The following is a 144,179-nucleotide window of genomic DNA, read 5'->3' as shown; positions in this document are numbered from 1 at the left end:
ACTGATAATATTTCAGGTTTTCTGTGAAATGGACTTCGTTATGAGAAGTCTAAGCTTTATCTGATCCATGGGTGCCAAAAGAGAATTATTTAGATTATTTTAGTCTGCTCCAGCAGGAAAGCAGCTCAGTACACGTGTGCTGCATGATCAGTAGTCCATGAACAGGAGGTACATAATCCTCTGAATGCCAGAAGTAGCCCTCTCATTCACCTCAGCCTACAAAATGTCTTAGCGAGAGAGAGAGATGAGCACAAAAATGAAGGTTAAAAGTAATTACAGTCCTTGATACACTAGGAAGTGACAGAAGGTTTCAGGGTCTATCAACTTTCTTTGGTCAGCCAACAAACACTATGGTGCTTAACAGCACTGTTCGTTGTGTAAGGCCAAGAGCAAAACCCAAGATGCTGCTGAGTCTACCTGGCGCTGTTCATGAATGACATATTCTGTGACTCCAGTGGGCACTCAGTGCTAGTCTGCCCTATGAAATGCTCTGTGCCTTGCAACATCTTCCCCATAGAAAGCAAGTCATTGATTCTTACATAAATAGTGTAGTTCGAGATTACTTTCATAGAAGAAATCTGTTTTGATTAAGTAATTTTTTCTTTACAATACATTAATTCGCAAAAGGGATTCTATTTTTTTCTCAAAACTTTTAGTGTTAATACTTCATTTTCTTCAAAGGTCATTTTACAGAAATATTTTTGTACTCTCTTTTAAATAAACAAACCTGCTTTTTCTGGGTCCCTTTAATGAAGCTTAATGAGAAAATCTCTTCACCTATACACAAAGCTGTCTATCTGGATTTATTGTTCAACTTATTTTGGCATGCAGAATTTACGTGGAATCACGTAATCAGCTCTCCTAAATTAAAAAAAAAAAAAAGAAAAAACCCCACTTTTAAACTGCAAAAGGTTAATGAAGTCCAGATATGTCTGCCAGATTCCAAAGTGTGGAAAATGTCAATTGCTGTTACTTAAAAATGTCATTATCACGTCTTTTTAATTATGTATGAGGAACATGGTTATCAGAAAGCCTGTTGGCTTCCATAATGTGAGCAAAGGAAAGTTTTTAAGTGTGAGGCTGGAAATCCCTGGTGAATCCACTTTCCATTCTCGCTGCCTGACTTGTGTGTGTGCATACCAGCACCCATATATACATAGATTGGTGAAAAATATATAAATAGAGAATGTGAAAAAAAAAAAAGATTCGTAATGGAATAATGAAATAAAAAAGAGGAATGAACAGATGATAAAAAGGGCAACAAACCCAAGAAGGACTGATTCTCAAGAGAAAATGTGAGGAGCAGAGATTGGTTATCCTCTTCTGTAGTTTCTGAACTTCATCTGCATAAAACTGGGGCTGACAAATTCCAAACCCTTACTCTGAGCACGATGAATATGCATAACTTCCTAACTTTTTTGAGAGCTTCCTGGGTCAGCTGTTTCAATTGGCAGCTGCTGGGGACCCCAATGCTCAGGAAGGAGGAAAGAGCATCATATGAAAAATGGCAGTGGACAAAGCAAGGATTTATCACCTTGATTTAGTGTTGGTCATTTGGGAAAAAATACCAGGTGTGTTCATAAAAATATGTTGGAAAAGTGTGTTTTGGAAAAATATCAGGTGTGTTTCAAACTTTGCGGCTGGAAATGGCGGTTCCTCAAAATTTTGCATCTGCTCTCAGAACATAATGTGAGGACTATGAACCCACTGAGGCTAAAGCAGAAAAATACCTACCTGCTTGATGCAGATAATGTTCATTCAAATTTATCCACCTCAATACAGATGGGCAGTCAGAACTCTTTCCATGCAAGACTGCTTGCTGTGCATCACAGCATTAGACTCACAGCTGTTGATGGGTGTTTCTTTAGAGGCTTGAACGGCTTACAGTTGCCCAAAGCAAGAGGGCTGCATTTCTGACTGATGTGACATTTTGCTGCCAGACAAGTTTTGTTTTGAAAAGTTTAGTTTCCTTACCATATGAAAGCCAACTACTTCAGATTATAAGACAAGATCGCAGGAAGGAATATTGCTTTTGCTTTGGAAAGAAGTCTAGTTCTTCAGCGTTATCAGGCATCAGTGATTTTTAAAGAAGTACCCCTGCTATGTTTCACCTTCTCACTGCTGTCACAGAATCACAGAAACACTAAGTTGGAAAAGACCCAAAGTATCATCAAGTCCAACCATTCCTATCAACCACTAAATCATGCCCCTCAGCACCTCATCCACCCATCTTTTAAACAACTCCAGGGATGGTGACTCAATCACATCTCTGGACAGCCTGTTCCAGTGTTCAATGACCCTTTCTGTGAAGAATTTTTCCTGATATCCAGTCTGAACCTCCCTTGGTGGAGCTTGAGGCCATTCCTCCTTGTCCTGTCACCTGTCACTTGGGAGAAGAGGCCAGCACCCTCCTCTCCACAACCTCCTTTCAGGTAGTTGTAGAGAGCAATAATGTGTCTCCTCAGCCTTCTCTTCCCAAGGCTAAACAACCCCAGTTCCCTCAGCCGCTCCTCGTAAGGCCTGTTCTCCAGCCTCTTCACCAGATTCATCGCTCTTCTCTGGACTCACTCCAGAGCCTCAACATCCTTCTTGTGATGAGGGGCCCAGAACCGAACACAGTATTCAAGCAATGGTCTTACCAATGCCCAGTACAGAGGGAGAATAACCTCCCTGGACATGCTGGTCATGCCGTTTCTGATACAAGCCAAGATGCTATTGGCCTTCTTGGCCACCTGGGCACACTGCTGGCTCATGTTCAGTCAGCTGTCAACCAACACCCCCGGGTCCTTCTCCCACAGGCAGCTTTCTAGCCATTCTTCCACTACTCTGTAGCACTGCACAGGGTTGCTGTGACGCAAGTGCAGGACCCCGGCACTTGGCCTTGTTAAACCTCATGCCATTGGACTCTACCCAGCAGTCCAGCCTGTTCAGATCCCTTTGCAGAGCTTCTCTACCCTCCAGCAGATCGACACTTCCACCCAGCTTAGTGTCATCCCCAAACTTGCTAAGGGTGCACTCAATGCCTTCATCCAGGTCATTGATAAAGACATTGAACAGGGCTGGACCCAGCACTGAGCCCTGGGGAACCCCACTTGTCACTGGCCTCCAGCTGGATTTCACACCATTTCCCACCACTCTCTGGGCCCGGCCATCCAACCAGTTTTCCACCCAGGAGAGTGTGCGCCTGTCCAGGCCAGAGGCTGACAGTTTCTCAAGCAGAATGCTGTGAGAAACTGTGTCAAAGGCTTTACTGAAGTCCAAGAAGACCACAAGCCTTTCCCTCATCCAGTAGGCAGGTCACTTTGTCATCGAAGGCAATCAGGTTAATTTGGCAAGACTTGCGTTTCATAGAATCATAGAATCGTCGAATAACCAGGTTGGAAGAGACCCACTGGATCATCGAGTCCAACCATATGAACCCGTGTTGACTGGGTCTGATCACCTGGTTCTCTTGCGTGTGCTGTATGATAGCACTCAAGATCACCTGTTCCATGACTTTTCCCTGGCACTAAGGTCAGACTGACAGGCCTGTAGTTATGTAGTAGCTATGTAGCTATGTAGCTCCTCTCACTGTACCAGGGGAAACAATAGTAATTCTTTGCTTTGCTGGAGCCTGTGTTAGTTACCTTCCTGGATGCACTGGAAAGCATGTTCTCCCTCCTTTATCTAAGGAAGGCTTGCAGATTTTATAATGTATTAAATTAAAATATGAAGGCCTTCCTGTAGAAGTATTTATTGTCAAATGGCAGATTTGAATCCTGAATCTGACTTCTGTCCTAGCTCCACGTGATGTTTCCCAGTATAACTCTGTTTTCTGTTACTTTAACTTTTACCAAACTTAAAAGACACACAATGAATAAGACTGAAATTTTGAATCACCCAGACCAGATGCTACTAAACAGGACCATAATGATGACTTGACAGGATTTTTTGGGTTGTGACATCCATGTAGATATCACTGCTTGGGGCTGTAGGTGCTGACAGCTCCGTGAGTCACAGTGATGCTGCTGTCAGTACAGGGTATCTGTCTCACTGCAGGCCACTTTTGCACTACAGTATACAAACAGTCCTAATGTATTTTCTGGAAAGGGCAGCAGGCCCTATTCTATTGCAAGTATAGCCCATCTTTAGTTCTTGCACTGGCACAGCTTGCAAATGGGTCAAGTGGAACTCCCATACCAGCGCTGTGCTGCTTGGCTGTGTTTGCATAGAGTTGGATGTGCTGCTCTGAGCCCTGCTTGTGGGGCACAGCACACTAACCGGGCTGCGGAGGGGCATTTAGTCTCTCATCAACATTCTTCTTCAGGGCATCGGTTGCCCCTGGTGTATCTCCAGTCCAGACTTGGCACACGTTAGGCTACCAAATGCTCTCTAGGATTAGGAAAGACAGCTACAGTTACCAGGTAGAGAGAGCAACGTTCACAGTAACTTATAATTTTCACTCTAAGCTACTAGGATGACATACAACTGATATTTTACAGATTCAGTATTGAAAGAGCTGAAAAGATATCTCAGTTATGGTCTCAGTTATGCAGGAGAGGATGAAGGGGTTATCTTTCTCTTTTTAATTGCTCTGTTTTAGAAAACCGTGATGACTATTGGGTCAACCTATTCTTCAGTGACAGCTGGCTTGCAGGCTCACCGTGTGATACTACCTGGCCCATTTTCTGCCTGTTACTGGAAACACACAACAGAGTAGTAGGAGTTGATCATTGGAACATTTTCATTGTAACCAATGACAGATATTACAGCTTTGCTATTGAATATGCTCATCTCATGTTACTGGGTATGTTATGAAAATACTTGTTGGCCTGTTTATTTCTGTTTCAGGTACCAACTCTTCCCCTTTTTTGGTTGCATTTGTCTAAGGATAAATTTTAAGGTATAGGATAGTGTAGTGTAATGTAATGTAGTATATTGTTCTTAAGGTGTCTGTTTCTCAGCTCTTCCCACACAGTATATCTGTACCTTTTAATAGTAGAAAACATGTATTTTAGACTTATGCAAAATCCATATTTTGTCCTCTGAAGCAAATTTGATGATGTGTCTATAAGTGGGTATTCTGCTTTAGCAAAATTTTTGAATCCTTGGCCCTAGATTTCCATGAGGTTAATTCTTGAATCTTTGTTAATATGGGTTTAGTTGTAAAGATCAATGTAGGAAACAGATAAATGTCTTAGGCAAAGCTGGAAAGAATGCTATTTGCCTGAATACCAGATTTCATAAGAGAGAACATAGGTAATAAACCCTTATTGCTCCCTTTCACTAGTACAGTATTCTGCACTGCTCAATAGCTAATCTCACAGAATTACATAACAAACAGCACAGATCTTGTTGTGGTGACAACATTTAAAATTAACTATGTGCCATCAGTTGAAAACAATAGGTCAGGCTTTCAGTGTTTTAAGGTTTTATTTGTTGTCTTCTCTAGAAATGTTCAGTTGTTAATGTGATTACACGTTGATGAGAGAAATTATTCTCATCATTCTGTTTGTTCTCACCTCTTGTATTTTCTGGGAAATCTACATCACACGAAAACCACAGCAGCTCTTTTTAATAAGAAACAGTCCTTTTGAGATTCCATAGTCAAAGCACACAAAGGAGCGGTGTGCTGAGTTCTCTCCTCTTTCCAACTTCAGTTGCTATATTTTTCTTCTTAAGTCCGTTGGATACCAATGTACTAGACGTAAAAAATTATAGAACTAGCCTTTTTCACTTTATCAACTCAACTGGTGTATGATAACATGCATAGGTTGGGTGGGAGTCCTTTTCTTTCTTTCAGTGCTCCTGTTTGGGGAAGAAAATGTTCCTGCTTTGGGTAATAACTATTTTGAGCTCTGGAACAGAACTCAGATTCTTAAGAGATCATTTATATTACAAAGGCTCACTCTGTACTTCCTCAGTGCTTGGAGGCACTTTTCAGCTTCCAAACCAAAATCTTTTTTATATTTTTGAAAACAAATTAAGAGGTTTTACTTGGGCTTTTTAGAAATATATGTACATATATATATATGAAAGCAGAAATAATACACCATTATATCTGAACCAGAGAGAAATTCGGTCTATCCTTCTCTATTTTCCAAACGGTTCTCTGAAATATATTTGACCCTCACACAATATCTATGCAAGAGGTATTGTATTTCTTAAAGACAAATGGGAAAATGATTCATAACAACCTATTCAAGATGACTGTGCTGGTGGTCTGGCTAACTACATATCTATTTCCAAATGTACTAAATTTAAATGGATGTAATCATAATATTTAGTACATACATGATGTTGCATGATGGCTAGACAGATTAGATGCATTCTTGCCATAGAAGAGTCTAGCACGAGGCTGGGTTTATTCACCCAGTTTAGACCTCCTGTTGTTAAGACATTTTGCTTAGATGTTCAGTCTACTTGTAGGCCAGAGACTGTTTGCAATGAGGCAAATGAAAAACTCACTCAAAAATCAAGGGTGCAATACAGTATATGTCTCTTCATCTTATATGAAAGAGCTTTCTATTGCCCAAAAGTAGAATTTTGATATTCAGTATTGATTTGGTAAAGTTTCAAGTATTCTATTTGCCTTTCAATAAAAGATGACTTATTGCTTTCTTTGAGTTGATATGTTATCAAGGTGGAAGTCTGTTTGTCCTTCTTAAATAACCAAAGGAAAGAATGAACCTCCTGTATTACAGATAAATATAGATCAATGGGACAAAAATAGGAGGAAGAAAATCAGTTTGGAAGTATTTTAAGACATCCTTTCTTTTCTGTTGTTAGTCTTTGATTCCCATTATTTTAAATGACTTAAATAATTTATGTGTGTCCAGTTTGACACTTTGAATTATAATTTTAAAGTTCTTTCTTCATGCTTTTATATGCTTTCAGTTTTTGAGAAAGGCACTTGACTCATACCAGTTTGCAGTACCCTGATCCCGATGAACTACATGAGCTATGCTTGCCATGGGAAACTGCCCAAACTAAGCAGCAAGGCTTGCAGCTCTGGTAAAGGTGACTGATGATACAAGAAGGAAAAAGCAAGAGCAACACAAGAAAAGGAGACTAAACCACCCAATAGCTATTGCTTATTAGCCTGGGGAAAGGTGCTTAGAGACAAAACTGAGATGCTACAGGAGCCCTTTCGGGATAAATCAATGGGAGTGATGGATAACTTGTCTCCAATCTATCTTTAGGGAAAGAGAAAGTGTACAGATGAACTTTAAAAAAGAAGTGTAGTAGCTAATTTAGCCCCTCTAATTAAACTGACTGATCACTTCATAGGTTTTATTTTGCCCCCTTTATTCTGCTGAACTGTTCCTTACTTTGAAAATCTCACGAGGTTCAGTGTGATTGGAGCTCTGTGTGAACCCAGGTAGCCTAAGCAGCTCTATCTAGCAGGTGGCAAGTGAAATGCCATGTATAATTTTGCATTTTTGCATGCAAATTAGCAGAAACATTTTGCCAATGGGGGGACAGCTACTAGTAGAAATACTTAGATGTTATGCAACAAACTTAGAATAAGGAATACCAATATACGCCTGTGACTATTTCCCAGGAGTGTTTTAAGTAATACCACAACTGTGTGTTCTTCTGGGAAGGTCTTTCCTACTGTTTTTGTTTGTATACCATTTTCTAAATAGCTGCTACCCACTGTTCTCATGCATATAAAGAGCTGCACGTGCACAGGGAAGGTAACTGCTGGGGCAAACCAGCAAGTTAGGTGCCTGCAGGTCCTGCCAGAACAGGCTGTCTACTTCCAGACCAATGAGACGTAAAGGGGTGTGAATTGAGTTTGTAGCATTATTACTTTATTGACTTTCACTTGGGAACTGCCTGTCAGAGCAATATTGCCTGAATGACAGCAGAGGGTTTGTGCTCCTGGATGATCTGAAAACCTGTGCAAAGCATCTGCCCAAGGATTTGGGAAACTGATATGGGATAAGTTAAAGAAATGTACTGTTGCTATGCATAAAGCATTGTAAAACCTATACTTTAGAAATTCATTACTGGTTCAAAGTTACGGGAGGAGAGAAGTGACAGTAGTTGTTCAGGCTGTAGTGCTGAACCATCATAATTTGGTCCAGAAAATCTAACCTGTTTTTCTCTCTCTATTTCTGTCTTGGGCATCCATGTGGGATTCTCTCCCACACACACAGTCCTTGCTGCTGCTGGTGGGTAGGTAGGAAACAGAAGTGGAGACACCTTTGTATGAGAGATGGATGCAGCTGCAAATGTGTCACGGCTGAACCATTTGCACATGACTCATAACTGCTTAACTTGGGGGAAGTTTAGAAAGAAAACTCTTGCTAAAAATAATTTTTAAAATGGCTTTTCTTCTTACGCTGTTCCTCTCTTGTTTCCTGGGTACCCCACAATTCTTATTTTAGGGGCAAAAGGTACACTGAGTAGGGTTTCCCTTCTGAAGACAACAATTTTTGTGTGAGGTGGAAAAGTCCCATTTTTATTAGGATCTTGATATATGGGAGATTTGCTTTCCAGTATTAATTTGCAGATAACCTGAATTGTTTCTATCTCAGTTCTGGACTATTTTATGAAATGAATTAAATGAAAAATGTCAGCTGGTTCACAAAGCTGTAATCTAAAATTTCACATGTGCAAATTCCAAAAATATTTTAGAAGACATGTTGTGGTTTAGTTTTTTGGCATTTTGGATTTTGGGGGTTAGTTATCTTTTTTTTTTTTTAATTTCATCACAAGTGTAGTGCAGCTAGCTGCTTTGCAAATGCCTCTGTGGTATTGGCAAGGTAACGAAACATTGGCCTGTGCAAATCCATTTTTTGAGATTACTGGGGCCTTAGAGCACAGGATAGTCTTTAGCTTGTAGTGTATGGCTATTCACTGTAGACACATATTTCTGAGGGAGCAAAAAGACTATTGGGAAAAAAGATTTTCCTGTACAAGGCGTGCTCCAAAACCCGTGGGTGTGGCTGTAAAATACCTGGATCTCATCTGCATATTAATTTCAGGTCAAGTTGACTACATGGGACGATGACACAGCAATATGACACATTGTGCTGTTTCTCAAGCATGAAAGACAGACCTATGTGCTCTTCTTTTTTTAAGTCCCATCAATATACACTTTGTACTGCTGTTAGCATGGTCCATCTATGATACTAGCTCATGCACGTGTAACAGAGGAAACATAGCCACACACCTGTGCATCAGGAGAACACTTCTGCATAATCTACACAAGCAAAATGTGACTTATCCCATCTCAAGTTAGACATGTCCTTGAAAGATTAAGGTCAGCAGCAATATTGCTTTGTGCTTCATGTGTGATCAGTGGAGAGGAACTTGTCTGTAGGAGGCTGTTCTGGTCTTCACATCTGAATGCCCAGCAGAAATACGTGTCTCTTCCCCTTGCCAGGCTCTTCTTTGCCAGTAATTCAGGTATTCCTTTCAAGCAATGTCATTTCCAGAATTTGGAGGCCAATGAGATCACTAGAAGCTTTCTGCAGTACTTTCTAAACTATTCAGTACATTTTCAGTGGCTGGTGCAAGACCTGGAAGTGTTGATTTATGAATGATAGTAAAAGACTTGAACACTATGCCTGTATTTCAAATCAGTCATCGTTCTCTTCCCTTAAAAACTCCTTTCATACTGAGGTACTTCAGTAGAGGAACGAGAAGAATGGGGTACTAACTATAACACATTTAAATGAAGATACTTTAGATACTTGCCTCCCTCAGTGATTCAATTGCAGCTATGAAAGAACACTCGGGAGACAGTTTCTCTGTGCATTACTTTTACACTACAGTTTGTTACTGCATATGATAAGTCATTGGAATAAATGGGACTTTGTCTAAAGATTTGTTCTTGAATGAATAATAGGAAGGTATTAATGGTTTGTTCGGCACATTACATCACTTGCTTTTGCTTCTCCTGTTGCCTGTGTTAGGGAGTTGCTGAATTTGGCAAGCTGGAAGAGTTGAAGCTGCCACAGCTCTCTGCCCCTGTGTCCATCCAGTAATGGGGCTGAGCACGTATTCCCAGTAGGCAAACACAGACCACATATGCACACCGCATATATGCAGATATACACAGCCAGCCACACAGAGAACACAGACAGAAACAGTGAGCACTCACAGTGAGACAAACAACACCAATGGCCTCATCTTGTTCCCCTCTCTGGCTGAGCAGGTTGGAGGCCCAGTAGTGAGAACATACAGACAGATATGTGCAAAGAGGGTCTTTCAGCAGCTAGACTCAGACACTCCATCTGCCCAAGAACTGGCTCCGTACCACAGTCTTCCCAGTTGCTGGCAACTGGACATATGAGCTCCTGAGTACACATACACACACGCACACACGCACGCACGCACACACAGAGTGGGTCTGGCCCCATTTACTCTTTTATCCCTTTGTTTTCCTTCATCTCTCCCTTTCCCCACTTTTGGTCCCTCCTTTAACTATCCCATAATAAGCCTTGTGAAATTCCAAAATGCTCTTCTCAGCATCTTATAAAGTGTCCCCCACTCCCCAGGCATCTCATAGCTCCCTACAGTCATAAGGTACTCTGGAGAACCTTTTGTTGATGACTAGTGCTGGATGTTTCTGCATCCCATGGGGCTGAGAATCCCCTGGGACAGTCGTGGGGAGTAACCAGGTTGGGGGGACCTTTCTCTGACCTAGTTCTTGGGGCTTCTCCATCTGCTCACGTACCTCTGGGCTCCTCTATGTGTGTGGAGGTGGGCCTTTAATCACATAACCTAATGGCACGCAAGCAAAATCTCAGTATGGTAAATCAAAAGCATGAAATGGCAGCATTCTTATGGAAGACATCTCAACCCTGGCATCAATTAGAGAAATAAGATCTTGCCTGTTCTGGATACCCATGTTTCCAAAGAAGAATGTGCATCTCTCTACAGCAGCTACGTGCAGTCCTACAGGTGCCAAAAGATGGGAAAGGGCATGGCAGTGGCTGCAACCCTCTGCAGTAATGCAGCTGCCACCTCCTGCTCTGCATCTCAACACAAGGGGCTCTGCCTGGCCCCATGTGCCCAGGGTGGCTGACAGAGCAGTTTGTGAGAGGGTCTGTGCCAAAGGAGGCTGAAGGAAGAGTTTCAAGCATCACAGTGTGAGATAGGACAGGACATCAAACTTGAGGGTACATCCTCACCTGTGTTGTCATCCACGCTCATTAAATAATCAGCTTCTGACCTCCTTTTAGCTCTCATTTATGTAGTCATTACTCTGGTAGGGATTTAAATATACAAGGATTTGCATCTACCATGCTAAGCAGAACTGATCAAATAATGGAAAAATAGCTTGGGAGACTGCTCACTGAACAAGAATCTGATTATCTAGTATCTGTCCTCTTATTATTCATTGCTTATGTATGCTCCAACAACTGAAAATGTGGTATGTATAAATATTTTAAGAAAGCAAATTTCAGGCTTTTACTCTTGACTACTAACATCAAGGAATTATTCTGTCATTCATCTTTTGTTGAAGCAGAAATACACTGTTTTTTAACAACAGGTTTTTGTAGCAACACCTACTGCTGCAGGTGCTGAAGCTCTGCCTATGTCAGAAATGTTATCTTTTCTTTCAGTTCTGGTACACGAAATCTATCCAAAAAAAGGGGAGTCACTTCCCAGCATTGCCAGATTAAATATTTGCAGCTACCTCCAGTGGTAAGGCAACACCAAATGACATTTTAAGTGACTAACTACAAAGCAGAAGTGCTTTGATTAAATCCAGCTTTGATTAAGCACTTGAATAGTCACTATGATCAATTTATAAATAACCTGGGGATCAAAGAGAACCACAAATATAATTGGTTGAACCCTTCCAAGTTAACAAATACATTGGTTTAAAGCAGGATAAGGGAAAATTTGTGAATGGAGAAGAGTGTTAAATCTGTCAGTTAACTGGTCATAGTAACATGATAAGCTCCAATAACAGAGGGGAAGAGACAGAGCTCTTTCAAATAATAAAACTGCTTTTTCCACAAGATCTGAGAGACATCCAAGAGATGCATTAAAAAGCATAGTTGAAACAACCCTGTGAAGAATATATTGGCACTACTAGCAACACTGGCAGCTGACGGGAATTACTAAGCAAAGGTCAGGAGGACATAGCTGCTCCAGCAAAGAGCCACAGGGCAGAGCTGCCAGGGGAGCCTTCCTGAACAGTCCCATGGTGGCTTTGGCAGGTCACAGAGCTACCCCTGAGACCAGCGGACTGTAACACAAGGCTTTTGGAGCTTCATGTGGGTTCACCTGGACTTCAATCACCCTTACTCAGTGTCCTCTTTCTTCCCCATGCTGTTCCTCCAGTCTTAGCTGGATTTCAGGGGTAATGAGTAGTAAAAAAACTTAATTTAGTAAGGACTGAATTTCCTTCTACAAACACCTCCAACATTTTCATTGCCAAGTGACAGCACAGGACACACAGTAAGCAGATGAGATAATCATGGACAGAACAGTGTGTGTGGGACAGAGGCAGAAATAAGTGTATCCAAGAAACATTGTCAAAATTTTTTTTTTTGTGCAAAACCCCCACCACCTCTTGACTCTAACAGCTCTGACTCTAACTCAACCAGCTAAAGAATGAAAATACAACACCAACACCAATCAACAGTTCATCCCAAAGAACCAACAAAAATCCCAGCTCAAACCGTCCCCAAAGAAAATTTTACCCCAGAAAGGGAGGAGAGCCAGAGACACTACAGAGGCCATTAGGGCATAGTTTCTGGCATATGCAAGCATACAAATAACAGCTCATGAAGTCTGAAATTGCCAGCAGGTATCTCTGAATGACACCAGACACCACTGAATACATAATACTTCCGGATGAAAGTGTATAACTACAGAAGAAATATGTTCCAAGATAGATCCCTGGCAGGACTTTGAAATTACTTAACACTGGAAATGTTGTAAGTATTTAGTCACTGAAATAAAAGCCTCAGGTCAGATGTCTAAAATGCCTTTGGGAGGTGCAACGGTATGAGGTTAGGAAGCAAAAGTAAATCACTGGTCAGCAGACATAAACAGATCTCTTTGGACCACATCAGGACAGTTTTACTGGTCTATTACAGCCCTGTGATGAGCTTTTGTTTTTATAGTAGGTTTTGTCTATACTCAAGTTCTAGGTTTAAAATTTGGAATTGTTTTTTCAGAGTCAAAAAGCCTTCCAGGAAAAAGCCAGGCAAAGCTCCTGTTTCCAGGGACTATGAGCATCAGGTTCAATTTCATTTCTGTAAATTTTTTTTGAGTCTCTGAGCAGTTAATTAGTCACACCTTCCAATCAAGTCTAATTGTACCCTGACAAAGTTTTTCATTAAAGGGAAGGATAAATGACTCCTTAACCTCCTGTTTGTCTCCACAGATGCATCCAACCAGCTTTTCACTAAGCTCTTTATAGACTTCCACCAGGGTCTTTTGGTTGCTATTGTACTTCTCTCAGTGAATTCTGCCCTGCACTTGGGCTATGTATTTACAAACAGATTTATTTTGGTTAGTGGCAGTCCTCTCTCCTCAATTAAAACGTGTGAGTGCCAAGCATGAAGTGCTCCTGAATTTGTGCTGCTTTTTAGCAATCCTTGTTAAAAGAAGAATACAAGAGTTAGGAAAATGTCTGTGTAATTTCCTTCAAAAAAAAAAAGTATTAAATTTAAAATTAAATTAAATAAAAAAAAATATTAAAAAAAAATCCCCAAAAGGGTTGCTTTGACTCACTGATACAGTGAAAGATATGGGAAAGCGAATGGGAGGTGGTGTGGTTAAGAGTCCGTCAATGGTTCCTGATGTAAGTGACCACCCAGCCCCTCTGAGATGGGTGACCAGCAGGGGGGACAACATGGCACAGGGAGCATCTGTGGTCCATGAGAATCTGTGGGTAAAGTTTCTGGAGCGAGGTCCGAGGATATGGGCAAAATGAGGAGTGATTGCTCAAGAGCTGGCCTGGAGTTACACTTCTATACTAATAATGCTATTAACATTGTGTCTCCTCTCCTGTCCATCATGCTGTCTGGATAGCTGCAGTCCTGCCTGCAAGTGAAACCTGGCTTGCACAAGAAAGGTAATTAATTGTGCTGGTGTACGGTGCATCATGGTGTTGCACTGCATGTTTGCTTTACACTAATAAAAGCATCATGGTCTTAATTCACATGGTTCAAAACCCGAAAGTAGTTACAACCTACTCTTCTAGTCAGAAAATTGTAGTGAAGATGTGAACAGAAAAGACCCTCCCTCTGACTTCGTTAGTAGATACATTACTTCTTTTCCATATAAAGAAAGACACAGATATGACTGGACTTGGTATGCAGAGACTTCAGAACTCCCTCACAGAAAAAAACCCTTGTTTGTTTTGTAAGATTTCATCCAACTTGCTTTTGCTTACTGTAGGACCTTCAGTACTATTCAGCTTTAAAACTGTGCCTCCTCCCTCCCTTCCCAATCCCCCCTGCGTAAACACTGAGGGGGCCTGAGGAATGTGGCTATTTTTGTGTTCATAAAGATGTAGAGCCCTGTTCCAATTAGGTAAGGCAGTATTGAAAAACATGCTGACATATGCACATCACAGCAACTGCCTTCCCTGTGTGAATCCAATACTTCCGTTAGCAATTTTTGACCTCAAAGGTTTAGGCGCTTTTATCAGATTAAGAATTATCCCCACTCGATGAAGGATTTACCCTAGGAAAGGTTTATTGGAGCACAGACATGCTTTCTGTGAGTTTGCCATATGTTATGATATGCTGCTTACCCAGTGTGTTAGGCCAGCTCTAAGCCATTATTCATGTTTACCATTAAATGACTTCCACCTTCTATCCCTGTTTGAAGACAGAGATCTTGAAAACACATCTTTTTTTTTAATTAAAAAATAGGCTTGTATGAAAAAAGAAGTTAAAATCATACCTTAAAAGTACATGCAGATTTATTAACTTTTAATAGGACTCTCAAAGTCTTTCAGGAGCTTTGAATGTCCTGAGATTCATTTCAGCCTCCATGCGAGTTGCTTTTGCGGCCCTTTGGTGACCCTGTGTCAACCCTCAGTTTCCAATTTACTTTGGAAGATTATTTCTGTAGTTGTAAATCCCTATCAAACAATAAATGGCAATTGCCTTCTTCAGAGCACAGCTCAAACAAGTCTTGATTCACTAACAGGATTTCTTTCCTTTTTAAAATCTGTAGCAAATTTCACTTTGGTTTTGCCTCCTCTTCACCTGCTTCTGTTTTGAATTTCTTTGCAATATTTTTTGGTCAGTGTAACCAACTGACTAAACTAGGAAAACAGAGTGAGGTCAGTGCAGGAAAAGCACAGAGCCCCACAGACTTTGGCCTAGCAGAATTCATAGGAACAAGCCTTATTACTGAATATAAATTAGTGTTGTGAGAGTAAATTACATTATCTTTTTGCTGAGGTTTTTTTGGAGATATTTCCTTAGTGATCCTATTTCACCTACAGACTGAGGATGCTGACGTCTGAAACTGGATAAATATCCTATCCGAGGCACTTCTCTTTGTAATTTATCTCTATATACCTGCTGGAATCAAAGCAATCTCTGGTTGTTCCTGACTGCACAATCCTGCCACATTTGCATTAGTTTCAGTTCTAAGATCCGTTGTTTTACAGCCATGCGAGAAGATTTAGATGAATTTCTGAGAGAGGGAGATTGGGAATTAGGGATTTAAAATTTTAATTAATCCAGTTCGAATATAGAGCAGAGCTCCAGAAAGAGCAAAACACTTTCTTATTTCTGCGACACAAAAAAAATGAGAGACAGAAATGCTAATTTAGGTGGGGCATTACTTTTGGAAAGAAAAAAGAAACTATTGATCTGCTAATAACATTTTTGCCTTAGGAATGCTTTGAGCAGAGAGTGCAATTTAATACACAGTATTTCAGTTTGGTATCATATTCTTCACTAGTATGAATGCGTCCATATGAAAAGAAAGAACAGTAACAAATACAGGATTGGTTCACTATGTCTTAGAGCTATATTTGCTATCAACACAGGAACTCTGAGAACTCTGAGAAGGTTGAACCATGATTTAGTGGGTGGCATCTTAGATGAAAGATAGTAACAAGTCAAAATAAAGACATCCAAAACCCAGTGTACTGTGCACGCCCATAGAAGCATAGCTGCTGTGTTATATGCCTAGAATTCTCTACTTTACTGAAACGGGCTGAAGTTCCTTGCTAAATTTGAAGCTTGGAATGTGTGAATCAATTTTTCTTTTTACTTTCTTTTTTTTTTGATGATAAAATACAAGGCAAATTATGTGAGCTGGTTTTGTAAGTCTAAAAATATGTCGTCACCATGAGAAAATCCTAACTGTTTACAAATTACTTGAAACACACAGATGTCTGTAAAATGAAGTCTCTTCTGTAGTCAGAGGTTTGAAAACATGCAGTTAGAACGATATCAGCAAGAAGGAAAGTGGAGATAGATTCAAATATATCTAAACTGGCCTAATTGATTTAGCAGAAATGTATTTGATTGTTCATTACCTTGCACATTTTCCTTCCCTCTCTCCCTTCACATTACAGCTGCTAACCATTGCAGCTCAGCATTTTTAGTGTGCTGGACCTCGCATCATCCCATGATTCACCTCATATATGAAAAATAACATCAGAAAAATAACATCACCTTTCTGTAGGACAATAATCCAGGCTCAAACATGCTATCAATTTAATTTGGTTTACAGAGCTATCATGTGTCAGCTCTAGTAGCTAACTGCATCTAAGCTCTTAACTCCCACAAAACTCAAGGCAAGAAGTACAAGCTTAAACCCTGTGTGGGGAGGCAGATACTCTCTGTTGAGTGGAGCAGAAAAGTTCCCCAAGTACTAACATACACACTCGAAAGACTATTTATAATAAAAAATTTCAAAATTGGATCTCCAAGGAATATTTCTAATATTCCTGGAAATTCCTTGTGAACTCATTCAAGTTCCATAAAGGTGCTTGGTGCTAGGCTGACCATGGCATTCTAAATCTACATTGGTAGTGTAGAAATCAGCCTGATGTCTAAGGAGAGTTTGTGAGGCTCTGTCAGACACCAGTGGTGCAGCCTTTCACATGATGTCAGCCTTTTGCCTGCTGGAGCACTCACAAGGACATGGAAAAACAGTTCTCAGGCAGTCAGTGTGGAGGCAAAAGCAGCAGCTTTATGAAATTCTTGTTGAAGCTTGGATGTTGGACATCTAGGAGAGGCAGATCTATGCAGGTAAAATGGAAGGAAATTACTTTGTAGCATAGACAAGGATAATAGGGTTTCAGTCCCTTCTACATTAATTATTTCTACAGTCAATTTTGTGAGGAAAATTGTGGCTTGTAATGATTAAAACGCTCTATTCTGTTTTATTCTATTCCTTCTACTATCCTCATCATCACCATGTCCAAGCAACAGAAGCGCGTCCTTGCTTTACACAATGGGGAGAAAGGACTGCAAAGGACAGCAGCCACTCCAAAGAAGGTCAGTGGGGTTGGTAAAAGGCACTGAAACAAAATTTCAGAGTGGAACATTCAGGCTGTGAAATGGGCAGTACACACTGGGGCAGAAACCACGGGCTCTCTTTGCCAAAACACTTCATAGGTTTCAGCCCAAGGACAAATTTTAGCTGGTACCAGCTTCAGAGTGGGAGATGAGTGGGTGTTATAAGACTTCTTGTCTTTCCTAGTGGAGGGGATGTCTGCAGGCTGACGTATAATACTGGGCATCTATAACATATAGGGGATCACTGTATGGATGAAGACTGGGTATGTAGTACAGGACCTGTACCCTCAGGGGCTCCTCAGATTTTTTATACGCACCAAAAGCACCCAAGTAAATATTCCAGCCCAGTGAATATTCCAGCCTGTTAATGTTAGGGTATTCTTGAGTCCTTTTGTATCACTAAGATACAATTTATAAATGACATACAGCAGCTTAAAACATGCAAGAAAAAATACCACATTGCTTTTAAATACCTTAGAAATGTGATGTGTAGTGCTGTCCAATGGAGAAAGCATATACATGTCTGCATAGCAGAAGATGCAGTTACCAGAGGATTACTCAGGATATGAAGCCCGGCAGAGGCACTAACAAAACTTCAGTTTAAAAGAAGAAATACTTTTTGTGAAAAAGAAACATATCTCAAACTGAGCAAGTCACCTATCTTCCGCTTGAGTCTTATTATTTTTAGCTGACCTTAGTTGCCATTGGTCACATGATAAATTAATCTATTAATATAGCTAAATTTGCATTTGATATGGATTGTATCTATATAAGGCTCAAGAAGAGATGCCTTTCTTTCCCTCACAATGTATGTGTCACTCTGCCGATTTGGAGATTGCTCTAATGCAGTTTGGGTATAGATTTGAAATAGGAGACAAGTGAAAGTTGTTTTGTTCCAGGGAATATTGCACTTTTTTATTTAATTTCTCGTGTATAGGGGGGTAATAAATAACACTGATAGACTCTCTCATCTGTAGTTTCCTCTCCATTTTTTTGGGCTAAGTGCTACTATCAGACCCCTGTGCCGCATCCTCTTCCCTTGGCAGCCCTATCTAATCCAGGAAACAGCAGCTGATTTAGTACTTTGAGTGTCATGTGCAGAGGGGACTGAAGGTGGATGTGTTAATCTGTGATTCTCCTTGCTGTGCCCTGCCAGCTACTGAGTGATTTCTGTCCTCCTGTTGCCACCACTGTTGCTGGAAAATGAGCTTCTAGTGTATTTCTGCCATTTAAATAGAAATCCCACTGCTTGGGAGGTGTGACACAGAACTTTGTAGGAGGTGGTTTTGAAGTAGCTCTTCTGATAATTATTCTTCTTTACCAGTCTTTGTTTCTGAGTTGAAATAGGAGTCAAAGAAATCTAATGATAAAACTTAAAGACAAAGCCTGTGATGCAGGCTTCTTAAGGTATTTGTATGTTAGCTTAGATTTTTTAAGTTGTTTGAACAGGAACACCTTGATACACATAAAACCGTCTTTGAAACTCTTCTGGTATCTGAATTGCTTTGTTGCCATCAAGTGGTTTTAAGGAGGCATTTCACTGCATCATGGTTTGAGAAGCCAGAACTGTTGAATTTACCATATCAACCAAAATTTAAATAGGTGGATTTAAAATGCAAACAGAACTTTTGGGTAGCTTTTCTGTGGGATAATACTGAACGATTTGAGGAAAGTGAGATTTTTTTGCACTGCAGCCACAGTGATTATAAATTACTACTGTCAAACACATTGTTAGAGAAATCCGCATTTATTTATTTTAGTTTTTACTTTTTTGGCCAGCCACAATATATTTACAAGTGAATGTTATTGATATATGTTGTTACCCAGCACTGTAACTAAGGCAATGACTTTTCTCAAATGCCACAGTGTTTTGTTCAACATCTGAATTCTGTTAAGGCAATGCTGATGCCATCTATGTTTTAAGGAATTTTTGCTTTTCTATTGATAGCTGTTCCTTAGAATTAATCTCACCCTTATTTCCAGTCTTCTGTCATTCTCATAGTATTGACAAGTCATGCTTCTTAAAGTACCATATCCTCATTATTAATTTGTATTGCCTTTCATAATTTTAAATAAAGGAGATCTTTACTCACTACAGAGGTGAAGAGATTCATATTTTCAGACTGCAAAAGCCCCTTTGTAAAGCAACAGAAAGGCCTGTGGGCTTGTTAGTTTTGTTGATTGTTGTTCAGCTCACCAGTGAAATATTTCAATTTCAATACCACACAATAGTAAGGCAACTCTTTTATTATGTCTACATTTTCCCCAAATACAGCACAACAATGACTGCTGGGATTTTGCTACAGATGGAACTGGGAACAGTAAAACTTACAAGAGGTGAGACTTAAAGGAAAAAATAAAGATCTTAGCATAATCCAGCTTTAGACTTTATGTAAGCACCACACAGACCCAACTTAAAATCTCCTGTTTATATGTAGACTGACAAAGAATGACATAGAGAAAACTAAACAAAAATGATGGATCTGTTATTCTAATGAAGTTATTTTTCTCATAATATAATAAAAGAGCTGAGGGTGTTTTTAAAACATAAGCTGGCTATAGGCCACTGTCAGACCTGTGATGGTAAGAGGCGTGTATGTGCACGTGAAAAAACTAGCCATTTTCTAGATACTCAGTTTTTGATTTCACAAGAGTCCACTGGCTGGGAAGCATGTTTCTAATATAGTTCTCTAAACATACTCTCATAATAGTGGGTTACACAGTTATATTCACAGAATCACAGATTCACAGAGTCACTAGGTTGGGAAAGACCTCTGGGATCATGGAGTCTAACCATTCCTATCAACCACTAAACCATGCCCCTCAGCACCTCATCCACCTGTCTTTTAAATACCTCCAGGGATGGTGACCCAATCACCTCCCTGGGCAGCCTGTTCCAGTGCCCAATGACACTTTCTGTGAAAATTTTTCCTGATATCCAGCCTGAACCTCCCTTGGTGGAGCTTGAGGCCATTCCCTCTTGTCCTGTCACTTGGGAGAAGAGGCCAGCTGCCTCCTCTCTACAACCTCCTTTCAGGTAGTTGTAGAGAGCAATAAGGTCTCCCCTCAACCTCCTCTTCCCAAGGCTAAACAACCCCAGCTCCCTCAGCCACTCCTTATAAGACTTGCTCTCCAGCCCCTTCACCAGCTTTGTTGCTCTTCTCTGTTCTTGCTCCAGAGCCTCAACATCCTTCTTGTGGTGAGGGGCCCAGAGCTGAACACAGGATTCCAGGAGCGGTCTCACCAGTGCCGAGTACAGAGGGAGAATAACCTCCTTGGACCTGCTGGTCACACTGTTTCTGATCCAAGCCAAGATGCTATTGGCCTTCTTGGCCACCTGGGCACACTGCTGGCTCATGTTCAGTTGGCTGTCACCAACACCCCCAGGTCTTTCTCTTTTGGGCAGCTTTCTAACCAGACTTCTCCTAGTCTGTAACACTGCACAGGGTTGTTGTGCCCCAAGTGCAGGACCTGGCACTTGGCCTTGTTAAACCTCATCCCATTGGACTCAGCCCAGTGGTCCAGCCTGTTCAGATCCCTTTGGAGAGCCTCCCTGCTCTCCAGCAGATAGACACTCCCACCCAATATGTTTTGGCTACCACCAAAATCCAACTAGGCTGCAGTGCTAGACTAAACCAGGAATGCATACTACAACTCCTCCTCTCACTCTTACTCTCACTCCTACAATTAAATAGTACCTGATGTTTGGAGATGTGATGGTCCTTGTTGAACTTAATGAGGTTCCTGTCAACCCATTTCTCCAGCCTGTCAAGGTCCCTCTGGATTGCAGCAAAATCTTCTGACAAATAAGCCACTTATCTCAGTTCTCTGTTTTCAGCACACTCGCTGAGGGTGTGGGTTGTCCCATCATCTAGATCATTAATGTAGATGTTAAGAGACTGGACCTAGTATTGACCCTCTGTGATAGCAACTTAACAGCCTCCAACTAACCTTATTCCACGGATCGCCACTCTCTGGGCCCAGCCATTCAGAAAGCTTTCAATCCACCTCACTGTCTGCTCATCCATTAACATCTGTATGAAGATGGGAGACTGTAAAAGACCTTCCTGAAGCCTAGTTAGAACATATCCACTGCTATCCTTTCATTCATCAGGTCAGTCACTACATTGTAGAATTTTATCAGGTTGGTGAAGCATGATGTCTCCTTTTCATCAAAGATAAACTTGCCTTGCAAACAGGTTGATCACAGGAGACTTGCTGCTGTGGGGTTGTGGCCACTGCTCAGGGACTGACTGGGCATCCGTCAGCAGGTGGTGAGAAATTATATTGTGTATCTCTTGTTTTGTATATCCTTTTATGATCAAATTTATTATTATTATCATCATGGTCATTATCATTATCGTTATCATTATCATTCTCCCTTACATTTCTATCCTATTATATTGTGTTTATGATTTTTACCTTTTTTTCTGCTTATCTCCCCCATCTTACTGAGGGGAAGTGAGCAAAGAGCTGTGTGATATTTATCTGCCTGTCAGGTTAACCACAACAGGCTGTTATATGACAGCTACCCTGTTGCACAGTTCTGCGTTTTCCCTTGTGTATACTGAAGAAACACACACCCCCCCGCAAACCTGAAATATAAAGCATAACTAAGAAAAAAGCCACATTTTATACTGAACCATCCAAAACAAGCCAGCCAGATTCATTCAAGTTTGCTATAATTTAAACGTGTTTTGCAATAAAATATGACCAATTATTACCAAATATAGTAACAGCTGGGTTATCACTGGAGTCCTGAGGCTGGCAAAACTCTGTGTAAGTAATGGGACATTCTCCTGACTGAATTCTTGAAACAGGCATCTTCTAAAGCTGTAGTTGTTGGAGGGAAATGAGGACCTTATTTTTCATTTCACCTATTTCTTAATTTTGGAACGTCTCTCTTTGGATTAAAGAACTAGTATATAGGGTAAATTGACAGGTTGCAATACATGACCTCCATCAGGAAAACAAATGCACTAAATTCCTTTTTTTTCCTTTTTCTTTCCTTTGATTTGGGAGGCAGGTTTTATCATATTGCAAATATTCTTCCAAAGAGATACAGACTTTCTTGAGAAATAATCTGATGATCCCTACTCTGGCTTTCCTCTTTTAAATACAGCTCAGCTGATGACTCAGCTGTTCCACAGTCTCTTTTGCCATCTGTTTTGATTTAGAAATTAGTTTAAATTACAGATAGTATTTTGGTCCATTCTTTGTTTTTCCTGCTGTTTTTAAAAGAATAAATTTCCAGTAGGAAAGGATGAAAGAGTGACAACTATTTGATTAGCAAATGTCTGTAAAAGATACAGTCATTTACTACTGTCAGAACAACCTAATTTGTCTTCTTTAATTGTCCTTAGAAGAGTATTTGGCTACTTTAGATTTCATAGAGAGTAATTGTTGGGTTTGTTTTGTTGGCTCAGCTAGAAAATTGTATAATAAATGAGAGAATTTTGAATGAACTCTCAGTTTCTTAAAAATAAGATATTCAGGGAAACCATTGCACTGACAGGCATTTGTGGGAGTATATCCTTGTAGCTGAGAAAAGTATCTTTATACTTAAGAAAAATCAACTTTTCTTACAGTATCTAATAAAAGCAGTGTGATGAATTTCATGGTGAGGGTTAGCTGTCACTGTGCCATCCATTGTAGATACTACCAGAGTAGCTCCACACATTCTCATGGCCATGTTTCTGGCACAATGCCTTCCAAAAGCAGCACTTGGTGGTCATACATCAATGGCACAAAGCTTTTGTGTTGGCACATCTGCATGCAGAAGCAGCAGAGAAAATACAGGAATTCTGCGCCGTCAGTATTGCTGGATCTGTGAAGCTGTTCGGGACACTGGGTTCAAATTAACTCCACCTTTTTCCTACTGCAACATGCACCAGGAAATAGCATAAAACCAAGTCATACACTTGTGCTTGCAGTCTCAGACTTTTTCATAGAATCGTAGAATTGCCTGGTTGGAGGAAGAGACCTTTGAGACCATCAAGTTCAAACGTACCAAGTCTGCTATTAAATCATATCCCAGAGTGCTTAATCTACATGTCTTTTAAATGCCTACTCAACCACCTCCCTGGGCATCCTGTGCCAGCACCTGATAAACCTTTCAGTGAAGAAATTTTTTCTGATGTCCAGCCTGAAACTCCCCTGGCACAGCTTGAGGCCATCTCTTCTCATCCTATTACCTGTCACTTGGGAGAACAGACAACATCCATCTTGCTACAACCTCCTTTCAGGTAGTTGTAGACAGCGATAAGGTCTCCCCTCAGCCTCATTTTCTCTAGGCTAAACAACCCCTCTTCCCTCAAGGGCTCCTCATAAGACTTGTTCTTCAGCCCCTTCACTAGCTCTGTTGCCCTTCTCTGGACACGCTTCAGCACCTCAATATTTTTCTTGTGGTGAGAGTCCCCAAACTGAACACAGTATATATTTATTATAAAATCTATATATTTATTATAAATTTGTAAGAACTACAGGCTCTGCATGGAGAAACTCCACACTTGGCAAGGAGCTAGTTCCCATTTTGGTTGTGAAAAATGGACACATAGAGCTGTGAAAATAGGAAGGCAAACAATGGAAAATTTATTTGTTCTGAACTTCTCATAAGTCTTATTTGCATAGCTATGGTGCAAGCCTCACACACTCTGCAGCATTTGTCTGACAGGTATTTATGCTAAAACGTCACTTTAGTTAAAGAAAAAAAGGAATTTTGGTAAGGATAAGAATCAGAATCAGAATCTTAATAAACTTATCAGTGATTCTATTGTACACTTCTCCACAATATTTCCCAATAGATTTCAAAACTGGAAACATATAATTCTGTTTCCATTCCCACTCATTTCTTTGCTGATGATTTCTATTAAAGTTGCCTGTAATAGACACATCTGTTTTGTTGAGTACTTGAAAGCTGGCAAATCTCAGAAGTTTCTGCTCTCTGGACAAGTATATATAACCACAATGAAGTTTTTATTATTTGAAATAACTTAGAACTGTAAATTCAGTAACAAGGCTAGAAGATTATGTTGCAACACTAATTTTCATGGCTATATATCTTGTAGAAGTACCATAAGCTTGTTTGTAGTATTCTTTATTTTGGAAATAGATGAAAGAAGGAACAGCAGTACTAACTAAAGATTACTCAGGAGATAAAGAACATGTCCACAACGCATAAATGAAAAAATTCTGACTGATAGTTAACAAATTCTTATATACATCACATCATTATTTATGAATGATAAACTGCTCTATCTGTTGCTAAGCATTTAGCTGGCAGCAGATGAAAAAGAAGTCTACTGTTGATTCTGGCACAGAAACCTAATGTTACTCAGCAACATAGTTATGAGCATTGTAAATACTGCATATGGAAAAACCTATAAGCAGCTGTTCGGGTGTGTAAGTGATTAAAATTCCATGTACTTCATTGTGTAAGGTCAGCTGTAAACACTCATTAAACCTGAGTCTATGACATATGTCTCTGCAGCTTATCTCTTGCTTCATTTCTTGGAGCATCTCCTCTTATTCTTCTGAGAGAAAATCTTTAAAGTAGTCCTCTGATTTAGTTCTGGTAGAGGTCAAATGCAGATCCCCGGATACAAATGCCCTTCTGCCTCATTTTTACTTGCCTAGAGAGCAATTGTCCACTTTAGGACATGAAAGAGGGTGAATTCTCAGCTCAGCACCAGTCATGGCACTGAAGGTCATTTGTATCTCAGTCACATAAGTGTTTGTGTATAATATGTATGTTTTTAAGCACTGCTTTAAAACAGAATGTGCTAGAGATGGCTGTGAATTCAGACGGTGACCTTAATGTTGAGGTTTCTTCTTAGCCGGAAAATTAAAAGAAATAAGTGAATGGTGGGAAAGAAGATAATTCCCTATATTTTTAATACCAACGGAATTAAGGGAAAAGCTCTGGTGGATCAGGAATTGTTGGATGGTCACATACAGAGGGTAGCTGTCAATGGCTCAATGTCCACGTAGAGATCAGTGATAAGTGGTGTCCCTCAAGGGTCCATATTGGTACTGTTTAATGTTTACTTCATCAATGACATAGACAGTGAGATCACAAATCTGCAAAAGACACCAAGCTGAGTGGTGTGATCAACGTGCCTGAGGGATGACGTGCCATCCAGAGGGACCTGGGCAAGCTGGAGAAGTAAGTCTGACTGAACTTCATGAAGTTCAACAAGGCCAAGTGCAAGGTCCTGCACCTGGGTACAGCAACCCCCAGTACTCAAAGAGGGTGGAGGATGAAGGATTGACAGGAGCCCTGCAGAGAAGGACTTGGAGGTCCTGGTGGATGAAAAGCTGGACATGAACCAGCAATGTGTGCTCAGAGCCCAGGGGCCAACTGTGTCCTGGGCTGCATCACAAGCAGCATGGCCAGCAAGTTAAGGGAGGCGATTCTGCCACTCTACGCTGCTCTGGTGAAAGCTCACCTGGGGTACTGTGTCCAGCTATGGAGCCCTCAGCACAAGGCAGACATGGAACCTTGTTGGAATAGGTCCAGAGGAGAGCCACAAAAATGATCAGAGGTATAGAATACCTCACCTACAAAGAAAGGTGGAGAAAGTTGGGGTTGTTCAACCTGGAGAAGAGAAGGCTCTGGGTAGACCTTATTGTGGTCTTTCAGGACTTAAAGGGTGCCTGTAAGAATGACTGGACAAACTTTTTAGCAAGGCCTGTTAGCAAGGCCCTAAACCATTACAAGGCGTAATAGTTTTGAACTAAAAAAGGATAGATTTGGACTAGACATTAGGAAGAATTTTTTACCATGACGGTGATGAAACACTGGAACAGGTTGCCCAGAGAGGTGATGGATGTCCCACCCTGGCAATATTCAAGGTCAGATTGGATGGGGCTCTGAGTAGGCTAAACTATTTGGAAGATGTGCCTGCTCGCTGCAGAAGGGAGGGTAGAATAGATGAACTTTGAGGCTTCCTTTCAACACGAAACATTCTATGATTCTATAAAATCCAGTCAGTTTTGACAGATCTGGAATATCTCTATCTTCTGCATACTGGGACAACTCAGTCTGGCACACCCACCAGCTGCCTCAAACCACATAGAGCACCCTGAGGTGCTCCATGACTGTGGCTGTTACTGCCATCAACACCACTGGCCCTGCTGTCCACACACAACAGCCTCATGGCCCCACCCTCCCTGTTCCTTGCCATAGGCATGCTGCTGCTGGCAGGGTTTTCCCTGATCTTATGCCTTGTAAAAAAGCAAATGGGAAAAGGAGGAGTTGGCCTGATCAACTCTGTCATTAGTTGGCAACACATCATTGCTTATGTGACAAATCAGTTATAAACATTATATCCTCACCTGAAAATGAATTTCATTTTTCAATATTAATCCCTAACTGGAGTTGTTCTATAGCTGAACAAAGAGTTATTTCTCTTCGGCTGTAACTCTGTGTTAAAAGAAAATGAGTTCAAACTTTCTGAAGGGAAGAGGAATGTATAAGGCATTTGTAACAGTGGTCCTAAGCCTCATCAGTGTGTGGCACTGCCTGCTGCCAGCAAACTCATCTCCACATCACTAAAAAGAAGGTAGTAGTACTTATTTTGGTAGAGTACAGGATTAAAAAAGTAAAATAAAACCCAGTAGCAAGTTAATAAGTATATTTAATTCATCTAAAGCCTGCAGACATGGTACCAGAATAAAAGCAGATTTAGCTGTGATTTAACTGATAGCAAAAGGACTTCTACATAGGACTGGATCCGTGAACACGTTCAGCATGGTAGAGAGTTGCATGACCAGTAGCAGATAGATGGGAAAGGTGACTTGAGCTGCTCTATCCTGTAGGTGAGCCATAGCTCAGGCAAAGGGATAGGGGAAATCCCATGCCACAATTTAGTAGTCAAATATTTTGCCTCTGGCAATGGCTAATAATTTATTTGCTAATATTTGCTTCAGGAATAGGAAACTTGTAATAGGGGTTCACTATGCTGCAAAGAAAACTTCTCTCCTGTGGCAATGGATGAGTTGCCATCATGCAATAGTAACACTGTAGTATGCAAGTATACATATTCATATCATTCTGTGGATTATTATTCTATTATTTCAATTAACATGACAGAAGACAGTAATCACCACACACTACTGGTTTTAGAGCTTCATGCATAGGGAAGTTCCCTCACACAAATGAGAATATCCAGGTGTTTCCAGCTCATTTAAAGGGCACTGATTTCAAAAGGAGGAATATACCTTGTATTATCACAGCAGCTGAATAGGCCACATGTTTTATGGCTCCATCAGTTGTAATTGAATTTGCCCTGGTATCAAGTGAGCATGTAGCCTGGTTACTGATCAGGTTTCAGCTTTTCATCTCCTTTCCCATCTCCTCCCCAATAGCTGCAAAAATAGTTAAAGAAAATGTGCATTCGTTTCCCTTCCCAACATGTGGTTAATAGCTGTTTCCAGATTTCCAGTGAGTTCCTTCAGCATTTAAAAGAGATTTGATAATGGATGGAGGACAAGAGAACTACTGCCCATCCTCTCAGGTGATTCCTAACCAGAAGTGAGCATAGAATTCAAGACTCGCTGAGCTTTGCAACCGCAGCACCCATCTGACCGTGACAGTGATAGGGAGCTGGGGCCCTGTCCCTTCTCTGAGAGGTGCTCTGCATTCTACAGTGGCTGGTAAAGGGCAAGACTGGCTCTTGCCTGCTTCTCTGCAGATGAGTGGACTCCCAGGAAGCTAAGCCCTTGGGAAGATGGGGTGGAGGAGTGCCTGCTTTTCAGAGCTTGCCTGGACTCAGACGTCAGCCTGGCCTGAGCTGCTTCCTCCTGTCAAGGCAGAGATTCACCCACAGGGTGGTAATCTGTTGTAAGGACTTTGCTTTTCATGACAGCAGTGGGTGAACTTGATCAAGGGGATGGGGCCAACATCTAGGATGGCATCAGGCCCCTGTGCCTAACTGGGAAACCAGGGCAGGTAATGGGGAGAAGAGGTCCCAGCCAGGTTCTTCATGATGGGACAAGTCAAAGCTGTGACAGGACCATGATGGAGTACAAATCCACGACATGGGGCAAGAGCAAGTGCATGAGTCCTCTCCTGAAACACAGCACTCAAGGTGGGGAGGGATCAGCCAAGGCTTTTCCTCCCATGTTTGATCCACAGTCCCATGGACCCGGGCTGGCCCTAGGCACAAGCAGCCAAAGTTCTCAGCAGAGGAAAGTGGCTATTTCAAGTACCTCAGTGTTCTGGGTTTTGCATCTGGCTCATTGCCTTTGGTGATGCAGGGCAAGACACCCCATGCTACAAGCACCATTTCTCCTTCTGCACTTGCTGCGCTTTTCCAGGGGCAGAATGATGGCTATAGGCCAGAGGGAAAATCCCCTGTCACCTTCCCTTTTCCAGTGCATCTGGACCCAGCAAGGCATGATTTACTCTGAAATATTTGTTTTGACTTGCAAAGTGACACCAGTGAAGTGGCAGTGGCTGAAAGACACTGGAATAAGCACTTTAGGGTGATTTGGGGAATATTAGGAAGATCTAAAAGAAAGTACTTTTCATTAAGTAAAGCAGCACAAGAAAAGGAAAGGATGATATGAGAATAACTGAAGATTGGAGAAAAAGAAAGACAAAGCCCCTTAGCTTTTTATAATACATAATTAATCAGGAAATTTTTTTTCAGTAATATTCTCCTACTGCATAACTAAACTGTGAAAATACTGCCATCGTCTGGATGACTAAAAATATAATCCCATTTTTCTTGATACTGTTCAGTAAAAATATTTGAGAAAGTAATACAGCACAATTCTGCCAAAAAAAAAGTGTGTCGATTCATAGCAGTGAGTAAACAATTAGTTTCAGGGTAGAGAACTGTGGTTTTACCCTCAATAGTCTGTGAATGTAATGAGGCCAGACTTACAGATCAACTCATGTAGCTGTGTTTTGGAGGGGTGTTTGGAAAGTAGAGGTGCAGATAATATAAAAGGATCTGAAAAAGTGCTAAAAGCTTTTAAAGAGCTTGTCTGGTTTTGGGAGAAATTTGTAACAAAGGGCAGAAGCTTTGTAGTTTTCTTCTGAATGTAAACTTTCATTGGAGCCACATGTTTTTTTCAACTTGGAATCTAATTTTTAGATGCCATTTCTTCACACATATTTACATATTTCTTCCTCTATTTCTTGCTCCCAACGATAGCCAGATTTGTAGCTGTATATGCATTAAAAATAACTAGTATGAAATACTGTCACAGACTCAAATCTCATATCAACTTTGAGGCATAAAACATGTCAAAACAGGTTTTTCAAATATTTGTACTTATTCTGCAAAACTTGGTTCTGCTTATTATTTCTGTATTCAGTAAGAGGCAGAGGGTTAATTCAATTTTAAAATATGAATGATCCTTTCATTCACATATTTGAGCAAGTTTCTTAAACAAACTGAACCTTCACTGACTTTTTAAATTAACAAGGACATGAATGACTTGGAGAAGGGAAATCTACATTTTTGTCCATTAGAGAGCACAACCTTACCACATTAAAAAATACAGACCTTAATTCTCTAACTTTTTGAAGTCAATCCAAATGGCATAGTGAAAAGACAGATAAAACCAGGAAGCCCAGTATTTTATATTCACTCCTATTAGTCTAGAAAATATATGGCTTTCCAAGGAAGGTTGTGAGAACAAATCCTTGAACAAAGGGACTTGATTACCATGACATCTTGAGATGGCCAGTAAGCCGTGAAAGACAGACTTTCTGAGGCCCTTCTGAAACCCGAGTTTGCTAGCTCAATTTCACTTGCAGTATCTGTACTTGAGTATACAGTATGTTTCTTATATGCAGTATACTAAATATATAACTTCTAGAATTTGAGAGGACAGAGAGCAACTTAAATTTAAGAAGTCCATATTCTTGCAGGATGAAAGGTGTGGAAGTGATTACAATCATTGATCCAGGGACTGGTGATGGTTTGGAAAAGAGCAAACACCTGCTCTCTTTCTGTTTAAAACTGTAAACAAAGATTTTGTGTTCATATATCCATAGAATACTGCCTATTTTGCAAGTTTTTGCAATATTTTCATTTTGAATGATAGATTTTCTTTTGTGTTTCCAGAACGAACTTTGTCGCTGCTTGGTGTACTTTAAGGATCTTCCCCGACACTGCTTTTTTCTGCCTGGCTATTGCTGCCTGTGGGTTTCAGACACTCAAATTAGGAAGAAGAGGGAGATGCAAGCCAGACATGGCTATTCTGCCAAGCACCCCAGCAGGACTAGCTGCCTTCACCAGAAAAAGAGAAGCTGCACAGTTGTGAAGAGTGAGGATTACCCAGGGTACCTCCAATGCTTGCCAAGTGAAGAGGAAGGGTATTGCTGCCCCATCCACGGAGTAAACTGAGGCCACAAATTATTTCTCCACCATCAGAATAAAAAATGACCTTCAGCAGGCAAATAAATCTTGATATCTGTTACAGGTTATTCATGATTCTTCTCTGATTTTGACAATGAGACCCATAATTTTTTGACTGTGTGTGTAGGTAGCATTCAGAATTACTTGGAGTCTGAGCTGTGCTCATATATCTAGCACTTAAAGCCAGATCTGTTTGCTTGGATAGAAACCCTTCTCCTGGCAATCTGTCAATTCAGTTCAATGCAGTACCAGAAATCTTAGATGCTTTTGCTTCTTAGGAAGATGAATGCGCATCAAGGCATCCTGAAGATGGACATTTTTCCAGACATGAAAGAAATTTGCAAAATTGCACAAGACATTATTTCCCTATAGCTCATTCATTTGCCCATAATGTGAAATGGGTATTACCATAACCTGAAAGTCCAAACTGTACAGATTTCCTGTAAGCAAATACTGGCATTTTGGAAATAAAATTAGAAAAAAGTTTCCAGTGAAATGAGATTTATCAGAAAATATCATTCATTGACAAGGAAATGTTTCAAGAAAATGCACTGTTCTATGACAGCTTTCTTGGAAGCTTCTTAAGTGCTGGCTCTGGGCAGCCTCGCCCTGAAAACAATATTGATTGTGGGGACTCTGGAGGTGGTGTGTGCCATCGTGCCCCAGGAGCTGTCCCACAAGCTACCGCACAAGCTGCCCAAGGGCTACTCCACAGGATCAGGGGCTCCCCACAGTGCATCGGATGCCCTTGGTACCCCGAGCCAGTCAGGACTCTTGAAATCCAGAAAGTGACTCTGCTAAACTCTATTTTATTTTAAAAAATATGATGTAATAATGCTTTAAAACCAACTTCTTTCTGCAAAAAAAAATTCAGCATTTTCAATCTCTGCTCATCACAGCTCCCTCTTTTGCTTTGAGTCCCTGGATATTCCTAGGACTAGAGCTAAAAGCATCCAGCATCCAGTCACCCCTGTGTGGGGCACAGTGTCCCTCCCACAGTGTCCCTCCAGCCTCCTTATCTCCTATCCCTCACTCTGCGCTGTCACTGATGACTGCATCCACCCTCTCAACTCTCCTCATTCACTGAGATCTGCTGGACTCCTCTGTAGCAGCACTCAGGTCAAATAGGAAGATGGGAGATGCCTGACGCCAAACTATGTGGTGATAACTATGGAGACAACTGAGAAAACTCCTGTTGCTTTGACAGAAGGGAAAGTAACTCTCGCAATACTTATTCAAGTCAGAGTGTGCTACTCCGCTGCTAAAGAGAAAAGAGGTACAAGTACATTGCTGAATTAATACATTGTTTGAAATATTTTCTACTTTTTAAACTGGTTAAATATGTTTGGAACGGAATAAATAACGTATTATAACATAAATCATTACAAGAATTATACATTTGCAGTGATCTACTGAACCTGCCTGGCAGCATTAAACAACTTTCCTGATCTTTTACCAGTTTTGGCTTTTTAGTGAAGTCTATATGCCCCAAGATATAGTTAGAGTGTTTTTGTTTAAAGGGAGAGGGAAGATTGTTTCTTGGTAATTATCCAGTACTTACTGAAACAGGATATTTCATGTAAACTGTGGCTGACAGTTTTGAGCAACTGGCAGTTCCAGGAATCAAACTGTGATCATGATGAAAATATTTGGAAAACATTATCTCCTTTGGATTTGTTGCAATATTGTGCATTCACAGCGAAATTGTAAAATTGCTGTTCTACATACAAAAATAAATTTGTCCTAGGTCATGTTTCATTGCTCTTATAAGCAAGCCTTAAAGTAGTTAGGAAGTGTGAGTTCTGCCAAAGTCCTGGGATAAAATTGTGCAGAGTACTGATGCTGGAAAGGAAATCTTGTAAAGAGAGTACTTGAGATTGCGAAAGACAGAAGAGTTGTGAAAGCTAAAGGGAAATGGGGAAAAAGCAGAGATGCTTAAGGCATCTGTGATCAAGAGACATTCTTAATTAGGGTCCAGATCATTTGTGCCCAGCTATGATTTATGTTACTCCAAGAAGGTGCAGCAAATCGACCTGTCTCTGACTGCCTTGCTCTGTCTCAATCCACTTCTCCAGACCTCATGAAGGAATAAGCTCAATGCATATTTTTACTTAATTAAAGTTTGTCTTCAATGCAGAGGAGTCGTTTCACTGTTCAGTGCACTGAGTCCTGAAAAGTGACTGGCAAAATTCATTTGAATACAGTGAATGTGTTTTTTAGTGGACTTAATTAAAGGCTTTCTGTGAAGTTAAATGGATTGTATGTTGCTTCTTCTTAGTTTACTTAAAATAATTCAGCAAAGAAAAATCTGGCTTTATCTATATGATTTAGTCTTTATCTTGCTAGGCCCATTTAGCATGTCTAAATCTCACTTTCTCTGCATACTCACAACAGGCTAAAGTTCATTTCTAAGTCAATGCACTGCTTTCAACAGGGCTCTTGAAAGTAATTCAACCTGTATAGATTGGTATTTGGAGGAGTCTAATTTATTTCTAATCTTATGTAGAGAATACGAGCATACTGGTGAGTTTATGTCCTTGAAAATAATATTCTAACTTTATCAAAACCTTATAATTATTTCTCTTTCCTGCTAGTATAGTATAGCTATATATACATATATATATATAGCTAGTATATAATACAACAAAGAAATTGGAGTAATAGAAAAAGAACATCAAACAGCCAAAGAAATACAGTATTTCTATATAGCATTCTCTTTCTTTGGCAAATTTGTCACATTTCTTGGTGTAGGAGTCACAGATACATAAATAAACATGTTTTGAACTTGAGTGTGACACAAGGGCATGTCATCTGTATCCAAAATGCACATAATTTGTAGAACTGGACTGTATAATATTTTTAATAAGTCAGTAAGAATTTTTAAACAATAGCATTGGAAAGTTATGCTGTGTTATACTTTTACAGTTCTCTGAATTTATTAAATATCAATGCAATCAACTTTACTCTGAAATTCTCATTCTTTGGATTAAGGGGCAGAGGGCAGATGCATGAAAGGGCTTTCTGTTCTATTAGAATACTGAAAAATGTCAAGAGATCCTGTTAATTAACATTTCCAATGCCAGAACTGAGCTATGTTTGAGCTAACTGTACTTTTGGAAACCCAGTTGAAAATATAACCTGATTCTAAATCCTATAGTTGGATAATGATGCCCCTTGAACAGCACTTGTGTTTTCCTGAAGAAAGAAGACATATTTGTTATACATTTAGAAATCTGTCCTGAGGACTAGGAGTGAAGCGCAGAGAGTCAAATTTCCTTATATAAAATACTATCTAAACAAGTAAAATTGTGCTGGTTCATAGTGGTAGTTAACTGGTCTGTGTCTTAGAATTACTTAATAATTAGTTAGGATATCTTTTCAATAATTTACTTATTCTTGTAATAGGAAAACAATAGGAAAGCATATACCTCCTCTGACAGTCAGGTGTTTGGTTATTTTGTCCTTAAAACTTTAAAGCTCTTCAGTGAAAAGCCAAACAGAATTTCATCCAAGTCCAAGCTAGATAAATAGTGAACCTAAGTCACATTATCCTGAACATTCGTTAGAAATACATGAAACAAACTGCTAGTCATTTCCTCTTTCTGCCGGACAGATGTGTTTACAAACTACTAGGAAAAGGAATTGAGTTGGCAGCAAATTTAACACAAAGGCAAAATAGTGAAGGCCTGTGAAGATATTGCAGAGCACTTTGAAGGTGCTCAAGGAGCAAATGGAGAAAGCTGCATTTCTGAGTTTCTTTAGTTTTTTGAACAGATAAATACAGACATTGACTTTGAATTATTTCTGAGTTTACTCTCTGTGTCTATTTTCTGTTTATTTTGAAGTGATGCCCTGTTATTATCTAGACAGTGTGTATGCAGTCAGATCCAAAGAGATAGGCAGAAAAGGAATTTGAATAAGGACACTTAATCTTCTAAAGGTTTTATTAGCATTTTGTGTTTTCTCCTCATTATGAAAAAGTTATATTAGTATAAATAACAAAATATTAATGGGAGAAGAAAGAAGAAAATCAAGAAAATATCACAAAAATTCTTTCAGAAAAATGAATGAAATGGAGCTAGGTGCACAATTTATGTCAAAAGACAGATGAAAACATGACATTGGCTCATAGACAACACACTGAGTGTACTGGTAGGATATTTGAAGATACAAAGCTAGTATGAGTGAAAGAATCATTAGGGTGATAACTTTGCTCAGCATGCTCCACGCTAACACTGCTGAATCACACTATGAGAGCTAAGAGGAAATGCACCACATAAAAATTCCAGTATACCAAAAGGCAGTGCTTCTTCAGGCTTCTGAATTGAACCCAGATCTTTTTAAGTCATATCTTCTTCATTATTATTATAGTTGCTATAAAACACTGTTCAGTAATGAACTGAAATAGAAAATTTAATACAGGATCTCCTTATCATATCTTTCCATATCAAAGAAAGTTTTAAGGTCATAAATGGATAGTACTGTCATCTTTTATTGAGACCAGAGAGAACATAAATTAATTATATTTATAGTGCTGAAAATCAGCCCTTGCTATGATACTAATTATTTGCAGAACAATTGTTTTGCCTTTGAGCAAAGCACAGATTATATCCACTAAGTTTCTAATTATTCTCTTCTGTATGTAGAACTTCAGACACTTCTTACTTCTTATACAGTGGAGGAGAAAAAGCCCATTCAGCTCATAACTGTCCCTTAAAGTCATTTTTTTGCCATAAAGATGTTGTTACTGCCTGTTGTAAGAATTACATTTCTAAGTGGTCAATAATGTTCTCATTTGTTGAGTAGCTAGCTAGACATTTTCAATATATTTTATTTTAAAGCAATTTAAAACTGAAGTAAAGTTCTATAGTACAGAAAGTATTCTACTTTGTAAGAAGTTCACTGGCAATAAAATCTTTAAGAAAGACATTTCAAACTTGCACACTAAAAGCAACTAATCCCAATATTGCCTTAGAGAACTGAGGTTTTATTTAATAGCTTATGTTGATGGTTTCAGTCACAATACAAAAGTCCTGACTTTCATGACAATTGCAAGCTACTTCAGGAAATGGTTCCGTTTTGAGTGGGTGAGGAAATTGTTAGAAAGAAATGTACTACAGTGTCCACAAAATAACTGTGTACTGACAATATGGAAGAGGGTCAATAAATCAAAGGCTTTAGGCACTTACATACATCCCAAGTCCCAGAGAAAGATCCTAAAAATGCCCGTCTCACAGGCTGGTGCCTAGCAGGACTTCTGCTTATAAACATGCCCAAAACAGCTGTCTTGTTGTCATTCTGTGAGGCGTTCAGCTTTGTGTCTCACAAAAACTTCCTTAGAATATTTGGTTCAGACATCTGTCCGCCTATCTGCTCTGGGTGACTCAGTCCAGGAGGTGAGTTTGGACTATTCTTAATGGTGGCTACCTTGGGTTCCTTACAAAACGTCGCTGTCACAGCCCATTTCATTTGAAGCAGTATCTGTCTAGCTTATACTGTATGCATTTTACTACTTTTTCTTGTACTGCGTGTATTATATTGATTTTGATTTAGCAGCTTTTTTCTTTATTAGCTCATTCATGCAGGAATTGAGAAGCCTGCATTTTGTTCTCTTTTAGTGCAGAAGATATCCAGAGCCATATTTCACATTTCATGAGTGTTTCAACCTGCTTAATCAGAGGGCAGTTAGGATACAAGTATTCTCTGGTTTTCTTGTTGAAGTCCTTCCAGAGAAGAATGCAAATTCCCCTTGCTGTGCAGCTGAAGCACTTTGAAGACTTTTTTAAAGGGGCAGAAGTGTAATGTATATGTTTCACCTGTATTCAATTTCACTCTGAAGTTTCATGTCTAAATTGTGTCAATCCAGATTCTGCAGAAGACTCCTTAAGCTAGGCCTTATCCACTTAGCTTTTCCTATCTAGACTCAATCTGTTACATGCCTTTAGGGCACAATTAACAATGCCAGGCCTGCACAAAAAGTTGGCACCTACAGAGTCTGTGTGCTTTTATTCCATAACTCAATTTTTAGTGCCTTTATCCAGAATATGTCCATTCTTCTTCCCGAATGGATCCTTTATCTAGGAGGAACTCAACTTGTAGGCTACAGGATATTCTGGAAATAATCTAATTTCAAATACTACTTAAACCATTAGAAAATTTTTAAAACAGTTTGTCTCCTCTCCATCAGGAGAAATGCTAGTAGCAGAGCCCAATCCCCACATATATTATATGGAAAATCTGCTTTGAAACTCCAGTGGGAAGGTATCAGAAGTGTAGCCATTGCCTTCTTTTGACTTTTACCCTGTAGGAAAATTTTCCTCTCATGTTATTCAGTATATATTAGAAATATTAAAAGGCATGTATGAATCAACAAGAAGTTGATCTCTTCAGAAAGTCTAAGATACTTCTAGTTAACATTTACAGAGGTTCCATGGTACATTAACCAAGTGACTAGAGGTAATCCTTGAAAGTCTAAAATTTTTGAAAGAATTTAAAGTTTAAGGCACTTTGAAAAGAAAAGAAAAGAAAAGAAAAGAAAAGAAAAGAAAAGAAAAGAAAAGAAAAGAAAAGAAAAGAAAAGAAAAGAAAAGAAAAGAAAAGAAAAGAAAAGAAAAGAAAAGAAAAGGAAAGAAAAGAAAAGAAAAGGAAAGGAAAGGAAAGGAAAGAAAAGAAAAGGAAAGGAAAGAAAAGGAAAGGAAAGAAAAGAAAAGGAAAGAAAGAATGATGTCATAGCATAGTCAATGAGGTCAAAACAAATTGGAAGTTGGTGGGAAGTAATTGTTCTTCCCAGTCCCTAAGGGAACAGAGATGTCTTTCTACTAGAAAATACGTGGGCAACGCAGAACTACTGGCCTTCAATTTTGGCATCTCCTTACCATTGTGCGTTTGGTACATTGTAAATCTTGCTGTAATCAAATAACACTGTGAGTGGTCCATCAACATGAAGTTACAGGAAGTCATGCTTCTTAGGCTTTTGGAAATTCAGGCATGTTTAAAAAGCAGAATGCTATAAAAACTAAAACATTAGAGATGGTGAAGCACTTTGGGTTGGAGGTAATACCTGTTTTTATCTAGATACATCTGTAGACTAAATGTGTGGTTCAAATATATTTTCTTTCTCAGCACATTTCAGACTGTCAGTCAATAAAACTGTTCTAACAGTTTTGTAGAGCCTATGGAGGCAAGAGGAGGATGGTAATGCTTCATATTTGAAACTAGAACACTAGCTGTGCTCTTTGTATGGATATGACTTTTGCTGTGCTGGAAAACATACATAGGTTTGCAAAAAGATAGTCTTCTGAGGGTAAGCCTATGGAGATGTAAACGTGGAAGGAGACTTAACAACTAAATAGAAAGGGTCACATCTTTTCACTCTGTTCCTATCTCTGGTAATGTATGCTCTGCCTCACTTGCACTCAAACACAGATGGAACAGTAAGTTAGTCTTGTGCAAATGAGCAATGTCAAAACAGCATATAGCAAAAGCAGTGCAGGAACATTTACTGCATTTCTTATTCCACCATAACCCATTAGTGCATCACACCTGGCACTAATGTAAATATTATAGTCTCACTGTATTTAAACAGACATTTTAAAGCATAAATATGAGAGAAAATGTGCAGCCAGATGTGTAGGTCAGTGACTAATTCTTCTGATTTAGAGGCTGACTCTGAAACAAGTGGTGTTTTCCCATGACTGGTTTTTATAGGCTTATGTCCTGCTTCCATTCATGCTCAGAACGTTTGTCATTTTCTCTTTTCATTCAATCACTCCTGGTCTCTCTGGTTTGGGAACAGTGACATTTCCCAAGTTCTTCTGCATCTGATCTATAATAGAATGATTAATTCAGCTACTTGAGGCACATTTTACCTGTTCAATAAGTATTTAAGTAGTTTTTTTTTCCTATTTCAAACTGAGAAAACCAGCAATAACTATTTTTTGTGAACAAGTAGTTAACCCTCAATTTTAATCTTACAATAGAAAGCTTTTTTTTCCAATTTTATCTCCTACATTTGTTAATTTTTTTTGAAAGAAAAAATAAGAAATTCAGAAAACACTTTGTTTATTATCACAAAATCTGTAGGGGTATTTTGGAAGATCAAAACAGGCTATTTTCCATTTTGAAGTGTGAGTGTTCTCTACGTTCTGATAGATTATTTCCCAGATTTCATCACTGACATGAGGGAGATTCAAGAAACTAGTATCTTGTAGTAGGTGTGTTTTACTTGCTGAATGAAAACTGCAGGATCAAGGTGTTCTACCTTATTGTACTGTCTTTGGGCTTCCCAATGCAAATTTTCTCTGTGAGTACTGACTTTTGAATAAACTAATTCTTATGATCCCAGAACAAGCAGTTGTGCAGGACTGGGACATATCTTTGGAGGGCATTTGTTAGAAAACCTGTGACTAAAAGTTAACTGCATGCTGCTGAAGTGCTTGTGAGTCCAATAACATATTACTTTTCTCACAGTGGAGGTGAAGGTCAGGGTGCAACGGTTTTGAGCTCCTTATACTTGAGGAATTCACAATGAGCTTAGATACGTGAATGGTAGAGCATTTGCGCTAATCATGTTGCACAGATAGCAAAATACAGGAAACAATCTGGTCTGTGTTAGACAGTATGAAGACTATCAAAGGCAAAAAGGTTATCCAATAGCTGGATACATCGTGCCTTGTAATGGTAATGGACAGCATATCAGCATCAATATAGGCTCTGGCCAAAAAGGATTCATGCATGATTGTAACAGAATAACCATTCAGGAAATTCTAACTGCACGGAAAGAGCCTGCGCCATTGGCACACCACTTTGTTTTCACAACATTGTAAATGTGCTTATACATTAGCCAAATATATATTTTTCAGTAATTACTGTTGCTCTTTTTTTGCCCCAGTTCTTCAAATTGCTTAACACTGTGATAATCTTGTAGTTTGCTGAAGCTGGGTCATAATGTTGATCAGCAAGCCATTATTGCATAGATTTGCTTCTTTTTGCTTTACATTAGAAAGCCAAACAGACAAAAAATATCCCAATCTTGCCTTTTCAGAATACAAAAGCAGCACATACATAAAAACTTATATTTCTGATATGACTCCATGAGAAACACGTGTAAGTATTTTCTACCCAAATCATAAGAGACAAGACAGTTTTGGGATGGCAGGGGAGTGAACAGTTGCTGATAGTGGAGAGATTCATGATCTCATAGTCACTATAGCTAAAATATTTTGCATTGATAATCATTGATAATTGTTCATGACTGGTATCTAAACATATCACCAGCTTACACTAATACCTGTTCACGCTTGTTGCAAATAATGTCTAGTATTTTTCCATGCAAAGACTGTGCTGAATTTCAACTCAGTAATACCAGGCTTGACAGCACTGGAAGAAGACATTCTCTGCCTTATAATTGTAGAACATGCACAAGAAATGACAAGCACTGGTGTCCTAGGCTGTATTCAAATTTTCAATAAAATGAGATTTAATGGCCAGAGCTATTCTCAAGTTACTGCCGAAAGTTTAAAGAATGCTACATTCGCCCACATAAATACCTCAGAAACAACATTTAGATTGCAAAAACTACTTAGAATACCTAATGGGAAAAACACTGCAACATAAAACTAAATTCTCAACTACTTTGAAGTGCAGAATGAAAAACCTTGGAGAAAAGGCAGTAAGAATGCGTTTTGAATCTACTAATATTGAATGTTCAAATGTTTTTCCAGATAATACATAAAATTGATTTAAAAAGTTAATAGCTAAGGTTCTGTGGTTTGTTCTTTATTATGTTGACTGAATAATGCATGAGACAAAGACCTGTCTCTAGCAAATATTAGCAACTCAGGTCCATTCCTAAGTCTAGTGACATCTCCTTGAAGCCCATATGATGTTATGTGCAGAGCATCTTCATGGATTTGGGCTTCAAACATTTTGTCATTTTGAGTTATAAGCTGAATTGGGCAAGGGATGTGAAGAATAATAAGGGCTTCTATAGGTGCACTGGCCAGAAAAGGGAGATGAAATAAAATTATAAATAAGGCAGGAGAACTGGCACCAACCAACATGGAGAAGGCTGAGGAACTCAACAATATTTTGCCTCAGTTTTCAATGGTAATCACTTCCTCTTGCTACATCTTTGAGGACTCTGAACCTCAAGGCAGAGAGGGGGGCAATGAAGTCCCTCCCGTCATAGAAGATGGTCAGATTTAAGACTACCTGATGAACCGGAACATACTTAAGTCCATGGGTTCTGACAAGATGCATCCCAGAGTCTGAGGGAATCAGTTGATGTATTCATCAAACCACTCTCAATCATATTTTAAGTCATGGCAGTCAAGTGAAATCCCCAGTTACTGGAAAAATGAAGGCAATGTACCCATTTTTAAGCGGAAAAACTAGAACTCTGGGAACTACCTACTAATAAGTACTACCCCTGTGTCTGGTAAGATCATGTAACAGAACCTCCTAGAAGACATGTCAAAGCATGTGGAAGATACGGAGTTGATCAGAGGCAGCCAGTGAGGCTTCACCAAAGACAAATCATGCCTAACTAAACTAGTGGCCTTCAACAGTGGAGTGGCTGAAGGGAAGAGCTACAGATGTCATCCACCAGATTTCTGACCTTTGATATGGTCTTATAAGGGAATGTATAAGAAACCAAGAGAGACTTTTTACCAAGATATGTAGTGACGGAACAAGGGTCAAAGGTTCTAAACTGAAAGAGGGGAGATTTATATTTAATATAAGGAGGAAATTTTTTATGATGACAGTGGTAAGGCACTGGAATGGGTTGCCCAGGGAAGTTGTGGATAACCCATCACTGGAAATGTCCAAGTTTGGGTTGGACAGGGCAACCTGGTCTAGTGAAAGATGTCCCTGCCCACGGCAGGGGTGTCGGACTATATAATCTTTAAAGGTCCCTTCCAATCCAAATTGTTCTACAATTCTACTAGTATGTACAAGGGCACAATGGGCTCTGGAGAACAATAAAAACCCAATATTTTATTGCAATACCACAGGCAAGCACTCTATTCTTATTTCCTCCAATCCACGACTGTTTTCATCACCTGAGGATCTCCTTTTCATATCTATATTACACCTTTCATTTGCATGATTAGGTAATTCTGATCCCTACTCTCACAGGCAGAATGGCATAAATATAGAGCTGTTGTGATTCTATTTTTATGCAAACAAAAATGTGTGATGTCTCTAAGTGTCCTTTCTGGCCTACAACTCATTTACACCAAGGTTTCCTAACCCTTTTTCTGGGCATCACTGCCTGAAGTGGCATCAACCAACACCACAGTGGCAGCAGCCACCCTTCTGGGCTCCATTGCATGCTCTTCAAATGGCCAGAGTGCTATTAGTTCTCCAAAGAACCATGATTTGTATTATATTATCTGATGATATATCTCTAAAGCTATGACAGGCATAGATTGCTGTTGTGTGCTTAAGTTAGGAGATGGCAACATACAGCAACTGAATAAGTCTCTCGGGAGATGACATGGATTTTAACAGATCCCTAAAAGATGCAGGCAATGGTTGTTGATTTTCAGGCCAGCACAACAAAATTTAAAGTGTGGGAATGGAAAAAAAAGCGTTTGCAGAATCTTCTGAAGCCAGTTCTTCTTGGCAAAACTAGCTCTCTGTCTTTTGGATGGACTTACGTACCTGAGGGAGACAATATGCCTGATCCTAAGACTTACCAATCAAAATCATTGGGTAGCCAGGAGTCGTGACATACACACTGAAGAAGCATCCAGAAAGACCACCAAGCTGGGGGCATTTATCAAAGGTGAGAGATATTTAAAACTTTTCTGGGGTAAATATTTCAGGTTTACGTGTCCTGGTATCCTGTGATATGCCAATGTCATACTGTAGCCAGAGGAAGCAATTACAATCTTGAAAGTCTTTGTAGCTTGGAGGCTCTGAATAACTTGTGTTCATCACCTTAGGGAGTCTCTGGAAGAGCAGATGAGTGGACTCAGATTCTATCAATGAGAGGCATGTGTCAAATCAACAGATCAGTTGTATCAGTTTTATTATCTTAAGCTGCCTGTTTAAATGTTGATGTTTAGAAGAGTTCAGTTTTTAATGGCTTGATGTCAAGATGGAGATCCGTCACAAATGGTGTCCTTCAGGGGTCCATACTGGGACTAGTGCTGTTTAACATCTTCATCAATGATATAGACAGTGAGATTGAGTGCACCCTTAGCAAGTCTGCAGATGACACCAAGCTGAGTGGTGCAGTTGCCACATCAGAAGGATGGGATGTCATCTAGAGGCACCTGGACAAGCTAAAGAAGTGGGCCTGTATGAATGTTATGAGATTGAACAAGGCCAAGTGCAAGGTCCTACACCTGGGTTGGGGCAATTCACAGTTTCAAAACAAATAGGGGATGATGTGATTCAGAGCAGCCCTGCAGAGAAAGACTTGGGGGTGCTGATTGATGAGAAGCTTGACATGAGCTGGCAATATGTGCTCGCAGCCCAGAAGGCCAATTGTATCCTGGGCTGCATCAAAAGAAGTGTGGCCAGCAGGCCAAGGGAGGTGATTCTGCCCCTCTATTCCTCTCTTGTGAGACCTTACCTGGAATATTGTGTTCAGTTCTGGAATCGTCAACGTAAGAAGGATATGAAGTGTCGGAACAGGTCTAGAGGAGGGCTACAAGGATTATCAGAGACCTGGAGCACCTCCAAACCAGGGGGTTTGGAACTAGATGCTCTTTAACATCCCTTCCAACCCAAACTATTCTATGATTTTGTGATTCTAATATGCTGTCCAGGACATACTAATGTTGTGAACCCATGGAAAAGCTGTAAACTTGTATAGGACATTCAGTTTCATACATATAATTATATGAACCTAAACCAGCTATGGGAATGCAATGGACTGTGGAAAAAATCTATTACAGTTTTAGCTTGACAAAAATGCAAACCATTTTAGGTACAATAAGCTGGTAAAATCTTGCCTATTACCATTGCTATGGCACATACTCTGAGTGAACTAGGTGTAGCTTTGCATGTTAATGCTGAGATCTTCAATTAGTCATTTAAAAATATATTTATATGAAAAAACATATATAAATAAGTGTATATATTTCTATCTGTAAACTAGAAACTGAGAATACTGGTATGCAGTGGAGAGTAAATCACTAACCCTAAAATGGATTTGGCACTACCCACAAAGACTCAGGCTAGCTGTATTCTCCCTTTGCTCCTGCTAACTTAGCATGAGTTGGAATATAAAGTACATGATGTGAGATCTGCAGTGTGCACGTGACCGGGGAGCCCTGGCTATAACATCCAGGTGCTATCTTTGAACAAAGATCTATTGCTTGTTGAATGTGGTTGCATTGCAACTGAATATTGCCTACACTGAAATGCATGTTGTACTTGTATTGTCCATTCTTGGGTCCCTCTGTGTGCAAACATCTAATCCTCAGCAGCTTGACCCAACCAATTCACAACGCAACACATGATTATATCATTTTGTCGTGATTTTCTTTCTGACATAGTCTTTTGCTATCTTCCCTAACATGCAGCAACACACTTGACAGTGAAACCTTTCAACCCAATCCTTTTTGTAGCCTCAGGTTTTGGTCAGCTGTAGGGGTATCAAATTATACCCATGTTTCAGCTACAGTTATCTGCTGCTTTTGTATTACAATAGTAAAACTTCCATCTTGCCCCTATGTTTAAAAGCAAAACTATGTAGCTAAATATATCTTTTTAAATGTGTAAGTATTTTACTCTGGATGCTAAATCTTGATACATTGTAATCTCTGGTCAGGACACACACCCTAATACATTTTTTGTTAGGCGACTGTAGTGAGCGTAGCTTTCATTGTCCAGTGAGAATTTCAGCCACCAATTCTAACAGGTCTTCTCTTCTGAACAGGTAACAGCTGCAGAATGCATGTGTTGACATCACATTGCACAAAATCAAGGGGTTTAAAATGGGTTTAAAATGGAAAGGCTAAGCCATTTTCTAGGGTAAATGATACTGCAATAGATGAGTGGGCTGGTTGGAGCTGTTCTTAAGGAATTCTATGAGGAGACAGTCACATTATATTGGTTTTTCTAAGTGGCTATTTCACAACAACCAAGGTTATACTCTTGAAATTGGACTGCATAATTAAGGCTATTTTCTTCTATTACTCTTCCTATTACTTTCTAATTACCTCGCTTTATTTGCCCTTTTCCCTTCAGCCTGTCAGACCCATAAGTATCATTTATAATGACTATGCTGCTTTCACTAACTTAGGAAACATTCCATTGAACTCAGGTTCATCAGCTTTATTACCCCAAAGTTGATAATTGGTTTAGATCAGTTCAATGTAAGTGGCATAAGCAGACAGACTGATGCCTCTGTGCAATTGCATGTCAGATTTTCTCTTCTGTCATTAAAGACTTGCACAAAACAAGCCACGTGTATATACTGAAAGCTTCATCAGCTGTGAATCTGCTTCTTGCTGTGTTGTTTCCAACAATATATTTTTTTAATTTAGACTGAATAGGGAAGTAAACAAAGTCAATTTACCATGGTTGCAAGAACGCTATTAATATCCAAGCTAATATTTACCGTCCTAGCACAATCCATGTAATAAAGTTTCTACTAACATTGTAAACACAAAAAAGGGACTCAGTGTAAATATTTAAACCACAGAGATTCTTATCCAGCCTACACTAGAGTATACAGAGGTGGCAGCTGCAGGCAGTATTTCCAGTCTTTTAGTCTGCTTCTGACACAGGCAAGGCATGGCCTAGCTCTGAGATGTCATACAGCCCAGTTTTTCATCATCTGATGTCTCAGTTACTATGAGCCAGTTGAAAGTCTCACAGGATTTTCAGACTTTCTGTCTTTGTATATCTGAGATTCTTTTAGACACAAACATCTCACAAATCCAACACATCCTAACTTTTCAGCAGCTCTCAGTTGTATTTTCATTTTTCATGGCAAGATATTTTTGGTTGGAGTGACCAATCATCTTGGAGTAGTTTTAGCAATACTTTTACAGAAAGTTATTTCTCAAATGGCTTATGACTCTAAATAAGTAGAATGAGTCATATTAACAGATGTGGTGTTATTTGTTACCAGACGTAAGCATACTGCTGTCCTGTGCCTTCCTGTGTTACCTGACTGGCATGTGGCTGTCACCCTGTTTGTTGCTCTGTTTAAGAAATGCAAACACAAGGGCCATTCCAAACACACATTTGGAAGTTTAATGCAGTGGACAAAGCTGACAAGTGTAAAAGGGTAAGTCATTGGTGAGACCGCACCTCAAATATTGTGTTCAGTTCTGGGCCCCTCACCACAAGAACGATGTTGAGGCTCTGGAGCGAGTCCAGAGAAGAGCAACGAATCTGGTGAAGGGGCTGGAGAACAAGTATTATGAGGAGCGGCTGAGGGAACTGGGGTTGTTTAGCCTTGAGAAGAGGCCGAGGGGAGACCTTATTGCTCTCTACAACTACCTGAAAGGAGGTTGTGGAGAGGAGGCAGCTGGCCTCTTCTCCCAAGTGTCAGGGGACAGGACAAGGGGGAATTGCCTCAAGCTCCACCAAGGGAGGTTCAGACTAGAAATCAGGAAGAACTTTTTCACAGAAAGGGTCATTGGGCACTGGAACAAGCTGCCCAGGAAGGTGGTTGTGTCACCATCCCTGGAGTTATTTATAAGACAGGTAGACGAGGAGCTCAGGGACATGGTTTAGTGGTTGATAGGAATGGTTGGACTTGATGATCCAAGAGATCTTTTCCAATCTGGTGATACTATGATTCTATAATTTCATAGGATCTGAGTGTTACAAAACATATTGTAATCAAGTATTTATTGTTGTGGGGATCTTTGAAATGTCCTAGTAGGAAACAAAGCAAATTGACTACTGTCATGGGTGCAAAAATATCACAAAAGTTCAGTCCAGTTGCACTATTTATGCAAAATTATATGTACACACAAATCAGTTGCCAAAGAGGAATACACAGTATAGAAGCAGCAGTGGCCAAGAATTCTCCTTTCCTTCAGTCCTGTCTGCATCCCTCTCCTTCCTGCTTTCCTCCTATCTCTCTCTCCCTTGGCCTCGTAGCCCTTCTTCCCTTACTTTCCTTCCTCCCTTTCGACCCTACATAAGGTTTGGGCTATTTTCCCTCTCATTGTAGAAATACTAGAATTATACCTGTAAACCCAAGTTCTCTATGAAGTTGTGAAGGACAGAAACTTAATTCCTTACTAGTTTTGTGCAATTCACATGTCATACCATGGAATTTCTGATAAAATCAAGATTATTCATAGTTATTTCAGTAAACTATTTTATCTAAAAACCCATTTCAGTGACAATGACTACCAGGATGCACTATAACAGAACCTATTAGTTTTTCCAGCAACCAAACAGTGATTGTTGGAAAAATCTGCAGAGTTTTAATAAATATTTATTAAATAATTTCTTAACATTAACATATGCTTTTCCCATTATAAGCATTACAATAAAATCTACAGCTTATGGTAACAACAAATATAATGGTTTATGATATTGGAAACAGCATTTCCTTCTTTTACTTAAGATAATATATAACCAAGGCTTTTCTGAAGTTCTATTTTCACATCATATTTCATCCAGATTAATGTGTACATATAGTTTGATACCAAAGTTTCTGTATGCTCTTACATCAAATGGAACACATTTATAAAGAAAACCAGATGAAATATATCCTGAGTACAGAGAATCTGTCTGAGACAGATTCCTGAGTATAAAGAATCCGTCTGAGACTCAGTGTAATGTGCTCAGGGAAAGCCTATGAGCTGGTTAGACTTAGGGTGAAAAATACTTCAGAATAGGTTATACTTATTTAGCATTAAATACTACATATTTGAAAAATTCAACAATTTGTCAAATGCTAAGAAAATTACAGAACTGAGGAATGAGTCTTACCTAGTTGCTCTAATCTCTTTAGTTTTGACATCACAGGGACACATTTTTCCATTGAAGGTATCCCATTATGCCTTTCTGGTTTTGCAAAACTGCAAAAATACAGCAGACGTAGCTTTTATGCACCCATGCTATGCTAGGAAAGGAGTGGCTTGTTGCCATCTTTCTTTCCCAGGGCAGATGCAAAGTGCACTAATGTTCTTGGTGCTGAACCAGTAACTCAAAGACTGGTAGAGCTGCTGTATTACTGGAACAATTTTGACATTCTTCCTATATATGCCAGAAACCGCAGTGGAGAAGAAATCAAAGATTTTCATCTTGTATGAAAGGCATCTTCTAGTTTAGCATGAATAGATGAGGTGATTCATAAGGATTTGTATTGAAGTAGTTCTGGGAAAGTGTTAAAATTCTTTAAATTGCCTATCAATGCCTTAAATGTACTTGATAAAGCTGCACAATGTCATCCCACTGAAGTCGGTTGTATTCGTAGTTATCAGAATTTCCACTAAATAAAAATAAACCTCTATCCAAGAATCAAAGATGTAATGCATTTTATGCAATGTGACATAAATTTTTATATTTTAATTAATTTAAATTATAATTAAATGATTTATGAAAAAAAATCTATCTTTTCATGAAATCCACACATTCATTGAGAAGACAGCACGGTGCAAATATTATGCTTGAATGTAATACCGGTTTTATCTTTAAGTATGTGTTCTACATTACTTTAGGAACCTTAATCTTGCTTCTTTCTTTGAAATTGAGTTGAGTATCTCTATACCAGAGAACAGAAATGGAGTCATTAGGCAGAGAAAATACTGAAGAAAGGTATAAAAATTATCCAGGGTATATTAAACTGGATATATTTGGAACAATATTTCTGATTAAAATCTTCTAATTATGAACATGTCAAATGGTTCCACTTTTTACAGTGCTGAGTACCCAGTGCGTTTTGACATTATGCATGAACTATGTACATTTCTCATCTTCAATTTATAATGAATCTCATCAAAGTACAGCTTGCCTTCAAGAAAGAAAACATTTAACTAGTATTTTACTAGTTCCTCAACTACTCTCCACTGTCCCTTCCTCACAGTACCACCACATGAAGACACTCTAAAAGCCCCTTCTCCTACCTCTCCATTTATCTCTTTTATCACTTTTTTACTTTTTTTTCTTAAATTAATGTCGGCTCTGGACTCATTAGATGTGATATATAGGATCTTTGACTTCACTACTTGTAGTCCTTCACACTCCATTCTATGGAAGATATTTCCACTAAAATATCTTTGCATTTGTCTTTTTTTTTAAAAAACCCCAAACAACCCTCTTTCATTCTCTTTGCCACTTTTGATTCTGTAATAATGTTGCTAATTCCTGTTCAAGCTCCCTCCAACTTGCATTCCTACTGCAATGGAACTATGAACTTCTTACAGGTAGTCTTCCTGATCCTTTAGTGTCAGTCTTAAAAAATGAGTTCTTAAAATGGATAAATGTTTCAGATTTAGATCCTTGTGGTATGTAAGCATCTAATTGCCATTCATTTGATCGGGGCCTATTTTTAATTTGGTACTTAATGACTTCTAAATGTTAAAGAATGCTTTCAATACTTACGTGACAAGGTCTATAAAAGATGCTGCAAAGTTTGTTTCCGCACTGTAGGCAGTCCAGGCACTCCTCTGGCTGACACAGTTGTGTCCTAGGGGTATTCTTTCACAACATCATACTGTCTCTCCCTTGCTTTTTCCCTAAGTGGTGTGTCTAGGAGTTAGGGATCTAAATATCTTTGGTCCCAGTGGTTCATGGCCCTCATGCTTTATTTGTAAATCCCTACCCCCAGAGGAATACAAGAAAAAAAATGCAATCTATCCATCAGGAAAAGAGAGAGGGAGATCTCTTCAGAACACTGTTAGTATATGGCTGAGTAGTCTAAAACATTACTTCACTCTCATGGCCACAGAAAGGGTTATGATGAATTCATTAGTCCATTAAGTGTTCTGAAATTAAGTCCTAATGTACACCTGGAATTTCTGAAATTGCTGTTTCTTGCATAGCTGCCTGTTTAATTATTCAGAAAAGAAAAAAACCTACAATTTGATATTTGGAAACAGTAAAAACAAACAGGAATGGGTCCCAGTCCCAAGAGGCTGTTAGGATTTTTGGGAAGATGAAAGGATAGTTTGATTTGCTGAGTCTGACAAAATCAGAGGTCTGCAATTGGTCTCTTCAAAGTAAAGCAGAAGGAGAGATACTATGGTGAGGAAAGAATAACTTAAAACAGAAGGCAATGTTAACCAGGAGGAAATACTCATCCCTAGACCATGAATAAATTTAGATTGGAAATAACAGAAACATTATTAACTATGAAATCAGTAAGGTATTGGAAAATCCTTTCAGCTGGTGCAATAAGAGCAACAAACATAATTGACTTTAATGTAGGATTTGTTCACCTGAGGAATGACATAGTGTGACCACTTCGTTTATCAGAGGAGTGAATTTAGTGACTGCAGAAATCCCTCTTAAAACACCATTCATTTTAAAGTTTCCTCACAGAAAATGTCATAGTGATTTGAAGTTTTGATTTTGCGGGAATTAGTTTTGCTAACTAAGACCACTATTCAATATCCACAAAATTTCAATCATATCTCTGTTAATGAACCAGTGCGCCGTATCATCTAGTTACCTGTGAACAAAACTCATTTCAAACTTCAAGGATTGTATAGCAGCACTGCAAAAAAACTCAAAGTGCACTGCTAAGTCCACAAAGTCTATCAAGACCACTCTTTCTCAAGTTCCATATTTTTAAAAGATAAGCATGTTGTGCTGTAAAGCTTTGACAAAAACTAATTTTATGTGTGCTCCTCGTTTCTTTTTACTGAGACAGAGACCCCATATCCAAAGGGAAAGACAAACAGAATTGGGTAGTGATTCTGGTCAACTACTGTAGGGAGAAATTTCTAAGTTGCTTGATTGTTGAGAAGTTAGAAAACCATTTTTCACGTCTCTTCTTGAGCCACTAAGCTATCGTGGTCATGAACTGAGCTAGCATGACTGAATTGCAATACTTGGTCTGTTTCAGGGGAACAATAAGCTGCACAATCAAAGCTCCATCCTTGTCAAATGTGAATTTAGGAAACCTTATCTATGTTTCTTTATAAAAATATTTTTATTTACGATTTTCAGAAAAAAATATTTTATTTTAAAAATTTTATTTTTGTCCAGCTTCTGTGTGATCAAAATGATCAAAAAGTTTGAAAATGTGAACCCTGAACCACAAACTGAATCCCTTGTTTGAAAATCAGTAAGGCTTATAAATTCGGAAGCAAGAAGATGAAATCACATAGAACTTAAATTTGTGATACTGCTTGGAGTATATCAGCTATTTTCCCCACTATTATGTATTCTACTATATGTGGTCAGACAATTTGTGCTAGCACAAGGAAACATTGCTCTATATCAAAATGCTGGCCGCAGTAACTCTTCCAGCATCAAGGAACTTTGTTGTCTGACTTTCAGTTTAATGTGGATGGATCAAAGACCCATTTGAGAATTACTTCAAATGAACAGAGAAATTTTGCGGCACTTTGAAAATCAAGTGCAAATAACAAAGTACGACTTATTTTTCAAAAAGAAAGCACATGCAACTCTTATGCTGCCCCATATTGCATTAGGTATTGATCACAGACCACTACCTTTTATATGGCAATTCTAATTTTTGAAACATTTATTAGTAAAGTGAATCTTCATAATTAGATGGTATTCCTCTTTGGTGATGTTTAGATTTTCCATTAAAAGCAATTAGTTCACTGCAAATAGGTAAACAAGTACCCTCCAGTGACTACCAAACAAAACTGAAACTACTCTAAGATATTGCATTAGAAAAAACTTCTGGTACAGAAGGTACATTTGAAGCCAGAAATGAAAATGGATGGGGTTGGATTAGATGTATTAAAAAAAGAAAGCTTCAAGAATCACTTGATGAGTATGGATGCTCCTCCCACACTAAGCAATGCATACCTACCTCTTCTAAATAAGCATCTGTCTACACAGAGCAAACCAACAGATGACACAACTGATGGCTTGACACGTCACAAGAACTTACTGATATAAGCATCAGAGGATTAAAATAGTCATATCTTTGTGTTCTTTATATATGTGGTGCTTCAGAGAGAAATCACCTGCAAACTTCTTGAATGGTAAGCTTAATATAGTTTTCCTCTAGCTCAGATTTTGTTGCTCAAATTTTTGTTGGGCTTACTTTTCTTTTGCTTTTAGGGAAATTTTTGTGTTCAAAATACAAGCTAGAATATTTGGAATTCATTTTTGTCATAATTTCATAAATTTGTCGTAATTTCAGCTACTTGAAGAATTATATGATACATTCTTAGTGAATTTTAATAAAAATCTGCTTTTTCCAAGCAGGAGAATGCAAGTAATGTACAAAAATATAGGACATTCTTTCATGTTCTGCATGACTTCACATTTTTTCTTATTGGCAAAACTTTTTTGCAACATAATTATTCTTTTGGTCACCAGACATTATTTATTTTCCCCAGTAGATTCATAGGAAAAAACATTTCAAGTATCTACCTTTACTAGTAGATACTGACTCTATTTCTAAGTAATGTTTGTAAAAATTAAATATTTAATTATATTTGCTCAGACCAAAATAGACTATTATTACAGAGGATCTGATCATAGTTGCCCATCTAATAAATATAAAATATATTTCCACCAAATACACATATCTATTCCCTCTAATAAGCATATTGAACTGAATCTTAATCAGTGAAACACAATATCTGAATGACTTTGATATGACTTGACCACCATCCTTCAGTTAGGACAGGAATGTCCAGGCTTGGGGAAATCAAGTCAAGTGTCAGCAAGTCTTAAAGACTAACTAAAATACGTAATGCTATACTTAAAGTCATTTCATTCAGATATTTTGGCCTTTTTCTTCTTTCCTGAATCTTATATGTTTAAACTGACTGCTTAAAAAGGACCTATCCATTTCTCTATTTTACAAATTCAGACATGTAAGCAGCATTTTCACTGAATTATATATGCAACCATTTTCAAGATAATGCTTTATTTCAGTTTAAAATGAAATACATATGCAGTTTATATGAACTATGTAAAAAGCATTTGAATAATTCTAGATTTTAACAAGTCTTAACAAGTCTTCCATCACTCCTAACCTGATAGAAATAGAGTTTAACATACCAAAAGTTCTGCTTCACAATTTCAGTGCAACTGCATGAGCAATTCATTGAGAAGAAATAAAAGTGGTCTAGGCATCTTGCAAAATAAATCATTTATATTTGAAAGAAATGAAAACCTGAGGTATAATCTGGCATAGATAATAGGAACTGCATTCTATTTTGAAAAACTGATATCTTGTTGCAGTTATACCCATCTGTGATGACCCCTAGAAAGCACTTCTTGAAGACTTCCAGTGTTGACTGCTTCTGCAATAGAGATTCAATTCATTATTCTCAGTCACCTACACAAGAGGTTCAGATTAACCACTAGAAAGGTAAGAACCATGTCTCTCTTAGATATTAGAAATTTTGGAAGTGCTTTCAGAAAATGCTTGCACATAAGAGAGTTAGAGACTTAAGTGAATCCTCGTAGTTCAAAAAATTAAAATAAGGTCAGAAGATGCTAAGAGGAAGACAGCCTTTGTCTGGATAGTACGTAGAGAAAGGAAATAATGTCAGGGAAAGAGAAGAAAGAGGATTAAGCAGCCTTGAAATATAAACAGAAAAGCCAGGGGAGAACAGGCAAGAGAGGAGATAGTAGGAAGGAAAGAGATAGTTTTTCAAACAGTTTTAAAATTCCAACATGAAGACAGTTAGAAATAATGTGCAGTATTATTTTACTAATGCTACTTTTTCATGCTTGAGGTTACCACCTCTCATTTTCAGTACTTGCAGCCCAGTGAAGGGGAAATATGCATGCAATTTCCCCTCAGTGGTTCCTCAGAACAACTATGATCACGAAAATGTTTGATCATTCTTGTTTATCAGTAAAATGCACACCTCACTCTTTGAGTATGTGTCCATCACCAAAAATGCTGACATGCATTTTTCCACAATTTTACCTCTTTTTATGATATTAAACTCTAGTTAATTTCTCTCTGTTTATTCAGGTTTTCTGCTCCTCTCCCCTTTCAAGCTGAAACTTCTTCATTTCATTCTGATTTCAAGCACTTTCTAGCACAAATCATCTTTGATATAATAGTAATCTTCTACAAGCATGAATAAGTATGACTAGATTCACAATCATCTAGTAATCTGCAATGTATTTCCATCACTATTTTAATCCCTTAATGATGAAATTTCTTTTGGAAAGCATCTTTCTTTATTTCTAAAAGAAGTATATCAGACAATGCTACATAACAGAGAAACTCCAAGACAGTGAGCTTAAAATTTTCTGTGAGTCTTCATTAGGACGCACTTTTCTGTGCGCAATTTTCTGTGCGTCTTCACACGGAACCATGCAGAATGATAAATAAAGCAGTCAATATAGTTGTAATAAGGAATTATGCCTACTAATTTTACCTTTCTATTACTGTACATGGTAAGCTCCATTATATTCCTAAAAGTGTCATGAATTAATAGAATACATTCTGACAGGTTTTCCTTCACACAGTCATTTTTAAGAACTTCCATATTTAAAGACATTTATCAATAACAGGACAATATCAATAGCCACCAGTAAGACTAGACTATATGTCAGAAAGAATAAAAGTCATTGAAGGCTCTGTCCAGCTTTTCAGAGAAGAGAAAGTAGGTGTTGTGTGATTAAAATGCCTTTCTAGAGAACAGTCTTTGCTGGATAGAATGTCCAGAAGACAAAGGGGTTTCTAAGTAGGCAGGGTAATATATGAAAAGCACTGTTGCAATGAAGGTGCTGTTCCCTGTCATGCATGGCAGCACATATATGCTGAGTAGGAGAAATCTGTGGATGCATGTTAGGACAGCGATGGCAGTGTAAAATACACAGCTGATAAAGAAAGACCAAGTAGCACTAAGCAATAATACCTTCTAAATCTATTATTGTTCAGCAAGAAAGTGCCTAGCTTAGATTGCAGCTAGGATTTAGGCTTCTGAAATCTAGGAGTGTCTTACCTAAAAGAAACCCTTGCCTAACACTTTCATATACGAGTATCCTAAGGCACCTGTATCTTCAACCTGATCTACTTGAAGATGTCCCTGCTCTCTGCAAAGGAGCTGGACTAAATGACCCTTAAAGGACCTTTCCAACCCAAACCATTCTATGATTCTATGTATTTCATTACTAAGGTTCTCCGGTTTTTCAGAGTTGGTACAACTGGTGGTGTATCTTCATAATATACAGAATTGAAATAAACTTGTTCATAATAAGCAATGTAACGCATATATATCAGACCTCAGTGTGGTCGGACTTTATGGACCAGAAAGTTTCTGAAGCCAAATAATTCAGCTTTTTCCTAAACTCCATAGTTAGGGGAAGCCCAGGGTTGAGGTCCCTGTTTCATAGATGGTTGCTGGGTTTGGTCAGTGGTAGCTGAATGTAAAACCGCAAAACCAGTTCTGAAGGCAGGAACAAGAAGGCAAGTTTTCCAGTGTGGTAAGGAACTAGACTGGAGCACTTTGACCCAGAGAGTCTCTGGCTGCACATCTTCAACAGGAGGAGGAGAGAGCATCACTATCAGAAAGCAAGCTGCCATTTGGTGGCCACATCTGTTTTATTAAGAAGTAGACAGACCATGTTTAAATCTCTTTAGTTAGAGGGATACATATAATGCCTACTATGTAAGAGTCCCTCCACTTGTTTAAAAGATAGTTTGCAAGAGATAGCTTAGCTCCCACTTTCTCTTGAGCATTACTGTCTGAAATGGGTATCTAAGTTATCCCTCACCTGAATACACTACACTCTGAAGCACCCAGCTCTCACAGGGACAGGGATTGCATTCACTTTTGCTACCATACACCTAAACCTTTTCTAGATCCAGATTATATACTTGAAATTCTTCATTTAAGAGTTAACTTAAAGGCAAAAGTCACTGCAATTAGCTGCTGGGCTGTACTGGACACCTTAGGAAGTACCTTACCAAGAATATTCTCATGGACTGTCATCTCCCTTGCTTTTTACAATTGATTTTAACCATGAGATCAATCTATACCTATATACTAGGTTCCTTCCAACCAATAAGATATACATTCAAAGCATAGGTAGTACTTTATGGGCCTTTATTTAAATTTTCTCTTGTCCAAAGCATTGAGAGTAGAACTCAAAATCTGTAAGATTTAATTTGTATCTGATTATCATTAGGAAAAAAAGACTCTGTGATGTAGCGGAATGAAATAGTGTTTTATAAATCTTCTTTTCATCTTCTTCTTCTTTTTTTTTTTTAAATGAGGCATGTAATAAACCTATCAATAATTTAAATCCTTCTGCTGAGAGTAGTGGCCTATTCCTTTACCACAGTAAAATCTCAAGGAGAAAAGCATTCAATGACAATCCATTAGACATAAGTGTAAAATGTGAGTTAAATCACCTTGCTGTTTTAAAAAGACAGTAGGATTTTTCTCCATGGCAAGTATATGCATGTTTCTGAAAACTTGTAGGAGACAATGCATTCTTGCTTGCTTGGGTAATAGCTCGGATTAATTCCTGGATGACTGCAATCAATATCTGAAGTACCATCATTAAGTCATTTGCTACTGAATTAAGCTGACAACACAATATCCTAAATATCATTTTACACATTATAACTTGTATGACACTGTTGCTGAATAAATCTCTTCCAAAACAAAAATCATACAGTACACCCTTTTCATTACTGATATTTGCCTGAATTTATGGTACCCAGGCCTGCAAAATTAACAAAATTTCAATATGGTATCGCTAAGGTTATCGGACTGTAATGGTGCATATTTACTGTATATACAACTTAATTATTAAACAATCATATTTTTAATGAAAAGCTGCTCTATGATTACCTTTAGTGACTTTTGCTTGTACTAATGGATCCACTACTCTACCATTAGCAAGATCATGTTTGAAATAAAATAGTATAAATGTATTTTAACTGACTCTTGGGAAGAACAACTGTCAGAAAAGTTACTCTCTGACTACTTATGTGAATTAGTTCCTTATGTCAAATAATTATGCAGAAATAAAAGCTGTGGTCAGCCCACTTTAAATTCCATTTGATCCCTCCTGGGAATGGAAAACCTTTGTATTACTTTTCATGCTCTGAACATTCGGCTGAGAGAGCTGGGGTTGTTTAGCCTGGAGAAGAGGAGGCTGAGGGGAGACCTCATTGCTCTCTACAACTACCTGAAAGGAGGTTGTAGAGAGGAGGGTGCTGGCCTCTTCTCCCAAGTGACAGGGGACAGGACAAGGGGGAATGGCCTCAAGCTCTGCTAGGAGAGGTTTAGGCTGGACATTAGGAAAAAATTCTTCACAGAAAGGTTCACTGGGCACTGGAACAGGCTGCCCAGGGAGGTGGTTGAGTCACCTTCCCTGGAAGTGTTTAAGGCACGGGTGGATGAGGTGCTAAGGAGAATGGTTTAGTATTTGATAGGAATGGTTGGACTCAATGATCCGGTGGGTCTCTTCCAACCTGGTTATTCTATGATTCTATGATTCTCCTGAATATTTACTAGAAGACCGAAAACTAACAGTAATTTTAAAAGAAGCAGGTAGTATTATAAGATTGAAGAAAATAAGTAAAACTGTGGTTGTTTGAGGATCATGACTTCTACTGTTGCACAGCGTTACTCTGCAGTTTAGGGGATTTAAAGAAGAAAGGGCATGTAGATTTACCAACACTTACTGATACCTCTTTTTCCAAGTAACAATTCTTGCAGAAAATAGCATTTATTTTCTTTATACTATACATAGACTGTTTTTTGTTGAGTTTCATTTCTCATAAAGAGGACCACAGGCAACAGAAAATTCAAGGCCAGACAAGGAATTTAAAGGGACCTCACCGTTGGAAGGTGAACAATCTTAACAATGGGAGTTACTCCTAATCAAAGTACCAGGGAGAGGGTTTAGAAATGCAGACAGCTCCTCCAGTGACTTAATTTCAAGTCACATAATTAGGATGTCCACAGGAGTATAGCTTTCTTGCTGTAGTCTAAGTGTCCCTGCTTCTTTTGATTACAATTAATAGTGACTTAACAATGAAAATGTACCTTAATGTACTGCTGCTGAACAAATGCAATACCTATGGCTGCAGCATAATGTGGGCTGGAGAAACTGGTTTTGTTCCACTTTTTAATGTTGTCTGATAAATAATGGGATCAAAATTATTGGATCAAGACTATTTAGTTAAGGTTGTGTAACTTAAACTACTTACTATAAATGATTCTGGAATCATAGAATCATAGAATAACCAGGTTGGAAGAGACCCACCAGATCATCGAGTCCAACCATTCCTATCAAACACTAAACCATGCCCCTTAGCACCTCGTCCACCCGTGCCTTAAACACCTCCAGGGAAGGTGACTCAACCACCTCCCTGGGCAGCCTGTTCCAGTGCCCAATGACCCTTTCTGTGAAGAATTCTTTCCTAATGTCCAGCCTAAATCTCCCCTGGCAGAGCTTGAGGCCATTTCCTCTCGTCCTGTCCCCTGTCACTTGGGAGAAGAGGCCAGCTCCCTCCTCTCTACAACCTCCTTTCAGGTAGTTGTAGAGAGCAATGAGGTCGCCCCTCAGCCTCCTCTTCTCCAGGCTAAACAACCCCAGCTCTCTCAGCCGCTCCTCGTAAGACCTGTTCTCCAGCCCCTTCACCAGCTTCGTTGCTCAAGTTACAGGAGTTACAGGCTCTAGGATTAAAATCACCACAGCATTCATAGAGAGAAGTCTAGTGTTGCACACACTAGTGAAACTGAAGGAATCAGCAAGCATAAAGGTACAAAGACTGCCAGTGATAACCGGGTTTGGGAAAGCTCTTCAACATGGTCCCTTGTCGTAGTCTTTTAACAAAACTAAACTGTCACAGGACAGGTAGGAAGGATTCCATTAATCTGATTAAGTGTTAAAACATATGGAATAGGAATACATCTTTGCAAGGCAGGGAGCTTCCCTAGGACCCCTTAAAGTCAGTGTTTAGACCAATGGCGCAAAGACATTCTGGTGATCTGGAATGTGCTTTTGAATGCAGATGGTTGTGGGAAATGCTCACAAGATTTGGTGACAAAGTAATGAAATATAGATAAATGTTCATAAATGCTAGGTGCATACACAGAAGAAACATAACCCTAACTACCCTCATATGAGTGACTACAGCATCTAAGTGCTATTTATTTATACTATCATCTCTCAGAAAAGGGATTGTGTCAGAGCAGTAAAAATTCTCAGGAAACAGCTCCGTGGCATTCAAAAAAAAGCAAATACTTTTTTCAGCATTTAGGATAGGACTAAAGAAAAAAAAATGGGCAAGCAATTAGTACTATTGCTCAATATACCTTGAATTCAGCATGCAGGTTTTGCTACCCCATTTCAAAAGGAACGTGGAAAACATGCAGAGTAGTAGGATGTGGATATTCAGAGATATGAAATGGCATCCCTAAGAAGGAACACCATATAAGCCAAGGCCCATCAACAAGCAAAGACCTGGAAGAATTTTGTGAAATTATGAGCACCAACAATGATTAAAAAATCAGGGAAGAATGCCCTCTTTATCAAAATAAAACCACCAGGGAGCACTGAGCAAAGCTAGTGGTAAAAGAAAGCAGTTTTCACAAACACATAATGAGATTATGGCACTTAGTGCCACAAGATGTTGTGACACAGACAGTATAAAAGGGATTCAAAAAGGGTATGAATGAAGTCATGGAGAATTGCCAGTCGGTGGCTATTAAACAGGCTGGATTGGATGTGGCATCTGGCAGTCCTAAGCTGCCGATTGTCATAAACCATGAACACACAAGCAAAAAGTCACCTGTATGCCTCCTATTCCTTTGCATAAGCATCCACCCCTACCGCTACATGACCTTTGGTAGGGCTGGTCTTATCACAGTGAGTTAACTGTTAGTTCTCCTAGTTACATGTTTCCACTAAAGACTCAGCAAGAATCACAGAATCATAGAATGGTTCAGGCTGGAAGAGACCTTAAATACCACCTAGTTCCAGCCTGGCCTTGAACACTTCCAGGGATAGGGCATCCGCTACTTCTCTGGGCAACCGGTTCCAGTGCCTCAGCACCGTCTCAGTAAAAAATTTCTTCCTCATATCTCATGTATATTTCCTCTTTTTCGGATTAAAACCCTTACACCTTGCCCTAGGACTGCACTCCATGATAAAAAGCTCCTGCCCAGCTTTCCTGTAGGCCCACTTTAAGTACTGGAAGGCTGCTATAAGGTCTCCCTGGAGCCTTCGCTTCTCTAGGCTGAACAACCCTGTCCTCCTATGGGAAGTGCTCCATCCCGGCTCAGTTAAAGTCACTCTAGTGACATCTTGTGCTGTTCCTTTCTATAGCTTTCCTATGCTGCTCTAAATTTGGTGCTAAAACAAATTCTACAAAAGAAACCCTTTATGACTACAGAGTAAATGCTGAGAACTTAACAACAGAAAACTGAGCTAACAAAGTTGCACAGCCAGGGTAGTCTGGAGCCGCAACTGCCGTCACAGCCATCAGACAGCGTCACTCTCCACCTCAGACCCTGGGCACTGCGCAGTCTGACTTTGCCACTCTGGTTTTGCATGGCATTTATTGATTTTAAATGTTTGCAAATTGGTCTTCTCACTGAAGTTCTTTCATGTACCGACATGCACATCTCCAGGGACCGCTGTCACTATCATTCCACAAATGCTGGCAAATAAACTCTTTAAGACTCGTTTTGGAGTTTTAGAAAGCAAGCAACCTCTATTGGGCCTGGGCAATACAAGGGGTGATCTCCATCAATCACGTGCAACAAGACAAGAGCTGGTTACAGAATGCATTGCCCACTTACAGGCAAATGTATAAATTTTCCCAGAAACCTTATGCATATTCTATTATTTTCCAAGGACTAATTTTAATGTTATTATGAACTACCTGAAGGGGGCCTACAAGAAAGCTGGTGATGGTCTGTTTGCATAGGTTTGTAGTGATACGACTAGGAGCAATAGGTATAAACTGGAGAGGGGCAGATTTAGACTAGATATAAGGAGGAATTTTTTCACGATGACAGTGCTGAGGCTCTGGCACAGGTTATACAGGGAAGCTGTGGCTGCCCCATCCCTGGGGCTGTTCAAAGACAAGTTGGATGGGGCCTTGGGAAGCCTGATCTAGTGAGAGGTGTGCCTGCCTATGGTAGGGGGGTTTGAACTGGATGATCTTTAAGGTCCCTTCCAAGCCAAACTGTTCTATGATTCCATCATTCTATGATTGTAATGTGCTGTCCAGGACATAGTGATGTTGTGAACACATGGAAAGCTGTAAACTTGCACAGGACTTTAAGTCCCTTAGAACCCAAACGATTCTATGATTCTATGATTCTGATTCACAACAGTTGGAACTCTTGCTAATTTGGAGCTGGCTTCAGCTCTCTGCCTGACCTGGCATTTGAGATAGGAAAAGGCTGAAAACAGGTGATTATAGAAGAAGAGACATCTATTCAGCACAGATTATACTTCATACCAGATGTTATCATCTTGAGGGAATGAACAGCGCCTGGAAAAACACTGTTTGAAAGAAAACACGCTATCAGAGGGACGTTCTGCCTAACTCTCAGAAAATTAGTTGCTTAGATGAAACTTTACTTTAGCTTACATCAAAAACATTCCACTTTTTGCAATAGTAAATTACTTTTTGTGTCATGGAACGAAAAAAACCCGCACCCCAAAGCCGAGAGGGCTGCCCTCGCCCCTCTCCGGCCCTGGCGCTGCGAGGAGCGCTGGGCCCCGCGGGGACCGAGGCGTCGCGCCCCGGGGACCTGCCCGCCCCGCCGGGGAGCGGCTTTCCCCGCCCCCGGCCCGTCCCCGCCGTCACTCGCTCTGTCCCTCGCAGGTCCGAGGAGCCGGCGGTGCGGGCGCCGCTCGGGGCCGGCCGGGCGGGCGACATGAAGCGCTCTCTGCTGCGGTTCTGCCAGTCGCGGGAGAAGGCGGCCGCCTCCAGCTCCTACCAGGGCGTCGTTTGCGAGGCGGACGCCGCCTCCGTCGCCTCGCAGGATGTGTTCAAGGTGGGTGTGGGGGAGGCGGGGGGCCCCGGGGGGTGGGGGGCAGCCTGGGGTACCCTGGGGAAAGGCTGGGGCTCGTGTGAGTCGGGACGAGGAGGAGTGAGGCGGAGCGTGGAGGGCGAGGGGGATAAGGGCGCGGGACGAGGTGGGGTGAAGGCGGGCGAGGGCATCGGGACAAGGAGGGGTGAAGGTGGAGGGTGAGATGGGTTGAGGGTGCAGGACAATGAGGGATGAAAGTGGAGGGTGAGGTGGGTGAGGGTACAGGAAAAGGAGGGGTGAAGGTGGAGGGTGAGGTGGGTGAGGGTATTGGGACAAGGAGAGGTGAAGGAGGGCAAAGGCGTTGGGACAATGAGGGGTGAAGGTGGAGGGTGAGGGGGCGAGGGTGCGGGACGAGGTGGAGAGCGAGGTGGGTGAGGGTGTGGGACAATGAGGGGTGAAGGTGGGCAAGGGCGTTGGGACAATGAGGGGCAAAAGTGGAGGCCGAGGCGGGCAAGGGCATCAGGACAAGGTGGGGTGAAGGTGGAGGGTGAGTGGGGTGAGGGCATCGGGACAAAGAGAGTTGAAGGTGGGAGAGGGCGTTGTGACAATGAGGGCTGAAGGTGGAGGGCGAGGTGGGTGCGGGTGAGTGAGATGGGGCTCTGGAGGCAGCTGTGCAGGCTTGGCATTGGTCACATCCCTGAGATGCTTTCCTCTCAGAGGTCCCTTCCCCTCACTCAGTCTATGGAGCCTTGAGAGAAGAGCTGTGAGGGGTGGGAGGCAGGCTGGGAGCAGCCGTTGGACATGAAGGCACAGAACACACAGCTTCCCAGAAGGTCCTCTTAGAGGGAGGCCCAGAGGTTGTGATGGGAATGAGTACACTGTCTAGCAAAAATGGCTGGAAGTTTAGAAGCACCGGAATTGTTAAGAAGGGAAAGGGAACCAACAGCACAACCTACAAGTGAGAAATTGCTGCCAGGAATGATATAACATCTTCTTTTTTCCATAGAGAGTAAGACAAGAGTGATATATTTATATTGAAGCTAGGGAGACCTAGACCAAGCGTTAGGGAAGCCTTTTTGGAGGGTAAGAATAATTCAGCAAAGGAAGAGTTTGGTTTTGGGTTGAGTGACTGGGGTATCTTTGGAGATTTTTAAGCAGGCTAAACAAATTTAACAAAATATGTGGATGAGTTTAAAGTCCTATTGAGGTGATTTCCAGCCTGTTTTCTGTGTGCTACCAGTAGTCCTGAGCATAACACATATCTCCTTCAGCATAACACAGCTTGTCACTCTGGTGAGTGATCTGTCACTACAGAGCTGTTTGGGTGAAGTGCCAAGGAGCTACTGTGGTTTAAAATATTTTGTTCTGCTGTTTTGAACCAACTGAAGTACTGAGAACAACTAACTGATTTATTTCTTCCCTATTTTGTTAATGAAACAATGTGGCATCAACTGAAAAATTGTATTTTTCTTGATGCCACAATTCAGTCACATTTTGTCTTACATTGACAAAGAATTCCAATGTAAAGAGTGGTGAAAAGTGGTCTAAATCAATAGAGTACTGAGTTCTATAAGAAGGTTTTCTTGAACAGATTTTTGATGTGTATAAAATGTATAGATACTTGTGAATGTGATTGACCTCTTATTTTTATGACAGTTGAGTCCTCTTAGATACTCTTTCCACAATAATATCACTTCTTTTCTATTAGCTTTTTCTAATTGCTCATTTGAAGCAGATGCTATCCCTGTATTTGGCCCTAGTCTTCTAAATCTTTAAACACATACGTGACGTTATTCACGTAAATAACTTCACTGAGGTCAATGGGACTATTAAGTGGAAGGAAGTTAAACGCGTGCTTATGTGTATGAATGAGCTGCCCTGTAATGTATACTTCCTTAATGACAGCAGAATTTGCTGAGTCTTTGCAGCTCAGGGTTCCTGCAGAGTAAAGTTTTTTTGTTTTCTTTTGCCACTGAGGAGGGAATGGTGGTTTTAAGGGATTTCCTTTTTCTACCTTTTGCTTGCTTACACATTTTTGGGAAGGTTTGCAATAGCTTTAATAAGCATTTTTCTCTTTTTTTTTCCCCTCTCAATTTTCTTGCTTTGTTTTTCCTTTTTATTCCCTTTCAATTTTTTAATAATTTGTTTTTAAAAACCTACCCATTCTACTGCAATCTTTTTTTTCTTTTGCTTTCATTTATACACTGGTATGGGTTTTGAAATACTTTAACAAATATATGTAGAGATCATTATGAAGTAAGAATCAACAGGGTTTCCACAGTGGGATTTGGTTGCAAAGCAGGCAGGTATCAAGGTGTCAGACAGCTGAGCTGTCGGATGGGGTTTTGTTTTATTATACTGTGAAGATGCTGAGTTGTTTCGGACTGAGGTCCTAACCCACAGGATGTTAGGATCCTGGAGAAATTAAAGAATTTATTCATTACTCTGACTTAAAGTACATCGCAGAAGCCCAGTGAATGAACTTGAAACCTCGGGACACAATATAAGTCTCTGCAGAAAGCTCTAGAAAATGAGTATATCGAGATTATTAATTTTTCCTCTTTGTTGCATTCATTTGATGTGGCCACAGCTGGAGAGAGAGTATAAAACAGTAAGTGATGAATTTGCTTGTTTGAAATTTTCTGTGGTGGAAGTTGGATCCTGAGCTCTCTACAGAAGACAAAATTATATATTCAAGATAATTTCCGGTTTTATTGATTTTGCACTGCTTCTCATCTGGATCTCATTTTGCAATCAATAAAATCAACGTGGGTTTCAGTGTTGACTCAATCTGATCAGGATTTCTGTACTTCTGTATGAAACTAAACTAGTTGGGACAGAATTATTGGGTGGTAGATACCCACAGTGATGTTTTATAGCGTTGCTAACATCTTGCCTATTAGGAAAATGCAATGTTTGTGTCCAAAATAGGTGATTTCAGATGGAAGTGCCTGTAGACTACGGAGCTTCATTAAGAAGAATCGTTCTGGGCTTACCAAAGTGGATGAATTAAATGCCACCCCACTGCATCATGCTGCAGAAGGAGGTCAAATAGAGTTAATGCAGTTGATCATAGATGATTCTTCCTGTGAAGGTAATATACATTTTAGGAATTATTTTATTTAACGGAATAAAAAAGTTTGAAAACCAAAGTGTTTCTTACTCACCCGAAGCAGAACCGGTAGGTAGCTATGTACTTACATAGATTTGAATGTAGTTCAAACTGTCTGCCACAGTTTGCCGTGTCTCACGTGTAGTTTGTGCTGGCCTTGTTATACTAAGACTGTTTTCTCTTTAAGGCAGTGATTTAATATATATTGTTTGTTGGGAAATCAGATTTACAGTCTTCAGATGTGAAAAACAAAACTGCAGTTAAGTACAGTAGGCCTGACTTTTTATCATCCTTAAGCATGTTATTTGTCTTTTGTTACACTTAAAATACTGGAAATGTAAAAAAGGAGGACTCTGGTTTCTCATACTTGCTATTCAAGTTGTCATTACAACTTGTTTACTTAATAGTGAGGAAGAAGAAACATTTGATGAGACAGGCCATCTGAAGAAATTTAGGGAAGAAGGGATAAGGATGAAAACATGGGGCTTTGAATGACTGAAAAATACTTTGTGTGAGAGATGTTTAATAGTTATTAGTAAGCATTATGAAAGTATGTACAATACCACTGACAGACTGTGGGCTACTGAACAAACATCCAGTGGTCCTAAAAAGATTTTTTCACCTAATGATGGCCAATCTAATTTTAGTCTGAAAAATACTTTTTCTTTTCAATATATAGTTTTTGGCTTAATTTTTGAGAATATTTGTCGAAGTTTAGTTCTCATTTTGATACTTAAGATACATGTGTAGAACGGACCAGTTTTATAACTGGTGTGAATTGATTTACCTCTGCGTTCTTAAGTTAATCAGAATGGATGTGATCTTTAATCTTATAACTTGCAAACGCTTATCTATTATCACTATTTTAGTTATTCGCACTCACTTGTTCTGTGCAGCTTCCAAAGCAATATCTACAAAGTCAAAAAAGGTAGGAAAGAGAAAAGTCAAGGAAAGAGGGAAATCAAGTAACTATTGAGGGAGAAAAAAGATAATAATGGGAAAGAAATAATCAAATTTTTCACCCCTCCCATTTCTCCACTATTGCAATTTCAAAAGTTCTAATTAAAAAAAACTTTATTGCCATTTGCTAACCTTAACAAGCTTCCTCTCTGCTATTTTAGTGTATGAATATTTTTAATAAAACGTGTATTCAGCTCAATGCTTAATCAATTTATCACAATACACTGTTTGACATGCAATCATTCTCTTTGTCTTTTTAAAGAAAGGTAACAGCACAGACCTAAACATCCACTGAAGACACTTTCTTTTTTTTTCAGTGTGATAAGAACACGTGATGATATTGCTTTTTTTTGATTCTGTTGTTGGTTTGGTTTTTTTGTCTTCTCTCCTTTCACCTAGTATTAAATGTGATGGATTCTTCTGGAAATACTCCACTGCACTGGGCCACAAAGAAAAATCAGATTGAAAGTGTTAGTTTGCTTCTCAGCAGAGGAGCCAATCCAAACATTCTGAACTCCAATATGATGGCACCTTTGCATATGGCTGTGCAGTCCCTACATAATGAAATTGTTAAGGTAAGTCTAAAGTCCACGTATATTTACAACTTTGATAAGTAGCTCAGCAGCAGCTGCAGGCACAACACCACAACCTTACTTATATATGCAGTATCCTGGTTGTAGCTCCCCATGTGCTTTGTTTAATGAGCAGGATGTATAACTTACGAAGCTTATAGAAATGTTTGTTTCTCAGCACGTCAAGTAAAAAGGGACTCACTGACTGATCTAAATACTGATAGTTATTCTGTTATAGTAGTTACAATGTTTACTAGAGAATTCTTTTAAATTTTCCAAGCAGAAGGAATTTCATGTAAAGATGTTATTTTTATTGCTTTAAAAATGTTCTTTTGGCAAATGTGCATTTGCTAAAATGCAAATGTAGGCATGCTGTAGGTAAACAACAAAAGTATATAGAATGGGGCTTTATGGGTCTGGTTGGCTTATGAATGACTGAATATTTTCTTAAACATTTAGATTTTAGTCCAGCATAGCAGTACGGATGTTAATTTGGAAGGAGAAGCAGGGAACACACCTATAATTGTAGCATGCTACAAGGATAATCCTGAAGCACTGACACTCCTGGTAGGTATAATTCCCCATCACCTTTTCATGTGATTCTGCTTACCTTGATGCAGTGTTGCTCATTTCCTGTGTTCTGCCTTTGTTCAATTGAGGAAGGTTAATCATGGATCTGATACTCTTAACTACTTTGCTTAGGTCCATGCATGTGTGTGCTCCTTTTTATTTTATGAGATGGTTATACTGCAAATAAATGTTCAGTGGACACCCTTATGGCTCACTATCTGTGAAATAAAGGGAACACTCCTTAGGGAAAAAAAAAGTGTAATTTAAACCTCAAAAAGAACAGATTGTCTTAAATACAAAGTATTTTATCTTCCTGTATGTCATTCTACAATTTTCACTTATATGCATCTGAAGGATGAAGAAAACTGCTAATGAAATACTTAGGAGCTTTTTGAAAAGAGCACGAGAAATTGCTAGATGTGTCCTGGGATCCCTGATGCTTAAAAAATATGTTTTACAAAATATGAAATGTGGTATTTTATGGTTTAGAGAATTGGAGGAGAAATGTCAAGTGTATCTGAGTTCCTTTACTTGTTTATGGGACTTTTATCACAGAATCACAGAATCACAGAATAACCAGGTTGGAAGAGACCCACTGGATCATCGAGTCCAACCGTTCCCATCAAACACTAAACCATATCCCTCAGCACCTCATCCACCCGTGCCTTAAACACCTCCAGGGAAGGTGACTCAACCACCTCCCTGGGCAGCCTGTTCCAGTGCCCAATGACCCTTTCTGTAAAGAATTTTTTCCTAATGTCTAGCCTAAACCTCCCCTGGCGGAGCTTGAGGCCATTCCCTCTTGTCCTGTCCCCTGTCACTTGGGAGAAGAGGCCAGCACCCTCCTCTCTACAACCTCCTTTCAGGTAGTTGTAGAGAGCAATGAGGTCTCCCCTCAGCCTCCTCTTCTCCAGGCTAAACAACCCCAGCTCTCTCAGCCGCTCCTCATAAGGCCTGTTCTCCAGCCCCTTCACCAGCTTCATTGCTCTTCTCTGGACTCTCTCCAGAGCCTCAACATCCTTCTTGTGGTGAGGGGCCCAGAACTGAACACAGGATTCGAGGAGCGGTCTCACCTGTGCCGAGTACAGAGGGAGGATAACCTCCCTGGACCTGCTGGTCACGTGAATAAGTCTTTCCTTTCTGCTTTGTGAAAGCAAAAAAAAAGAAAGAGAGAGTAGAATTGAATAGACTAATTGTGTTGGAAGAGTTGTACAATGATTGTTTAGTTCAGCTGCCTAACCAGTTCAGGGCTGATAAAGCATGCTGTTAAGGATTTTTTATATAAACTTCAGAATGCATATACAAAAAAAGAGGAGACAGCTATACATGAGATTACTTGTGTGACAGGATGTTCATTAGTCAGAGTTTTCTGTATGTCATTAAGCTATATTCAGGCATTATTTTTTCAGATTGAAAATGGAGGAAAAATATGTAAACCAAACAAAACGGGATGTATGCCTATCCACGCAGCTGCATTTTCAGGTGCAAAAACTTGTATGGAAATTCTTTTAAAAAAAGGTAAACACATTGTTCCCAAGCAGTCATAAAATTTGTTATTTATAGTAGCGTTACCAATTTAAAGCTTTACTTCTCAAAGACTGTGCTAATAAACACATATGTCTGTAATTGAAGTTACAAGAAGTTAGTGCAATTATTCCTATGGATAATTCATCCTAGTAACTTTTGTGGGGTTGCAGCAGGAGCTTAACTGTTTTCCTAAATGTGTGTTTGTCCCTTACTTAATGGTGTGAAAGATTTATCTTTTGAGAGGGGAGAATGTTATTCCACAGTTAATATACTTGCTTTAAAAGACTTGGTATGCTTTTGTGTCATTCTTGCTTAAAAGATTTCCATTTATTTTCATCCCTTAGGTGAAGAATTGGGTCACTCTGCTAAAACCCACATCAATTTTACCAATAATGGAAAATGCAGTCCACTTCATTTGGCAGTTCAAAGTGGGGACCTTGAAATGATTAAAATGTGCATTGAATTTGGAGCCCAAATTGATCTAAAACAGGTAACAGTTGGAATGTAGCAAAATATAATTTTGATAAAACCTAGATATCTCTAAGTCTATGAGTGGTATGGAAAAATAGATGAGCAGGTAATCCTTGCCCACTATCTCTTCCACTGCAAGATCGAGGGAGCAACAAATGAGAACAAGTCTTTAGTTCAAATTAGGCAAAATTGCAGGTTTCTTTACACAAGTTATGTAGGATATTGCGACTATGAAAAGTTTGCGTGGATTTAAAATGCATTTGGGCAGATCCACAGAAGAAAAATCTGTCGTTGGCTACTCAGTAAAAAAACACTACCTCTGGCTCAGGAATTCCTTGAGTCATAAACAGAGTCTAGGAGAGCACTCTGGAATAGTATCATTGCGCTGCAGCCTTCTTCACAAGCTCTTTACTGTTGCAACTGCTACAATCCCTTTCCAGAAATAGGATGTTCCATCTGACTGTTTCTCATAATTCTTGCTTATCCTTAGCCTTGCCCTAGCCTTTACAGTATCTTCTTTGTAAACAAGCACATGTTTGTGATGCTACTGCTGCTACCATGATACTGTTCGTTTAAGGGCCTGTGCTTTGATGAGTATATGTTTCTCAAAATATCTGTCATTAATCAGGTTGTTTGCAAGGCTGAAATCCACTCGTGAGAGCAAAGATAAACATGGTTTAGCCTTCTTCTATTGGTTTGGTTCTTTGAACATACAACTTCTGAATGACATATTTTATGCTGCTGATTTTGTGATGGACAAGGCTGTTTTGAGAATGTTTATGATGTGGAAAAGCCCATTTCAGTGCATTCTCTGAAATGTTCCTGTTTTGAAAAAGACAAAATCAAAACTCTCAGGCATGTATCAAATGTAGTTTGTCCCATCTAGCTAAGTAAAGTCCTGTTTTGGAAAATCTTGTTCCAATCATTTATTTATTGCTTAATAATTTTATGACCGTCTATCATGTAATAATTTAATAATGTACTACACCAAGTTATTTTTAGCCTGTGGAAATTGGCATTTAGGAACAACATCTATGGAAGATTCCATTTAAGGAAGACAAAAGCATTTTGGAATGCGTTTTCTGTATTATATAGGCATATTTCTTTCCTTATTAATTTGTTCTGGATTACCTATGACTTTCTGTAGTCTTTCTTTGCATTGTCAGTTGCATTAAAGGATGCTCCGTATGTCTCTTTATTAATTCAACTAGAAAAAAAAAGTTAAGACTGTTATTATATCATATCTTAGGGGCTTGGCATAGAACAATATGACTGAATAAATAATAATAACAAGCGCCTTCAAAACTGTCTTTAGAGTTCTGCTACTTTAGGTGAAGACTAAAGTCTTATTACTTGTATAGAAATGTAGGCTTTTAGAAATTATGAATCCTAGGCTAGATCACTAGTGAGCCTAGTAGGTTGGAGGTTAGGTTGTTGGGGTTTAAATATTTAAATGTTGTTTTATTTTCCCAATGACAGAATGAAAAATGCACGGCACTTCATTTTGCTGCCACTCAAGGAGCAACTGAGATTGTAAAGCTAATGATGTCATCCTATGCTGGTGAGGAATCAATTATTGATGCTGTAGATGGAAATAAAGAAACATTGCTTCACAGGTAAGAGGCTGCTCTGCCAGACTTCGCTATAAGTTGTGACCCATGATATTCCTAGTAATTCTCATCATCCAATTATACTTCATGGAATACCCTTTGGAACATCCTTTCACATGGGTTGGAACTTCTCTGGCGGATGGGAGGTAGTTTTAGTACAATATGAAAGAATCAGTAGGTTGGTCAGAATGTTAAAGATTTTGATACTGGTATCAAAATTAAAACAGTTCCAGCTACCTCGGAACCATGTTAAAGAATGGCCAATAAAAGATTATATTGAAAATTTACTCCAGTAAAGAACACTTAGGTGAACCAGTTTATGGAATTATTAACAGCTTATGACATTGTGGAACAAATACCCTCATCTAATGGGGTTATGTTCTCCAGGAAATGAATGAAAAATAAAATTAACATTAAAATATCTTTTTTCTGATAAGGTACCAAGTAGATGTCGGTACACTTCCCTATGACTGTAAAGTTGCAAATGGCACTTGTGTGTGTTATAATCCTCTAAATTTAGTCGTTCGGCCTTTCACAGCCCATTTGAAACCAGAGCACTAGACTGTGGAGGAATTTTCCTCAGTCTTCTGTAGCAGAGGCAGTTAAATATGCTGGTTGCCCTCTCTGTGGAGGATAGTATATTTCTCCATCTATACATTTTTGCAAGAAAGATATGTCTCATTGCATTTAAGTAAAGTGTAATAATTTTTCAGTGTTATTTTACAAGAAATTTCACACTATGGAATAACTAGTAGAGAATCAGAAGCAGTAGAAATGATTGCTCTTTGGACATGGTGTGAAGTGGACTGATTCAAAGATAATTGAAGAAATTTAAAAGGAGAATGTGTTGTACAAACTTAAGATAAGGTTTGCGTACACTTGGAAATGCTACTGCAATATAACATTACTGAAGACAAAGTGATGACAGAACGCCAAAGAAAATTTTTAAGGCAAAACATACTAAATAGATAACTGGCTCTCATTATTGCCCTTGGAAAAAGCTTTGGACTAGAAAGAATGACACTCTTGCTCCCTTTGCCTGAGAAATGGGAAAAATATTATTGTCAAGAATCATGAGAAAGGTAGAAAGTCACTCAAGTCTCAGAATATAAATAAACTGTGTAAGAAATTTAAATTGTTGAGAAGTGAAGAATTATTGCAGCATAGGTATGACTTTATCCTTTCACATTGCTACTGTCATATTTCTGTCATGGTTTTTGTTGTGAAATTAGTTTGCGCTCTCTTCAGGCACCTCGGAATTTATTTTGAGTGTGTGTGAAGCATTCAGTATTTGTGCCTGACTGAAGGGGTATTGTATAGATAATGGAGTCTCCTCTGCTTATTTGGAAACATTACATGGTTTTTAATATGTGTCTTTTGAATAATCAGTTCTAACTACAGTAGACCCTGTGTTATTACCTCTTGTAATGCTGTGGGAACTATAATCTTTGAGATACAGTACAGCCTTGGAACTGTTCTTCTGTGTTTCTCATTGAGTCAAAATATTTGACAGAGGTCTGACTTATGAAAACATTTAGTATGTGTGTATTCACGGTGCTATAATTCCCGGTTTGATCATTTTCTTCCTATAATATATTATTCAATGTCTTGTTGTAGAGTAAAACCTGATAATTTGTCATATGTTTAGATAGCTTTAAAGTATCTGTAGTAAATTAATAAATGTCATCATGATTTATATCTATATATATTTTTTGAGTAGACTTGCCTACCACAGACAGGATAGTAGTTTAGCTAAGTCATTGCCAATTTAACCCCATTCTAGTATTATTACACAAAAAATATAGCAAGTTATTTTTTCAAGATTGGATCAATGAAACGGATTTGAGGCTCTAGGTCTGCATGGAACAAACTGAAGCAAAGTTTATGGAATTCTGTACTGACTTTCTGTGGTACAGAGAAGGATCTGAAAAATGAAGTGACTAGTTTGTTAAAAATTAGTGGTAAAATGCCTGTTGACCTATCAGTGAAGTCTTGTTTCCCACAGTGAGTTTTCAATGTATAAATAGAACTGAACTTATTTTAAAAAGGAAACTCCATGACAAAAATGGAAAAAAAAATTAAAATTAATTATGTAATAAAGATCTCTCTCTGTCTCTTTATTTTAAAATGTATTTCTTTGAAAATATTAGAAAATGCTGCAAATGGAGAAAAATACTACCCTTTGCATTGAAAATACATTGTCCTTTCTAATGTTACTGTATTTTTGCATTTTTCCCCACAGGACAGCATTGTTTGATCATTATGAACTGGCAGAGTATTTGATTTCAATGGTAAATATTTAATTAAGCAATGTGTTTATAGAGATTATTGCTTTCTATTGCTACAGGTGTGCATAGGGAAATTCATAAAGGAGAATATGTTTTCAGGTATAGCTTATTTAGACAGAGAGAGATATTTCATAATGCATAATTGACATCTACAGTACAGTGGTAGTTAGAGCTCCGTAGTAGCATCCCACAGTTACTGAGGGCAAATTCTTGCATTTTTATTTCCATTTTGCTTACTCAGAAAGGTTTCATAAGCATCTTTTATGAGTTATAACAAACTGGTTTAGTCATCCTCATTTTTAGGATATGAAATATGAAATAAATGTTAATCATGCATTGAATTTAATCTGATTTTTCCAGAAAGAAATAATTTCTTTGAAGCTTGTACATATGATCTGGGATCAAATAGCCATAGACTGAAGTTTGTGTGTGATCTAGAAATATTTTTTATTCTGTGTAGTTTGTTTACATTTCTTCAGTGAGTAATTAAGAGAGAGAAGAAGAAAACGTAATGGGGGATGCTACTGGCTGTGCTCCAAGTGTCCATTTATACCAATTAAACTAAGGTTTATAAAACCATTATATGCCTTACTCTGGTGAGGAAGTTTTCAGAAGTCAGCAGACTTCTTTTCCATTTTATGTGTGTTTATGTTTTGGGGTTTTTTTTACTTCATTTCATGACAGTTGTGTTAAGGAAAATTCTCATCTATGTACAGTTTTGCTTTTCTTAGACACTCAGTTACAGGGATTGGATTTAGGTCAGAACTAAATGTGTGCTTATTTTTAATTCAAATGTGAAATGATGAGATTTGACTGCTTAAATCTGGCTGACAACACAACCTGTCTACAGAAGTTACTACCTGATAGGTTCAGGCACAAGTTTTTGCATTTGGAGCTTCATGTGCACAAAGTATTGGAGTCTTTAACACTGCGTTTGCTAAGAACAAACTTTTGTTCCTTAAGTGTCTTTTCAACTATTTTGGCCTTCTTCATAGAATCTATGGTGTGGATTTGTTTGGCTTTCCTTATAAGCTATTGTAGTTTTGAATTTTTAGGATTGTTTTCATTTGTCCTGTCTGGGAATGGATCAAAATATGCCAGTTGGGGTTAGTGGGATGTGGCCCTCCTGACAAGATCACTAGATATCACCTATGCTGTGGTGTACACAAGGGTGAAAAAGAGAAGGTGGAACAATGTTGCTTCTCAAGAGGAATAGCAAATTCCAGTTCAGAATGGCTTTCTGGTTTTAATATAGAACAAAATTTATTTATTTCATGCATTGTATTTCATACATTTCATGCACATTAACCTACAATTAATAATTCCTTTGTCTTATTTTTGGTATTTTTTGTGTCTGAATATGAAAGCCATTGTAAACTGATAGAGTGTTCTTCTAGACTGAAAACATAAGAATTAGGTATGCTAGATAGAGTTGTTCAGACACACAATGTATGTTATTTGCATTTACATTGCACCATTTTTTTCTAAGTTTTAGGACAATGTACTACACAAAAATCAGTGAATCAAACTGTACGGATATTTCTTGCAGAGCTTTTAATTATTTTTGCATTTGGCCTCAGTGTAACATGGCAATGAATAAATGCTTGCTCGTGTTTTGATGAGATGTGCAGCTGTGATTTGTCATAACTGAAGACTAACCGAAGCCTTAAAAAAAAGCCAAGAGACAGAAATCTAGATCAAAATTCCTAGCTTCTAAACATTAGAAACTTTTATAGCTTTAAAGAAATTCTACTTACAAATTGGTTTGCGAATTAAGCATTTTAACCAATAAGAATGTCAAAATAGCCATTGTCACATTTGACAGTTAGGCACACAATATCTAGTTTGCACATGCAAATGGCATGATTATATTTACAAGTTATGTACACAACTGTAAAGAAGAATAAAGACATGAAAGCCAGAACTTTCTCATGATTTAGGTAGTATCTGGGCAATTTCCCTGCATCTTATAATGTTGGGGTTTTTTTCTTGTGTACTGGACAATTTAGCATGAGGTATATTGTGCTTCCTGAGTTTACTCCATTAATTTTATTGAAATATGCTTATTCAGAGTAAATAAGCAGCAATTTTACACATTTTCTTGCTTCTTGTTTTTTTCTTTTTTCCACTTCTGCTTCTTTTGTCTTTACTAAAAGGAAAATGAAAAATTAAATTGATCTAAATACTAATTGATATTTACAAAATATGCATAGTACTTATTTTTATATTAATATCTGTTTAATTCACCTATACAACTTATAATTGCAAAAGTAAAGGAGTTCAGAAGCTAGATTTGCAAACTCTTCATTCATCTGTGTCATAAATATGGTAAATATATGTGGCAATATATGCTACTCCTTATTGTGATAAATCATAATGAGTGCTACTGACTTAATTTTGCTGAAGGTTGAACAATGATGTTAGCTGCAGGGCAGGTCATTAAAGATTGTATTATTAACTGGAAATTGCTGCCCTGTCTTTATTGAATTGAATAAGCCACTTGGATAAAAAAGGTCTCTGTTTCTTTGATGAATAAGAACATTTTTAAGAGGTTATTTGAATGTATAAAGGTAACTGGGGAAAAGGTCCTGCATGTGTTACTCTCAAACATATCAGAAATACACACTGGAAGCTTCCTGCTCTGTCTGGTAAAGTAATCACTGTACATTTATTAAATGTTTCTTATTACTATATTACAGGTTTTATCATCCTAGAAAGTAAATATTGCTCATGATTATGATTCTCTCAAATTAGTACTGGACCCAAAGATGATTGAAGTTAATAGAAAAACTCCCATTGATTTTTTTTTTCAATAATCTTTGGGTAATATCTGAAATAAAATACACTTTTTTTGTGTGCTTTGTTCAACTTATCCAATTGACTTGCAACTCAATGTCTAGAAAAAGTATATCTAAAAGATGATAAAATATACATACATCTCATTAGTTCATTTATTTGTGTCTTCATATTCCTTTCCTAGTGGGATTTTTTAGATAAGTACATTTATATTCGTAGTATTTTGATGGTAGGATCATAGTGATACTGTGACCGTAGTGACCATAATGTCCCAGCAATAAGCATCTTATGCAAAACCAAACAAAACAGGGAAACTGGACTTTTACCAGAATATCTCATTCCAGTCCTTGTGGTTCACCTATGGAGAAAAGTAGTATCAAAACCTTTGAGTTTGGAGAATAAACAATGTGTCTATTTTTCATACAGCTACTTTGGGATCAAAATTAACTTGGCTTATATAGTTTATGATGAAGAAAGAAAATGAAGACAGGTGAAGCTATACAGATTGAACTATACTAATATCTGCATGCATTACTTCTTGGACAGTACTCATATAGTGTAGAGCTTTGGCAGGGTCTTGCTCAGTAATTGTCTGCTAGGTAAGACCATATCATTCAGAAGGGCTGCAATTAATGTGTTTTTCCAGAGATTCAGTCCCAGTATTTTCAAGTTAGAATTATATACTTTGAGTATTAAATTGCGTGGAAAGGCACCCTAACAAAGTATCATGAGTTATGAGTTCAGTATGCCTAGAAGTAGGTCACTTCATTTAGACATCTATAGATCTGTATAGATGAATGTGATGTGGCTGATAGTTTGAAAATGTAGTAGTTTTACATAGACATGCAATGGGTTTATCAAATTTACTTATCTGGAACATCTGGAGTTACTAAGAATGTCTGTAATTCAGCTATGCTTTTAAAGGGCAGCACCATTTTATAATTTCATGTATTCGTTATTCATGATAAACTTGAAATTCTTTATTGCAGGGGGCTAATATTGATAGTGTTGACATCGAAGGTCGATCCCCACTTCTGTTGGCCACTTCCTGTGCATCATGGAAAATTGTGAATTTACTGCTCTCGAAAGGTAAAAAGGAATATACTGATATGACGTACGTCCTTTGAGCAGGGTTCATACATGTTAAAGCTCTATGTCTAACTTCCCTCTCAATTTTAAGTGAGTACTTCAGCATACAGTCCAGGAGCAGATGAGCTAAACAGCTGCACAGTGCTGGTATCGCCTGAGATTAAAGGACAGAGTAGAGTGATGATTTCACCCTTTTTTGTACAGAATGAATAGGCTGTAGAAAAATGTGTATGCCACATACCATGCTTCTCAAGGTAGAGATGGCATTGACACTCCATCCCTGCATTCATTAGCAATTCTTGAAGTAAGTAGTACTGTGGAATAAATACACCACTTATACAGTCATGTTTCATACTAGCAATCAATCTTTTAAGTGTTAAAGCCCATATTTCAAGCGTTAACCTGTGATGTTATACAGTCACCTTGAAAATGTTTGAGCTATGTCTTTCAATTGCTACACGTTTGATGCAAGGTAATTATTGTTATTGTATTTGTTCTTGTTAAGTCATATAGATGATTTTGTTAATAAGGCCTGTGATAAGTTTTTAAGAAATAACAAGGTTACAAATTTAAGTTTATAATAATGTGGTGGTAATCTGCGTCTTCAAATGACTTATTGATTTGTGAATGCTCAGTGTCTCTGAATATAGGGGCCCCATGTAAATCGTAGTTCTTCCATGAAATACAAAATGCATACACACATGAGATAACGATGGAATTTGAGTTTCAGTAGGGGTTTTATTTATAACTGAAATTCTGTGTTATAGTGTGGACTTGAAATAATACCTGTTATTTTATAGATTTATAAACATAGTTGTTTCAGCATTTGTTCCTTTGTCTAAAACATCATGAATTGGTGCCAGGGGCCAGCAGTTTTGAAGTTGCTGGTATTTATTTCCATATTTATCTAGGAGCAAATGTATCATTAAAAGATCATCTTGGTCGGAATTTCTTGCATTTGACGGTATTGCAGCCTGGAGGATTACAGCATCTGAATGAGAAATTTCTGCAGGTACAGTAAGCATAAATTCATATCTTTGTCTTGCCCTTACTAGAAAATGTAAAACTAAAAGCAAATACCATTTTATTTTGAATGTTTGTAGAAGTTTGTTGTACTTGTTAAGTTGCCCAGTGTACAGAAAATAGTTTGAAGAGGTACATATCTCTCATGAAAGCATTTCAAAGCAAATAATACAGTTTTCTTATTGCCAGGCAAAGGAATAACATAATCCCATAAATTATTTTGCTGTTGGGGAATTGAATAGCTCATGAGGTAGGCAATAAAATATAGAACTTTTCACTTCTATTTTCCCAGCTTGCATGCATAAAGGCCAGGGGATGTGCCCATATTCAGTCAAGCTCTAGGGCTTAAATAGCTTACAGCATATTCATCAGGAGCTTTCTGTGGACTGCACTGTAATGAAGACTTGGATTTAGTTTTAAAAAGGGTTTCAAATATGAATTTGTATTTGACTGTGCTGAGATGAAGCACTCATATTGCTAGAGTCCAGTCTCGCTTTAAGGAGTTAAATTTGCTAGTCTCCAGAGCTCCAGAAACAACCTTTTTAAATGTGAATCAAGTATAACCGACCTTACAGAGTCTGCTGAAATCTGTAAACAACTTTAATTAGTAATGCAGAATGGATTTAAGCTATTTTTTCAGCAGATGTAGAGAATTGGTTTCAAACCAGAGTGATAACTCTGGTTTGGTCTGCATTGACTTTCTGATTATTGATTATACTAATTCATGAAAAGGAGTGGAGCTGGCCTGGGGAGGAGAACTTTTAGTTGCTTTAAGAAAAACTATACATAAGACAGTGTTAGGCAAGGTACAGAGGAAAAACAGGGGAATGAAGAGGAGAGAGTAAAATGGGTGAAATAAAATTACACTGTAAACCAGTGAACTGATGTTTCTTGACAACCAGAAGTCTTGTTACTGCATACTGGCTATGGACTACCCTTGTGTTCTGTACAAACCTGCTGACAGCAATGAGTGTTATGATTGAATGACAGAAAAGAAGACTCTCCTGTATTATAGTTTTACTGTGGATGGATTGCATTAAGGGTGCAGAGTTGTGAGCTGCTGTGTTCTTCGAAGATTAGCTGTTTGAAAAGATGGTAACCCACCAATCAGCAGACAATGAATGCTCATTGTTGCTTACTTCTCCTAAAATTTATTTCTTATTTTTAGATACTGCTTTGAAGTATTACTGCTATTGTTAAAGGCTACTAGAAGCTGTGGAGCATTAGTGATATAAATGTAATTCTGTGCTTTTGGGGTTTCTTTTGGGGTTACAGATGGAACATATTAAAAACCTTGTAGTAGATGAAGATAATGAAGGATGTACTCCATTGCATTATGCATGCAGACAAGGTGTGGCCCTCTCTGTAAATAATTTACTCAGCCTCAATGTTTCCATCTACTCTAAGAGCAGGGACAAGAAGTCGCCATTACACTTTGCTGCCAGGTTAGTAGTGAAGTCTAGGCAACAGAATCTATGACATTTTTTCCATCTGTGTTTTTTTAACATTAATTTCTGTGTTCGTCTTTCAAAGCTATGGGCGCATCAATACATGTCAACGACTTATAAGAGATATGAAAGACACAAGGCTTTTGAATGAAGGTGATAAGAAGGGAATGACTCCCCTTCATTTGGCAGCCCAGAATGGTCATGAGAAAGTAGTTCAGTTTCTTCTGAAAAGAGGGGCCCTTTTTCTCTGGTAAGTATACAGAATTCTATTCATTAAGGGAAAAAAAGAACTATCACCCTACATTTTATGTCCGTCTGCTGGGAAATTAATACAATATAAATATAATATGTGAAAAGAGTTAAAACATATATATACAAACATACAATTTAAGAGCATATTTATAAAATATTTGTAAAACTTAGCTGATTGATTGTGTCTGTGACACACAGAATCATGGCTAGGTGTGAAGCAAGGCTTCTAATGCAGGGGAAACTGAGTTTTCTCTAAATTCAAATGAATTAAGAATATTGAACTTTTCGATGGAAAAAACGTTGTTTTGGAAATACTGTAGTCACATCAGCATCACTTACAGGCTTCAATAAGAATTCTTAGGGTTAGTGGTTCACAGGCAACTTGCCATGTACTCTAAGTCCTGATTTCAGGTCAGAGATCCTCAGATCATTGGCAGCTCCACAAAAACTTCCAGGCCCACCTGTAAAGCCAGGAGCTAAAGCTACCAAAAGGTGAGAGTCTTGTTTCCAAGATTCAGTTTAGTGTGTTAACTTTCAAGTTGCTTTCAAGTCCTGTGCTTCCAAGTCTACTGCAGCTGCACCTTGGAGCTAGAAGCATAAGCATTCTGAGGAGATCCTTTAACCAAGAGACCTGTCATACCTTCATTCTTTGTGACTACGGGGGCTCATTAAATGAACTACTGCCAAACCCTTAATTTCCAGTGTCTTTAGCTGGACTATTATACCTAGCAATGATAGAGGTGTTGATATACATGTGCGTATGTAAGTGTAAATATATTTGGAAGTATTAAAGGCCAAGTTGGATGGGGCCCTGAGCAGCATGGTCTAGTGGGAGGTGTCTCTGCCCATGGCAAGAGGGTTGGAAGATCTTCTGTTGTCATGGATGACACTAAGCTGGGAGGAAGCCTCAATCTGCTGGAGGGCAGGGAGGCTCTGCAAAGGGATCTGAACAGGCTGGATCAGTGGGCAGAGGCCAACTGGGTGAGGTTTAAAAACCCCGGGCAGCACTACAGGCTTGAGGAAGAGTGGCTAGAAAGCTGCCTGGCAGAGAAGTACCTGGGGGTGTTGGTTGACAGCCAACTGAACATGAGCCAGCAGTGTGCCTGGGTTGCCAAGAAGGCCAATAGCATCTTGGCTTGTATCAGGAACAGCGTGGCCAACAAGCACCAGGGAAGTGATTCTGCCCCTGTACTCAGCACTGGTGAGGCCGCACCTTGAATCCTATGTTTAGTTTTGGGCTCCTCACTACAAGAAAGACATTGAGGCCCTGGAGAGTGTCCAGAGAAGAGTGACGAAGCTGGTGAAGGGGCTGGAGAACAAATCTTTTGAGGAGGGTCTGAAGGAGCTGGGGTTGTTTAGCCTAGAGAAGAGGAAGCTGAGGAGTGTTCTTATAATTGTCTATAACTACCTGAAAGGAGGTTGTAGAGAGGTGGATGTTGGTCTCTTCTCCCAAGTAACAGGTGAAAGATGATGAGAGCGAATAGCCTCAAACTGTGCTAGGAATAATTCAGATTGGACATGAGGAAAAACTCCTTCACTGAAAAGGTTTTCTAGCACTGGAACAGGCTGCCTGGGGAGGTGGTCAAGTCACCATTCCTAGAGGTATTTAAAAGACAGGTAGATGAAGTGCTTAGGGATATGATGTAGTATTGGACAGGTATGTTTGGACTTGATCTCAGTGGTCTTTTCCAGCCTGAGGATTCTATGATTTTATGATTTAGAGTCCCTTACAACCTAAACCATTCTATGATTCTATGATATATATGTGTATTCTATGATATATATGTGTATGCATGTATGCATATACGTATATCTATGTGTGCACATGTATGTGTGCATGCATTTAGGCTTAATTTAGAATTAAAACTGGCATTTTTAAAAGAAATGTCCTGGTAGGTTCCATGTGATAAAAGGCTTGATGAATTTCATTATACTAACATGAGGTAATATTAACAGAAATAGATTTGTATGATTATAATGTTCTGTCTATTCACTGTCTTCAAATGCAAAATTACATAAATCATGTGGCTATGATCTATGTCACATCTGTTGCTGAGTATTAATAACTGAATATTGCAAGCATTTGTGTCATTCGCAAGTAAAATATAAGAAAATGAGTGCAATCCAGACATACACAGAAATAGAGAGAGAAGAAAAGAGAAAGGGGGACCCAAATACAGTTATTGTTTTGAACCTTTTACTTCTGAGTAATGCAAAGATAATCACAGACTAGCTGAGAAAAAGCATCAACATGTCTGCAGTAGTCATGCCAAAAAGCAGAGGTTGGAGTCAAAGGAGAAGGTATTTACATTTACATTATGTATATAAAATAATTTCCATTTATAATTACTAATCTTATACTGCTACATGTAAGTGATTATAAAGGCTGGACAGCCCTGCACCATGCTGCCTTCGGAGGATACACTCGCACAATGCAGATCATTTTGGATACTAATGTGAAGTGTACTGACAGAGTGGACGAAGAAGGGGTATGTGTTCATATAGATATACTTGTTTCTTGTCTGCTATTACTTCTAGACTGAGTGTCAGTGGTATGCTATTAGTAGCTTTCCACTGATCATTACATGTCTGATATTTCATTTCTTGTGGCAGCTTTAAAGTCTTTTGTTTGACTGCTGTTAAAGTTTATTACTTACTTTAATATATGAAGGCTGAAATTTTATCCAATCATTACAAGTCAGAGACAAAAAATGCCAATAGTCTAATAGAAAGCACAAAATGCTGAGTATGTTAGACGTGCCACTCTTGAGCCCTTTAAAAACTGGAAATTTAAAGAGCTTATACAAATTAAAAGAAATCCACCATCAACTATAATGCATTAACGTATTGTTTGATATCCACCTGTTCTGCACAGTGATTTCCAGCAGATACAGCTGCTGTCTTGCTCTGAAGTTTGGGTAAATACAGCATCTGTTGGATCAAGACAAAATACGTTTCCTGGAGAACTCTTACATGAACCTGCCTACACTTCCCCATCAGAAAATAATTGGTTGTCATTTTAAAGAACTATTGTTTCCAACACAGAAACTGTTGCTAATTTCTCTAAGAACTGCTATCGAAAACATTTAGAATTATTAGATTAGGAACAAATCTTGCCTAGAAATTAATGAGAAGCCAATGCTTAGGTCTTAATTTCCCTTGGAAACTTCTGAGTGAATTGGGAAGGCTTTCAAAAGTCAGTTTCAGTGTGACTTCAGTCCTAAACAACTTGTTGCCTTATTTTTATGAAAATACCAAATCAAAAAATGTTCCTATAAAACTGCGGATTTTATTGCAGATTTAGTTTTATGAGCACATTGGATGTAAGTTAATACTTCTCTTCCTGATCATTAAATGCATGTGTACTGTATCTGTAGATACCATAATTTTTATCTATTTGTGACTTGCAGTTTGTTAATTACAAAACTAAAAGATATTAATGAATCAGCCTTACTTACCTACAGTTGAGTTTCCTCTTCAGATTTAGCACTACTGTAGCTGTAGACATAGGATCACTTGTCTATAATCTCTATCAGAATCTCTGTGATAGTATTCTACTTTTTAATGTTGCTACTGAAAGTGTTCAAGGCCTGCAATGGAGAACAGCATGTCATTTTTCAGTGAAGGAAAGGACTAAAATATGTACTTTTTAAAAATTATTCTCATGGATACATTACTGTACTGCTCTTCTGCATAGAACACAGCTTTGCACCTGGCTGCAAGAGAAGGACATGCAAAAGCAGTAAGGTTACTTCTTGACTATGGTGCGAAAATTCTGTTCAACAAAGCAGTAGCTACTTTCTTCCATGAAGCAATACACAATAGAAGGAAAGATGTAGTCTCTGCTGTCATTTTACACAAAAGGTAAGGTACACAGAAAACGCTTTATGAATATATTTTCTGTGTTTTGTTTTTAACTGAGAGTAAGTTCTGAAAACCTGTAGTTTAAAAAGCAAGACTGAGCATGTATTTTTAAATTCCAGAGCTTATGCTGTGTTCTCAGTGAGATCAAATAAAAAATGGCATAATTGTAATGGACCTCAGATATGTGTCATGTTGTTTTCCATATTAGATCGAGTATTCAGATTCTGTTAAAAGACAAATCAGAACAATTGGAAATAAGTAATCTATCCCATCTCTTCCCTATTCTTACAAACATTTAATAATTTTGGCTTTTCACATCATGCTTCAGTACCTACGGAATTTTAATTAAAACGTCAGTGTGTTTGATACTATTCAAGACATTTAATTTAGAATTGTTGTTTTAAATATGTTGCAAATGTTTTAAAATGTGATGGTTCCACTGCCATTTAGAATATTTTGCTTTATAGTATAGTCAAGCCCCACTTCAGGAGTAAAAATGTTGCACAATTGCCCAATGATTACATCTCTTGATAGGAGTTTCAGGAACACTGCTAGTATTTCCCTGTATTTAATATTATTCACCTGATCTTGTAAGCCAAGGTTCCAGGTTTAGTTCAAGTTGCATATTTTTAGAGGGTCTTAGCATAGCTGAAAAACATGCATCATCCTTAGAGAAGCATCCTACATGTTACTCAGTTACTCCCCAAACAGGTAATTTTCCACTTGATGGTATGTAAGCATGTTACATATTGTGATCTGCAAGATACTATCTCAAATAAAACTCAAATAATCTAGAGTGATTAATTCAAAAGAGAAGAAACTAATTTATTTTCCATTATCTCAACTCATGTTTGCAGATGGGAAGAAGCTGTTATGACGTTCTCTCACTATTCTAGTGCCAATAAGTGTCCGTTGCTGGAAATGGTCGAGTATCTTCCTGATTCATTTAAAGTAAGTTTTGTGTATTAAAGAAATGACTGCACAAAGAAACCTTAGTTACATTGCATCATTTGCCACTGTTTTTTTAATGCTGTCCTCATAATATATTTTATTACAAAGTAGAAACAATATAAATTCACAAATTGATTTAATTGTATTTTAGTGATAGTTTCAGGTTGTTTCTTTAAATTTCTTTTATATTAGAAAACTGAGGTCAATGGAGTTATAACAGTATAAAAATAGTACAAAAAAAGGAGTATAAAAGCGATGAATGTCAGAAGAGAATTTGGTTCAGAACCATCTGAGATATTTTCACTTCTCAAGCTGACTGTTAAATTACTCTACATAAAAGCTTTTTATTAAAATAGCAAGTGACTTGGTATGTTTGACTGTTAAATTACTCTACATAAAAGCTTTTTATTGAAATAGCAAGTGACTTGGTATGTTTGTATTCATAAACACTTCACATTTTATACTTATGAACTAGAATGTAGCCTTGTAAACTGCATAGTTGTTATTGAAATCCTACATGTAAACTCTGAAATTTTACATCTTCAAAACATACACCATAGAATTTGACTGAGTCATCATTTCTGTTAGATTTCTGCTGTACTTGAAGGCCATCTTGTTCAGGTGCAAACACATTGTATTCTTTCTGATGAACGTTATCTGTATCACCTGAACTCACTGTTCTGTTCTTCTTCAAAGCTGGTTTTGGACAACTGTATAATTGAGTCTTCGGAGGAAAAAACAAGTCGAGACTTCTATGTAAGTAGATGAAAATAATTATGAAGACAGTACATTTTACAGTCTCAGGATAGAATATGTCACAGTTTTCCTGGCCATATGCTAACTGTAGTACATGGGTTTGATAATAATTAAGCTATAAAATCATCAGCTTGGCTTTTAGCTGCTAATACTGGACTGAATTCTAGTACCTCTTAAATATTTTCTAGAGTTGCAATTATAGTGCTATAGTTGGTAAAACGAAAACAGCCAACACTTTAACTTGATTTATGAATAATTCGATTGTTATTCACCAATAACTGTGTATGAATCTGTGCTTTTAATATGACTTTGGCAAAAAACTCCTCAGTTTTAGGATGACACTTAAAAAGCACTTCCCAGATACCAGCAATCTTCAAATATTAGTCTTTTTTTTCTCATCAAAGCTATTGATTGCATTTTTATTGCCTGTATGACACTGAAGTGAACACATTTTTTACTTGAAAGCTTGGGAAGTACACAATTTGTATACTTTAATGTGTATGTCAGGTTCATGTGGATAAGATATTACAGAAAACACAGGTGATATTTTATCCTTTGAGCTGCAATCAGCTTTGAAGTTGAGTTTCCTAAATCTTTATGGTTATGCATTTTTAGCTTGAGCAATCTATAGACTTTCTCTCTGCTATGTTAATTCTTGCAATCAAACCAGGTATCAGAAGTTATGGATATTTCAGAATAACAGTGATAGAAGGCATAAAATCTATCAAAAGCATGCCTATTGTAGTACAATAATTATCAAACATTCAGAGTCCAATGTATACCTTTTTTGTTAATTCTTGTCCAAAATCTTAAGCATTGTTTTCACAATGCTAAGGAGAACATTCTAATGCTAAGAATGAACATTCTACAGATAGGTCACCTTTGAAACAATATTGAAAACCACCTTGTGAATTATTACATTGGATTATTAGATCTTTAACAGAAAACTTGCAAATTTTCTATGACTGTACATTATATTGTGTTATCAAAGCCATATAACTTTTAAAAACAATCTTATCTTCAAAACGAACATTATAACAAATTACAGTTGTAAGAATAACCCTTTTAATCTGTAATAATTTAAGAAGGGATGTGTACTTTTGCAATTATAAATGGCCGTTTAATTATCTTATAGTCACAGATGTCCATCTTGATGGCATGTATTAAATGGCAGAGTGACTAACAATTAGTATACATTAATGTTCTAATTACTTTGACACAATATGACTTTTTTCTCTCTTAAGGATAACCTTTTTAAAATTAAGCCCATTGTCTCAGTGTTAGATTATCAGTTTCATCACTTTTAAATACTGGTGGATGTTTATTATGCAGATTGAATATAACTTCAGATATCTTCAGTGTCCCCTGACACTTAACAAGAAATTAAAGGAGGGTGAAGACATTTTCTATGAACCACTCACCACTTTGAATGTGAGTTCTTTATTTTACTCTGACATCATTCCATGCTGTCTTGCTTCAAATAAAATCAAGAGGGTTGGATTTTTCATCATAATATTTCTTCTCCAAATCATGTAACTGTATATTTGAAGTACATGGGAATGAAGTATAGGCCAAAGGTCTTATAGTCTGAGTAACAAATAACATTTCTTTTAGTTTTAGATAAAAGTTCTTAGTTTATTTAAACAACTATGAATGTTTCAAGAGAATGCACTATATGTGCAGGTAGTATGTAAAAGAAAAACATACTCCAGTCATTGTAGTGATCATGCACTGCAATAGTGAACAACCTGACAAAACTGATTTTTTCATGTGCTAATTGCAAAGTACTTTCTGTGTCTCAGTTGAAATTTGCTGTTCTTACACATTGCCTGTTTTTGTCAGAAAATGTTTAGAGAACAACCTTTCTGGCTTAATTTGATTACCTTTAAATATTTCCTGTTGGCAATTAGACTTGATATACCATCTAATAATAAATAATAATTTTCTGATTAAGTGCAACTAGAAAAGCTTGGTCATGTATAGTTGGCAAAATGTTTGCTCCTGAAAAACCATGTAATGATTAGTCTTATTTTTTTTGGCAAAGTATGCAATCTCTGTATAGTTATTTTTTAAAGCTTGAAATACAATAACAGAACAGCCAGAGAGATGGCGAATGCCTGAATAGGCAGAGAAGACAAGATAGTGATAGCTTTTGGCTAGAATGTGTTAAAAAAAGAACTTTGGAATATCTTACAGACATTTTACTTTTCATTAGGCTAATATTCAAGTAAAGAAGATGACCTAGCCAGTTTTGTAAGCATTTACATAGATGAGATAATTTTGATCCTTCTGCTTTCTTGGTTTTTAGGCCATGGTACGCCACAATCGCATGGAGCTACTCAGTCATCCTGTGTGTAAAGAATATTTGCTTATGAAATGGTAGGTGCATTTTAATGTACATAAAATATCATATTGCATGTGAGGATGAAGGTTATCGTGCCTGAGAGTTGTTTACTAGGATGTTCATATTTATAGAGTTGACTGAATCAAAAGTCTTTTCCCTGTAACCTCTTGTAAGCTTATTTAGTATACGCTGATGATTATCATATAAAATGTAGCTTAGAATTTAGTAACAATTCGTTAGTATTTACAGCAAAGACAACCGCTATCTTTGTTTCCACTTTATTGCAAAATATGTAATAGGATTGATGAGTTAAAAAAAGAAAAGGAATGGTATTTCAGAATGGCCAGTACACCTTTGTCTACATGAAGCTCAATGAACATAATCATCACAAAAGGACATTTTAAGAAATGTTTATTTTCTCATCTTGAAAACGTTGTTGACTGTTCCATTTAAATGCATGCTCTTCTAAATCTGTAAAGTGTAGTAACTTTAACTTTCTTACTTTCAAGGATGGCCTATGGGTTTCGTGCACACCTAATGAATTTAGGCATATATTCTCTTGGTCTCATCCCACTGACTCTTCTGGTCACTCACATACAACCAGGAAAACCTTTGAATGGAACAGAAATCTATGAAGCAAGACCATTAGAATATGAGGTACTGAGTTTTCTTACTTGTTATGTAAGTTTAGGATTTTTATAGTAAAAAGGTATGGTTAAATAATTTCTAGAACTGTTTATGATTTAGCAACTCTGAAGAATAGAATTGAAGTGTGTATTTTTAAACACTCAGCAGCAACTTCTGTAGGTAATTTTTGGTTCTCATTTCCTATTTTTAAACTTTACTGAAAATTTCACATCTGTTACATGGATACTTTCCCTTGCAGGCTTAGTATTTCTTCACTACTTTCATAAACTATGAGACTAAGATAGAAAATTTTTCATCAAATTGGCAATATTCGATGTCTGACACAAAAAACCTGAGACTAACCAAGAGTGGGAAGGGAGAGACAAAAACATTGTTATAGAACATGTTCTAACCTGTCACAGTGAGACAAGACTCAACTCGATCACTTCACTCACAGTATGAGTGGACATGTGTTCAAATATAGATGTTTTAATGCCCTCGGTCAGAAAATGTTGGTGTGTACCAGCCCACTAAGCTTTGTCTATGAAGCAGTTTTTAGCTAATAACAGCATCATTGTGCTTGAGCACCCATCTGCCGCACCCATCCTGTTCAGCAGACCTGGCTCTACCTCTTCCCAAAGATCAAGTCAGTACTTAAAGGAACCCATTTTTTGTCAGAAGTTTTGAAAGCAAAAACAACAGAGATCCTCAACAGTCTTTCAGAAAATGATCTGTAGAATTGCTTTGAACATTGGCAGCATTGTATGCAGCTGTGTGTGAACTCAGAACGGAACCATTTTGAAGGTGATTGTAACTGCTTTTCTTAATTTATTGAATAAAAAGAGTTACAGACATAGTCTCAGTTTTTTTCTGTTGGACCTCATCCCTGGAGGTATTTAAAAGGTGGGTAGATTAAGTGCTCAGGGCTCTGGTTTAGTAGTGGACATGTATTGTTGGACTTTATTTTCTCAATGATCTTTTCCAACCAAGCAATTTCTATGATTCTATGATTTCCATCTGTGTGTTGGTACCTTGGGTACAACAGTAGTAAAAAAATACAGTAGCAGAATTCTGTCAAATATGGTTGGGTTGGAAATCTCTGTGAAAGGTTTTTAAGTGTATCGATTTGTTTATAAATTTAAAAGAGAAAAAATATTAAAAAATCAAGATGTACCAAAATGTGAATGGTATATTCTTATTTTGGAATTTTGACATTTCAAAATGAAAAACTTGATTAGGTTGCAAAGTATTTATGCATCATAGTGACTTTTGAATATTTGTCTCTCAGTCACAATTATGATAGATGTGGGGCTGTTTAACCCACTTGGGTTAAAGAGGGACATCATAATGGGGCAAATGCTGATGTCTATGGCAGCACCACTGAAAAGTGAATTTGTGGTCTGCCTGTGAGTTAATGAACCCTTCAGGTGGGGCACTATCTCTACAAGATATGTATCAAAGATTAAATTCACTTATGTTACCTATGCCAGCAGAAAGCTTTTGTCATCGAAGTTGTCTTTGTCTATACAGTCTGTAGAGGGAGACATCAAAGGGAGCAGTCACGTAAGGATGCCAGAGCTTCCAATTTGTCTGAAGACTTCTATTGCCATTCCAGATACAGAATTTAAATAAGTTTATTTGAATCAAGCTAACGAGAGTTTGTAAACTTGGCAATATGTAGTAGATATGTAGTATCTATATGTATATGTACATATGTAGTGTAGATATGTAGTGTAGAATATGTAGTAGATGGAGATGAAATAAATGCTCATTTAATAATTTCTGATTTCTGCTCCAATTTTTGTTTCAGAACTCATACTTCACAAGAGTGTGTATGTGTTTAGTTTTAATTATGAGTTTACTGGGAATCTGCAAAGAAATATTTCAGCTCATTCAGCAGGTAAATACATAGAGAAATAATGTTCATCAGACAGTGTGCTTGCATAACAGTTTGTGTGACATTGAAATAAAACTGATTTTTCCCTAATTAAAAGGGAAATACATTTTTATATAAATTAAAAGGGAAAGGAGGATTTATATAGTGTATTGAATTCAGCCCTCTAGTAATACATCACTTTTAAATATGTATCTGTCTCTCTTAAATCCTAGAAATTGAAATATTTATTGGATTACTCCAATCTACTGGACTGGACCATTTATACTACAAGCATAATTTTTGTGTCTTCTCTATTTATTAATACACCAGCTCATTTGCAGTGGGAATGTGGAGCCATTGCTGTATACTTATCTTGGATGAACTTCTTGCTTTACCTTCAACGGTAAAAGTTATTTACACACTTCACAATAAAATATTTATAATATTGTCAGACATTTTACATATCCTAAATTGTGACTGATCAAGTGTGATAGCTCTGTTTTAATTTTTTTTACAAGTTATACAAGTTTCTGGATTATGACCATGTTAATGTTTTAACCTGATAAACTGTAAAGTAGTTTTAGGCACTTTTTGTGTAGAGAATCACAGCATGTGTTAATGACAACTAAAGAAATCTCAAAATTTATTTTAATGTCAAGTTAGCAAAGCCACCACATATGTCTTTTTAAAAATGTGTTTCATTATACTGTATAGACTTTAATTTAAAATAAAAATCTGTTTTTATAAGTAAAACCTGGGAGAAGGTAAATTCTCTCATCATTTACCAGATTAAAAGGCACACCTCACTTGTTTACACCATAGTGTCCTGTGAAAGAGTGGTAATGGATGAAATTACATCTTCAGTTGCCATTAGGTCTTATTATTATCATTAATGGTCTTAATGCTGTCAGTGGTACAATAGTGTCCAAGAGTCATGCACTACAGGAGAGCTAGGTGGAGGGAATAAACTAGTGTGGGTGTAGTGCTTAAGACTAAAAAATTAAACATATTTATGCCTGAGAAGGACTGCCTTGTACAAAGATAAGGTGTGGCTGATGAGCAAAAAAGGTGGTGATTTGGAACTGTTCAGGACATAAGGATGACAGTGTGTTGCAACACTGCGTATATACTCTTCTGATTCTTATTGTATGTATGCACCAATCATCCCCATGAGGTCTGGCAGACAGACAAACATGACATTTCCTGATTAATTGCAGGACCATTTTACTGTAGTTGGATTGTTTAAGGGCAAGGTTTGTAAACAGAGTTAATGTATCTTTATGGTACTGCCTCTGCTGGCAAACCTTGTCCTGTGTGTGTCTGACCTTAGATGACTGATGAATGGGCACATCCTTTCTCCTCTGCTGTGTGCTGTGGGCAGAATGGGGATTGACCCTAAGCAGTAAAAAGTAAATTCATGATTGCCCAATGTTCCTTCTTCTGCTAGATGAGCTTCCCTCACCTTTCATTTGCACCGCAGTAGAAATCTACACGTCATTTTTCTAACTCATTTAGGCCTTCACTTTTCATTGACTTCAATCAAGATTTGCCTCATAAACGCCTAGTAAATAGGAGAACAGGCCTGTTTCATTTCCAGCCTGATCTTTTCAGCCTTGCACATAATATGTCAGGAGGAAAATCCTGTGGAGGGATTTTCTCAGTTTCTTCTGTTGTAGCATGAAACAATCATCTGATCCCTGAAGCTGACAGAGAGACATAAATTCAAAGTTCAGGTTTGAGGCAAAAAGTAGCTTAATCAGCTTTATGACAACTCCTGTTCTGAGATCTAGTTTTTGTGTAAGGCAAGAATGGGAGAGGCTCGCCAGATGACAGACTCTTGTTGGAAATCTTAAAATTGATGTTGTTCTCCATCTCTTCCTGAGCAATTTGTTTCTGTTTGTTTGCAGCTCTTAGATGTGTTGTGGTGCCAGCTGTCCTTTGCTCTAGTTGCTAATTTGCTTTGAAAAATGGTAAAATGTGGGGTAAATTCTTAATGTTATTATTCTAAGTGCAACGGTTGTACAATACTGTACTCTCTGTGGCTGTGGCGAGAGTTATAATTGTCCATGAAAAATAATACCTTGAAGAAACACTACTCTAGTGCATTCATATGTAAGATTATATAGTTTAGTCTTGCATTATTTTGGATGGGGAAATACATGTTCATCCCATCTCAGACTGTCTCAGAGAGGCAAAACATCTTTTCATGTATGAAAATCAGGATGACTCATTGCCTTACGTAAGGGCCTCTAACTTCAGTATTTAATTTTGCATATCTTTTCTGTTTACTTATTGACTAGATTTGAAAACTATGGCATCTATGTTGTGATGTTCTGGGAAATTTTGAGGACTTTGATTCGGATTGCTGTCGTTTTCTTTTTCCTGATATTGGCCTTTGGACTGAGTTTCTTTGTCCTTTTGGGGTCACAGGTTAGTTGAATAGCATAGCTATTTTTTTATCATTATAAGTATTATTTTTTACTAAAGAATGTCAAGAGGTTCTTTACATATTTTGTCAGTTCGTGTTTTTTCTTGATTTTGGTATTTCTTTTTGCAGCAAACATATAGCACACCTCTGCTTTCTGTAATGAAGACATTTGCAATGATGCTGGGAGACATTAATTACCATGATGCATTCCTTGATCCATTACTAAGCAATGAATTGCCATATCCATTCCTGAGTTACACGGTTCTCATTATATTTACCTTGCTCATTCCAATCCTTCTTATGAACTTGCTAGTAAGTAAACTACTTATTAATATACAAAAGAGAGTAAGCACAGGTTTATACACAGTTTTAGCATATAGAATTACTTTAGTGCTGATTTGTGACATCCTTTCATTATTTAACAAATTGGTATTATCAGTACTGGTTGCCTTTCCCTGGACTCATTTTCCCACCGCTTTACTGTGCTCTGTATTTTCCCACCTCTTGCAGGGTACTCTTGTATATCTTTATGTAGTCGTTGTGATGGAATTTGAATGGGAGCTGCATTGTTATTATGAGGTTTTGATAAAGAAAATTGAGGAACAATGATTTCAAGAAGTACTTTGATATATGAGTAGATATAGTCTTAATGGTCCAACCCATTGTTGCATCATAACCAAGCACTAACAATACTTTTTTTAAGGATAAACCAAAACCCAGATCTTCACTGCACACAAAACAGCAGTAAATGGTTTTGTTAAGGCTAGCTAATGAGCCTGACCTTAACAAAAAGAGTCAGAGAACCTGGTAATGGTGAGAAAGGGAGAAAATACTTGATAGATCTTCAGCCATGTTCCACTGAGCATCATTTTTTTCAAGAAACCATTTTTTTCAGGAAATATGTTTTTTATACTAACTAAGCAATAAAATACGAAAAGTATCCTAGGTTATTTATCGCTATCATGATCCTACTCAATCAAGACGTCAACAAGTTTTTTGACATAGCAGCAGTGATGAAGAATGAGAATAAAGGGGTTATTCTTGACAAATCTTTGAAGTAGCTCTTTAGAGCCTTAGTGGTAGAGAGATAGTTGCCATTAAAAAAGCTTACTGCATTTCTTCATATGGATTTTACAAATATGCACAAAAGGATTATGTTTCTAAATTCAAGTGAAACCAAATAAATGTAACTTTAGAGTAATTTTGGATTTAAATGTGACTAAGAAACACAATTGAAATCACAGACTATGAAAAAATAGATAGTGAAATCTTTCCTGGTGTTTTTAGATTGGTTTGGCTGTTGGGGACATAGCTGAAGTACAAAAATATGCTGCACTCAAAAGGATTGCCATGCAGGTAAGTAGCATACCTTAGAAGTTTGCTTATTCCAGGAATCACTAGCTACAGAAAGTAGATACCGTTGTTAGAATATGATTCAGATATTTGCCTAATTTATCATCAACATCCTTAACTAATATCTTAGCATCTCTGTAAGGCAGCTTTGTGAACATGGGTATCCTCTTTTGAATCTCATTTTCACTCACCTGTTCGGGTACTTCTTTGCCAACCGAATGCTCAGGGAGGATGTTGTCTTGCAACTCAGCACTATGAAATCTTTGTTAAGCATACAGCCTTCTGTGTGTCTGACAGAAGGTTGTCAGCAATAGGCTTATCATAGAATCATAGAATAACCAGGTTGGAAGAGACCCACCGGATCATCGAGTCCAACCATTCCTATCAAACACTAAACCATGCCCCTTAGCACCTTGTCCACCCGTGCCTTAAACACTTCCAGGGAAGGTGACTCAACCACCTCCCTGGGCAGCCTGTTCCAGTGCCCAATGACCCTTTCTATGAAAAATTTTTTCCTAATGTGCAGCCTGAATCTCCCCTGGCAGAGCTTGAGGCCATTCCCTCTTGTCCTGTCCCCTGTCACTTGGGAGAAGAGGCCAGCACCCTCCTCTCTACAACCTCCTTTCAGGTAGTTATAGAGAGCAATGAGGTCTCTCCTCAGCCTCCTCTTCTCCAGGCTAAACAACCCCAGCTCTCTCAGCCGTTCCTCATAAGGGCTGTTCTCCAGCCCCTTCACTAGCTTTGTTGCTCTCCTCTGGACTTGCTCCAGAGCCTCAACATCCTTCTTGTGGTGAGGGGCCCAGAACTGAACACAGTATTCGAGGAGCTTTTAGATACATATGCTCAGTATTTCTGAGCAGTTTGAGAATGACTGGAAAAGGTCAGCATCACCTGAAAAAGCTCTTTCTACCAAAGGGAGAACCGCTTTTCTCACAGGCATTCTACAGGCATAATCTAGTAAAAGGATATAGCGTAAAGAGAGAAAGATCACTCCCTTTCCCTTTATTATTTAGTCTTAAAACCCGTGGCTATGATAGGGGTTCTGTCATTTGCACATTTCTGCTCTGTAATTCTATACTGCAATCCACAGCACACTAAGAAGTTATTCAAGCCATTACACGAGAGCTAACTCAGTTTTGGAACCATTTTAGTTGTAAGAGTGCTCAACTGCATGGAATAATTAATTCTTCTAAAATACTTAATACCATGACTAAATGGTTTCAGTACCTGAGCTGCGGTGTTCAGGTATTACATTATTGTTTGTAATGTACATATTCTCTAGCATTTAACACCTCGTAGTAGTGATTTGAGTATAGCAGCATGATAATTATTTTCACATGATAATCTGTCTTTATCATGAAAGAATATATCTTATGCTAAATGCAAAACTACATTTAGGTTAATCTTCACACCAACTTAGAGAAGAAGCTACCATTTTGGTTCTTAAGTCGAGTGGATCAGGAATCGATCACTGTATATCCCAACAGGCCGAGATACTGTGGATTTATGGTAAGATGGTGAATCTTAGACTAAAGAATTCTACCTAAAATGAAGTACGATTGACTACTTTGGGCACAGATTGCTAGGAACATTTCATTAATAAGAATCATTAACTGGCATCAGTGAAATCATGATTAGACCTTAACTATCGTCAGTGAGAATGATAAATCAGTTTGCGTGCAGCCTAACTTATTCAGATATAATTAGTGTTTGAACACTCAATGGTCTGTGAATTTATTAAGTGTGACAAGCTAGAAAAGTTGTTCAAGCAGAAAATAGAATTAGTCCCTTTTGTTATTTCTCCTTTTATTTGTTTACTTTTCATTTCAGCTGTTGGTTGTAGACTGAATTTTCTGATTAAACAAATTTTGCAAAACAAATGTATACAAAGAATAACTTCATAACAGAAAATCTTTTCAACTTTAACACTGTTACCATTCACTTATTTGGTATATTTAATCTATTGCTGGACTTTAATACCTGATTTCAGTTTGGTTCCATGTTTTGTTTAGAGTGTTTTCCAGTATTGCTTTGGGTGTGAAGACTCTACCACAGATGCACAGAGCACTGACACAACATTAGAACTGGAAGTTCTGAAGCAGAAATACAGGTATTTATTGTGTTATTTTACTGCTGTAAAAACAAATATTACAAATATAATGCTATTTTGAAAAGTGTTCTAAAGCTGTATACTGTACCTAAAAAAGTAAAATTCAATGTATCTAGTGTTTTTAAGTAAGCTCCCTCACTATGGTAGCTTAGTACTTTGTATTCTTTAAAGTATTTACCTTCAAAATACTTTTGTAGTAGAGAAATATTTTTATCCTATGGCAGAGGAACAGGACAGGCTTGTTTGCACATTAAAGTAAACTGGAGCAATGGGGAAAATGCATTTTCATTTCAGAATTACAGGTTTGTGTATTGTGGTTTTCAAGGATTATTTTAAACTCACAATTGATGTAATTATGATTGGTTTGCAAATATAAACAGTCTGTAGCTGACTTTCCGCTGGTATGATGGTAAATCTGCCTCAGATTGTTTCCCCAAAAATGGATTGGTGTCCTGGTTCTCCTTTAAACAAATCATCTGTTTCCCAAAGCCTTGGAAGGAGTTTGCTGTACTTACTTTCCTTATTTATCTTGCTAACATATCAGTAAGAGTATTTTCAGAAAAGCCTTCTGTGAATGTACAGCTAGGAAAAGCTATTCTGTCTCAGTCTCCTCTGCTTCTTTTTCCTCTCCTTCTTTTTCTTTCCTTTTTTTTTTATTTATTTTTTTTCCACTACATATTTGTCCCTCTGCACAGATTCTGATTAGGTGTTTTTTTTGCCTGAAGGAGTTAGTAAGAGCTGAAGGGGTGATAATACACCCTACAGATGTAGGCAAACCATGGAATTTAACAGATCTTTCCTCAAATCTATACTATATCAATATATTATAATGAGAACGAGCATAGAAAATACTCTTTTTAATTTCCCTACAGAGAGAAAAAAAAACCTTGAATTTTACAAAATTATAAACTTATTTTAAATAGACTAACTTTCAGTGATTTCACTGTGGAAAGTTATATTTACTGCTCTGAAAATACTGGCTGAAAACTTTGTTTTCCTAAATTGCTCGTATATTTGTACCACCAGAGTTCAAAACAGAGTTCAGTTTCTCCTGAAGGTAGTGGCAGTCAGTGCTGAGTGTATACTCTTTTTCTTTTTAGTATGAGGTGTGTGTGGGGAGGGTGTGTGTGCTTTTATTGATGGTATCTAACTACAGCACTCTTTTAATGCTTGTGGTGTTCACATAGTTTAAAACATATTTATATTTTTGAAAAAAAAGAAGGCAACTGCATCCAAGGAAGACCCAACTGTTCTTCACAGAGAACCTTTTCAGTCACTATGTATATTTTCATGCTGTACCTTTATAAGCAGGCATTCAGGAAACTAGATTTTCAAAATGCCTGTTGGGTAGTTTGATGGAGACAGTTTCTAGACATATCTCCCATTTCTTTCATTGTTTCTCAAAAGATAACAGATATTGTGTTCTGTATGCCTGATGCTAACTAATGTTAACTCTTTCATTTGTATTAGTTGCACTTCAGGTACCACTTTGAAAGAGGTCAGTAGGAGTCTCATCAATGCCTCTCATAATTGTGGTGTTCAATGAATGTAGGTGAATGCTTGATTGCAAGTGTATATCTGGCCCTTTTTCTTGCCAGACTACTTCAGTCAGTAGGCAGAATTGTTGATAGATCTGTTCATGTTTCCTGAAACCTAGAGAAATACCACAGCTTGAAAAATTATATGTACTATAGATAGTATTCTTCATTAGCACAGAGGTGAAGTTGAGGTCTGTCAGGTCTTTTGTATCTGTAATTTGAATGACTAAATTATCCTTCAAAAACAAATGGAGAAGCCTGCTGTATGCATATTTTTTTCTTTTTTTCTTTTTTTTAGGCTCAAAGATATATCAACACTGTTGGAAAAGCAACATGACCTCATTAAACTGATTATACAAAAAATGGAGATAGTGTCAGAGGCTGAGGATGAAGACAGCAATGATTTATTTCAGCACAAGTTTAGGAAAAGGCAGTTAGAGCACAAGAATAGTAAATGGGATACAGTGTTAAAAGCTGTTAAAACAAATGTGTCTAACCCAAGCACAGAAAAGAACAATAGCTTCTTCTAGGCATGGCTGTGATATCATGTTGTATTTTGTTTTACTTTAGGGTTACTTCTCCTATTGTCTGTGCATAATGTTAATGTGATACATCATGTATTCAAATAAAAAAAAAAAAAAAGCCCAGATCTGAAAAAAGGATGTAGGTGCCTAAAAAAGTACGTAAGGAGACTGAAGATGTATACATCCAAAATTGCAATTCTAAAGGTGGCTGGCTAATCAGGAAAGTGCCTAACTCACCAGATGCCAACCTTGCTGTCCCAACAGTCCCTAAGGCTTCTGTCTAGCTCTGTTCCTGGATTTGGCCATAATATTCCTAGGTCTGTACTTCATTATATTGTTTTTTGTTACAAACATTTTTAGAATTCCAGAGTTTTTAGAAATTCACAATCCAATCATTTAATGTTCAGATGCTTTGAGGGAGCCAATAGGCTTTATGTAGCTTAAATAAAAAGTAAGAAAGTAACCTGACAGATTGTTTTTGAAGTTTTGCTGAGTAAGGACTGCAGGATCAGACCTGAAAGGTAAGAAATAAAAAGATCATGAAAATGTAATGTAAGGGAAGGACTGATTTCTTTTGTGGATAACTATATGCAGTTCTCTGAGGAATCATTTGTATTAGCATGCATATAGCAACAATAGAATGACATGTTAAATATTAGTCATTTACAACTTACTGTCCTTGTACCACTGATGTGATTTTGGCCTTCCTGATAACCTAAAACCTGACCTTGCTATTCCATTCTGCACTTTGGTTTGGTTATTTATTTGCTGGATATTCAGTGCATTATGTAATATACAGTAGTATATCAAATGTGGAAATAAACATGAATTAAACTGTGTTTAAGTACCTGAGTATATTTCTTTCAAAACAGTGTGAATAAACTAATTACAGCTATATTAGTTGTAATTACAACTATATTAGTTGTAATGCTCTGTGGTCTGCTTTTGAAATCAGACATTTTCTTTAAGAACTTACTGTATGTTAATTCTTCATGTAAAGAACAGTTATTATTCCTGTTTATTTAAAAGATAGCAGAAGGAAATCCATATGGTACAGAACTTGTCTGGTCTTCAGGAGACACAGGAAGATGCACTCTAAATTAGTGAGAGTTGTGCCTTAAAATTGCTATGGATAACATGCTTCAGTAGGGAAAACACTTTCTCATCTGATTGTTTTATCCCAGCTTTGTGACTTTAAATCTTTGCCTGGTAAACAGAGAAAGGGGGAAGTTAGCACTGCGTTGCCTATTCTCCTACACTTACTGAGGTGAACAGGTACTTAATATCAAAGAGTGGATGCCATATGTAGAGATCCAAGAAGTATTTGGAATTTGTTTCTCTTTATTAGCAAGATTCATCGATACCTTTGAGTCCTGTGACAAAAAATCATGCCAGTTATAACTGAAGATATTTACTGTTAAAACTGAAGTTCTTTTCTCCCAGAAACTGCACAGGCATTTTATGTATGTGTGACTGTAATAGTTTAGTTATCTATAAACTGTAAATTTTGAAGCAGAAAATAAACACTTGGCTACTCCATTCAAACAGCAAGTTGGGAGCATGGACATAGGCCTGGCTGTGTGATGGCATCCACAGGTGTACTTCTGGGTGCCCTTGAGGCTCCATCCTTAAGTCTGCCTCTGGATCACACATCCTAGGTGTGCTGCTGAAGATTTGGTGTGTACCATCACTCTCAGGCACCTGAGTGGAAGGAGATGTATTGCATAGATAGTGAAGTGTAACAGTGTGTCCAGTATTCCCTTGACAAGGAGGGACTACAAAGCACGCTGCATCTGCTCTGCAGGCTGCAGCAGGAGCAACTCTGGATTCTGCTTCAGGGCCAAGTCTGTATGACACAATGAAACAGGGAGAGGGAACCACTAAGCAGGATCGAAATCAAGCAAATAAAATTAAAGGTAACGAGTGGCTGTTATTGCATCATGGCCTCAAAATTCAGAGCTATTCCTATGAATAAGGTGTTCAGATATTCTGAGCTACTGTACATCTGCAGCTCCCTCTGTCAGTGGAAACAGGAATGTCCAGGTTCTCAGCACAAGGCCAAACGTGAAAAATGTGGATTTTTTTTTTTAATTCTTAAGTCCAGAAAAATAATTTTAAATTCCTGACAATCTGTACCATTAACACTAGATGGCAGTGAGTGATAACGTTTTTGAATAAGTAAATTGGGCCTAAATGCATAGTTTTAAGTGAAGAGGGACAGCAGTACGGTTGCATCAGGAGCAGAGTAGTCAGCAGTTATAGTTCTAAAGTCTGAGCCTTTCAAGCCTCTTTAAACAGAGTCATGAGATGTTTAAACACAGAAGCCTCACAGTACAGGGATGTAGTCTTTTCTGAGCTTTTAACTTAGAATTTGAAAAATGTTAAGAAATTTAGACTGCCGAGTATCTTAGTTTTATTTTATCTTCTGTGGCTTAGCTGTAGCAGGTTCACAGCTTGTTAAAATTCTTAGTGACAGCTCTTCCACATATCAGAGTAACTAGAGAGCCTGGACATCCAGTGTGGATATAAATCCAGTATTGTGCGTCGTTAGGGAGCCAATGCACATCATGGCATACAGAAGCAATTTTGGTAATGTGAACACTTCTGACAAAATCCACCATGTGTCATAATGCCCATTATGAAGGTAAACACATCCATACAATTAACTATGCTAATTAATGTGAAAACCCAAAACAATTTTGGTCAACAGTTTTAATATGGAAAACCAGATAGAAGTTATTTTATAATTAGGGAATATCACAGCACTGAGTTAGTTATTTAACTTTCTGTGGAAATCATCAAGCTGCTTGTTTAATTGCCATGTGATAGAAATATATAATAGAGTCTAAGTACAAAAAGTATAGAGCTTAAGAAACTTAATATATGCAATATCCATTGGAATAGAAGCCACAGTTGTGATTGAAAAGAATTGCGTAGACTGAGGTGAAGATACTGAGCCATTTTGGCAATCCCTGCAAGAAACCCTATTAGTTATGTCCCTATATGTTAACAGGAAGTGTCATCATGTGAATTGCTATATTCCCACATGGAAATTAAAATGGATAAATTCAACTGAAATTGATACTTTGGCTATGAATATACCATCTGTAAAATGTGATAGCTGTATATCTGTATCCAGTCTTTATCACCCAATTCCCTTTAATCTGTATGGAAATGCCACCTGTTCGTTTGGGGTATGCACAGTTCTGTAGGCATATGTGGGCATCGTTTCTGTCTCTCAGGACTGTATATCAAATGTTTCTGATAATGAAGATAAACATTCCAGCACACCTGCTGCTTAGCAGCTCTGGCAATGTTTTTCTCCTCAAAGCTAATGGCAGCATGGGTCAGGCAATGGCACCACCTCCTGCCCCCAAAACCAGGGCACCCCAAGAGTTCTTTGCTGGGAGGGTTGGTTTGTACCTCACCTCTATAACATGTGAGAAGGTCACAATTTGGTACAAGAAATGCTTGCCATTGCGATAGTGATTTGGCAGTTTGAAATAAGCTCGCAATCCTTTGCTGAAGCCAAACATCCAGAAACCTGGCTTTCTAGCGAATACATGAGACTCCTGCTGAGAAGGACTGACTAGCAAAACAATTTGCACAAGTGAATTAAAATCTGCTAGAGTAATAAAATGCATCTCTACGAGAAAAAAACAAAGTGTCCGAATTCGAAGTGGACTAGAGTGGACTATTTTAGGTCTGGAAAACATGGTACGTAGGAAATAAAGTGCTTCAAGCTGTCTAGTATGCCTGTTTGTGACCTTTATATGATCTTATGTTGCTGGTACAAAGACAGAGCCACATTCTAAGTGAGCTTCCATCATTTTTTGGCTCACATTTTGTCTCCAAAGAAATAATCAACCTTGTATTCTCCTTGCTGTGTTGTATAATACCATTTTCTGACATGAAACATACTGAAGACGTGGCTTTGCAAAACATTTCACACCAAAATATCACCCATTCAGATCTCCAGACAGTACTATGCTATGTGAAAAACTGAATTATATAGGATGGCTAGAGGAGAAACCCCTCACTGAAATCAGCCAGCAAGGATTTAAAACACTTGTGGGTTATATGTATTGAGGAAGAAGAGAAATCTGTAAGAATGAAGTGTTTTTCTCCTAACTGCTCAAGGTTTTATTTTGAAAGATGAAATGCCCAGAAGCAAGGTGTGTAGTTGAAAGAAACAAAAGGAGAGGAGAGAACATTCTTCATTGATATTGGAGAACCCAAGAGAAGAAACCAGAGCCAGATTTGCTTTCGGGTTAATGGCCTTTTATCCTACCCTGTCAGTCTGAGGAATCATTTAGGCTGTAGAACGATATGGACCAGTTGAAAAAATGTGTTTACATCGACTGTCCAATAGAAGGGGCTCTCCCTTTGATCAGGAATTGGGCCCATATTATAAGTAATCAATGACGAAAGCATAGGAGTGTAGCAAACCTCACTCTGGAATTATGGAGAGCTGGAGGGGTTTTTGCGCTTTCCTCTTGAAATGATTGAGAAGATAAAAAGGACCAGGCAGGGTCCGAGAAAATCTTTGATTCCAAAAATGCACAGACAGCGTTTTTGGAGCAGTACAAATATGGTGCCAAGGTGCAAACCAGCACTGGCATGTGAAGAGCAAGAGAGCGTCCTGCGAGGCTGTGTGACTCTACCAAGTTTCAAGTCCCAGGGTTGGCTTGTGCACAGGCCACTCAAGCAGCCTAAACTTGCTAGGTGAAGATCTTGGCATCCTTGTAAAATACAGCAAAAACAATGCCAAAATAATCGCGAGAAACACTTAAGCAAGTAGCTCAGACAGGAAGAAATCTTCAACAATTACAAAGTTTGGTTTAGAAGTCAAGATGGGAAGTAACACAAGTGATGAGAAGCAATGCGTTTTATGTTCGTTTCATGACTGCAAATCAGAGATTAGAAAACAGAGAAAAGTTTAAACCTATTTATTTCAGGAATGAGTAATATTATTGTTAATATTTATTTGTCCAGAGAAGTTACTGCAGTCTAATATCAATCAGTAGCAGGAAACTGGGGATTGACAAAACCAGAAAGTTCAAAAGGCCAGTAAATTGAAGAAAAAAATAAGGGAATAAAATTGATGCTAGTGTGATCATATTAAAAAGGACTGAAAGCCCCAGCGCACCACTGGCCCAGTCTGAGCACAACAGCGATGATCACAGGAATGTCAAATTTAGCTGCATTCAGCTGTGTGAGATCGAGGACAGGGAGAGTTAGGATTATTTAAACTTTTAAAACCAGAAAGCATGCTTCTCATCTCAGCCCTGGTAATAATCCCTGGATTTGGCAATGTCCACAGGAGTGATTCAGCAAGGCAGTGTGGAAGCGATGCTGTGATAGATCGCTTTAATGGACTTCAGAGTCATTCATCATCACTTGAGCTGACTCACTTCCTGCAGATTTGGATTTTAACATTTATTGGCATCTTTTCTTAGTCTGTGGAATAATTACAATTGCATTAAATGACTGAAAGTAATCATGGTTAAAGTTACCACTGGCACTGTTACGGTGTCATGAGGGAAAGAGCACATGTATTTCACAGGATTTGGTCTGCCTCATTTTAGTTTGAATGTTGTGTCCACTTCTTGCATGCATGAGTTATTGAAGTACGGTGTCTTCACCCTAACAGAGGGAAGGAATTCTCAAAACAAGAGCTACACTTTCTCAGGCTGAAATAATTTGTGAAACAAAGTGCATCGAGTGTTCAAGAAAGCAAAAAACCCAGTTTGCATCAGCACTGATCAGCCTTCAAATACGCTTTGGCAGTGCTGCCGTGTCCCTCAGCACTTGTTGCTCTGATCCCTGCATCATGTATTGTGCCTCTTTCCCCACTGCATCTGCTGCCACTTCCAACTCTCTTCAGCACCCACCAAGCCTCTACAAGAGCAAAAATGCTGAACACAGCTTGGTCAGTCCTTCAAGCACCCAAAACAGGAAGAAAATGAACCAGCCAAGGACTATGAACAACATTCCAACAGGTAAACAAAAAGGAAGAAATTCAAAGTTAAAGGGAAAAGATAGTCTTGGATTCATGTTCTCAGCTTGGGTAGAGTACTTAGTGAAGGCACTGCCATTCATTTTTATTGTTCTGAGGGCAGGATATCTGCAGGTAGTGCTTTCATATATATAAATTATATTTTAGAGGAAAGCTGGGAATTGAAGACTTTTCGTGACATTGACTCACAGTTAATTTCAATGGAATCTTGCTCTCACATATCCATGGTGATGACAGGAATGCAATATTTCAGATCCTTAATATGACCATTCCACTGTAGTAACAAGAGTAGGAAGGAAACAACTTCGCTTCTGGGAAGTATCAGCATCTGCAATTGATAGGACAGGGGGTAATGGCTTTAAACTGAAAGAGGATGTAATTGGACAAGATGTATGGAAGAAATTCTTCACTATGAAGGTGATCATAGAATCATAGAATAACCAGGTTGGAAGAGACCCACCGGATCATCAAGTCCAACCATTCCTATCAAACACTAAACCATGACCCTCAGCACCTCATCCACCCGTGCCTTAAACACCTCCAGGGAAGGTGAATCAACCACCTCCCTGGGCAGCCTGTTCCAGTGCCCTATGACCCTTTCTGTGAAGAATTTTTTCCCAATGTCCAGACTAAATCTCCCCTGGTGGAGCTTGAGGCCGTTTCCTCTTGTCCTGTCACTTGTCACTTGGGAGAAGAGGCCAGCACCCTCCTCTCTACAACCTCCTTTCAGGTAGTTGTAGAGAGCAATGAGGTCGCCCCTCAGCCTCCTCTTCTCCAGGCTAAACAACCCCAGCTCTCTCAGCCGTTCCTCATAAGGCCTGTCCTCCAGCCCCTTCACCAGCTTCGTTGCTCTTCTCTGGACTCACTCCAGAGCCTCAACATCCTTCTTGTGGTGAGGGGCCCAGAACTGAACACAGTATTCGAGGAGCGGTCTCACCAGTGCCGAGTACAGAGGGAGAATATCCTCCCTGGACCTGCTGGTCACGCCGTTTCTGATACAAGCCAAGATGCCATTGGCCTTCTTGGCCACCTGGGCACACTGCTGGCTCATGTTCAGTCGGCTGTCAACCAACACCCCCAGGTCTTTCTCTTTTGGGCAGCTTTCTAGACAGACTTCTCCTAGTCTGTAGCACTGCATAGGGTTGTTGTGCCGCAGGTGCAGGACCCCGGCATTTGGCCTTGTTAAACCTCATGCCATTGGACTCTGCCCAGCGGTCCAGCCTGTTCAGATCCCTTTGCAGAGCCTCCCGACCCTCCAGCAGATCGACACTTCCACCCAGCTTAGTGTCGTCTGCAAACTTGCTAAGGGTGCACTCAATGCCTTCATCCAAGTCATTGATGAAGACATTGAACAGGGCTGGACCCAGCACTGAGCCCTGGGGAACCACACTTGTCACTGGCCTCCAGCTGGGTTTCACACCATTTCCCACCACTCTCTGGGCCCGGCCATCCAACCAGTTTTCCACCCAGGAAAGCATGCGCCTGTCCAGGCCAGAGGCTGACAGTTTCTCAAGCAGAATGCTGTGAGAAACTGTGTCAAAGGCTTTTCTGAAGTCCAGGAAGACCACATCCACAGTCTTTCCCTCATCCAGCAGCCGAGTCACTTTGTCATAGAAGGCGATCAGGTTAGTTTGGCAAGACCTGCCTTTTGTGAACCTGCATTGACTGGGCCTGATCACCTGGTTCTCTTGCATGTGCTTCATGATAGCACTCAAGATCACCTGCTCCATGACTTTCCCTGGCACTCAGGTCAGACTGACAGGCCTGTAGTTCCCTGGGTCCTCCCTGTGACCCTTCTTGTAGATGGGCACAACATCAGCCAGCCTCCAGTCCAGTGGGACTTCCCCAGTCTTCCAGGACTGTTGGAAGATGATGGAAAGGGGTTTGGCCAGCATATCCGCCAGCTCCTTCAATACCCTTGGGTGAATCCCATCAAGCCCCATAGACTTGTGCGTGTCTAGTTGGGCAAGCAAGGCTCTGACCACCTCCTCTTGGATCACGGGAGCCTCATTTTGCTCCTCTAGCTCCTGGGTTTGTACACAGACGGAACAACTTTCTTTACAATTAAAGACTGAGGCAAAGAAGGCATTAAGTACCTCAGCCTTTTCCTCATCCCCTGTCACTGTTGTTCCTTCTGCATCCAATAGGGACTGTATGGTCTCCCTAGTCCTCTTTTTGTTGTTTATATATTTATAGAAATATTTTTTGTTATCTTTCACAGACTTTGCCAATCTGATTTCTAGTTGAGCCTTAGCCCTTCTGATTTTTTCTCTACACAATCTCACTTCCCTCCTGTAGTCCACCCAAGAGGCCTGTCCCCTCTTCCAAAGCTCATAAACATTTCTCTTCTTCCTGATATCACTCAAGATCTCTCTGTTCAACCAAGCTGGTTTTCTCCCCTGTCGGCTTTTTTTCTGGAACATGGGGATGGCTTTCTCCTGAGCTGCTAGGATTTCCTTTTTGAAGAGCTCCCAGCCCTCATGGGCTCCCTTGCCCTTAAGTACTGTCTCCCATGAACCTTTGCCAACCAACCTTCTGAAGAGTTCAAAGTCTGCCCTCTGGAAATTTAGTGCTACTGACCCCACCATAGCTGTACTCCAGTTATATGAGTCGTCCCACCATGTTTCCGTGATGGCAATGACATCATAGCCTTCTTGACCTACAACAGCTTCCAGCTTTTCCTTCTTATTCCCCATGCTGCATGCATTGGTGTAAATGCACTTCAGCTGAGCTGCTGAGTCTTCAGCCCTCCTAGAGGGAATAGAGTTCATTCCCAATTGCCTGGTTACTGGAGTAGCTAGCTCCAGAGTGCCCGTATCTTCCTTATCACCCCCAGGTGTAATCACACCCACTTGCTGTTTGATGATGTACTGGTGGTCCTGACCAGCATACCCTCTCCTAGTCACCAGTGCCCCACGTCCAGGCTCACTCCTGTCCAGCCTGGTCTCAACCCCCTCCCCCTTTACATCTAGTTTAAAGCTCAGTTTATGAGCTTAGCTAGGTTTTTAGCAAGGGCTTTTGCCCCCTAGGAGACACACATGTCCCATCCTTATTAACAAAGCCTGGGGGTGCATGAGCCACCCCATGATCATAGAAGCCAAAGCCCCTCTCCTCACACCGGGCTCAGAGCCAGGCAGTGATGAGGCACTGGAGCAGATTGCTCAGAGAAGTGGGTGTCCCATCCCTGGAAGTGTTCAAGGCCAGATTGGATGGGGCTTTGAGCAACCTGATCTAGTGAAATGTGTCTCTGCCCATGGCAGGGGGCTTGGACTAGATGATATTTAAGGTCCCTTCCAAACCAAACCATTCTATGATATACTCTGTTCTATGCCACTGCTGAAAAATACTATCCAGGGTGTTGTAGGTAGAATCTACATACATGATTCTTTCCCTAAAAATAAATAACTAGAAGATAAATTATATGTTTGCATGCTCAAGTAAGATATTGCTCAAAGTGTGAAGAAGAGAAACCAAAGAGTAAATATTTGTTCTAGTCAAAACTGTTGTTATCCTTCAGCACAGACTCATTTCTCACATTTGCCAAGACAGATATGGGATGAAAATCACTTAGAGAAGGAAAAGACAAAAAGTGAGAATTCTGTTCCTTCATCCTGACAAGCTAAGAAGAAAAGTTGTTGATTCCCAAACCTGCTGTTGGCTCAAAGCTGTTTTGGTTACCATTATGGCCACCAGGACAAGAATTTGTAATACAGTTGCTAATCATTGATATGAACTTTAACTTTTAGCATTGAAAGAGAAATGTACTGAGGATTGTGTGTGGTCTTGACAGTCTGCAAGGGTGTCTTATGTACTGTGAGGCCTCACGTTTTTATTGTGAAGTTGAGGACTGTGCTAGTAGTTTTGTCTGATGTCTGGTGGCTTTGTCTTGCCTTGCCCAAGGGACATCAGGATTTCTAAAATACCCTTGAACTAAATGGATACCTAAAAGCAAAATTATATGCAGAGTGATACTACTCTATTGAGCAGACGCAACATATTGGCTTGACAGAGTTGTCTAAAGGTTGGATCCTCTCTGAGACTGAGCAAGCACCCAGCTTTTAGCAAGTTGCCACCCCCTTTCATTTAGACAGAAACCAAATTAGCACAGTGTCTGGAGGGAAAAAAGCCAACTTTTTTGAGCTAAACACAAATATAGGTTACTGTAAGCATGTATTTATATCTGACCATCTGACTGTAATAATACACCACACACTTGAAATAATAGTCTTTATTTTTACCCTAATATATTAATGTTACATAGAGTATACGTTTTATTTAGTAATGTATCCTATATACAATAAATTGTTACATGTATTATATAAAAAAAAATGGTTGGTATTTCATACTTGTGAGAGTGGCAATCCATATATGGAGTCACAGTGTGCTCCTCATCCAGACAAATGTAGTCAGCAGGCAGAGGGGCACCTCTTCCCTGATCTGTGCAGAACAGACTGAAGACTGATGCTCCAAAGGCCACATGGGACCAGTGCCTCTCCTTGCCAAATTTTACCTGGATTGTTGTCACTACACAGTGAAAGAAAAGGGGGGAGCTTGAATACCAGCCAGCTCTAGCAAGTCTGTAGGATGCTCAGTTATTCTGAGCATGCTTACCTCATTTCGTTTTGAGAAGACCTAGGATTAGCATTTCAAGTCCATATCTGGTCTAAGTTTGTGCACTGACTATTTCTGCCTTGAGAAAGGTATCTGATATTCTTGTAAAACTTGCACTGCTTTGTGAACAAATCTCACACAAAAAGGAAAAGGTAGGGAATTCTTCATTACTTCAGCCATTCAACCCAACAAACTGTGATACTTAAGAGAGCTGGACTGATTTAGTTTCATTACAATTTATTCCCATACTAGTTACAGCAAGACTTTCTGAGCATGTAAAGAAACTTCAGTTATTCCACATTTCTTCATTATTATATAAAACTAGTAAAAAATTTCACTACTTTCTGAATTCCTTTGTCTGTCTCAAATAAATGATATTTTGCTTTGATAAGATCTGTTCTTCTGTAAAAAACCAGCAAATAAGTCCAGTGAGGTTCTAAAAATACATGCTATTATTACATCAGGTGAAACACAGACAGATGACCACAATCAGAAAGCCTGCATCTTCAGCTGCCTGCCTGCCAGACAAGCAGGGGCTTGGGGAAGGGGTGAGGGTGATCCAAAAGTCAGGCTTCTTCAAACAAGGAAAAACAGCTGGAGCAGTGAAAGAAAGTATTTCCCACAAAATCTTGTAACAGGAAAGTGGAAATATGTATTGCTAAATACTATAAAAGGATCTTCAAGAGTGAAGATAACTACTGGAATATACCTCTGCTGCCTCTGAACCACAGCATGACCTGTCACCTGAAGTTAGGAAGCCTCCCATGACCTGGTGGTTCCCAGTCTTTATTTCTCCATCACACCAAACCAAACTGCTGCTTTCCCACCTGCCTTTGCAGCTGCTTAAGTGGATCTATGAGGTCTTCTCTGCCTGAGATCAGTTGTATGATGGATGCCACTGCAGGGAGAGGTCACGCACAGGGTGACATGGAGAATGCCACCCCTCAGTACCTCATCCTGGTCAGGGCACAGCTGAGGTCTTCCTTGAGGTGCACAAGCTGGGTTTCTCTGGAAAGCATGAGCAAATGAACATGCACTGTTAAAATAACTATTTTACTAAATGTATAACCTATAAACATGGACAAAGAGGCTAAGAAAGACCTGTGTGGAGTTGTGAGTGAAGATGAAGAGGAGGAGTTGCAAATACAAAGTGTATCCCAAACTTGGGCTGTAGGCAATTACATCAGGCAGAACTTAAAGAGAAAGGAGACAATGTGAATGATTAAGAGGGAACTTGTGGTGTTTGGATTTGGGACAGCAAAGTTTTCAGTGCTACAAAACTTCATTAGTTTGACTGGTGAAAGAAAAGGCAAAGGATGCTGGCAGAATTAAGGGTGGAGCCAATAGTCCATGACGAGGACTGTGAGTCACGAGGGAGCTTTGTTTGTTATCCAGCAGAGTCATAAAAGCATCTTCCACTTCTCTGAGTAAACACAACATTGCACAAATTATTCCTGAGGAACTCATAAAACATGCATTAATCTACTCGAGAGATAAACAATAGAAACTTAGCTCCAGCATGGATATTTTGTGATGTGAAAGTCTGTTTTTAATGCCCACATTCCTACTTTACAATATAGGTGTTAAGTAAAGACCAAATGATTGGTAAAGATCTTACTCTTGAATTATGAAATCAAGTAATAATACATTTCTGGGCCTGTGGATTTTTTTCCTCTTAGGCTTTAGAAATAGTTAAAACATCTAGCTAGAAGGAAGTAAGAGGGTTTGAAGAAAATAAAAATAAACATCACTTAAGCTTGGATATTTGGTTTATTTGATAGCGTATCTAAACAATTAAGGTCATGAAAGGCAAAATGCTTCAGTTGAGACTGAAGCAAAATTAAAGCAGGTCTGGTGATTTTTACATTCAATACCCACAATCCTTTTGTGTCATCCCAGCTTCTGCTCCACCTGAAAGTAAGCATTTAAACAGTGCTGCTATTTTCCATGAGAACTCTGTCTCATAGATGATCATTCCTTCAGGAATCCCAACTGTGGGTGATAATTCTTATTCAGTTGCACTGATTGCCACTCTGCTGCAAGGGGACTCAAGCTCTCACCCAGCCCAGACAACATGCTCCAAGCCCTCTCTGATGCTCTCCAGGTCCAGTTGTTCAGCTGCATCTCCACAGAGTGGTATATATTGCTGCTCTGCTGTTATGATTGAGTGGAACAAGGTAACATTAAGGTAGTTTATTTCAGATACTCCATTTTTTAGTTATTAGGTGTGGGGTTTGCAGTGAGTCTTCCCTACCCTGCTGCCTTCATCCTTCACATCACCTAGAAGTCTAGAAAATGTTTGAAGTGTCTACTGACAGCAGGTGACAATCCTGGTCCCTGTGAATGCAACCACACAGATGGTTGCATTGCCAGGCTAAAAGTTCAGAAATACCTGAATGATTCATGCAAACCTTCCAACAAACTATGTCAGTTTTCAAAGTAAGTGTGGGACGTCTGAGCACATCCTGAGGAGAACTGCCAGTCATGTTTTGCCCTGTTACACAGTCCCCCACCAAACACATTCTCAGATAAAGGAGCAGCAAACCTGTACTTGTCTCAAAGCATGAGTAGATTGTATGGTGAGTGTATGGTCCCTTGCCCAAAATACAGCAAATTTCTGTTTGTTGCCAGTACCTCCATGTTAACACAGCACTTGGTGCTTGATTTCTATCAGCATTTTCTGAGAGAAATGAGATACAAGGCATCCTGGTTGTGGCAGCATTACTGTTGTCATTAGTGACATCCATTTTATGTTAAGACCTTGCTATCTATAATTTAAGCTAGTTGGGCTTCTTCGAGGGGCAGCTCAGTTTTTGTCAGCAGTGACATAGCACAAGCCGTTCCCAGGGCATCTGTAGTGGCACTTCCCTGGCAAGCAGCAGGAGCAAGAAGGTTCACCAGCACGAGCAGCACCAGCAGAAATCACAGGGCTTTGAAGATCAATCAGTGTTGCAGAGGGGACCCCAATTTCCCTGTCTTCACTCATAGGGTGCTTCAGTAGCAACCAGGAAATCAAACAACAGGTGCCGCAGCATGAGGTACGTATTCCAGGATAAAAATAACCTCCAAAAGCACTGTAGACCCAAGTGGCTGCCCTAATCTGCTGAGAAACTTCTAACCTGGTGCAGAAACTGAACTTTTACCAACTGTTTGGCTTTTGCTGCATCAGTGGCCTGTGCTCTTCCTGCAATACTCCCTTGGGATGTTTAAAAGAAGAATATGTATTACTGTGGTATTGTTGTCAAAATTAGATGATTTTTCAAAATTGCCTTCTACACCAGAACAAGCAAAAAAGTGACTGGCAAGAAATGTGTAGCAGGTGGCACTAGTACTGTAACGTGTGTGTGGTCTTTCCAAAATTGAAGCCATATGATGGTTTCTGAGAGGCTTTCAAAGTTGCAGAGCCTTGTGGATACCCTTTCTGAAATGTCTCATGTCAACATTTGACAGCATTTGTAGCAAAGCTCACAGCAACAGGAGTAGAGGGACAGTGTATCTGCCTTCAAACCTGCCAGTAACTCTTTGTCCTTCTCTCCTATTTTGCTGCTGCACTAATTAATAACTGCATAGAAGCAATGGCATTATAATGACCATGACAGGAAATCCCCACAGATCATTAAAAACAAAGTAAAAATTAATTTTTACTTCAGAGAGTTTGAAGTTGAATTCCAGGTGTGGCTCAACATAAGCAGCAACTTGAAGATGATTCAGGCATAGTCAATTATGATGGACAGACTAATGGAAAAGAAGTTATTTACTGAGAAGGATCGAAGGACAGAAAGCTGTGGCCTGTTTTTCATAACTCCTAAATTAATTCAGCTGTCAGTGCAGGCTAAGATTTGCCTTAATTTCTTTCTCTGCTATTCTGACCCCGGCCATGGCTCCAGGCTGCTAAAAGGTCCTCAGTCTCTGTACAGAGCAGCGACACCAAACAGAGAACCTCACTGTGTTTGCAGGTTGAAGCAGGCTCCAGGGAAGGAAATTTATCCTTCCTGTGGTCACAGCAGGCTCGGGTAAGCAGCCAGCTGATCATGGATGCCGAGTTACTCTGTGAGTGCATTGGCTGGACCATCAGCCTTCCTTCCACCCCTGCTGCATCAGCTTATAACACACTGGAGCGTCTTTGCTAACTGTAGAAACTGACTCTTAATTGATTGGCCTCTATTTTGTAAATTTATTCTGACCACAGGTTTTGGCTACTGAGGTGGTGCCTGACCAGGCAAAGCCTAAGCTGCCTGCACACAGGTCTCCCACCCACAGTTTTAGTGTGGCAATCTCCAGAGGTAGTTAAAACCACTTTGAATTCTCCTCTTGGTGTCACACATAGCTGTGACTATTTTTTATTTCCTAGAAGTGACAGTCTTTTTGTTGTCTATCTTTCTCCTTTTCCCATTAAAAAAAAAGTTTGCTTTCTTTATATAAGGATTTAAATAAATACAGTAGAAGATCACTCGTACTACAACCCATATAACTAAATACAGTAAAAGATCCCTCGTACTACAACCCATATAAGAAAATATGACTCACCCTGGGATGATTTCCTCCCTATCTCAATATTCACAAAAATGTAAATTGAATATCTGCTAGAGAAGACAGTAGAAATAGACTCCTATTTCCTAGTGCAAAAAAAAAGAAATTAAAAAATATGAGTTTCCATTAATCAGCATACATGTATTGTATGCTTAATTATAACCAGTGTCAATTTAGGAGCCTGAAAGAGGCTTCTGGGTAGTAATTGTCATTCTTCTGGATTTTTTTCTTTAAAAAAGAAAACGAGTCATGCTTAAAAGAATACAGCTTTTCATTTCTATTGAAGCCAGGAAGCTGAGAGTCCTTTGTAGGTGCTACTTCATGGCATCTTCATGAGGCCAATACTTGATACAAGCAAGGAAACATCAGCACATGCTCATGGGATTATTTTACAATATTTTATACAGAACATATTTTTTTTATCAGAAAACACTGATTCATCACAAAATAACTCACAGGAAAATTAGCATTTAAAAAATTGATGAGTTATGAAAACATCCTGGTTTTTATTTGTCTGAAATCAGAAGGAACTAATCATTAGATTTTATTGATTTTCATTTTGAAATCCAAGGGATTCGTAATGGAAGAAAAAGAGAAAGTGAATACTGAAAATCTATCATAATGATAAGAATTAGGTATTGGAATTAAATATACCATGGTTTAAGTTTTAAAATTTTTAACCATCAGCTTCATGGTTTTTATTTTGGATTGAGATTTTTAATTGTCTTGATGTGGCCTGTGAAATATACTTTTAAAATCCCCAACATGTCATAGGGGGGGATTTCATGCCCACCCAGCTCCAGCCACTGGCTTGTCTGCGTGATCCCAAGTTGTCCATCGTAAAGGGTGACTGCATCTCAGACCCCTGGTGCTGAATACTCAAACATCACCAGTCAGCTCCACAGGGCAGAGCTGTGTTTGCCTCTCTGGCTGCCCTGAGGAAAGTGGAGTCGCTCAGTTTGTACTCTCCTGCTCGAACAAATGAGTGAAGATCCAAAGATAGGCCACAAGCCTCGCCCTCTGAAGTGCTGTCTTAAGCCTTTGCTCCTCCAGCCAATGTTTTATCATGCTTATGTCAGAGAAACCAGATAGAGAAAACTCTATTTTGTTCTTCCTGCCAGCTCTCAGTTAACCTCTGAGCCCTTTGCATTAGCAATATAGTGAAGATTTGTGCCTTGTGCATTGTTTGCTGACTCCAAGTTGCTCTGTAACGCTCCTTTCTGGGAAAGCGAACAGTGAGGAATGATTTTAGGGGAATCACAGTTTGATGGATGCGGGAGGTTTTTGTGTTTGGAAAGTAGTGTTCCAATTTTCTTCTGATTACTTTTTTGTACACATGCCCAGGGATGTGGGGAGGGGCCCATTTAAAGCTAATTAATAAATACATTCTAGGCTTTGGTTGTTCTTAAGGCAAATTTAACCCACTTGACCATTCACTATGGGGGCTGTAGCAATAAGAGGCTTGCTAGTCACTCACCTTTTTTGTAGTGAAGGCAACATATAAGAGATGGACTTTTCCTTCTTTGTCACTAGCTCCAAGCCCTGTCCCTGACAATAATGTTAGATTCAGGGCAGAATGCCAGCATTAGCAAATCCACTGTCAGGAGCCCACTGGTGCCTTGGCCTTTTGTGCCTTCCTCACTTCTCTCCAGGTCTTCTCTGGCTGCCCTCTGAGCCGTGCTCTCTTGGTGGCTCAATGCTGACCCTGCTCTCAGCTCTCCCCCCACCCTGGAGGCAATCGTCCCGAGGTGTGACACCCTGCCCTCTCCTGCCTTCGTCAGAGAGCCCGGGGAGCTATTAAAACACTGTTATAAATCATAGTTATTAGCCAAGTGACTCATCTTACAGCACTGAGAAGGAATCTCTGATCTCCTGAGTGCTCAGTGTCTTGCACAGAGAGCACTGGGGTGTTGATGAGCCGTTTTGGTATCCTTATCTTGTATTTCCAACAGCAAAACCTGACCTATGTTTTACTTGAGCTGTTTATATATCTAATCAAAGTGGGTCAGGAAACGTGGAAGACGGCACCAGGGCTGCCTGAGAAACATAATATTTGTCAGAGAGCATTAACTCAGCCTTTCTCTTTCAGGGAATGATAGATGAAGTGTGCCTTAAACTCTGTTTAGATTATGTGAAGTAATGCACTGGTGGATACATTCATCCTAGGCAAATCATTTTCACTCACTTGAGCTGCCTTACAAAATTTTCCAATAACACGTTAGGCAGCCTAAAACAAAACGGAGTCTTCACAGGTCGCTCATGTAGGAATTCCTCTCAGAGCCCACTTGCACAAAGACAGGCAGTTTCAGAGGGCTCTGTACCTAAAATAGATGTGGGCCCCAGGCCAAAGCCTGGATCAGCATCGGATTTAAAGTTTGGAAGGTGCCAGGGCTGATGCCCATGTCCAGGGTGCAGAATGTAAGCTGGTTCAGGTTACAGAGAACCTGACACAAAAGGAACCACAGAAGCCCTTTACGAAACAGTGGTGTGACCCTCATGGAGGCTATGAGAAGCTTCTGCATCCCTGCAGTCACGCAGACAATGACAGCTGTCCATGCTTCACTGAGGGCAGCAGAGAAGGGCACCCTTGATCCTGCTGGGAGTGGCTCCCTTGCCCAGCTAGCATTGTCCAAAGGAGGTGGCCAGTATGGGGGACCCTTGATCTGGGGGCCATGAGGGCTATAAGCCTGCCAGTCCCTCAGCTCTGAGAGCTCATGGGAAAGAGGAGTGAGCCAACAAGCTGGGCCTTTCCTTCCTCAGGTGATTGCAACACGGTAATAGCACAGGGAGCATGCACGAGGCCACACACCAGCAAAACAAGCTCTGGACCAACACAAGCCAGCTTCAAGACCCATTACTGCTGCTCCATGAAGTGTAAGTGAAAGGGTTGCTCTAACGGAGAAGATTTTGGCTTAGGCGTATCTCTATTGAAGCCAAGGGAACCTTACTAGGAATAATTATGGCTTGCCCAATTTAGTAATTACACAGAGATATATTTCATATGCACTCAGTGCCAATTCTACGCCTAAACAAATGTATTGGTTAAGTTTAATATTTTTTAGGGAGGAGTGTCATAATCTTCAGGGGAGGAGTGCAATTAGATGAAGCCTAACAATGTTTCTGCTAGCCAGCATATTTTTAAATTTATCTTTTCTGCAAGGGAGCCTTTGTTGACATCAGCTCCTACTTTCACACGTGGTGTGGCCCCAGTAATTAGGAGTTCTGGGGATTGAGTAAAAAGTCCTGTTTAATTTTTTTCAGAAAATACTTTGAACAAGAGGGGGAAACCACTTAAGTCAGCTGCTTCTGTGCATGTCTTTTTGTGCTGTGAAATATGACTTCAAAGAAAACCCTTCTGTTTCCATTTCAAGGTCTTTTTGTAAGGCAAGGATGATAGGCAACCAGGACTGGAATGCTGCCGCTGGGAGATTTATTGGAAGTCTTGAAGGGCTCGGTAGACTGGGAAGGTAATTTTTGTATCCTACTGCACTCAAGACTGATTTAAATTTGTGTCAGTTTTGGAACTGCAACCAGAATATGAGCTGTGAGTTTATAAATTGCTCCTCTGAGTGCCTGACCTTGCAAAGGAGGGGAAATGAGAAGGAGTTGGAAGATAAAGAGATCTTGCACAGCTGATCAGATGCATTTCACTGGGTTAGTGGACTTCTTGCAGGTTCCTCATTTCACCCTCAATCATTCTCACATTGAGATGATGCTGGTCTCCATGCTAAACATCATGCCACGAGGGTACCACTGTCCATAGGGATACAACAGAAATTTGGATCAGATTTTTTTGAGTGCAGGACACAGCTACTGCAATAACCTATCTATAAAACAATTATTAGTAGGAGCATATTTTTATTTTGTTACTATAATGCATATAAATCTTGAACTGAAGTAGAAGTTCAAACAAAATATTTAAGGGCAGCAAATTTCATTCAAATAGCAGGAAAAATATATTAGATTAGATTTGGGAATATTCTCTAAAGGGGAATGACAGAAGTCTCCTCATATGATTCACTTAAAAATAGATTAGATGAAGCTCTTGGGAATGCATTGCAAAAAGCATTTTTACTTTGGCAAAAATAAAGAGAAAATGAGCTAATAGCACTGTAGGATTATTCGTTGTTCAGTTCCAGCTCAAAAATCTATGATTCAAGTCCTGAAATGTGTATAGTCTATGAAGTCCCATTAGAAATGAGGTTTCATTTTCAAAGAAAATTTGATTAGAATAAATTGCACTTTCTTTACATTAAATCATTCTGTACATAAGATATGAGGTGTAGGGTGACTGCCTCTAAAAATAATTTCAATTACTTGAGATTTAACGTAAACATTACACTATAGTTGCCACAAGTTTTAATTTTCTACGATCAATCTTCTCTGCAACAAATATGGAGCAATTTAAATAACATCATGCATATCAAAATACTATTGTCCAACTGTAGAGGTGATTACCACCGCCTTAACGCAGATCCTCCGTGTGATGGATATGTAACGCAGGATGAACACTGTCAGATGGCAGCCCCTGAACTGTGACAGGCCAACTAGTCACATACTGCTGAATCCTATCCTGGTTTTCATATGACATTTTTTTCTAGAAGAAGGATAAATTATACTACAGGCATTGCCTGAATGTCAGCTTACCATGTAAGCACCCATTGCTGTACCAGGAGTGCTGTGCAATCAGTAGTGGAAAGCCAAGTGATCCATGAGCTATGCCAGTGAGACAGAAAAACTGAAATCCCCGTTACATATCAAATCAACAAAGCCTTACTGTATTATACACAGTTTGTTAATAAATGCCATGTGTGATTAGCACTGGTGGAACTGTTACGGGAAATGCATTTTGTACCTTTACATTTGCTGCATTGTCCATTTCAGTGATGGTTTCGCAGTTTTACCTTTGGGAGCACTTATCTCAAGGCCAGGAGCGAGAGGTACCATGTGTTACCTCCTGATTCAGGTTTATCCTGTTCATTCACCCTCATGAGCCAGAGGTGGCCCAGGGCTTTCTAGGGAATAATGTCTCCAACATTTGAGATATTACACTGAAATGAGAAATTACCTTAGAGAAGCAAAAGAAAATACAATAAACCCTATATTTTCCATGGGAGCTTTATGGGATCACCAGGCACTGTACATTTAAGACTACAGAAACATGTCTGTCTGTCATCCTTTCCTTCATCTTTCCATTCTCCATTTTGTTTGATTTTCACCTTTGCTTACTGTTCTCTCACCTTTGGTTTTCTTGGGTATGGAAGGGAGGGTTATTAGTTGTGACTGATCTATTATAGAACTAGCACAACAGTCTGTTGTTGTTCAGAGCACTGTGAAATGTTCTTGGTGTGCCGATTCCATCTGAGATAACATATCAGATATCATCTTGGAATCCTTTGAATATATTTACTTAATTCCCGCTGGCACTCAGGAGTCCAATTTTCAGCATGTATGATGACACGTGCTGTAAAAAATCTCTAAAACGGTGGTTGATTGACTTCAGCTGTAACTACCAGTGGAAATCTCAAATGGAAATTGCACATTGTTTTACCTGAAATGGGGCTGGGTACCATGCTTCGCTCACATTAGTGCCGTGATCATACTCTCTGCCTGTGATGTGGCAACACTTCCTATTTCATATTCAGTAGACAGTAGAAATCAGTAGATCAGCATTCAGTTCTCAGATCATGGGAAACAATCATTCAAGTGTTCAGTAGGACTAATGGAACTTCTAATTGAAAAAAAATCAAATAAAGCTAACAAGAAAGCAAGAAAAGTTTTTGTTATGTGCATGCTTGTGTTTGCTAAACATCCCTATTCTAACAATGAAATGCAAAGACAGAGGCTATTGAAAACTCTGGAAGGGCTATTCCAGTGGATATGACACAAAGCCTAAAGACATTTGTTACTGTTGAATTATCAATATATTTTAGCTCAGCTAGAGACAAGTTTCCTTCCTGACACACAAGATAAACAGACTTGGTTACCTCTCCACAGAGGAATAAGTCTCACTCCCATCTGGGATCCAGGCTTCTGCTTTCATGACAGGTATTAAATTTCAGGTGCAGACTTTTCAGGTGTCTTCTCATTTGAGAAGACTGAGGTGTCAGGCCTGAGAAAATATAATTCCAGAAGGACTATCAGAGAAAGAAAGAATCCATCACCTAGTGCACATTTAGCATTTTCCCCCCTCGTACTCCCCCATACTCCATCTATTTTGCACCATCCAAAGAGATCAAGACTTGGAAAGCAGCTCTGACAATCCATGTCTGTCCAGGCAGAGGGTATCCCTCTGCTAGGGCACTTCTGAAGACAGTTGTAAGTCACCTTCAAGGGACACCACGGGGCTGTACAGGGAGCACAAATAATTCTGGTGGACTAGAGCTATATCTCTAGGGCTTCAAGTGTTGAGAGTACTTGCTGAGACATCCCCCCCCCCATCTCCCCCAAACCCAGAGTCTTGTACCTTTGCAAGAAATCTGAGGTGCAGAGAGGAAAGAACTCACTGGCAAGTTCAACCTCCTGCACAACAGAGCTTATCAAGACATGAGAAAATCGCCAACTTGATTTTAAAGTTGTTGTATTGCAACAGCTGCTTTAAGAACTTTTTTGTTGACGCTGGGATACTTCCTTTTGGCCAGATTATTAATGACATGCCCTAAAGGAAAGCATCAGGCATAACTTTAGCTTGGAAAAATGTTGTCTTTGCTAGATATGCAGAATCCTGAAGTACTGCAGAAAAGTCGCTGCAGTCAGGAGCCAAATAAAATCCCCAAGTTCTCTCTGCAGTGGCTGTCAGTGCACTACACTAACAGCTCCTTCCTGCCTGCCCATACACAGATTTCAGAAAAGTGAGGTATTTGTGGTTCGTTATCAAAGCAGTAGCTGCTGCGTATCCAGCTTTGAAATTATCTGTCACTAGTGAAAAATCTATGGTATCTGCAGGACTATCCACATGAAAGCTGAAAATACAAGAACTTTGAACATGACTGTTTAAACCAGCATTGTGTGGCTGCATTTTAGTGTCATTTTTTATTTTGTTACTCTGGAATAATGTTCATGCTCGGAGACGAGGCAGCTGAGGTGTTATTTCCAATAATTTTACCATAATGTCTTAACATCTGAATAAATACTGACATTAATATCTAGACCTGTCACGCTCTAGAGAACATGCTGAGCTAACATATCTTTTTATGTAGCAAGATTAAAAATCAGGGTGCTTAAATTAAGATATAGCTTGATGTTAACTGAGCATCGATCACATTTGGCTGAATGGAAGCTCAGCAAACTGAAGACCTTTACTAGAATTGTCTCTGACAGATATAATTAAGCATTGGCTGGCACTGAATTTACTCAGCTTGTATATGTGCTCTTAATTTTCAAGTATGTTTGCAGGAGGTGCATGCATCTTAGAGTACTGTGCGTTTATAATCAGTAGCTGCATTTAGCACTGATGTATGCCCTGAAAGCTCACTGAGGGTTATGCAGAGATAAACATATTAGAATAAAAACACTTTTGGAGCCAAAGATGGGAAGAATTTCTCATTTTTATCTTTTACTTCTCCCACTGTGATTCATGTGTTGTGTCTCCTGCATGAGCAATTTGTAATGTGGATTTCTACAAAGGAAAAGAAACCTATTTCACAGTGTTTTATGGAAGAACCACTTAACTTCTCTTGTTATCACAGGTTTCCCAGTTCATCGAGTACTTAGCATTTCCCTTCTGCCTCCCAATCTAATCTCTCAGGTCTAACCTGGAGTGTTCAACAATAAAAGTTTGTTCTGGAAAAAAAAAAAGCCATGCTATTAAGTCCTTGAACAATCTTCCATCTGATTCTGTGGTATTATTTTTTTTCAGTATTCATGTATACATTTTTCTTTCCAGAATGAGCAAAAATACTACGTGACATTCTGGTTCTTTTTCCCTCTTGGCAGTGCTGCTCATTACAAGGAACTTTCCCAAGTGGTTCTGATAAGTAGTAAGTATTTTCACAAAAATTAATCATGTCAGCTACCTAAAGCACAAAACCCCCAAATTTAAATAATTGTTTCAAGAGAAGGAGGAGAAACATTCTGAAAATGCTCTGTGTTTTCCTGGGATCTGGTCTTGTATGAATTGTCTGTGAGCAAGCTGGAAAAGTTTTAGCTGTTCCTAACTGGATCTTATCTTGCTTTAGCACTCTTCCCTGCTGTTTATTCAATACTGTAAGGGATTCTTGGATATTTTGCTATACTGTTAATCAGTCAGAGGATGAAAAGTCCGTGGAATGCCAAGGGATTATTATAACAGTATAATTAGCTTGCAGACAGCTCTCTTCTCAACAGCTTTCAAAAGCTCTTCTATCCATCTCAGTTACCCAAGTAATTAATTAAACACAGCTGCAGACTAGAACAACTGTTGCAAAAAAAAATATGTGTTTGCTGTTTGCTTTTCCTGCTCCCTTCTACTCAGTAAAAGAAGAGGAAGTCACGTAGGAGCGCTTACAACAGCTAGGGACCTTCTGCTTTGCTCCATGGCCTGAAATCCTGTTCTGTTAAGTAGGAGAGAGGGGCAAAAGCATCTGTGAGGCATAGCACTGGCTGAACTTGATTCATGCCCACAGCAGGGGTGACCCTTTTAAAATCATTTCTAGTCTCGTGTGACTATGTCCTGGAAATGACCTAAGGAGGAAAAGCCCTGAGGATCCTTGCCAAAACTCATGTGTCATGCCTTTTTTACACAGTGTTAGAAATAAAGTACCCAAGTGGAGAAAATGGAACAACTGAAGCTGTCTGAATTTGGAAGGGAACTGGCAAAAAACTGGAGCAGGTGACTTTAATACTTTCAAATGTTCCTGGAAGCAAATGGTGCTAAAAAAAAAAAAATACTGGAAATGGTGCTGTCTTCTCAACGGCCAGATGTGGTAGACTTGAAGGTGCTGGGGACAATAAATTCCTTCAGGAGAATTCAGGTGAGAGCAAACTGCTCAGCAAAATCACTCAAAACGTTCAAGAATACTGTGAAGAAAGTGACTTTGGAAAGGTCCAAGAATGCGGCTATCAGGCCAGACAATTGAACATTATATGGCAATTTTGCAACGAAGGTATCATTAAATGTGAACAGTTAACACACAGACAGTCTGAGCAATGCTGAGCAGCCATAATATTCTTTCCTTTTAATGGGCTTTATCAGCCAAACATAACAAAGTCTGCAAAGAGAAGCAACCATACCACTAACCATAGTCTGTGTTACTTGGGGCCATAGAAGTATGAAGTAGATTCAGAGGTAGAGATTTGAGGAGTGACTTACATCACAACTTTGCTGTCTTTCTACATATCAGGCAATTTCCCAGCAGAAAAATTAGAGAAGCATAAGAAGCAATGATAAGTCTTTCAAAGGGTATCTGGGGATGCATGGGTGCCATAGCAGTCTTCCTGCTTCACAGTTACAAATGGCCTGCTACAGCAAAAAATATTTTATAGCCTGTATGATTGCTTTTCCATAAAATGCCAACACGGTCAAGGGGTAAGAAAGCCCTGTACTCAGGGTTTGTTGGTTTTTTTTTGTTGGTTTGGTTTTTTTTTTCCAATGTGTTCAATGGCAGCAATTCTGGTTTAAAATGAAAAAAGGATTTGTCCAGCAAAGGGAAACCATTTATCCTCTCAAGGCATAGGCTGTGTGGTGTGTGGAATGTTATTGCCCATGTTCCATCCAGCTTCCTTCACCTTCTTCATGACAATGGAGGTCCAGCCTGCTTGTGCTGAATGAGTTAGTGACTGTAATGAGGTTTCTAGAGGCAAGGCTGGAGCCTATGGCTTTTCCCAAACACTTCCATACATATTTTAAGGGCAATATAAACGTCGTTGTCATGAACTGCTGTGCAGACCTGAGGCTGAAAGACACAATTTTGAAGATCAGTATTTGAAAGTGGATGTATAAACCGTCAACAAGTTCTTGAAAGGCCTTCGTGAATTTTTTGTGTGTGTGTGTCCACAAGGTGATAGGCATAGAAGACTTACACTCATCTTTTAACTGACAAACAGTACTATGAAAAGGCACAGTGCTGCTCACTGGCAAACAAAGGATACTGTAAATGAGATGTTTGGGAGGTAATGTTTTAAACAAAATGTAGGACTCTGGCTGCCTATGTATTTTATATGTTATCTATACTATATATTACTAATGGTACTGAGCAACATTGCCTTATAGGAGAGGCTCAGAAAATACAGAATTAACTAATAAAGAGGAGCATAAAAAGGCAAAACCAAGCCAAAACACAAGTGATGGCCCTTAGGAAGAATTTTTAGGAAAGGGTGTGTTATTCAAATAACATAGTCTCAATAGGTAGCTGATATGCAAGTTATGGAGTTCTGGATTTTGCTAGTTATTGCATGGGCAGCAGGCACAAAGAGTGACATCTGCAGCAAAGCATCAGCTCACATCTTTCCTGGGATCCTGCAGTGGTGTAGCTAGAGGGAGCACAATGTTCTGCTCTTTCCAGCCTTGAGATGCTATGAGCTCTGACAAAAACAGGGGTAAAGCAGTTTCCATATTCTTCAGAGCACATATCTTGCATTTTTATTCAGGCCTTTCTTTCGTAAATGCTAATGGTTTGGGGCGTTCCCCTTTGCTCTGAGTTAAATAGCAGGCTATATCTGATCTTGTACTGTTACAATGTCATTTATGGGCTCTCTATATTTTTTAAAGTGCACAGCCACTTCTTTACAAGATGTGGTAACAAAGTCACAGCTATCTTCTTACAGTGTTTCTAGTTAGCTAGTTAATGAAGTCATATCCTGGAGGCTTAGGACAGTAACACCACTTCTCTTTGTTTGGTATCCCAAACTTTCTTCCTTCATTGGCATTTAAGTGCATCATGTTTTAAATTAAGGTTGCTTTTAACTCTGTTTCTTCTCTCAAAATCTGTAAGTTTGATCAACGGCCAGTTTCCGCAATTTATCGTTCAGCATCATACATTCTATTTGGTTTACAGTGCCTCTGCCAGACACTCTTGTTGTACCTTTGTGATGCACCAGCAGCTTGCTGACTGTAACTCTTGTTATGATTCTCAAGAGAAAGCTTGGTTCCCATTGCAGGACGGGTTGCCTTGCTGTCCTGTCTCCGTATTTTGTCCCTGGTCAGGCTGAGTAGAATGACAGATAACTATCAGTGATTACAATGCATAGCTGTGTCATGCCCCTCAGGAAAAATTGCTCCTGGCTCTGCTATGGAGGATGATTGGAGTGAGCACACACTGCCTGTCACCTTTTCCTGCTGAAGTTGCTCTGCTGCCAGGCAGAAAGCAAATAGAAGGCAAATCATGTGTGTCAGACGTTTATAGCTGTAGTAGGTGATAAGCACGTTGGTGGCAGTGTTTTTTTCCAGTTAATACTACGGAAATCTACTAAGTATATTGGTCTAGGAGGAGTTCAGAAAGAATTTCCATATATACTTCTAAAAGATACTTTCTTCTCTTGTCCTATCTGAGCTTCCTAGATTATTTTTTTTCTTTTTTATTTTTTTATTCACCCAGTTTCTTGCTGGGTGGTCAGGAGACAGACTCTATTATGCCTCATTCAATACCTGAGACTCACTAAGGTGTTCGTCTTGGCCACCCCTGACTCAGATATCATGGGAGTCTTGGTGGAATTTGGGTTTCTCTGTACAGTTCAGTACTCTGGTTTATCTGAGAGATTCTAGGTTATATTCCACCACGCCTGTCTCCTTATCTGGATTTTCATTAAAAGCCAACAACAGAGGTTCTAGGAGGTTTTCTAAGCTTAAATGTGTCTCAGATCATCCACCTTACACATGCAGTTTTAAAAATGGCTCTAGCTGTTAATAGCTCTCAACCTGGCTTGAGATGAAAGTCAAAAAGAAAAGAAGGGGCTTAAGCCTGGTACCAGCACTGCAGGATGACTGCTTTCACTTCAAGCACATCCAGAAAACAGGATGTAGTGAATTCTGAAGTATTAGCCATTAATTAGCTGAAGGATGTTTAGCTCAAATATGCCTCTAATTAATTTAATTTGACCTAATTCAAATATCTTAAAAAGAAAATCAAAACCAAAAGAAAAAAACCCAAAAAATAGAAAACAAAATATAAACTGACCACAACTGTTAGCTTTGTACTTTCTGTTTCTGCCACCTTCTACTTGTAAATAAGATGAAGATGAAGAAAGAAAATAAGATGAAGGTGAAGAAAGAAAATAAGATGAAGAAAGAAAATCTTTGTGTGGATCCTCATGTCTTACTCATCCCATTCTCAGTGAATCTCTATGAGGATTGTCCCCTTTACACTATGCTCCTGCTTATTTGCAAGTGTTTCTTAGGTTTTGACTTTGTACTCTCCTTATTTTTAATAAGCTCCTCCATAGCCTGATAAAGCAACAGCCTTGTTAGAAAGTTTTGATCCAAAATTGTCAGCCCAGGCTGCACTGTCTTAAACATCACTAACATTTTTTTTCTCTATCAGTATATATAAGATTTTATTTACTCTGCAGGAGGGTCTTGAGGTCTTAACAAGTTGCATTAAGTATAATATAGATGCCTGTTGACAGACAGACACTGGCACAAAAAACTTCTTAAATTAACAAGATAAGAGAGAAAAAAAAAGGTTGGAATGAAAGGGGAAGAGAAGATGTGCTATTCAAAAGTATTAAAATGTGGAAAGAAGCACAGGGAGATCAGACACCTGTCCAGAATCACCCAGGAATTGTGGCAGAGTCAGATATTAAATCCAGGCCTTCGTCACTGAGATCCAGAAGAATGTGAGCGGGCTGACTACTACAGTGTACGCCATAGAAAATAAGATTTTATTGGGATGACCTCTACCAACACTGAGTGCAGCATGTCACAGATAACCCTCTCTGGAAGGTGTTCTTAATTGAAAGCAAAATTCTGCATCCTTTCTCCATGTATTCTAAAAGAAATCATTTAGGCAGGCTGTGTTTCAATCGTGAGCTTGCTGCTGTTCACAAAACAGCTTAGGCTGTCCTCTCATAGTTTCTGATGTCAACAGACCCCTTGATTGAAATACAGCCTTGAAATCCACCGCTTTCTTCCAGACTCCAGTATATATTATTCTTGTAGTTTTTAAAGACAGCTGTGTGAATTAATGAACTGATCTGAGAATTGAGTTTGGCCAAGAGCGCCATTTAAAAGTCATGTAGATGACCTCATAAAAACGGCAAAGAATGCTTACAGCTTGCTTGTAAAACAAATCTATCCCTTAATAACTCAAAATGCCCACATAATTCAGTACACATTTTAACCCGAGTGATTGCTTCATAAGAGAAGATGAAAATTTCCCATGAAAAAGACATTTAACTGGTACAGGCAACTATAAACTTTAATTGATATTTCACAGTATGTACAAGTTTGCTCTCCAGGGAGTGTAGAATATCATTTTTGCACCTGCACTCTAACTGTGGTCTTATAGTGTTTCAGCCATTAAACATTTTTCATTAAAGCACTTCATATAGAATTAGTATAATCTGATTTTAACAAAAGCATTCTATATATAGGTTTTTCACACCATATTAATGCAGAACTGTTAGAACTGGAGAAGCAGTATTGTGCGTACAAACCCCAGGTTTTAATCCATAGGCAGTAATAGGGGTGGTCTGTACTCAGAGCACTGTATTTTTAAAGCATAGTTATGGTAATCTACTTGACTGTATCAGAGAAGAAAGGTATTTCTAATAAATAAGGGGTTTTTTTTCCACATAAATTGCTTTTTGCGCTAGATTTCCCCAAAGAAATTGGGGAATCTAGTGAAATAGCAGTTTATGGTATAGCACAATGGTATCACATTCTTTACAACTTCCATCCTCAACAGTCATAAACCCTAACAGTAGAAAGGGTGTTTGCATATTGAGCAGCAGAGGGAATATTTTTGGATGGCTATAACTTAGCAAATCTGCAGAAATATTTGTCTTATGGTTCGTATTTTATAGCTGTTATCTAGCTGGCAATCAGAGGTGAACAGCTGTACAGTTTTAAGATGTATGATTTTAAAACAATGAACTGGAGGCATTGCTAAATGTTTCAAATTAGATGTGGGTAGTAGCAAACATCACAGGACTTTTCACCTTGTATTTGAGACAGGGATTGAAGTTGAAAGTGCTCTACAAACTCAGTGAAGGCAGCACCTCCTTAGTCATTTGTAAGAGACCCTCGAGAACATCTGATTACAGAGCTAAAGTTTCCTTAAAAATATTCTGGGGGATTCTGTGAATCTTTTGGGTGCAGTATACTCTTCAGGTGGTTCTGGCAGACCCTCTCCCCCAAAACCACTTTCCCTTCAAAGGGCCAAACATCATGGGCATTGCTCTCCATACATTTGACAATGATGTTACTGTTTGAGCAAAGGGGTTGGATGACAAACAGAGAAAATAAGATATGTAGAAACCTGAAGGGATCTCAGTTTCACAAATGCCAGTAAAGTTTCCAGCATACACAATCTACAATTTGTTCAGAGCTGCAGGGAATGGTGGTTTGCCTATGTCTGTGATGAAAACATGAGACATAGTTTGTGTTTATAAGAGGCACAGGGAGATATGGTTGTTTTGTATAAAAATAACTCTCTCCATACACCACAGATTTATGGAGGAGGTGTATGAAGGTGTGACTGATTGCCTTTCTGATAACCAGCTTCAGACCACACACATATTCCTGCCATCACTTTGTTCAGACACCACCTTGCTCATGATGCGGAACTGGTCAGATCCGTGCTTACAGCATTCAAGATAGACAGGAAATGGCAGTATTTTTCCTTCAATTGTCCTGAAAAAGAAGGTCTTTATTTTCACTGCACAGATACTTTGAGTGAGCTCCTATTTTGCTCTGGATTTAGCACCAGATAACTGCTTAAACTTTACGGCTTCCAGGTGATCTCTAAAAACACTTTCAGCCAAAGACAGGACAATGTGCAGAAATAGTCCATGGTGTTGCATGACTGAGTGTTATCAATATTTTGTCCCTTGGCTTGTCCTACTGTAGTGATTACTAAGCAGTCCTCAGTTTCCTCTTTCCCTGTGAGCTTCCTTGCACATGATACAAAGTCGTAGGGTATTTTTACATATTCTGACTAGCTACTTATTCTTCAGGAACACTTATATCAGGTCACCTATCACCTATTAGCTTTTTAGTAGTGGCTGGTTTTTAGCTGAGTTTTCACCTGGTATACTAAAAGCAGTGACCTTGCTAGGAATTGTCTGTTTGACATGGTAGATAGGTAGAGCTTAGGAGACTACTCATCTGACCTAACTCAGCAACCACAGGTTAGTCTCTGAAGAAACCCCAGGAATGTCAACTCTACACCAGCGATATGATCCCATGCTGGTCACCACTGTCCAGGAGCTGCTGAGCTCCTCTCCATGTGTTTGGCAGACATAAACATGTCATACTTGCCAGATTTTTTCTTACATTGGTCCATCTTTCCCTCTGCAGGACAAGGTGAGGTTCAGTTCCTAATGCTGTTCTGAGGCTCATCCAAACAAGATCTCTGGATCTGAAAAGTGGTGAACATGCCACAAATGACTGGTAGGGCAAAAGAATGCAGTTTTGGGGAAACAAGATTTTACAGGACCTGCCAGGAGCCCAAGGTAATGCAGCTTGCAGGTTCCAGCCAGAGCAAGGTGTGAGGTGCAACAGTTCTCCTTCCTGAGACCCACAGCACAATCTGGCTAAACAGCTGAAGTGGTGATGTGATTGCTTACAGTTGAGAAGAAAGGGGTTTGCTAGGTGATTGAGTAAGGCTGGTTTCTGAGCGATTCTTATCCTATAATATATTTGAAAATAATGGGAAACATTTCTTCCTTCCTGGCCAATTTCCCCAGGTACTTTTTGGAGAACAGCCAGGGAAAAAGACCAAGAAAGAATGGAGCTAAGGCAAAAAGCACTTCTGATTTTGATTCAGGGAAAGTACTCCTAATTATTTTAATTTTTTTAAAAATTAATAAAGCCTACATAAAAGGTCAGTTGAACTTTCTTCCTTTTGGAGGACCAGAGGCGGTGGTTAAAGAGGCTGGGTGGAATGTGGGAAGCAGCACAGAAAGAGACACTCCTGTTCTCTTCAGTTTGGTGGTGAGGGCCCCACCACTCTGATGTGCAGTCAGAGACTCTCCATGGAGTCTGCACATGAGATTTTAAGAGGATTCTACTACCGGTGAGCCAGGCAAACAAATATTTTATAAAGATATCTCATAAGGAGAGGAAACAACATTCACTTCTCATAGAATTTTCAAACAACAAAAGATATAAATCTCATCTAGAAGGAAAACCAGGTTAAGTGACTTTAACTAGGAGGATAGCCTAGGAAGATTCTGGGACGTATTAAATTTGGGGTGGTAGTATTTTGCTGTTTTTTATTTTCTCTTTCCACCCCACAACTGCAGATGAAACTGCAGAACATCAGAAAGAAAAAGAAACTGTACAAGAAATATTCTAAAGCTCACCAGTATTTATTATCTCTTTGTCAGATGATACCTGCTTCTGAGTATAGCTTAAAGAGTATGTTTTGTGGGCAAATTCAAACACAGAGAAGAACAACATAATAGCTATGGCAGTAAACTGGTATAGAGGATCGTTGCCTGCATTACACGATCTGCAAGTCACTCTCCTATCTGTTACCAATTTTACCTCAGTCTGCTTCACCCAGGTAGATGATGATATCTCCAAATACAGCTTTGTCTCTCACTATGGATTTGCAGAGCAGCTAGAGCACAGAGGGGTTCTGATTTCTGCTGGCACATCTTGACACTATTGCCATGTAATTGCCCTTTAGTCAGTAATGCCTTATACGGAGGCTTTTGTGGAAAACATTAATTCACAGAGGTTGAGGGTTAATGGCTAAACTTCCATTGACTTCAATGAAGTCAGAATCCTAATCCTGCATTTTTGGGGAAAAGGCTTAAAAACAAACTTACCTTCTTTTTGACACAGGTTAAATCTTAGATCATGCTCCAAAACAAATGTTATTCCATGCAAGTCCAAAAGGCTCTTTTTCCCAGTGTTTAAGCCACAGGCAACTATATTTTTCTTCAGATGGTATTGCAGAGAAGACACCAGAAGTCTGTTTTCTTACTGTGCTCACATACAGTCTTGAAGTTCTTGAACAGATGAGTAAGCTGAGGTTTTCAACAATGTTTTTGCCTCAGTCTTCACTGACAAAAGCTCTTCTCACCCCTCCTGGGTCAATGGACAACAAGATGAGGACCAGGAGGGTAAAACCCCTCCCACTGTAGGGGAACATCAGGTTTGTGACCACCTGTGGTACCTGAACATATATAAGTCTATGGGACCTGATGAGATGCATCCCAGAGTGCTGTGAGGATTGGCTGATGTGATTGCCAAGCCACTCTCCATGATATTTGAAAAGTCATGGCAGTCAGAAGTCCCTGGTGACTGGAAGAAGGGTAACATTGTGCTCATTTTTAAAAAGGGTAGAAAAGACAACCCTGAGAACTATGAGCCTGTCGACCTCACCTCTGTGCCTGTGAAGATCATGCAACAGATTCTCCTAAAAGCTGTGCTAAAGCACATGGAGGACATGGAGGTGATTAATGGCAGCCAGCACAGCTTCACCAAGGGCAAATCCTGTATGACCAACCTAGTGGCTTTCTGCGATGGGGTGACTGCAGCAGTGGACACAGGTAAACCGACAGATGTGATCTATCTGACTTCTATAAAGCCTCTGACACAGTCCTCCACAACATCTTTCTCTCTAAATTGGAGAGATATGGATTTGATGGGTGGACTGTTCGGTGGATGAGAAATTGGTTGGATGGTCGTATTCAGAAAGTAGTAGTCAGTGGCTCAATGGCTCAAAGTCCAGATGGAGATCCATAACAAGTGGTGTCCCTCAGGGGTCTGTACTGGGACCAGTGCTGTTTAATATCTTCATCAATGGTACAGACAGCAAGATTGAGTGCACCCTCAGTAAGTCTGCAGATGACACCGAGCTGAGTGGTGCAGCTGCCACAGTGGAAGGATGAGATATCATCCAGAGGCACCTGGACAGGATGGAGAAGTGGGCCTGTGAGAACGTTATGAGGTTCTACAAGGCCAAGTGCAAGGTCATACAATTGAGTCAGGGCAATCCACTCTTTCAATACAGGACGGGGGGTGATGTGATTGAGAGCTGCCCAGCAGAGAAGGATTTGGGGGTGCTGATTGATGAGAAGCTCAACATGAGCTGGCAATGCATGCTCCCAGCCCAGATGGCCAACTGTATCCTAGGCTACATCAAAAGAAGCGTGGCCAGCAGGTCAAGGGCAGCAATTCTGCCCCTGTCTTCCATTCTTGTGAGACACCACCTGGAGTATTATGTCCAGTTCTGGAATCCTCAATGTAAGAAGGATATGGAGCTGTTGGAACGGGTCCAGAGGAGGGCTACAAAGATCATCAGAGGGCTGGAGCACCTCCCATACGAGGACAGGCTGAGAGAGTTCAGGTTGTTCAGCCTGGAGAAGGCTCCGAGGAGACCTTATAGCGACTTTCCAGTTCCTGAAGGGAGCCTAAAAGAAAGCCAGAGAGTGACTGTTTACAAAGCCTTGCAGTGACAGCATTAGGGGCAATGGGTATAAACTGCAGAGGGGCAGATTTAGACTAGACATAAGAATTTGTTCACAATGACAGTGGTGAGGAACCGGCACAGGTTGCCCAGGGAAGCTGTGGCTGCCCCATCCCTGAAGGATTTCAAGGCCAGGTTGGATGGGGCCTTGGGCAGCCTGATCTAGTGGGAGGTGTCCCTGTTCATGGCAGGAGGTTTGGAACTAGATGATCTTCAAGGTTCCGTCCAACCCAAACAATTCTATGATTCTATGACTCTATGAAATTCCCCTGGCCTCAAAGAAAAGGCAAGAGGGGGAGCGATGTTTAAGGTCCCTTCCAACTCAAACCGTTCCATCATTCAATGATTTGCCAGAGCTTATATTTAATAGTGCAGCATTATTATGTTACTAGTGAAGGAAGGACAATCTGTCTGATAACAGAAGGAAAACTAAAAGCTAAGAATAATGTGTTCATAAGAAATCATTTTCATTTTTACTTAGGACATCCTTTCAGTTGCACTTCCTACACATCTAGAACAACTTCATTATTATGCTTGAAACTGAATCAATTCTATACTTATTCCCATATTTCAAATGTTAATTTTTCTTGATTATGTGTGAAATGAGTTTATCTATGAAGTAATCAATCAGTTCTGTCTGTTTGTATGGTTCACATCTGTGATGGTAGCCACTTTTATAAATAAGATAGAGTAAATTCTATAATCTGTGAAATAATTTTAGCCCAAACGAGCGTTTTGAGCCCTTCTTTCATGGAGATTGCATAAAACAAGGCACACATGTTTCAATAGTAACTGTACCCTTACTGAGAAAGGGAAATTCTGCGTACTGTCTTAAATCAATCATTCTCATATATTTGAATAGGGCTGAGTACAATTACATGAGCAGCTAATTTAAGGCCAATTTTTTTTTTCTCAGGATCAGGATCTTGTATTTTCTTCTTTACCTGACTGAGTTTTTGGATTTTTTTGGTTTGGTTTTTCTTTTTCTTTCTTTTTTTTTTTCATGGCTTTGGCTTTGGCCACAAGTTCCTGTAAGTTTTTTTACAGAAATGCAGCTGTGATCTATTGAAAGACTAGTCATTGTTCATGGATCTCATTTATAATCCACCCTATGGTGAGATGCATAGTTGCCATATGTGAAAGCCATTACAATACTTTGTTCAGAAGAAATGCCTTCAGGTGTCTACTTGCCTAAGTAAGCCTAGATGGAGTTGTATATTTGGGGTCAAAGCTGAATTGTCTTAAAAATAGCTGTTGGTTCCTGCTAATGGGCCAATTCTGAGAATTTTAAGTATGTACACAAACAATCAGGCTTTTGGCCACCCTGGTTTTCTTATTCCAGCCTTTTCTGTCTGTACCAAGCTGCTGGCTTTCAGCTGGCATAGTTCTACAGATTCCAGGGAAGATAAATCAGTTTATTTCAACCACAGATCTGGTGTCTTAATACTCAGGTTATATTTTCTCCTTAAACATTAATATTGTTTTCTGTCCTTGCCTCAAATACTGTATATATCATTCTTAAAGAACGGGCTTCCCATTCCTGATATAGTCTTGAAAAAAAGCTACTTGTCAGGCTCTGATCTCATTTTCTTATGGAGTTGCTTAGACTGTAGATTTATTCATAGTCTTTCCTATAAGTAGCTACATAATTTTAAAATGTTAGCCAAAAAAATAAAAAAAAAATCTCTTCCTCCACGAAGAGAAATTCTTTGCCCAAGTCCTATTTCAAGTTCAAAGGGTTTGTTCATGTAACACTTGTCATATTCAGTGCAAGTAAGAGTGAGAGATTTGGTCTTCTATCCTGCCCTTCTTTTTTGAAAGCAAATATTCCATAATAACATTTCTGGGGATCTTTTGTTTGGTGCAGAGTAAATCACCTCAGTCTTTTAAATTGGATTTTGATCACATAACTTCATACTAGTGAACAGCTCTCCTATGTTAAATGTGGGTAGGTCAAGGCTTTACATTTTAATATGTCCTTTATGCTTATTCTGCTGTAATGATTCAGGGCATTAATAAGTCATGTTGCTACCTTGCAAAGTATATGAGAACAGCTTTGTGGGGTTGATGTTTGGTATTATTCCATGAATCAATCTAAAAGATCTTGCCACAGACACTTGCCTAACTCCCCTAGGGTAACTCGGATTTAGATTCTCTTAGACTTTAACCTGCAGAGAGTTGAGGAGCTTCGAAATTCAATGGGAGCTCACTGTCTACCAGAACTTAGCAGTACAAGGCTTTTTGTTTACTCCTGCAGCAGAGCTGTGTGTTAAATATCATACTGAGGGGTTTCAGATTTCTATCTAGTATCTTTTCAGTTTTATACTCAGATTAAACAGTAGTTATGTGAAACAATTCCCTACTTCTGACAAAGTATTGCAAGAAGGAAATACTACTTATTTACAACATCAATATACATTAGACATGCCTTTTTATATGAATAACAATTAAAGCTATATAAGGAATGTACTGTGTATTTTTAAGATACACACCTAATAAAATAGGCTGTTCTTATTTCCTAGCGCTTCTGAAGGCAAACATGCATATTGCTATGGAGGAACTGAGTGTCAGGCTATATATGTTCCACTCCTATCTAAAGAAATCCACATTTTCTAAATCTGAGAGGAAAGAAAACTCTGTGACTGTCTTCAAAAAAGTGTATTCTGCAAAGCAATCAAACTGTTCCACTGGTTTGCCCAAAGAGAATGAGAATAAGCAGAATGGGAGAAATGTTTCCCATATTGAAAAAGTTCTTTTGTTAACTAAAATAGCATTGAATCATGATTTCATCGGAAACATTATCACCTTTGTATACTTTTCATGACCAGTAATTATGTGTGCACCTGAAAAGGCAGGCAGCTTTCAAAACTGGCTTTCCAAGTTAGTGATGTAGCTTTTAATTTTTTTCCTAAAGGCTAACATCTGCCAGGCATCACCAAAAGCATCAGCGTATTACAGATCTAACTGTTCTGAGGCACAGCACTTAATTTTCCCTTGGGTAAACAAAGCCAGTAATGGATAAATACTGTAGGATCAAATATCTTCAAACTAGCAGAGTTGTGACTGCAGACTTTAATCCACATCAGAAGTAAAAAAGAAAAGGGAGCTAAAAATTGTGGCAAAAGATTTTTAATTGTCAGGCAGTTGGAAATGATAGATTACCTCTACAGCTGGTGCGGAATCATCGAAGGACTTTTTGATTAGAAACACTGTAACTGCAGAGCTTGGCTTAAAGCATTCAAAGTCAGTTATTCAAATAATTCTTTAATAGATAATTAATCATTTAAATAATTGTTCGCATAATTATTTAATGACTGTGTCATTTTATAACTAAATTTAAAGTATTTTGTTATCTACATATGCATTGTGAGTGTAGTATTGCCCTGTCCTGACTGTACTGATAAGCTGGGTGTAAATGCAATGTTTTGTTGCTGTGTTGCAGTTACCAAATCTGGCATACAAATGAACTTGTGAAACTGCTCCATTTTAGTGTGTAGTTGCTGCCACATCGGCAGAGCAGATTCCTCAGAGAAATAAACAGCCTTAGTTTGTCTAAAATTTAGGGTCCTGGATTCTCTGGGGATAAATAGTCTAAATCAAGGCTGAGGAAACCTCATGATTGCTTGCACAACAATACTTCATTTATAAATAGGTAGTACACTAGAGCCTCACCTCTATATGAAAAGCAGGCTTAAAAAAAAAAAGAAAAAATGTTCAGCAACCTATCTTAAATAACAATATGGAACATCTGAAAATCATATTCATTGTTTTTTAGATGTTGATACAGTGAGGGTGGAAATAATTGTGGGGTGTATGGAACTACGGAACAGTTCATTCAATGTATCTGCAGTCTACAGTGACCTCATCATCAAAAAGAGAGAGAAAAAGAAAAAAACCTACAAAAATTAAATACTTATTGTATATTCTTAATCAGCAAATATATCTTTTTCAAGTTTGAAAGAAAGGGACTCACCTTTTTTTTAAGCACAAAAAAGAATGTTATTTTAATGTGAATGCCTTTCTTTCTTCAGAAGTTGTTTTTGTACTTGCAGTGATTTCGAAGTTAAAAGTTCAGTTCTGGTCATAGATAGCTCTAAATAAGGAATGTCTGTGTTGTCTTGTTGAGGAGATACTGATAAAAAGTTAGAAGTGGATAAACAGTCTCACATTAAGAGTGGACACAGGCCTGTGAAATTGGGGACAGGTACAAACCACTTTCTTTCCTGATCTTGCCCATTTGTTCCACAGGTAGGCATTGTCTTGTCCAGCATGGCAGATGGGGAACGGAGACTCTTGCTGAAAGCCTGGCTGGAATGCCCTCACTCATCACTCAATGTGGACCTGGGCAATTTAAGCTTGTACTCCTGCTTGCAAACTCACATCCATGCAGTCTGAGACAAAACCCAGCCCAAAGCTGTGAATGTCAACAATTAGCTTGTTATTTATTATTTGTGAAGAAACAGGAGACAAAACATCAGTGCATAACAGCTTCTCTGAATGTTGACAGCAGCTGACAGCTGACACAACTAACCCCAGAAGACTCCTCTCACAGTGTGCAAATTTGCTGATGCCCAGTTGTGGCTGATGGGAGGACTGAACCCCAAATCAAAGCAAACGCATGGTATGAAGCAGTTCTACTGTTTCTCTTGAAGCAGCTTAGCTGCTTCACACTGGCCTGCCAAAGGCCATGGAAGCTGTAAACAGAAGTTATTTGCTAGGCATTAAAGATAATGGCTCAGCAAGGGCATTTGGGTTAAGAAAGACCTTCCCGGGTGCCTACAAAACATCTCTTTAAAGGATTAAATGAGAGGAACTACTGTGTATTCTCTGAGTTATACTGAGGATATATAAAGAATAGGTTGTTTCATAAAGACTGACGTGTCTTTGAAATGGGACATTGACTGAGCAAAAAGGAAATAACATTTAATCGTGTTACATACTGCTCTTCCTTACCTTGAAGTTTTGATGGCAAGATGAGAATAGCTTCCTATATGATTTTGATTATTTTTTTGAGACCATTTTATCCAGATCTCTGAATTTTTGAAGGTTCTTGACTGCATTCTCCAATCTGTTTAAAGTAAAAACTGCTGTTAACACCACAAAATATTTTTTTAAATCATGGATGTTATCTTTAATCAGTATCTTTGACTATCTTTTAAATCTTTTTCACAGGCTAATATTCACGGGCCCTAATGGAGAAGATGAGAACCAAAACTGCTTAAGCTCCACCTCAGTGGGTGCTCTGCCTACGCACCAACTTTCTCCTAAGTTTAAGCAGGACTTTGCTGGTTCTTTGTTTTATGCTCATACAGAAACCAAGTGTGAATTTATATCTACAAAGATAGTCTGCTTCTTTTGCAAGAAATAATATGAGGTGGGTGGACTTGATGATCCGGTGGGTCTATTCCAACCTGGTTATTCTATGATTCTATGAAAAGCAAGCTATTCTTCCAATTGCAATGTCATGTGGGATGCTGATACTAAAGTGCAGACTATAGCCTGCCTTAGTAAAATCCTGTAGCGAGACTCTTCCTGGCATGCAAAACACTTGCAATGGCAACAGCACAATTAAAATGGGACTTCCAGATCTACCCTGCTCTGGTAAATCTTCTGCTTCTTTGAAGTAAAAGGAAATTTTACCACTGACTTCAGTCAGGCCCTAGATGCTTTTAAAAATACTCCTTTTTCATGGCCTCATTTGCTCCATCTAAGGCTGTAAAAGAGCTCAGCTGTATGGAGTCTTTTGCACTAAGCAGTCTTTTCTTCCATGTCTATTAAAAGAATAAAAATGTTTTCTTTGGCTAAGAATTTCCTGAGTTTACTTCTGTGCTTTCATATACTTCTGAGGTCAGTTGGGGCTGGCTTGTCTGAGCTCACAAGAGGCTTTTATTAATTAGCAGAACCTTATTTCAAGATGTTGCTAATAATCAGTAAGGACAGTTTGAATCTTTTTAAAAGAAAAATCACTACTCAGGTAAAAACAGAGAAACATTTACCTTACTTTACTGAAAGATAATGCAGACACATAAAGAAAGGAGGAGAAATAGTGCTCATGTATGTTAGCTTATGAATCTGAAAGATCAAAGAACTTACAAATAATTTTAAAAAAAACACTGCAGCAATTTGTTTTTATCTGATGTTTCTGTTATTCAAGCGTATCAGCCTCTTCGAATACTACAGAAGCCATAATTATAATGCAGATTTAATTTTTCATAGCATTGCTATGTGGAGGTAGCTTGAAAACAAAATATTTGTGGATCTTTGGGATTAATGAGTTAGCGTATTCTATCAGCATTCTTGGACATACTGCCATCCAGACTGGGTGCTTCTGGCTTACCTATGCTAGGCAGCAATTTACTTCAAGCGTGGTCCTATTTACTACCAAAGGGAAAGGTTTTAGGATAGTGGTATCCATCCTGTGAGACTTGTGACCCTATAGCACCAACGAATCAGCACTTGCAGTCCTACAGCTTATTTCAAGACATTCTTCTGGGAATGAGGAGAAAAACAAAGATGTCAAGATAAGCAGTTTATGGGAAAACAGCAATTTTATTAATAACTCAAAATATTCCTTACATGAATGCAAATGACATTTCTGAAAACTAGCTTAGTCTGCCCACACAAAGTCTGCATGCTATATTTCTTTTAACTCAGATTTGCTCTGTCTGCACATGTGCTTTTAAAGAAAGAAATCTACATTTTCCTACGGACTTAGTCCCACTCCTCAGAAACTGCTGCACAAATTTACTCCAGCAAAAAACTATTTCCCTACCCTGCTACTTTCCCCTCTTACAGGATATGATTCAGTTTACAGTTGCAGGATGAATTTTGCAGAGATGAATAAAATTGTTTGCACAACTATTTATACCCTATAACACATATTTTTTCTATAGTATATGAGGGATTTCTCTTTTATAGGAGGTCCCAATAGCGCTCCAGACATAAGCTGTCCTCCAGTTTCTACTGTCAAAGGCCAGAGACATTACACAACACATTGAGAAATACTAAAGAGGGAAGTATATTGCTCCTTTACTTTCTTTGATATTATTTGTTCACTCCTTTGGGTATCATGAATTTTTGGACAAATATTCCAAAAATCTGCTTTCAGAACACACCTTCTCAATCTTACCAACACTGCACTTTCTTCTTAGATGACAAGGCCACCTTGATTTTTATTCTGGTTGCTATTCCTTTTTTCACAGCATTCTTACAGTGCTCCAAGTAATGTCTGTGCAGTGAGTGAATAAAACTGGTACAGGTTTTGCAGAACTTGCCTAGAACATGGGCACAGCGTGATGAAATGCTGATGAGAACAGGTTATCATTTCTTCTGCCTTTTGGTAAAGCTTTATGATAACTGGCAGCTATCGTTTGAGTTACTGTGGTGTAAGCATGAGGGTGATTGGCAGCATTTCAGAGTTAAACCACTTTTCACATTATCATCTGCTTCTGCTATCTTGGAACAGCTTGTACCTTCACTCGGACTGGTGTAAGTTCAGAGACATTTCTACTTTATAGTAGTGTAACTGAACAAAGTACAGCATTTCTCATGCTTGGTTTGACTGACTCACCAGGCTAATTTTATCTTTCTCCTACCTGAGGAACCTAGGGTCGTTCATGGCCATCATTACGGGTTTCATGGCTGCACTTGCAACTGGCTACTGCTCCAAATCTTGTCAGTCCTTACAGTGGACAGTGTCTGGCCTTTACAGGAGGGACTGCAGACTCAATTCTCTATTTTGTGTTGTCTTCATGAATCCTGGCCAGAGGAAGCTAGGACAGCCTCCCAGCCGGGCAAACTTGAGCAATATAGCCCAGCTTCCCATGCCCACACAGCAATGTATGTGCTGCAAACGAGCTTTTCTCCCTTTCCTATCTCACTAGTCATAACCCTTATACAGGATACATTCCTCTCTTAACTCATTAGTTAAATTCTTTACCTAGAATCAGTTACATCTGCAATTTCAACAGTACTTCAAGCAGAGGGGCTGCTGTGTGTTGTCACACCAGAAAAAGAGACAGCCTGCTGAAGATAGAAAGGCTCTGCAGAGGGGTCTAGATGGGTGGGATTGATGGACTTGGGCCAATTTTATGAGATGCAACAAGCTAAGTGTAAGGTCCTGCACTTGGGTCACAACAAACGCACACAATGCTACAGGTTTGGGGAAGAGTGGCTGGAAGACGGCCCAGCAGAAAAGGACCTGGGTGTACTGGTCAGTAGCCAGTTGAATATGAGCCAGCAATGTGCCCAGGTGGCCAAGATGTCCAACAGAATCCTGATTGTATCAGAAATAGCATGGCCAGCAGGAGTAGGGATGTGATTGTCCCCTTGTACTTGACCCTGGTGAGGCCACACCTTGGATACCGAGTTCAGTTTTGAACCACTCACAACAAGAAAGACATTGAGGTGCTGGAGCTTGTGCAAAGGACAGCAACAAAGCTATTGAGGGGTCTGGAGTTTTATGAGTTTTATGAGAAGCAGCTAAGGGAACTGGGGTCGTTTAGCCTGGAGAAAAGGAGGCTGAGCAGAGACCTTATTGCTCTCTACAACAACCTGAAAGAAGGCTGTAGTAAGGTGAGAGTTGGTCTCTTCTCCCAAGCAGCTAGCAACAGGACAAGAGAAAATGGCCTCAGGTTGTTCCAGGGGTAGTTTAGGTTGGATATCAGGAAAATTTCTTCACTGCAAGGGTTGTCAAGCATAGAAACGGGCTGCCCAGGGAAGTGGTGGAGTCACCATCCCTCCCTGGAGGAACTGAAAAGACACGTAGATGTGATGCTTAGAGACATGGTTTAGTGATGGAGTTGGCAGTGCTAGGTCAACAGTTGGACTCAATCTTAAAGGTCTTTTCCAATCTAAATGATTCTATACCAGGCAATTGGGAAGGAACTCTGTTCCCTCTAAGAGGGCTGAAGGTTCGGCAGCTCAGCTGAAGTGCATTTACACCAACGCATGCAGCACGGGGAATAAGAAAGAAGAGCTGGAAGCTGTCGTAGGGCAAGGAGCCTATGATGTAGTTGCCATCACGGAAATGTGGTGGGACGACTCATATAACTGGAGTACAGCTATGGTGGGGTACAAACTCTTCAGGCAGCAGAGGAAGGGTAGGAGAGGAGGCGGGGTAGCCCTCTTTGTAAGGGAGGACTTGGACACCATTGAGATGGATTGTGGCAATGAGGAGATTGAGTGCCTGTGGGTTAAAATCAGAGGAGCCCACCAGAAGGTAGATTTTGTGATGGGAGTCTGTTACAGACCACCCAGCCAAGGAGAAGCAGCTGATGAGCTCTCCTATAAACAGCTGGGGTTAATCTCTAGATCAATGCCTCTCGTTCTTGTGGGAGACTTCAATCTGCCTGATATCTGCTGGAAGTACAATAGAGCAGAAAGGAAGCAGTCTAGGAGGCTCCTGGAGTGCATGGAAGACAACTTCCTTGCCCAGCTGGTGAATGAACCAACAAGGGAGGGCGCTCTCCTGGACCTGCTGTTTGTGAACAGAGAAGGCCTTGTGGGGGATGTGGCAGTAGGTGGATGCCTAGGACAAAGTGATCATGAGATGATAGGGTTTTCTGTTCTAGGTGAAGTGAAGAGGGTGGTTAGTAGGACAGTAGCATTAAATTTCCAGAGGGCAGACTTTGAATTCTTCAGAAGGCTGGTTGGCAAAGGCTCATGGGAGACAGTACTTAAGGGCAAGGGAGCCCATGAGGGCTGGGAGCTCTTCAAAAAGGAAATCCTAGCAGCTCAGGAGAAAGCCATTCCCATGTTCCAGAAAAAAAGCCGGCAGGGGAGAAAACCAGCTTGGTTGAACAGAGAGATCTTGAGGGATATCAAGAAGAAGAGAAACGTTTATGGGCTCTGGAAGAGGGGACAGGCCTCTTGGGTGGACTACAGGAGGGAAGTGAGATTGTGTAGAGAAAAAATCAGAAGGGCTAAGGCTCAACTGGAAATCAGATTGGCAAAGTCTGTGGAAGATAACAAAAAATCCTTCTATAAATATATAAATAATAAAAGGAGGACTAGGGAGACCACACAGTCCCTATTGGATGCAGAAGGAAAAACAGTGACAGGGGATGAGGAAAAGGCTGAGGTACTTAATGCCTTCTTTGCCTCAGTCTTTAAGTGTAAAGAAAGTCATTCCGTCTGTGTACAAACCCAGGAGCTAGAGGAACAAAATGAGGCTCCCATGATCCAAGAGGAGGTGGTAAGAGCCTTGCTAGCCCAACTGGACACCCACAAGTCTATGGGGCCGGATGGGATTCATCCAAGGGTATTGAAGGAGCTGGCGGATATGCTGGCCAAACCCCTTTCCATCATCTTCCAACAGTCCTGGAAGACTGGGGAAGTCCCACTGGACTGGAGGCTGGCTGATGTTGTGCCCATCTACAAGAAGGGTCGCAGGGAGGACCCAGGGAACTCCAGGCCTGTCAGTCTGACCTCAGTGCCAGGGAAAGTCATGGAGCAGGTGATCTTGAGTGCTATCATGAAGCACATGCAAGAGAACCAGGTGATCAGGCCCAGTCAACATGGGTTCACAAAAGGCAGGTCTTGCCAAACTAACCTGATCGCCTTCTATGACAAAGTGACTCGGCTGCTGGATGAGGGAAAGGCTGTGGATGTGGTCTTCCTGGACTTCAGAAAAGCCTTTGACACAGTTTCTCACAGCATTCTGCTTCGGAAACTGTCAGCCTCTGGCCTGGACAGGCGCACACTCTCCCGGGTGGAAAACTGGTTGGATGGCCGGGCCCAGAGAGTGGTGGTAAATGGAGTTAAGTCCAGCTGGAGGCAAGTGACAAGTGGGGTTCCCCAGGGCTCGGTGCTGGGTCCAGCCCTGTTCAATATCTTCATCAATGACCTGGATGAAAGCATTGAGTGCACCCTTAGCAAGTTTGTGGATGACACTAAACTGGGTGGAAATGTCAATCTGCTGGAGGGTAGCGAGGTTCTGCAAAGGGATCTGAACAGGCTGGACCGCTGGGCAGAGTCCAATGGCATGAGGTTTAACAAGGCCAAATGCCGGGTCCTGCACTTGGGGCACAACAACCCTATGCAGTGCTACAGACTAGGAGAAGTCTGTCTAGAAAGCTGCCTGGAGGAGAGAGACCTGGGGGTGTTGGTTGACAGCTGACTGAACATGAGCCAGCAGTGTGCCCAGGTGGCCAAGAAGGCCAATGGCATCTTGGCTTGTATCAGAAACGGCGTGACCAGCAGGTCCAGGGAGGTTATTCTCCCTCTGTACTCGGCACTGGTGAGACCGCTCCTCGAATCCTGTGTTCAGTTCTGGGCCTCTCACCACAAGAAGGATGTTGAGGCTTTGGAGCAAGTCCAGAGAAGAGTGACGAATCTGGTGAAGGGGCTGGAGAACAGGCCTTATGAGGAACGGCTGAGAGAGCTGGGGTTGTTTAGCCTGGAGAAGAGGAGGCTGAGGGGCGACCTCATTGCTCTCTACAACTACCTGAAAGGACGTTGTAGAGAGGAGGGTGCTGGCCTCTTCTCCCAAGTGACAGGGGACAGGACAAGAGGGAATGGCCTCAAGCTCCACCAGGGGAGATTTAGGCTGAACATTAGGAAAAAATTTTTCACAGAAAGGGTCATTGGGCACTGGAACAGGCTGCCCAGGGAGGTGGTTGAGTCACCTTCCCTGGAGGTGTTTAAGGCACGGGTGGATGAGGTGCTGAGGGTCATGGTTTAGTGTTTGATAGGAATGGTTGGACTCGATGATCCGGTGGGTCTCTTCCAACCTGGTTATTCTATGATTCTATGATTCTTCATGTCCTTCAGGACTTCACTGGACAGATTAATTGCTTAATCATGCAACAGCTAGTCAATGTCTTTTCACAGACCCCAGAGACACCTAATCTCTCTATGTTTGACTTTTTGTCATCTGCTGATACCAGTAACTGTCTTGGGGATCACTTTACTTGGTTAATTGGCCTCACTGATTGAATGGGACCAGTGCTAGTCCTGCTCAGCACAGGAAAAGTCTCTGGCCATGCACAGCCATGTAATTTCAGTCCTTCTCAGTACTTTCCTTACTTATTAAACTTTAATAACCTCAGTGCGGCAGGAGTTCAAGTCTACTAGATTTCGGTATGTTTCTGAATTTTAATGTCCGTTTTCAGCTCTGCTGCACAGGAAAATGTCTGGTTAAAAACTCTAATGATTTGCAGTTGTGATTTCTAATGCATCAAACAGTTTTTCTCGGCTTTTCTGTTTGCTCATTCTTCGTATTTCATTAGGACAATTTGGAATACAAATTTCATTGAGGCTTTTATGACAGTCACTTGAGATGAAATATCTCAAATTTACAAACATGAACTTCAAAAAGTACCCAGGGGTCTAATTCGCCTACACATAAATACTACAAATACTTCGTAGAAGCACAGAAATGATTGGAGTTGCACATGTGTCATTTATTGTGCAGCAGCAAGTAGGCAGACCAAGAGGGCCACATACAGGCATGAAATCTACCCCTGCTGTGAT

At 39.2% G+C, this 144,179-nt stretch overlaps 1 protein-coding gene across 1 annotated transcript; it reads left to right on the top strand.

Annotated features, from left to right (window-relative positions):
* The first annotated feature begins 32,064 nt into the window (after positions 1–32,064).
* On the top strand, positions 32,065–98,779 carry TRPA1 (transient receptor potential cation channel subfamily A member 1). Its single transcript, XM_069854255.1, has 29 exons — positions 32,065–32,108; positions 53,165–53,294; positions 61,752–61,923; positions 64,831–64,993; positions 66,371–66,546; positions 67,003–67,110; positions 68,523–68,631; positions 68,985–69,130; positions 70,591–70,727; positions 72,964–73,012; positions 76,795–76,894; positions 77,806–77,906; positions 79,193–79,362; positions 79,451–79,615; positions 81,992–82,106; positions 83,315–83,481; positions 84,339–84,432; positions 85,129–85,188; positions 86,521–86,619; positions 87,497–87,567; positions 88,042–88,189; positions 89,970–90,059; positions 90,269–90,438; positions 92,336–92,465; positions 92,593–92,775; positions 93,751–93,819; positions 95,215–95,325; positions 95,829–95,926; positions 97,763–98,779. The coding sequence occupies exons 3-29, from the start codon at positions 61,804–61,806 to the stop codon at positions 97,992–97,994; spliced, it is 3,381 nt and encodes a 1,126-aa protein (XP_069710356.1). The 5' UTR covers positions 32,065–32,108; positions 53,165–53,294; positions 61,752–61,803; the 3' UTR covers positions 97,995–98,779.
* Positions 98,780–144,179: the final 45,400 nt, after the last annotated feature.

The sequence above is a fragment of the Phaenicophaeus curvirostris genome, chromosome 3, assembly GCF_032191515.1.
Source record: "Phaenicophaeus curvirostris isolate KB17595 chromosome 3, BPBGC_Pcur_1.0, whole genome shotgun sequence".
Classification (NCBI taxonomy): Eukaryota; Metazoa; Chordata; class Aves; order Cuculiformes; family Cuculidae; genus Phaenicophaeus; species Phaenicophaeus curvirostris.
The sequence above is the reverse complement of the archived record's forward strand: the minus strand, read 5'-3'. Positions and strand labels throughout refer to the sequence as shown.

Bases quoted from the DNA above. Each gene is read 5' to 3' on its own strand.
- TRPA1 (XM_069854255.1), top strand. From the start codon at position 61,804: ATGAAGCGCTCTCTGCTGCGGTTCTGCCAGTCGCGGGAGAAGGCGGCC. The intron at 79,616-81,991 runs GTAAGTATACAG...GCTACATGTAAG, and splicing joins AGAGGGGCCCTTTTTCTCTG to TGATTATAAAGGCTGGACAG. The intron at 93,820-95,214 runs GTAAGTAGCATA...AACTACATTTAG, and splicing joins TCAAAAGGATTGCCATGCAG to GTTAATCTTCACACCAACTT.